We start from the raw sequence: 121,896 nt of genomic DNA, 5'->3' as shown, positions 1-121,896 counted from the left end.
TAACATTTGTCAGTTTAAATGATTTCACTTATTATGTATTAATTTATTTTAATTTGTAAAAATATTTGTAGATACATATATATATATATATATATATATATATATATATATATATATTTAGACTACAGACTGTAGTAGTTTTATATGATTATGATTGTGATTCTTGTTGTGTAAATATCATTTTTCCTAAAATTAAGTACTGTGCTCTGGGGGGGGGGGGGGGAGAAAAATCCTCCTTAAGGTCTTCCCGGTCGGAATGCGGTTTTCCAGTCATTCCCCGTCTGCGGTGTCAGTCTCAGTTGGCCCACATTCGGACCGCCTTAAATATTTCTGCTCTCGCGTTACATTGACACACACACTCACACACAAAAAAAAAACACGAGTACGCACACACACACACATATACACGTACACACGCGCGTAGACGCACGCGCACACACGCGCGCGCGAACACACACACAAAAAAAAAAAAAAAAACCGACGGCGGGGGCGCGCGGCGGCAGCAGCAGCAGCAACAACCCCTGTCAAATCACAACGGAGGTGACGCGCGGGCAGAGGCGCCGCATAAAAATCCTCCCAAGACCTTCCCGAGCGGCTGTTAGCGTCCAAAAGTCGCGGAAACACTTTCACGTCGCCGAAATGAGAAAGCTGTGACAGTCTGCGGACGTCTCACGGGCGTTTGGAGTAGCTACAGAAACCAGAAAGTAGAGTGGGGTTTTTTTTTTTGTTTTTTTTTTTTAAACAGCTCAGACGCAGCCGAGGAGCGTTCAACGGATTCCTACGTATTTTCTGTCTCATTTTTAACACTATTCTGATTTCCCTCCCACTCCCACTCTTATTATTATTATTTTTTTCAAGGGATTCGAGTCTTCCGAGCACGTCTGGACCCGCTAACGTGCACACAACACCGGGGATAAAGCCACTTCTTTGCCCCCCCCCTCCTCCTCCTACACTTTGTTAGCTCCGAGTTCACCATGCTGCCGAGCACGGCGCTTTACGCGGCGAAGAAACGGAAGAAGCCGGTCCAGAAAATGTAAGTCGACGACAGAAACACACTCCAAGTCACGTTAATGTCCCTCTGATATTCCTACAATGTCCCGTGGCGGGTCTAGAAAACGAGTTTACAATGACTTCGTTGTACTCGATGACCTTATGATCTCTGTGGTATGTCTCTAGTACTGCTAAGATATTCCTGAAGTGTGTCCGGTGACCCTGTTGCACCGTCTGTCGTACTTTTACTGTGGTACTTTTTACTAGTTTACGACCGCGCTGCAGCGTGGAAACTAAGCCTGTGATCTTCGGTGGTGAATTCATAATAACTGTGACACACACAGCTTATAATATTTCCACAGAAACAACGTGCGCTGGTGGCTTTTCGCTGCCTTTGTTGCACTATAATCTGCTTTTATGCGCTATTTCACTCACGTAGACACAATTTATAGCTTTGCATCTTATGTACACAAGCTATGGCTCTTTTTGTTAGGTGGTTACAGCTGTGCAAACATCTCCAGGCTGGTCAGTCGGTGTGCATTACAGCCCGTGGTACATAGAATAAGGGTGCAGTTGGTTAGGAGTTGTACTCTGTGTTTGCAATAGTAGCTACATTGTCCTTAGTTGAATCCATAAGGCCAAAAAGTCTATTTTCCCTGCTGTGGTTATGCAATGTTGGCCAGGCAGACCAAGGTAATGCGAAGTGCCTTAGTCCAACAACACTGCAGGCCTATCCAGCATGGAAAATAAAGAAAACTGTTGCTTCAGTATTATTTAAATCTAATTATACCATCTGAGACAGCTTGGCTTCCCGGACTGATTTGTGCAAATGGTCTCCATGCTTTTAAAACGTTAGAAACTCCTTTTAACTGAGATCTCTTCTGAAGAAAACCTCCTCTGAGTACATGTATTGAACTGGAATTTATTATTTTTACTGGGTTTTTGTTTTGAGTGTGCTCTGTAGGCAGGGAGGTTAACAGTGGAGAGAGTGAAACACCACATCAATAATATCATCATACCACCTTCTTATGCTTCTACTTGGGATTTAAGCAAACACATACAGTGAGTCCAGAAAGTATTCAGACCCCTTCACTTTGGTCACACTTTGTTAGGTTGCAGTCTTATTTTTAAATTCATTTTTTCCCTCATCAGTTTACACTTAATGGCCTATGATGAAAAAAGTGGAAACAGAATCTTAGAAATTTTTGCAAACTTGTCAAAAAGGAAAAACTGAACTATGACATGGACAAATGTATTCCGGGGTTTTATCCAGCACATAGCCGAAGCCCCTTCAGCAGCGATTACAGCCTCAAGTCTTCTTGGGTATGACGTGACAAGCTTCGCACACCTGGATCTGGGGATTCTCTGCCGTTCTTCTCGGCAGATCCTCTCAAGCTGCGTCAGGTTGGATGGGGACCGTCGGTGGACAGCTGTTTCCAGATCTCCCCAGATATATTTGAATGGGTTCAGGTCGGGGCTCTGGCCGGGCCACTCAAGGACATTCAGGCTGTGTGTTCAGGGTCATCGTCCTGTTGGAAGATGAACCTTCGCCCCAGTCTGAGCGCTCTGGACCAGGTTTTCATTAAGGATATCTCTGTAATTCGCTTCATTCAGCTTTCCCTCAACCCTGACCAGTCTCTCTGTTGCCTGCCGCTGAAAAACACCCCCACAGCATGACGCTGCCACCACCATGCTTCACCGTTGGGGTGGTATTGAGCAGGTGATGAGCGGCGGTTTCCTCCAGATATGACGCTTAGATTCGAGGCCAAACGGTTCAATCTTGTCATCAGACCAGAGAATCTTGTTTCTCACAGTGTGAGAGTCTAGGTCCTCTTTTTTTTTTTTTTTTTTTTTTTTTTTTTTTATGATAAATAGCAGATCCTTTATGGTGCTGCAAAGGACCGTCTGGAGAACTTTCTAGAGAAGTAATTTGAAGCACCATGCCAAACTGGAAGCTAGTCCCGCGCCCCCCCTCAAAGCAAGCCTTGGAAGATGGGATTTGACCCATCCTGGCTGTCAGAGAGGAGATGCTCCACTCCCACAAGACCGATATTGGCAAGATTTAAGTTCAAAACGAAATGAAAAAGTTAATACTTAATTCATCTCCATACAATCTTGTGGTAGCACTCAGACTGTGATCAAACTCAAGGCAGCAGCTACAGAGAACTGAGAACTTCATGGTGCTCTAAAGAACCTTCTAGAGATGCTCTCTAAGGGGCTATGCTGAAATAGTTTATTAAAACCCCTTCATGGTGGCATTAAGAGCCTTTAGAGGGGTTCTCTATAGTACCACGATGAAATAACTTGTTATACACCTTTCATGTTACTCTGAAGAACTTTTTCGGCAAGTTTTTTTAAAGCACAGTGCTCAAGTGGTTCCTCTTAGACCCTTCACAGTGCTGTAAAGAACCTTTTAGAGGGGTTCTTTAAAGCATCAAGCTTACATAGTTTATGATAAAGCCGTCACGGTGCTGCAAAGAGCCTTTTGATGGGTTCTCTAAAGCACCATGCTGAAAAAGTTTTATCCTAGACCCCTCACGGTGCCGTAAAGAACCCTTCCAGGACATAAGAGCGGCTCTAAGCAGCACTGTCTTCCTCACTGAGACTTTACCAGTTTGTGATTTTAAACTTTAACAGGCCAGACGGAGTGTTAACTGCTCCATACAGAACCACAGTGGCAGAGCAGAGAACCACGGCAGAACCTCGCCAGAACCGTGGTTTCGGCGTGTGTGTGGTACTACCTGCATTAATCATAATCAGGACGTGGAGCGAGAGCACTCTCACGCAATGTTTCCACGAGGGAGGGAGGGAGGGTGGGAGGATGGCGTAATCTGAGACTCGCTGTTTTTTTTTCTCCTCCTCCTCCGACTGCCACAACATACTTTTTTCCTGTCTTTCCTTCTGTCTCTCTGTGTGTTTTTTGGGGGCTGTTTTTTTTTTCCTCCCTCCCTCCACTCAAATTAACATAGTTCTGTGTCACGCAAACGGTTACGTAAGTCTGCCATGTTTGCTCGCCTCGATTTTTTTTTAGGAAAAGTTGCTCTCTGGAAGTTTGTTTCTTTTCTTTTTCTTTTTTCCTTTTTCTTGGGAAATGTTGTTCGTGGAGTGAGTGTGTTATGACTGTGTGTGTGTGTTTGTGTGTGTGAGAGAGTCTGTTTAACCTGAAGGCAAGATTGGAGGTGGTGTTACAACAGGCTACCCCGAGGCAGTTCGCCTTTATATTTACGCTGCACTGTAAAACCGATACATGTAAATTCAGAAGGAAAGCGAAACAGTTCAACGTTATTTGGCTTCGCAAAAGCTACGTTACAATCATAAAAAAAAAATTTTAAAAAAAACTTGATATGAGTAGACGAAGGGATACGCTACATGGCCAAAAGTATGTGGACACTCAAACCTTACATCCATTTATGTTTACTGAGCTTGTTGCTCCAAAACCATGGTCATTAATATGCTTCTATGGGAAGCCTTCCCGCACATTTTTTGGACCCTGGCTGCAGGGATTTGTGCCGCTTAGTTAGGTCCACCACTGATGATGGGTGATAGGGCCTGGTGTTGGATGGGGTTGAGGTCAGGGCTCTGTGCAAGATAGTTCTAGCAAGTTCTACCCACGGATATATTATAGGAACTGGAAAGTGGACTCCAAAAGGGTTCCAGCTCACTCAGATCACAACTGCCCGCCATGCATTTAAGACAAAAATACTATAGGTAGGCTTCACATTGGGATGATGTCACACACTTTGAAATAGCTAACCTAGAGTCTGTGAATATTTCATGGATTAAATTTCACAATACAAAGAGTAATAATTGACCTTGTTTGCAGTCAGAGGTGTCCTGTCAATAGTCTTACTGATGACTCTTTTATATTGGTGGTCTATGGGGAAAATGCTTTTTAGGATACAGGGGATTTTCTCATTGAAGTAAAAAAATTAGCATGGAGGCTGAGTGGGGGGCTCCATATCCAGCATTCTTTATACATCAGTGGTCTCTCCACACCAAATTGGGGAAACCATTTCTTTTATGGTTCTGACTTTGTGCACGGGGGCAACTGCCATGTGGAAACAACAGGAAAGAGCTTTCCCCATAGCTCACTCCTGGCTAGATATTAGTGTACGCTGCAGAGGATTTCTTTACCTGGACCTAAAGGATCTCGAACAAATCTAGAGATGCATTGATCCGTATCCGCGCCAATACTGACCCTGGGAAGTGGATCGGGATTTGGCCACAACGGACCCAATCCACACTTAATAGAGTTTCTGTATTAATGACCTTATAAAATTTATTTTATTTAACAGTCATTCAGTCATGGTGGCAGTTAGTTGTTTTATCTATTAAAAGTCCAACACGATGAAAACAACAAAACACTATATCTCAGAGCACGGTCTTGTGCTGACACCATAAAATACTGAGTTTACAATGATATAAAACAGAGAAAAGCAACTGCTAAAGCTGGAGAGGCAAATGTTTGGCATTTCTGCTTGAAAAATTACTCAAACAATGACTTGATGTGGAGCATGCATGTACATGCATGTGTTTATATTCAGTGTTTGCCTGCAGATGAATTCAAGTGCCAGATGATTTCTGTTTGACAGCTATAATGAAAGAGCCCGGGCCAAACTCCTGTGGATCTAAATGGTCAGATGTTACGACTGCTGAGATTTTTTTGTTTTTTTTTGTTTTGTGTTGGTGGATGTGATTTTGGCAGACATCATGCTGATGCATCTTGAGGCCTGCAGCAGGAGAAGCTCTGCTTTTCTCATGACTAACATGTGATGGACATCAGTCTCCCAACTTTCACTTCCCGGATGTTAAGACACTGGACAACGTTAAAAGGCAGTAATATAACTGAGCTTAGTTGTTTTTAATTTTTGATTTTATTTTGTGGGTATTTAATACCTGCGTTTTGGTAATCAGCTTTGGTTGGGGGCACTGTAATTTCCCTTTTTTTATGGATGAGTAGATTGCACTTTAGAACCTTTTTGATTTCAATGCTCAAAGTAAACACAAATAAAACGTATGTTAAGAATTATTCAAACATAAAAAATGTCATAATATGCTAATATACTGTGGAGTAATGTTGGTAAAATGATGATATATACGATGAGATTTTGACATACTATTTCTATGGTAGCTCTCCCTTTAAAATCTCTGCCAGTATTAAGCCACCATTTCTTACTTTAATCTTGGCTTTACTGCATATTTTTGCATCAAAGTGATGAAATACCTTAATTGTCAGGTATTTCATGAACTGGATCAAGCCAAAACAAACATTCCTATCAGCATATTTTATCCGTAAACTCTTAGTCAGTTGAGTTTCCAGAAAATATACCATATATATTGTGATATAAAATTATAGAAGATTTGATCTATATTTCCCCACCACTACTGTACAAAATAAAACTGTGTAAAGTTATAGGTACTTTCTCAATAGTCCACCTAAAAACCCCCCGTAAACTCTGCTTAGTTTCAAAATCAAGAGAAATTAACTAAAAGTATGCTTATGATTTATGTAATATACAATGTTGAGTAATTCTCGAAACTTTTAAGATGTGTATTATAATATTTTAAGGTGTATTTACTCGTAATGTGAATAAAAATGTAAATTTATTTGAAAAGTACCATTAAACGTGCTTTACATAGTACATAAAGTGACATATAAGAACAGTTTATGTTTTCGCTTGAAAAATGATCGTAACGATTAGTAGACTGTCAAAATAGTTGCTGATAAGTTTTCCGTCGGCTGACTAATCGTTGCAGCTCCCGATCAAACTGAGAAACTCAGAAATATCGGCTCTGGTATGTACTTTCTGAGCCCTGACATTGGTGGAGAGCTCGCATCTTTCGTGTACCCTTTTTTTTTTTTTTTCCCGTATCATAACTGCAGCGGGGAACAGATGCCAAAATCGTATCTAGTTTCTTTTGTTCCGCAAAGGTGTTGTTGCCCCGTCGGAGACAAAGTGCCTTTGTGTTAACACAGGGGGGTGTTTCTTCAAGTCCGACTCAACCCCACTCGCTCTCTCTCTCTCACTCACACACACACACATATATACACACACACTCATATATATATATACACGCCCCTTCCAGGACAGATTTGGTAGATAAAGCGAGAAGCAACAACACTGGCCGCTCATTGTTCTTGCAGGGAGTTGTGCCGTCAGGAATGCAGCGATAGCCATCTCGCCTCGATTTCAGATATGTCGTGTTCTGGAGTATTATTGGAAGCAGATGTCTTATTTACAGGAGGGAGGGGAGGAGGGCTTCGTCAGGGCCAATGTCTATATTTTACACATTTTTGGTACAGTTACGGTTTAGACGTTCAGCTAACAACATTTCCCTCAGAGACTGTCTGCTTGTAACAGTTGAAAAAGCTCACCAGTTTTACAAGAAAGTGGCTTTTCCTATACTGGTGATTGAGTTTTTAGATGGAGAATTTGAAGTTTGAAATCGTGAATTTGCAATTAAAAAGTTTTAGATTGGTTTGCACTCAACACCAGTCCATCTTCACATTCCTTTTGGATATTTTTTTTTTTTTTTTTTTGTTGTTATATATCATTTAAATTAACATATTCCTCAGTACAGTTCAGGTGTGAGTTGTTCTGGGGCTGTTATTTTAAGGCATTTTTCTCCTTTTTTAGTGCAGTTGACCTGTGAAAACATACATTTGGAGGCCGTCTTCGCATTCCTTATCAGTATTTTTTATCACACTCCCTGTTATATTTAATCTAAATTTAACAAATTTCATACTGGGCATTGCTCTGCCACTTAACTTTTTTATTTTTGTCTTGTTTCTACCCCTTAATGTTATTTTTAGAGACATTTCAGTCCTTTTTTGTCCTTTGAAATCATGCATCCGTAGGTAGAAACTTCAGTCTCTGTTCAGCCACTACATCCATATTCCTTTTGAATATATCTTTCCATACCGTTTGTTATATTTTGCCTATATTTAACGTGCTTCAGAGTAACCTACTCTTACAATTGATGTATGAGTGTGTAAGATTATTTTTAGGGGTATTTTGGTACAGGTCAGTTTGTGTTTGAATTCCTTTTTGTATATATTACAGCAGAGTGGTTTTTGTATTTCATTTGAATTGAACATATTTTACAGTATGCTACTGTTACAGTCCAGCCAGGCATGAGTTTTTCTGCCTCTTAATGTTTTAGATTACTCTGTGGTTCTTTTTGAAAGCTGTTATCTGGCCAGTCTTTGTATAGAGTCATTTAAAAAAAAAAATCTTTTTATCACATTGGCTGTTTTATTTTATCTAAATTTAATATAATTTGCAGGAAGTCGACTCTTACAGGCAAGATATGAGTTGTTCTGGCTCTCCGTGTCCTTTTTGAGAGCAGTTAACTTGTGAAATTGTACATTTGCTGATTAAAAACCTCCCCCTCTTTCCTGCCAGTATTTTTATTTTTTCATTTTTTTATTTGTTATATTAAATCTAAAATACTATATTTCACAGGAAGTCTACATTCACAGTCTAGGTATGGGTTGTCCTTTATTTTTTGGATTGTTTACTTTTCTTCATGTTATTTTTAGCTGCATTTTGTTGAGTTTTTTTTTTTAAACAGTTAGTCGGTGAAATTATACATTGGATTGCATATTGGCAAGTAAAAGCCTGGCATACAAAACCTCAGCTATTTACACTTTACATAGATCTCAGGCACCCTGCAAAAAGTTTCCTAGAGAGTTGCAGCAACAAGAAAAGTTAGTTACTATATAACCCATATTAAAAGCCACCCACGGAAAGAAAAAACTGTGGGTTTTTAGTTCCCCATTTCTTTTCATATTTGAGGCATTTTGGTCCAAACAACCGTCACACTCTTGTTGAGGTTCCAACTTCAGACTGCGGATTTTGACACTTGAAGGCACCAGTAATCAGGAGGTTAAGGTGTCAAAGCCTCAGTGCCTAGAAAGTATGCAGTCATGCAAGGTGCACACACACAGAGTAAGAGTAATTCAGACACACACGCACGCACAGAGTCAGCTTCACGATTGGCCTCACCTGACCTAAAATCCCCAGTGTAGTCATCAGTAGGAACATCTGAATCTGATTTAACTTGAGAACCAGCAGACATGCAGCTGCTCTGTGTGAGACCGACTTTTAACTGGAAGGTCACAGGTTCCATTCCCACAACAGTGCCCTAGAGCAAGACACTGAAACGTGACTGGTAGTCGCAGTTAACCATTGTTTTTGATATCTGTGAATCTGCGGAAGACTTTGCCGCCGAATCAGTTCATTTCTTTGGCCTAGAACACGTCAGAAAATAGTAAAAAGTGCCCATAGCAGGCTCCCAGAGTCCAGGTTGATGTCTTCAGATTGCTTTCTTAAATTAATACCGTAAGGTGCCTCACTGCAAATATTTGAAATTCCAAGTACTTTGTGACAAATGCGAAACTGAGCGATACACATGTATACAGCTCCGCTGCTTCACATTGTGTCAAGCTATTCAAAAACATATGCAGTGAGTGCTCGATCTTGCAGATATTAAATTTACCGTGCTGTGTGTGTGGCACAGCTAGATCTTAAACCGAGGCATATTGAGCCACTCTGGATCAAATCCACTGCCTCTGTGCTTGCTGATGTCCTGTCTACAAGGCACAGAGGAAAAGAAATGAAAGCCCTGCTTCTACATCTCTCTGTTTGCTGTCAATCTCCGCTGTTGCTTCTGCCCCGCCTGGCTTGCCCAAAGCAGCACGTTGGCTGCCGCCCTTTTTCCTCCTCTCCTACATCTCTCTCTTCATTAGCTACAGCTATCCCTTCCCGACCCGCTCTTGCTCTCATGCTTCTTCGGGTGCCACAGCAGCACTGGTTGAAGCCAGGAAGTGCGAAACAAATTAATTGGATAGCTAATCACACTGGTCGGACTGTTGAGCTCCGCAGATGTGAGCCCACATCCAACAGTTTTCATTTCGTTTTCCGGTGTCATTTTCGAGGCAAGAGCTGGCGTAAGAGTGTTGCTTGGGTTTGTCTTTCCAGCTCGTCTGGGCTGTGACAGGAGGAGGAGCTGAACAACCACAGAACACAGCATGTTAGTTATGGTTTTTATTTTGGGGGAGGGGGAATGAAGTAACACTCTTACTCTCTGGCAACTTCAGTGTGCTTTCTTCAAGTCGAAAGCAGAAGTAAAGGCTACTTCTGTTCCCATGTCATTTTTCTGATGACCTTGACTGACTTAGGTAGAAGTCACCAGTTTTCTGTGCTGATCTGGAGCGAATGAGTCCGAGAGTTTAAAAACGATTCGGTACCATCTGTGATCACGCCGGGAGCAGGTAAAAACATTAAAAGTTGTCCTTGAAGAGGTGAAAAATGCAAAAATGATCGATCAAGTGACCCTCAAAACATATTAAAAACTCCTTCTTTCTCTAGTGTTTTATCAGATATCAGACTTTTTTAAAACTGTATCAAAGTGGAAATCACCATGAAGCTCAAGTGACCCCAAAACCAGCCAGATCTCAGTGTAAAAGACCGGCCTCTCCAGGTCCGGTTTGAGGTGCACCACAGCTTCACACCTTCTCTGGGAAAAAGAAAAGCCCCTCTGTGCAGTGTAGGTCTGGCTTAAGTTACAGACGAGGAGCCGCTGGGTTTAGCGCCGGTCACCGGAGTTCAGTTACAGATACAGACCTGCTTTCTGCTGCTGAGCTTCATCTAGCCCGTCGGCATTGACCTGCAGCCAAGCAGCCCGAGTGATCAGGGTTTATTTACCACATTACACAAGTTAAAACAACCAAACGTGCTGTCTTACCGTACCAGTGTGAGGAATGCTAGTGATGAATATTACCCATTTATTTTAAGAACACATGCTGCTGTACTGAGGCAGATTATGGAAAGCAGTATCATTAGACGTAGGCAGCTGATAGCAAGGGGTGGGTATCAGGAGGAATTACTGAATACTGGTAGTGTTTATAGTATCAGTAATATTTCCATTCTTATCGATATTCCTCCGTAATTTGATTGGGATTAAAATGTATAACTAGGCCACCAGGTTGCCCTGTTTACTTGTCAGGCTTCTTTGACAAGGCCTCTCAACATGGAGGCTCACGTGTTTAAAGTAGGGACGCAGTAATTTGAACGCAGGCCGTTGGTTGCTTTAAAAAGCATTGTAAAAAAATCTTTGGATGTAGAGAAGCGTTTCAGTATGCAAAAGAGCAGAGAGTTGCTTAATTTTGATGGCGGGAATAGATTGACAGAGGTATAATGGAGTTTTATCTCAACCCGATGTAACAGTCCAAGCCCAGTAAAGTAAATAGTGTGGACATTTTGTTTAAAAAAAAAAAAAAAAATCCTTATCTGTAGTTAATTAATTGTCTCTAAAGTTAGTCGGATGTTGCAGGTAGAATAATTTGATCTTTTACCTTTCAGTTTCATGTTTTATGTAAATAAATGCGACCTTTCAAATGGTGCAATTCTGATTTAGGAAGGAAACTCTCCATTTCCCCTCTCAGTAAATTTGTAAACCAAGTGCCCAAAGTGCTTCAACAGTCCGTAAATCCTCAGATCCAGCCTAATATAGACAAATTGTGATTTTTTTTTTTTTTTTTTTTGCCGTTTGAAGTCTTGTTTCTCCCGCCGAAGCGTGCTGACAGAACAGAGCTGAGGCACACAGGTGATAAACAAGTCCTGGAACGGGTGACATCAGGCTGCTCACCTGGTTCCCATGGCAGCGGTGGACGGGGCTAGACAGCTTGCTGCTCTGCCTCTGGAGAGTCGAGGTGGTCCGGGCTTCGTTCTTTTCCACTCAGTTAACCTTTTAATCCTCAACATCCAACAGCTGTAAAGCGAAAACAACTTGGTCTATGTGGACTTTGGAACTGATTTCGAATTGATTAGTGTGATTATGTAAAGACACAGAGGGCTGTATATACAAAGGGGCTTGATGTTTACAACTTGTGTAATTTCTGTCTCAAAGTCTCAAAGTGCAGCGTGCAAACTTAATTTGCACACATGAAATACTTTTGTATCATTGGATAGCTGCACAGATTCAGGTATTTTATTTTATTTTTTAAGACATTAAGCTGCATAATTCCACTTGTAGTACTTAAACACAAAACACTGATCACGTGCCAGCTCTATATACTTTCAGTGGCCAAGTTTCCGTCCAAATTCAGTGCAAATTATAGCCAAATTTCCAGAGAATCTGATCTGCAAAAGAAAATGTGAATAATTGCAAGTTTCCGTCCACTACTGTTATGTTAATATTAGTCCATTGGCTCATGGAGATAAACAGTCGGTGGAGCGCAATGAGACATTTGATGGAAAAATTGTATTTATGCTTCTTTCATGTGTTAATCTGAAGCCAAGCGTAAAAACTTTTTTGTCATATTTCCAAATTCCTGGTGAATTAATCAGGGAACAAAGTGTAATAATTGTATTCGTGATGTATTCCATTTTCAGATTGTGAATGTTTTTAAGAGAAGTTTTTAAAACTAGCAGTGATAAGTTGATTAATTGTAAGTAGACCGACATAAAATTAATCAGCAACTTTATTCTGATCATTGAAAAATCAGTTTCCAAGCAAAAAATCCACCTACTCCTGATTCTCAAATGTAAACAATCGCTGATTTTCCTCCTCGTCTCTGAATTTCTTTGATGTAAGCAGTCTTGAAGATGTCCCCTTTGAACCCGTTTGGAAAATCGCGATGGGCTTTTTGACATTTTTGTAGACTAAACGGTCGATCAATTATTTGAAACAGTGATAGGGAGATAATTGATACTGAAATAACTGTTGCAGTCCCATTTAAAGGCGGCACTAGTATCATAAATGTGTGGTTGCAGCAGCATAAAGAAGACAAAATGATACCCGAATATGAACTTTTTGATACTTTCCCTTTTGCCATCGCCTTGTGTCTCTCCTGCTGTGTGCTGCAGTCCTCAGTGTCTGTATCTGTGTTTGAATCAGTTTATCCCAGCTGCTATTGCGCTGACGCACACAGACGTCAGTATACAGAACACATTTAGCCCCGAGCTTGTTTGTTGTACTCATCATGACCTCTCTCAATCTCAAACCCAAGCTCTGACTTTTAAGGGAAACTATCCTTTTAAAAACGTGAGAGGTTTATACAGTTTTCTATTCTTGTAGATGTTTACTCTTATTTTTAATCTGTATTGTTGTCCTCTGTTGATCGGTAAAGCCCCATTCATCAACCTGTCCATTAAATAGCTGTCTTGGTTTCCTGTTTTTCCTAAAATAACCTTCTTAGGCATGGGTTTTTTGCTGTGGCTTAATGTTGTTGTTTTTTTTTTTTTTTCCTGAATCCGCAGCCCCAAACCTCCACCTCCCGATGGCGCCAAGTCCAACCCGTCGAAACGCCACCGTGACCGGCTCAACAGTGAGCTGGACAAGCTCACCAGCCTGCTGCCCTTCACCGAGGAGGTCAGGGCTCGGCTTGACAAGCTGTCTGTCCTCCGCCTCAGCGTCGGGTACCTGAAGGTCAAGAGCTTCTTCAACGGTGAGTGTCCAAGCTGGGAAAACTTGGTAAACTCGCCCACATGTCCATCTAGGTTTCCGGCGTTTATTACAGTAAGAGCTGCGTTCATGTGCGGTATTTGGCACCTGGTGTGCGAGAGGATGCTGTATCACTGCTGGAAAAGGACGGAGGAAGAAGAGTGTTTGTTTTCTTTTATCTGACAGGCTGCATCATTGATTCGTATGTTTTATAACTTATTTTGCTGTCGAAGCCTTAATTCGTGACCTTTTGTGAGCGCGAGGGGCACTCGACCCTTCTCGCCCAGTGCACATCCTATTAAATTTTCTCGTCAATTTCATTTTTTTTTTTATTAGGTAGAGAAGTCTGCTGCCTACTTTATACAGCCCAGGCGCTTATTACAGCGATGTTGTGCAAGTAGAATGACAAGACGTTACGTCGGGACTCGTATTCACAGCCCATCTGCCGGTCTTGAAAGGTTTTAAAAAGCATCAAATTCACCTCTCCCCCAAAAAGAGCATCAGAAAGGGTTAAAATTTCATTTTATAACAAGGCAACATTAGTTACTCTTTTTCTCCTTTTTGTATGCAGTTGCAGGCTGTCGGAAGACGTTATACATCTGTAAAGTAAAGATGTAACTTGTTTGACAGTGGATTGTGCCGCAGGAGGCTGTTTAAACCTCTTATTTTGGGGTTTGAGTCAGCACCATCAGACCCGTGGCTAGGCTAGCAGAAACATCATTATTTATTAATTGCTTGATCCATCCATTACCTTTCTGCCTGTTCTAGGGGTGAGTTTTTCCTGCCCAATCCGCAAAGGTAACGTTATGTTTTATGAGAAGAATCTCCCGAATAAAATCAAATCGGCTCATTCATTGTGTTTCGAAGTTTATCATTCATCCTCTAATTTTCTTTGAGCACAGGTGAGAAATTTTTAACAGTTACCTCAGTCAGGCAAACCTGTGTACCTTCGTGCTGCTGCTGCCTTTATGTTAGTGCATTCAAGTCAGACTTGTGCCATGTTTAAGTGATGGCACCGCATATCATGGCCCTTCAGGCGCTTATGCAGATATGCTACATTGCCATCACAGAGGTGAATTTCTGAAGATGACAAATATTGCGGTTGTTTTTCTCTTAGCAACTTGACTCATCACAAGGTAAAGGTGTCAGGATCTGTCTGAATCATTCGCCAGATGTGACAATGGTTTATCCAAAATATGATATGTTTGCTTTCCGTCAATTAGTCAGAGCAACATGTCACAGTGTCGGGAAAACTGTGCTTATCTGAGATAGATGAAAAGGCTCAGTGAGTCACGATTAGGTGGGGATGTTTTAGGAAAAAAGCCGGCACATGAGAGATAGTTTAATAGTTACCTTTGTAGTCCAAAGTTGGACACACATTTTTTGCAAGGCATTAAGTCAAAATTGGTTTTAAGTTCTAGATCCCAATCATATGTAGTTCTTTAGATTATCCATCTCTTTATTAAGCCCAGTCATATATATTCTCATGTCGTAAGATTATTAATATGTGGACAGATTTAATGTGTGTAGAAGACACTACTTTTTTTGTGGGCACTTACGGCCTCTGCTAGTTTCCTGTGAGAAATCACATTCATGGAAACGCAACAAGAATACACTCAACCATCCGAAACATACTGCAGATTAGTGAAAACAGTTTATTTCAACCCTTTTTTTTTTTCTCCTTGTTTGGTCCCATTGAGTGCCCTAAACAAGTCAGCAGAGCAGCAAGGAGACAAACATAACAGCTTCAAACATCCTGCATGTATTTAGCTGTTCTCTGTGGCTGATGCTGGAAGTGGATATTTGATTAAAACGATTAAAGGGCAAATGTCTAGACTGCAGTCAAATTCGTGCACACATTTCCATACACACATTTAAAGCTGATTCCCAATGTTTTGCAGCAGAATAAAACCTCAGCTCACCAGTAGCACACACAGACACAAAAGGGTTGAGTCACAGCACTGAAAACAATACAAAGATACGGTACTTTTGGGAAATGGTCTGGTAATATAAATACAGTTTAAACACAAAATAATATGGAAGGAAGTAGAAAAAGGAACGTTTGAATTGACATTTTGATCTCATTTGAATTACCAGGCAAAGCGCTGGAAGAATTCCAGCCTCCGATTTGTTTTCTAAACGTTACTGTAAATCTCTGTAACAATTATAGAGACGTAACTAGAAAAGAAATAAACTTGGCGCTAAGGATAGCGGTGAAAGGGTTTGTTTTGTAAGAGCAAAATGGAGGAAGAAAGATGCTCTCTAACCTTCTTTAAAAGACAAATCTCTCCCCAGGGAATCAGTAGATTATTTATAAAAAAGCGAATTCTGCCCTATTTCTGTCAACATGGCGCAGGGAGACTTAAAGCTCAGTGAGGTGATTCCAGTTTCCATCGAGCTTCCTCACATTGTTCTGAGACCTCTTTTGAAAATACCAGTGATTAGATCCAGACAGCCTGAAAGACGAGGTTCCTATTTACAGTAAATGGAGTTGGCTGTGTGTGGGGGTTTGTGTGTTTGTGTGTGTGTGTGCGCTTGTGTGTGTGTGCGCATGTGTGCGTGTTTGGTCGTCACTGGCGGAGAGGTTATATCAGTGCTGGACTGTGAAATTTGGCCCTTCTTGCTCACCGTATATTTGGAGCCAACCTCCTCAGCAACAGGAGGTGTGAAGTGGAATGAAAAGAGGCGAGCATTTCTCTGTAAATGTTGTCAGGGAGATGGTCTGTACACACGCTGTGTGTGTGTGTGTGTGTGTGTGTGTGTGTGTGTGTGTGTGTGTGTGTGTGTGTGTGTGTGTGCACATATTAGCGTACACCTGTTCTGTGCTGTGGGTTAAAATGCTAACACACACATATGTTCTGAGTGTGTGAACATGTCGTGCATATGATTTGTTAATATTTCTACAGAAGCCTAAAGAAAACGTTTGGGATTGTCTAATGTCTTGTGCTGAAACAGTTACTCTGATAATTGATTAATCTTTTTTTATGACATTTATCAAGCCAAAAAGCCCAACATTGCTCGGTCTCAGCTTCTCAAATGTGAGGATTTAGTGTGTGTGTGTGTGTGTGTGTGTGTGTGTGTGTGTGTGTGTGTGTGTGTGTGTGTGTGTGTGTGTGTGTGTGTGTGTGTGTGTGTGTGTGTGTGTGTGTGTGTGTGTGAGGCTATTTATAGTACATCATAAACAGTTAATTGATTAATTGACTAGAAGAGGTGACAGGGTAGGCTATGAAAGCCTGTGCTGGACTATGGCGACGTTGAATACCGTGCACGCCTCCTCGCAACGCGTACACGAGCTGGATACTGTGTTAGCACGGAGCACTGAGGTTTATTAGAAAGTTCTACAGCCCTTACTTGTTGCTGCTCATTGTATGCTGGGGTTTGATGGCCTGCCTTGTCTACCCATAGACTTATTCTTAATTATGAGGCTACTCTTGGTCCATACTGAATTGGGGAAAAAGGGTTTAAGTATGCTGCTCCCTCTGCCTGGACTCAGTTGCAAAATGACCTGAACCTTAGAGAGCTGGTCTCACTGGATGCATTTAAAGTGATTATAAATGACTTGGAGGCAGGCACATGTGGCTGTAGATGTTTTGGCTGGTTCATATTGCCCCTGTTTGATCTTTGATGTTGGTGACTTGTAAACGAATATTTGATGAATATTTTTAGTAGTTCCTTTTTTGCAGATTCGGCTGATAATCCTCTGTAGGTTCATCACTACGAGCGGCTCCTTTCACATTGTCAGTCGATTTTGTTATTTTTAGAAATATCGATAATAGCTACTTTAAAGACAAACCAAAAGCCTCAACACGTGAAAGATGACTAGGTAGATGACTAGGTACTTTATTGTTTATATAACCAAATGTTGTTCTAATTTCGCTGTGCACCTGGGTTAGCTTCTGTTCCACTCGATTTTTTTTTTTTAAGAAGAATAGATATTTACTGCTGTACTGAATTTTGGATTCAACTTCAGCCGTAATTGATACAAGCAATAAATTCTCCTAACGCAAAGCAGTAAAGAAGGTAATCAGAGCACAGAGCCAACAGAAACGTCCAGTGAGGAGGTGATATATTACCAAATACTGGAATGATAAAACGGCTCCAGCGTTCACTTTATTGGCTCGAGAATGAGAATTGATTTTTGTTCCGAAACAGAGTTCAGGCTGCAAAGTGAGCCAGAAAAGTCTGGTGAGTAATCAATGACTAACAACCCAATCAACCCCCCTGCAGTCATAATATGGTCTATTTGTGATCTGAGAGGGAAAAAAATGACTTGTTGGATCTTTGATGTGTGTTCGTAACTGTTCTCATCAAAACTAAGGAGATTGTCCGTTGTATATTTCCAACAGCCTCAACCTGTTGCCAGAGGAAACAGACGTCAGGGCTTGTTGCTTTGGATTCATCAATTATTTGGTGGTGACGGTCACTTAGTGTCAGCCGAACAAATGCGTTTGGAGTCAGTGTCTGGAGTCTGGTTACTTTCAAACTACACTGTCAGTGAGAGGTGAGGTGGTAGGCTCCAGCAGCTTCACTCAACGCTTTTATTTTGAAAGGAGATCACAGAGGAGAGAGAGAGTTTTGATTTTGATTATTATAAATTTTTTTTATAATCAGCAACAATTTTGATGCTCAATTAATTATAACAGCTCTGCTATTTTTCTACTAAAGTGAGTGTTTTATATTATTTTAGACTGAATATCATTCGAAGACGTCGCCTTGGTCATATAGACTAATTGATCAATTGAGTAATCAAAAAATTAGGCACAGATAGATTTATGATGACAATAATCATTGGTTGCAGCCCTACAAATATAGTTATGTATTTCCAAATCAATCCTTTGTGTTTCCTTTAATATTTTGGTGTCGATTACCATAAAATTAGAAATATCTCGCTTGTCATGTTTTCATGCAGTTCATGCTTTTCCAAATTAAACTCCTGTTTCGTCAAATTCAACGTAAACCCCAGTTTAAATTTGATGTAAAGATCAAAAGCCGACATACTTCAAGCTCCTAACGGCACTTCCGGGTCAACTGATCTTTTGAACGCGACTCAGGAGTTAGTTTTAACCGACCACTTTTGTCATATTTTGGCCTCAGACTGAATCGCTGGTTTGTTTTACTTCCTTACACATGAATCTGTAATTGTGCTCCTGTCAGCTGTTTTCCATGTCAGTAGTAACAGACATATGTGTCCTATCAAAGTAATTTCTTATTAATGAAAGAGATCTCATTTCTGTAAGTTAACTTCCAACAACTTGTACTGCTGCGTCAAGCTCATCCACACTTGTCACTGTTATTGTCGCGCGTTGGTTAGTTGGTTGTTTTTCCAACTGGGGAAACAGACGTCAGCATAGAGCTGCGACAATTAGCAAATTAGCAATTACCAAACAACTAATCGATGGTGGAAATGATCATTAGTTGGAGCCCTATATCCACATAACACCAGACCTATTTGAAAAATGAGAGATTTTGACAGGGATTCGTTGATAATAGAACACAAACCATAGTCACATATCTGCATATTTGGTAAAATCCATGTTGACATATACACCCCAGCTATGTACAAATGAATCAATTATCATTCATTATATGACTGAGTTTAGTATTTTAAATTTTCTAACAGCCTCACCCAGCAGCTACTTACTTTCTTTTTGATTGCGACACACACACCATTGATTGTTTACTACAGTGTTCACAGGGATGACAGGTTGAGAACAGGTTTATCTATAAGGACACATGCTGACTGGTTACTTGCCTGTGGGCAACATATTGCCAAAACTAATGCACTACATGTAGTAGACAGAGATCTGAATTTTCACAACAGCTATTGAGAGCAAACACATACAAACACTTCTTCTCCCACCCCCACCTCCGCCCATTTCTTGGCCCCTGATCCGTCAGTCTCCCTCCCACCGAGCCCCACCCGTTTCCTGTGGCGGTCCCTGCAGCACCCCGGGGCCCCTTTTCCTTCAACTGTTCAGCCTTTTCCTCCTCAGCTCCTACGTCTGAAGTTCACAGCTCCTCCGCCCTCCTCCACCCCCCCTCCACCTCAAACAAACGCTGCAGGACTCCAGTGTGTTGTTACAGCAGGGAGGCCTGTTTGCACGGCAGGCCTGCACCAGGACAACTCAGGGCTTTATGCATTCATGAAACTCTCCAACACACACATACACACCGAGAGGTCCCCCAATTTTACTTGTTCTTCGCTCCTTCAAAGGTTTCTTTTAAAGTTGACTTTTAGTGCATGCATCAGACTTCATTTGATGTGCATTGTGGCGTATGTGATTATCCACATTTGAGGGTTTTTTTTTAAGTATTAAAAAGTCCTCATTACTGCTGCTTTTGAGGTTTTATGTAATGACAGGTTTGTTTGTCCACCTTGAGATGAATCCAGAGATCATAATGGACTCAGTCTGCTTTACCAGAACCACTTGTCCTTTAATTTCCTGGTGTATTTTCATCATCCCTGTTTATCATTTATACTTTCTCCAATTTTATTAGCTTTGTCCAGCAGAAAATCCTTTGTGCCTGGGTGATGAAATCATTTTCAGAGCATTTTTCTTTCATAATTTGGAGTATTTTTTTCTGTTTAAAAAAAAAAAAAAAAAGGGTTTGGATGAGATAATGCAAAGTAAACTACCCCGGTATAGGTTCAGGCCTAATAATAATAGTGATAAAAATGATTCTCTGTCCATTATTTCTCTCTATGCGTATCATTCTTTCTTTGCTTCACTTTAATTGCTAAAAACATGAAATTGTACAAAGTACTTTAACAGTCCAATAAAAGCAGACATCAAAGTCAGGAAATTATTAAAAGTGTAGAGGGCACCACAAGATAAAGTACAAGGACAGAGGGTAAAAACAATAGTGAAAACAATAAAAAAAAAAAAAAAAAAAGACATCATGTAAAAGCAAGTCCATAAAACTGACTTTACAAGGCAAACTTTAAAGGTAACACTGATACTGATACAATACAGCTGTTCAAGTCAAGATTTTTATGTTGGATTGAAGCCGTCTTCTCAACCTAAAGGGCGTGTGTCCCAATCCCGCTAACAGAGATGCAGATTTTCCTTGTCTGGCCAAATTAAATTTTATCGTTATGGTTGCTGGTAACAAATTTTCTCCACAAATGATGTTACTGATCCGAACTAGAGCGTCAAAACCCAAAAAAGAGGAATCTCTTCTTAACTGGCATTCCACAGACCAAGAAGAACAGGTTTAATTTACTGACATTAAAACAGCTCACAAGTAGGGACACACCAGTCCAGCTTTGTCTCTCCCAGTACCGATTTCAGCACCTAAACACAGGGCTTTTGATACCCAGTACTGATCTAATAACGTGCATATACCGATAAACAGGGTAATAGTATGTACGAAGGATTTCTGTGGCCCTAAATAAAGTCGGCTGCTCCCTGTGCCTGGGTGAATGTAATGAATAGTGGAGACGCTGAATTTTATAATAAAATTAATGAGGAAAATGTATTTAATGTTGATTAATCACATCTGGCCACTTTCTAATGTCTATATCGGTGCGATTAAGGATCTGGTGAATGTGACTGGTGCATCTTCTTACAGCATGATTTATATCCCAGCAGTGAAGTCCTGTCGAAGATCCAAATAATAATCTATCATCTTGCCCTTGAGGCAACCAAAGTTTGAACTGAATATTATGCAGCATATAAAAATAAGGAGATGGTATGACAAACTTTTTCAAATTAAAATAGTTGTATCAGTCCTGTTTGGCACAGTTCCCCTAATGCACAAACTAGAATTTTGATGGATTCCTGCTCCAGGGATCGTAGAAATAGTATTGTTTTCCATACCTGTCTTTTCTGTAGATGAGGAAATAAAGTGAAACCTTTGATGAATTAATTGGTATTGCTTACTTTTTTTTTTTCTGCCCATCACAATTTCCCTAGACCCCAGGTGACATTGTCAAATGTTTTGTTTTGTTTTGACCAATGGTCCAAAACCCAAGGATTTTAAAGTTTACAAATATATCTTACCCCCCAAAAAAAAAAAAAAAAACCTCAGACTTCAGAGGCTGGAAACTGAAATGTTTGGTACACTTGATTGAAAGTGACAGAAATGATTTAACAATTATTAAAATAGCTGCCACTTTTCTTTTTGTTTGTTTGATGGACCCTCATCTGATAAGTTTATTTTGTACGAATAGTTTATATTTCCACACCTGTGATCAGAATTCCCATAATTCTGCTTAAGGATCTACTACAACCCCTTCAAGGGCCTCTTGAAAAATCCTCTGACACCAGTTTGGAAACCATTTGATTGATCGTTAGTGAAAATATCATACCTTCTCCTGCACATCCATACACACCTGTTACAAAAACACATGATTGGTGGCCTAATATTAAGGATGCTTATCTCTTAAATGTGGACATTTTGTAGATATTTTGCAAAACATTTCTCTACCTTGACTGATTGTTGATGAAATGATGGACGATAATATGTAAAATCACATTTGGAGAACCGGCCAGGGCCGCAACAGGACAGGAAGTGGCTTTGATATTCTTAGCCCTTGAGCCTAGAGTTTTTCCAACCTTGGCATCTGGGAAAATAAGCATCGTTTCCATGCAGAAGTACATGTGGACAAACCCAAAATTTAGATGGTCACATAAATGTTGATTCATATCTTCAACTTATGAAAAGTCTAACAGTGGTCTAGAAAGTGTATCTAAAGGATAGTGGCTGAGAAAGAAAGCACTGTAACTTCACCACTTCTGTCGTTTCCCAAAGCACAGACATGAAGATCTCCATTGTTAGCTGCTCGGTGAAGCTGTCCACAGGCTACTAATGCTTCACTGTGCTGCTGTGTGTGGCCTCTGTGCAATCCAGATGCTGATGGCAGCAGGAGTTTCTCAATTAGATTATTCTTCATGAGGAATTCGGATGAACCACAAGACCTCCAAGGCTGAGAAAGCCCAGTGTTTGCCAACAAAGACAAAGACTTCCTCCACTGTCATTTAAACACAGGCCTTTTTATCTACTGTGCTTAAGACTTTAATAAATAAAAAATTCAACCAGCTACCTTTAGTTTTAGAGTACAATAGAACCTCTAAGTGTATGGATGGATACCTGCCAAAGTGGCCAAGCTTTTAATCAAACCCACATGAATGAGCTGAGATACAATATCGCGGACACAGTGGTTGATTGTAGCACTAAGACATATTTTCCAGTGTGATTAAGCGATAAATGTTTTTTAGCACAGAACCATTTCATTGAGAATGGGGGGGGGAAAAAACTGAAGATCAGAACATAATGGGTTTCATTTTAATTGCCCACAATAGTCAAACCCAAGCAAAAACCTTCATCTCCAATCAGTGATGCAACAGTAACAAAATTCTCATGAATAAATGTGACTAAGACGCGACTGTATTAAAGCCGCACTTTCTTTAAAATTTAGTGTTAACCAAATGGCTTGGCTGGCTGAGCACAATTAAAATAGGTCTCGAAAACAGTTGAGAAAACACCCAAGCCAATCAGAGTTTTGTAGACAAGATTAAGAAGGGGGGATGTCATCTTCCTGTGCCAGAGCTGGAAAAAATAGCAACATAAAAATGGTCACAAATTAAATTAAGATATTTCCTCAATTTTCAGGACAAACATTAACTTAAGGACAAAATAATTTCCCCTTCCAAACAGAAGTCTGCTAATATGAACAGGATGTCAGACTGGCATTTAATGAAGCTAAAAGGCAGTTCAGTCTGATCACTAAGCTACAAATTGACATCTAAGTTTTGGTATCGTTTTTAGATCAATAGTTTTTTGATATCTAACTCTGAAGAATATAAATGTGTTTTGTTTTTTTGTTTTTTTTTCTTCACAACCCTCTTTTGGTTTAACAAAACAAACCTCTTAAATGTTAAACGCTGTCTAAACACAAGTACCTGTACGGAAACTTTGCCAGTAAACAGTAACAGTAAAATTTACAATGAAACCAGGAGCTATTTGATCAAAGTATCAGTGTAAACTTCAGTTTTGACATTGGGTTCAATACGCAGACCTAACTGTACTGTTGTGAACTAACGTCCCAAAAAGGCCAAAAACAGAGAATAAAATATGTATTTTCAAGGTTTATTTCTTTAGAACTGTTGCAACAACCTTTGAAATCTTTTGCTCCTCCATTTTGGTTGCATGTTGCATTGTGGGACATTTTGGTCTTCAGACTGGGGAAGAGGAAGGAGTTCATTTGTCTTCTGAAACAGAAATAATGACACTCCCAGTTTCAAAAGCAGACTGAGGGAGTGTCTGTGGCCTTGGGGAATCCCTCATTTTGACTATGGCGATACCAAAGACACCAGTCAGAGTCTGTCTGATGGTTAATTTCCCAGCATGCCTGTCAGCGAACAAAGACGACCCACGAGTGTAAAGGCCAATGGGAAGGCCAGGCCGACATGTCGGTCCAGCAGGATGTGGCTGAGAAAGGAACGCTCTGTGCCCGTCCTCTCCTCCCTATCTCTTCCCCCTGGGCCGAGCCGCAGGACGGGGCCGACAGGCCATTGGGAAACGCCTGGAGGTTTGATCCCATGGCTGACGCTCACAACACCGGCATTGTTCAACGCTGTGAACATTTTCTGAACCAGACCTCCCTCATCTTCAGACATGGCTCTGTTTTTATCCTCAGTGTCTGTGGCTGTCTCTTCTTTCTTTGTTTCTGTCTTCTTCTCCTCTTCTTTCTCTGCCTCCCTTTGACTGTAAAAGTTATTGTTGACTTGCACAGACTTAGAAATAATGTAAACTGTTTTAGACAGTTCGTAGGTGCAACCATACAGTACCTGTCATGCGCTATTTTTACCGTTGTCACTTGAATTATACACTTTGAATATATACTGCATATAAAGGCACATACCTACCTAACCCATGGATGCATTACTGAACGGGCCTGCTGGTCATTTTGCGTCTCTCTGTAGTCATTTTGCCAGAGCCTGTGTATGAAGTGACTGTTAACATTTTTTGTTGAAAACTCAATCAGAAGGCCAAAAAAAGAAATGCAAAATGACCACAAAGAGCTACAAAACAGCGAAAAAGAAGCCCAGAATGTCCACAAAAAGAAGTAAAACATCTACAGAGAGAAGCAAACGACGAGGTTGGGTGTCTCCTATGTAGGAGGGGTGGGGGGGCCTGTCAACTGTCTGTGCCCAGGGGCCCATTGTCTCATAATCCGTCCATGCCCTAACCATATACTGCTAGCAATTTCTAAAAACGGATCTCTACAGTTCCAACATTTTTGCTTTGCATCTGACCTAAGTAAATTAAAAGTAGTAAAAACAAGAGGGCACTGGTTAAGAAGAGAAGAAAAGAGGAGAAGAACAATGTAATTTATCAAAAAAAAAAGTCTTAAATTAAAAAGCACACAATGCAGGAGTCTAACTGTAGGTTTTCATGTGTAATTTAAAACAACACTGCGCTGAAGACAATACTTCTTTCTTTTCTCAAATTTTTCATTTTTTTCCGCTCCAGCATTTGCGTGGGAGGGCCTGTTTACTTGGTTGACTCTAGATAAAGAAAGCTTTAGAACACCTGAGAGGCGGTTATAACGAGAAATGCGAAAGTGAAGCGTGGTGTACTTTACAAGGGGTGAGAAAACACCACTACAACACTGCACTGGCTGCACTTTCAAAAAATAACAAATGCTTAATGTTAAGAGACAACGTTTTAGACCAATGAGTCCATTAAGGATCTTTTTTTGTGCGTCAAATTACTTATTTGCCCACAAAAGACAAAGGTCTTCTCAAAATCTGGAGCGATGAATTTGAGGTTGTGACATTTTTCCAGAATGGATGTGTTTGGTTTTTGGAGTGAAGTCTTCATTCTGCTGTTGATGAGGCCCCAGCAGAGGAGATTTCTGGCTGTGGAGAGCCGTAATTTGTGGTCTTATAATAGCTCAGCTGAACTTCCCTCCTCTGCTGGGCCTCAGGAAACACACACACGCACACGCATGCACGCATGTATGTACACACACTTGCCTTTTTTCTTTGTTTCACATTCAGTATTTTCTTGCTCTCTCCCTCCAAACAGACACACACACCCTTCCCCCTCCTCCTCCATGCATTTTCCAGATGTGTTTCCAGCGAACAGTTTCAGGCCTCAGTATTCCCGGCAGATTAACGCTGCAGGAGGTAGCCGAGCTTCCTCTAACTGAACCCTGTGACCCCCCTCAAACCCCCAGCCTGACCTCTGACTAGTCTCATGGCTGAGGAAGGAGGCGGGTGCAAAGGTCAAGGGGTCACTGTGCTGTAAGGAATACTGTAGACTGTAGAGCTTTTAGGTTGAGGTTGACAGTTGATTGTTGACCATGGAAACAACAGCTAACAAAACAATCTCAACTCAAGGTCCAGTTACTTGTCCGTGTTGGCTTAAAAGTTAGACCATTTAATATGGTCGAGAACTCCAGACCAAGCCAGTAAGTGGACTTTGAGTGGAGATTGTTTGTTCAACTGCAGATCAAAAGGTTAAGAAGGAACTCTCAAGCTCTATTTTTAAGCCGACACGGATGAATAGTCTTTAAAAACCTCAGTATAGTCAAAATTTTGAACGTCTGCAGCTCCACGACAGCTTCATCTGCTAATGAAGACTGTGTGGTTCGGTACAGATGCTTCAGTTGGGCTGTGATCAGAGTAACATTTACTTCCATTAAAAAATAATTTCAAGACATGCCTGTCGCATGATCCCAGAGCCCAAGGTGATGCCCTCGCATCACTTGGTTTGTCGGATAAAAAGTCACAAACCCCAGAAATTAATTTTATAATGCTATATCAGAGAAAAGCAGCTTTTCACTTCACATTTGAGAACCAAAGTTTTTGGCAGTTTTACTTGACAAAAGACAAAGTCAATAAATTATTAGAATTATTGTTGACTAATCAATGTATTGACTAATCGTGAGTTTTTTTTCTTTTCTTTTTTTTACCCATAAACCTCTACATTTGCCATAAAACTTAACTAAAATACCTTCCGACTTCTTTAAAATCAGATTTTTCCCATTTTTCAGGCCAATTTTTGAAATTCAAAATAAACTCTTGACAAATTCCCTCATTAAAAATAAGTCCATGGTATGCTGTGTAATTCTCTAGACTGCAGCTAAATCAGTTTTTACGTCTAACTTACAAGAACCCTGGGAGTGTCTGCCTCGACTTCTTTCCTCTTCTACTTTTCCATGCTGTTTGACTGACAGGCTGAGACGAGGCGTCGACAGACAGAAACCGGTGTTGGCGTTCACTGTTGGGGTTGTTGCTGAGGTTTCACACAAAGGCGACAAGTACAATGGCATGTAACACCCAAAAAAAAAAATAAATAACATATCAGCAGTTCGACTCCAAAACACAAGTAATTCCTGCTGCAGATTCACTGTTTGGCAGGAGTCCTGAGCCAGGTAACTGCTGTCAGGAAACAGATTCCTGGTTTAACGCTGTTTGGTGGGACCTGCCCGTGTCCTGATGCAGGGTGAGGCTAACTGAAGTTGTGCCGCAGGACTGCGAAGCTGATATTTTGGTCAGGGAAGGAAAACATGAAGGTTATTTATTTTTGTCTCAAATCACATGATTCATGCTGGTTATAGAACTCCAGGAATATGAGGGACTTTTAGAAATGAATTAGAATCAGTTCAGGTCTGATGAAAAAAAACAAAACAAAAAACAACTAGATTTTGGATAACTACCATTACACTAAACGCTGTTGAACCCATGTTGCCCCACTATTGTGAGTTTGGTCCCACAATTATCCATTTAAATAAACTGTTACGGACATGAGTGGTGACTCAGACTCTCATGTGCATTAGAGAAACTCTTGGGAAATTCATTGTTAGTCCTGAAATGATCAAATGATTGATTTGGTGGTTGTTAATTATGTAAATCATTCATTAACCCTTTTATACAGTAGCTGTTTGGGTCCTATTTCGACCTCATATTACCCACTTCTGTGTAATGCTTAATAATGTAAACATCATAAAACCATGGTTTAAATGGCTTAGATTGAAGAAAAATGTTATCCAGCGTGTCCCTTTGTTAATTGAAAAGGAAAAAGATTAAGAAAAGAGAAAGAGAGAGAACTGTGTCACTGGAGTATGAACATCAATATTTGTACTGGCAGGAAAGACGAAGTCCAACAGAGACACTTTTAAAACACTGCTACAAACTGGTTCTGTCAAAACAGAATAAAGTAGAACGGGGATAGAAAAGATTAGAAGGGAGAAAAGACGAGAGAGCAATTTCTAAACACCTTAGATTTGTGCAAATGTTTTGGCAAGTCTATATCCAGCCTCTGTTTTAGTAGCTAATCAGAATGGGACATATGACAAATCAGCCGGAGACAGAAGGTTATTATTTAATATCATGCGGGGTTATTTTGAAGGAAAATGGCTTTGTTTGGGGGTGTTGTTGTGGATTGAGTCCTGGAATACATCCGGGAGAAGGACCTGGAACGAGCCCTGGGATGTCTCCGGTGTGTCCAGTGTGATAGCATCAGACCTGCAGACCCTCTGCATGGAGGATCGCAGTCAAAACAAGGCGGTCGTGTAGAAACCTGCCCAGGCATCTGGGGAAGACCAGAGTTTGTGCGTATGTGTGTAAATGTGTGCGTTTGTATCGAGCGGAGTCACTGTAGAGATCAGCAGAAACATGCTGGCGCTGCTTTTAAACCCGCTGCTTCATACAGTGGTTTGTTTTTGTTTTTGTATTTTAGCTGCTTTTCTGTGATTTACTTTGAACCTAAACTGTGTTGTGAGTAAAGGCTGTCCCGCCCTTGGTGTTGATTATGGTGGGGTTAAAATCACAAGTAATCTTCTTAATTATGTTTTGAAATAAGTTGCTTTGTTTCTTTTTCCTCCCTCTTCTGCTTTTTGTCTTTTCATTTTTAGTCTTGAACTTCTTTTTCCAGAGCTTGGACCTAAGATTTAACTGAATTATTGATTATTCTTTTGATTTTTATTTATTTATTTATTTTTCACACTTTATTAATTGTTTACGGCGCTGCTTCCAGAGCTGGGGGTCAGAACTCTACAAAGGATGATGACATAAATCAGAGGGGTCAAGAGAAGAAGAAACATTTCGGCCTTTATGCTAAGCTAGGCTAATTGCTTTCCTTTAATGCACTGACGTGATAGGATTTATTTATCTTCTCATCGAACTCTTGGAAAGCGAACAAAACAGTATTGCCTAAAATATCAAATCATTCCTTTTAATGGGTTTTTGTCTGACCAATAGTCTAGAGGTATCCTCAGTTTACAGTGAAATATAATAGAAAAACACTGATATTTTTAGTTGATAAATAATTTAAAATCACTAATTTGGTATCATCAATTAATTTTCTGTCAGTTGGCCAATCCAGTAATTCCCAACCCCCTTGGCAGCCCACGGAAAACTTGCTACTTGGCCGTCAGGAAACAATATCGTACGATATGTCATGAAGAGCTGAATAATAACGATGTGAATTTTATTACCTTGAACTGTCTGTGCGGCGACTTCCCTCATCGCCCGCTGTCATGTCCCCAACTAGAGGCTGGGGACTGATTTGGAATTAAAATAGTACTAGTGCTGTTGTTAGAGGAGATGAAGGGACTGACGTGTGCATCGTAGCGTCCCAATGTTTGACCTAGAGCCCAACCTTGATTTACAATGTTGTCAATGTAAAGACGGTCCGACCACAAGACTTATTGATTAACAAACCCGTGAATTCTGGGTAATGTAGTCCTATACAGTCTCTAATAATTTTTTTCTCATTCTCACCTGTCTGGAGCAGCGAGCGCAGTTCTAACTTTTGCTCTCTTTTCCTCCCACAGCAAACTCTGAAGATTTATCAAATGTCAGACTGGACACTTTTAGTGTCCATTAGTAATTTCACTGGAGCTTATTAAAGAAATATACGGCTGCAGTGGCGACAGCTATATATTTCCTCAGACCAGAGAGATTTGGGAAATGTGTCCGTATCCCCTCACGTCCTACACAGCCCAGGTCGTTGTGGCAACATGCCAGACATCAATAATCAATCACATGTGTACGTCTCTTTTCATCACAGCATCCTACTATCCTGTCAGTGACATCATGTGTTACTGGTAGGCGTCCTTTGTTTTCGTGCCACGATGTTGTTTCTGTGCTGAGCTTTATTTCTCATGCAGAGAACAATTATAAAGCTGGCGAACAATGAAACAACCTTCGTCTCTTTCATCTGTCCGTTCGCCATCAGTGACTAAACACTTACTCAGTTTTTTTTACCCAGAACTCTCAGCTCCAAACACGGTGCGTGTTTTAGTGTCCAACACCTGACAGATCTGCGTTTATAATGGTTAATTGCTGCAGGAGAGATTATGGAGCAGCAGCAGTAGTAAAATCTGGTTGCGTTTTTAGTTTGTCGCCATTCGAGGTGAGAGCCTCGTCCAGATTTTAATCTCCACTACGCAAATCGAGTGATTTGCATCGTCGTCTTGCTCAGCTGCCCTCACAAACCTCACACAGTGGGCCGAACGGCAAACGAAGAGCGATGAAAAATGTGTTTTACCTGAAAGGAAACAGGTTTTCTTTAATATATGATGGGAACAAGACTGGCATTAAACACCAGCACAGACAGGAGGGAGTAATTAGTGAATGAAAACATGCTGATGAATGAATTTTACTCTCTTTGGTTCATGGTTATTTATTTAACACCAGACTTACGTACCTAAGTCTCACACTTTGCTTTCAGATGAGGTGCTGAAGCTCTATGAGATGTGGTCAAAGTAAGAAAATGATAAATGCAGTTTCAGCCTGGTGAAAACCGAGCTTTAGAAAGTCACATTGGCTTTTCTCTGCAGCTTTAACCTAAACTGACTGGTGTGCAAATTCTCAACAGAGATCACAGCATGGCCAAAAGGCATGAGAGCATTGTTTGTAACTGCAAAAGCGAGTCAGTTTTCAATTTCACTGAAAGCAACAATCCCAAACCACAGAGCACCTTTCAGCAGAGGCTTTCTGTCCTCTCAGTGAAGACCATGAAACTTTTTTTTTTTGCTAGCACATTCTGTACACAGGGTACTTCACAGAGGACATTAAAACATCAAAATAAATGACATAAAATGGCAGAATTTCAAAGAGAAAGTGAGAAAAAAGTCGAGAAAATAAAAGAGCAGTAGAAGCGAGAAAAATTTTATAGGGCAGATTTTTAAAAAACAGCCCAAGGTTTAATGAAAAGCAGCGTGGAGCAGATAAGTTGAGATTGATCTGTGCTTTGGCCTGGCATGCAGCTTCGCCTGGAACTCAACACAGAGCTCCACGTGCTTGACAGTTAATCGGGGGGAAACCTGTAAAACACGTTGACTAATCTCTCCTCTGTGTCTTACAGGAAGTTGTGTTTGTCAGAGGAAGTCAGGGTGGGAGGAAGCGCCTGGGGCAAAGTCATGGTGGAGAGAAAGGTGTCTGCTAACCTCTGATCTAGCCATGCACGGGGCCAAGTGGGGCTAAACGGGGCTCAGACTAGCCAGAAAGACAGGAATCGTTATTTAAAAAAGAAATACAGGACATGATGTGCTCTGGGCTTGTGGTTTATTGTGACTCTGTCTTGCAATTCTGCTGAGAGCACACAGATCCATCCTACTTTGAGTTCAGATTTAAACAAAGATCAAGCAAAAGTTGCCAGACTGCTATAAGAAAACCAAATTTAAAAAACAAAAAAAGAACATTTAGGACCAGCTCGACCTCTAAACCCCAAGAGTCTGCAGGATTTCTTTCGAATCAAACACGACAGCAACTGATTTTAATCTTCACCGCAGCCTCAGCACGAGAGCAGCGGCTAATTAATAAAACGAGCCGCTGTGGTGATTCTTTGGAGTGAAAACCAGCAGACTCTTGTCCAGCTGCTGCACACGAGTGCCCGTTCCTCATGGATGTAGCAGCAGATTTCCATATTTTCTGTCTCCGTTATAGTTTGACGGAGCAGAGAACAGAGAGAAAAGCGTCAGCGCGGACACAAAACCCATAGCTCGATGAGTGATATTCAGGTGGGGCTGTGGAGGGAAAACCCCACTGCACAAGCAGCTGCCAGTCAAAACCCCAGGCTGAGGTTAGTTTGGTAATCACCAGCCGGACACACCTCTTACACAGTATAGTCTGCATTAAGTTACAGCCACTTAAAAGTTATTTTTAAAGGGAACTCCAGTGCTTTCAGCCCGGGTGTCAGTCCCATCAATGTGGCTGTTCTGACCATGGTAACTCTGGGAAGCGTGAAGTAGTGTGAGCCTCCTAAAGCAAATAAATAAATATACATACAAGTAAACTTAAATAAATCTTTTCAGACACTTGTCTCTGAGTCCAACCGAAAGTGAACCCTGGAAAGGAGGCCGCTTGCCTTAATATACGTCGTTTTGGCAAAGTTCACATTTTCCGTGTCAAGTTGTTAGGTGTCAACTCCAGAGTTATGAGAATCCGAACCACGCTGAAAAACAATTCAGTTTTCCATGTACGATAGAAGATGTGTTTTTTTTCCGCATTGATCTCTTTTGTCTGAAATTCGTTTAAAGAAGGTGACTGCTCGCCTCTACTCCTCCAAATCCTCATCCTGTGGCTGATTCAGCCACATGTATTGTAAAGCTAGCATACAGGGCAACACACCGGCTCAGACGTGGCCAGATTTCTTTAGATTTCAATACCGTATTTCTTTTTATGCAGTAGCTAAGACAACCACGTTTGTCCTTTCCTGAAAATTAAAACAAAACGCACAAAGAGATTGTTCTGCGTCTAGAAGATCTATATTTTTGAGCTGCTACGTTCTCCCATCTAAAAGATTATTTCAGGCGGGTTGAAAAAGGCTGTTTAAGGTTCATATCAATTCAAGTTCTCACACCCTCAGTGAATTTTTATCACCGACCGCATTTTAATATTTGTTGAGTCATTAGGCAGTCATCGTTCCTGAGAAATCTCTAGTCAGCAGGTTTCTAGAGGCTTGATGCTCCGATAATTGAGGGGATTTACCAATTGTTTCAGTTGTGTTGAAGCCACTGGATTAAGAGGAAAAGGTGCATTATGGCTCCTCAGAATGTTATTCTGTAGTTCAGAGCTTGTTACAAGGTCCTCTGTTATTATCCGGAACCAGTTTTTTGTAAGAGTGTGGTGGTGCGGACATTTCCAGAGTCAGGATACAGTTACCGAGCTGTCATGATCTCATTTTCCTCAGAGGAACAAGCTGCTTCCTGACTTCACTTCCCCTTTATCGACCCAAATGTGTCGGTCGAAGTTAGCATCTCCCTTCATTAGATAATCGTCGAGCTGTTGATGGACGCCCCTTACGGTACGAGAAGCTCCAGCCAAGCGGTCATGAGATAAATATGAGACATCAAAATATGATTAAAGATATATGCTACATCAAAGTATTTTTACTTCGTCTGACTTTTCTCCAGTTTCTGCAGCTTTCTTGTCAAATATTGGCTACTTTCACCACTTCAGACTGCTAAGAATCCTCCAAGTACAACAATACGTAAAGGAAAAATTCCCCTATGGTCGTAACATTTGACAAGATTGTCTGATTTATTAAGCAAGCAAGTTGGCGTAGTGTAGTGCTCATTGCTTCGGTTTGTTTTGCCCGGATGTCCTGCCGTTTTTTTCGATTTCTTCCAGTTTTGATTGATCGGACTGAATTAAATGTCAAATTTAACACACTTTTATGAGATGAAAACAGCCTTTAGAGAAAAAAAGAGCAAAAGGGTTCCCTCAGTAGGCTTCAAGTAACATTTTTTTTTATATATTATCAATGCATCTGCCGATAATTTTTTGTCAATTAATCGATTAGTTGTTTGGTATAAAAAAAACCAACAACGGAAAACAGTGAAAAACGCAGAAAACGCCCAAAGATATATTCTGTTTATTGCACTGTAATTTTCACCCTTAGCTAAGCAATTTTATCCAATTATCCAAACAATTTTAAGGTTAAATAAGTTCAGCCCGTGCTTTCTCTAAAGAGTTACAGCTTTACTGACTCTGTGATACTCAGAGATTATCGCCTGCATGGCATCAACCAAACATCTTGCTTGATACCAATGAGATGCCAGTAACATTATTCAGTAAACGCAGGCTGAAACGGGCGCCAGCGAGTCAGGCTTCTATGCCTCAAAGCCCTGAATCTTCCTCAGGTAAAGGAGGAAATCGGCAGCTGTCGGAGGTTGCCACCTGTGTTTTGGTCCTTTTTTTTCGCTCAGATGATCTCGGGTCTCTCCACAGCCGTAAATCCTTCCGCACCGCTCGTAGAAACGATTCGCCGCTGATGCGTAGAGTTTGACGTTTTAATCTTTTAACCTTGCAAGATCAAATCTGTGCTGCAGTGTTTGGCCTGTTCACCTGTTGCGTTCGCTCTGCACTCCTCTGTCCCGGAGTAAATGAATCCGGGGTATGTGTAGAGATTTATTCTAAGACTGTGTCTCGTACTCACAAGTAACAGGCATTAATCGGCCAATCAGGAGTGAATACTGAGCAAACGGGAGTGATAAATGTCTGCTATTGACAGTGTGTCGGTGCTACCTTCGAGTTTTGGGACTCCCCTGCACACGCTGCACGTCCGTAGCTGCAGCGGCGCTGTCGTTTTAATGACAGGGAAGTGAGTTTGGTTAGATCTTTATGGTGGAAAATTACTGGCAGCCTCTCGGCCCCGCCTCTCTCCTTATGAATGAGAGTTTACATAGGCAGCGAGGCAAGTATGTGTGGGTCATTAAGGCATCGAGGAGCTGCCAAACTGCAAAAAGACAGTTTGGTGCAGCAGGAAGTTGAGCAGCTGTCCCACACAACCTGATATCTTCACTACCAACTTATCTCAAATTATAGATTGAAGTCTGGCTGAGAAAAACAGAGAGAAAGCAAACAAAAGTCACCGGATCAAACATTCATTTCTCACTGAAGTCTTTTTGTTACTTTTTGACAATTATGAGTCTTTTTCAAAACAGTATCTTGTTTTGTGCTGCGGGACCAAACAATGTGTCTATTAACAGTTTATTTTTAATTATAGATTGAAGTCTGGCTGAGAAAAACAGAGGCAAACATAACCAGAGTTATTCCTTATTGTCTCCTTCGTCATCTGTGTTTCGCATCGAGATTTTTAAAATTACTTTTCTGACATTTATGAGTCTTTTTTTTTTTTTAAATTTTACTTTAATGTTTTATAGTCCAGTGTTGGACACAAACATCTGAGAAAAATAGAAATAAACAAAAAAAAAGTAAAGAGTCATTTTTAAAAACAGCAGGGATGTAAAGCTGCTTGAGTTCTCAATGACATATAAATTTAAGAGGAACCAGAGATTATAACTGATTGCAACGATACTGTTTTTTATTTTTAGTAAACAGTATTTGTTATAGATTTATAATGGCGTGTGTGTGCTGTGTAGCTTTGACCGTATGGACATTGTTTTGTACGGTGAGTTTTCTGACTGTTTTAAAGGTTTTAACTGTGACCTTGAACAACAACCGAAAACAACAATGTTTTAGTTTGGGTAAATGAAAGTAACACCTACACCGGGTCGAAGCAGCTTATTGTCTGGGCTTTGATGCTGATCCAGTGGTTTTCTACCTGCGAGTACTGGTTAAAGTCAACGCGACACTGCGTCTGAGCTTCAGAATTTGAAGCTCAAGTCATTCCAGATGAGACATTCAGTGTCTAACAAGGGTTTTCAACATTGTACGTGATGCAGTGAACACATTAGAAAAACAAGTTTAACTAACATAAACCTCATCGGCTCTTTATTTTCCACTTATCATCTCACATCTCCTGCTGTGGTCGATTAATTTCGGTTTCTACACGGCAGAGGTAAATATATGTTAACAGCAACAGGGAATCTGATCTGCATGATACAGCGGATGAATTTCACTAATGTAATCGGCAGTTTACATTTCCCTACATCCTCTGTTGTCTAGCTTCAGTTTTTTTTTTTCTTTTTCATCTTTTGATTTTCTGTTTTTTCTCTTTTCTTAAGAGACACATGAAGCCAAGGCATGGAGAGAAAAAAGAAAAAGCCTGTCGGAGCAGATCCCCCTGAACCCCCCCCCCCCTGTTTCCCAGCTGTCCCCGTGGTCGTTTCTGGGAATATTTTTAATCTCTGAAATCAAAGTTGTGTAATTGATAGGGATATCTGCCACAAAGGAAGGCAAGATGGTTTAAAGTAAAAGGGCCTGTTGGGCCAAGCCTGTGTCACTGTCTTTTTTTTTTTCTTTTCCTTTTTTGTTTGTTTTGTCATGTTTTTGCCACAGTGTGTCTCCGAAAACTCCCCCAGCTCTGATCGGACGCCAGAAAACAAAACAAAAAAAAGTGAAGAGAAGTAACCGTCCCCCAGAGCAGAAAGGTGTGAGGGAAGATGGTGAGAAGATTCGCAGAAGCGTTGCTTTTATCTTAACAAACACAAAGGAAGCTGTCTTGTGAAATCGCCACAGAGGCGTTTGACATCATGCAGAGTTTCACAACACACGGCCTGCAGCACTCATACTTCAACTCAGTAGTTTTACTTTGAACTTAATCTGTGTTCACTTCTCGTATTTTGCTATCAAAGCATTTTCAGTCTTCATCCATGACTGAATGTTTTCTTCTCATTAACATAAATGGTGATCATCAGCCCCTGGAATCTGTCCTGATGTCACGGGACATTTTTCAGCTGCGGCGTAGTTGGTTTGTATTAGTCCTGCTGTGGCTGCGCCTGCTGGGAAGCCACAAAGTCGGTCACTAGGACTGGGTGTCACAATCCATAAAATACCATTGTTACTCACTTGTGGTCAATGATGGGTCTGTCTGTGGTCATCATTGAGTCGATGAAATGTCAAAAACATAGTGAAAAATGTCCATCACAGTTTCCCAGAGTCTGAGGTGACATCTTCAGATGTCTTTATTCATCCGACCAACAGCCTAAAACCTAAAAAATATTCAGTTCACAATGATATAAAACCGAGAGTCCTAGTCTGTGGTTTAGGTAGGTGCCGGTTCTATGGCGTGATGGTCGATTATAGGGGTGGGTACAAGTAGTAGATTAATTGATTACTAATTGGAAATGATCGAACAAAGCAGGATTCTAAAAAATACTATGTTGGCATGGATATGAAATTACATCATTTGGTTAGTTGTGTTACATTTGAGGACTAGACAATTATGTATTATTCCCAACATCAGGTATTGTTTTTGAATGGCGAGAGCGCCTCCTGGAGTGCAGTACTTTAGGTGATTTGTAGCCTTGGTGTTGCCAGGCTAAGTTAGTTTGTAGTGAGTGTTTTAGAGTTAGCGAGCCCTGAAAAGCGTTCAGACGGCCCAGTTTAACCTAGGGGAGCACATGACGGCTCGTGTAATGTGTTTCGCTGGCAGGGAGGAAAGTCAAAAGTGTATTTGAAGTATTTCATCTTTTACTTTTACGTCTTATAAACGAATATGTCTTGTCCGCACTATTGGTTGATGTGGGATAAAGTATATTATATACATTTATGGTTGTATGTCGCGTTAGGTCGTTGCACGTGTTTTTATCGGCCTTTCTGCACGACCAGAACCTGCGACGTTTATGCTTGCGCTGTACAAAACTGTCGACCGGCCACGACATGGCGCTCGTGCTGAACTTAGACGCAGAACCCCTGGTCGGTTTTTAATGCAGTGTAAATTCCGGTCAAAAGTTTAGTCAAATGGGACGACAATGTCCTCAACGAGGTTGACAAAAAGAGACAATACTTTGGGCCAGAGCTGCAACAGTTAATCGGTCGCCAACTATTTTGATGATTGATTAATCGAAGCAAAACTATAGCATGTTCAGCAGTTCCACCTTCTTAAATTCCGACCAGCCAGAAAGTCATCCGGGAGCCCGTTTGTTGACTGTTCAGGCAATTAATCAGGCGTTCTGACAGCCCTCGACCTGCGCATCAAACGCCAACCCGGCAGACGACGATTTGGCAGAAAGTCGGCCCAATTCTGCGTTAAAATCCAGCTCAATCCCTGCAGCGTCTGCCCAGTCTAAGACTAAGACTAAGACCACGAGCAACAAGGGCTACAACTAACGGTTTTATTTTCATTATTGCTCAATCTGCCTTTTTTTCTTTCGACTAATCAATTGAACGTTCAGTAAACTAAGTGTCAAAGAAACGTGACGTCTTCAGAGCTCGTTTCCTACAATGTAAGAAGACAGAATCACACGCCATGACTGCGAGTCGTTTGTTTCGTCACCTTTCTATGCACACGAGTTGGAGAATGGACAGCGTATGCAGACACCCAATATAGTATAAAACAAAGAGAGAAGAAAACTGGCACATAGCGACATATACGAGGCTGGTAACGACCACTTGAAATGACTCCTGAACCATCAAAACTCAGTCGTTGTTTCTCAGGAGCGTTGAGTCGTGACCAAACTCTTCAAAAGCAGCTTCCTGGTAATGGCGTCAGCATTAGGAGCTGACAGCCGGCCTTGAGTTTAGCGCCAGCTGTTGCTGCCGAGTTTGTCTGGAGACAAATGTGTCTGTGTACATACTTCGCAAGTGGTTCAATCCAAATACTTGGTCAGGAAATTAAAACCTGTCTCGCAAAACGCAAGCAGCTGTAGAGGTATGTGTGTTTCTGTGTGTGTTCATGTGTGTGTGATGGTTTATAGTAGATAATCTCAGCTGTAGGTGTTGGCGCGTTGCTGCAGGATACGCTATGACGCATAAAGTCAACACACAACATCAGTGTATTATAATTAATAGATACGACTATTAGCGTCCTTCTCAGTGAAACGAAGCATCCTGAAGTGCCAGAGCCTGTGATCCGTACATTATCACAATCAAATGAAAATTACACAGCAAAAGAAGAAGAAAATCACAGTCTTAGACCTTAAATCATAATGTCGTTTAACAGTTTTATGACAAAGTAGTAAACTACATCTTTTTGGGGTTTGGATTGTTGGTTGAACAAAACAAGACATTTAAATATGCTCTCTGTTTTATAAATAGACATTTTTAAAGACTTTTATCAGGGTGTCTGTAGGTCCTGAAAAGTCTTAAAAAAGAATTAGGCCTTAGAAAGGTATTAAAAAGTCTTCAAGTAGTTTAGAGGTCTATAAATATTTTTCTCTTGCGTGCTTGGATAATCCATTCATCAATTCCCTGCAACTTCTCTGGGTCCACATCGTGTTAATTGAATTCATTATGTCATTAGGAATGACTGATATCTGCAGCCGGGAAGTAGGGAAGAAAACGTGATATAATTAAAGGCCGTATCGTCCTGGTCGCTATGATTGCAGAATGATTGGTGTGAAAGTATGTTCTTTGAGGTGTAAGAAAGCCTTAAATTGAATTTGGTGGACCCTGCATTCCAGTCAATAATGAGTCGATAGTCGTCAGTTGCAGCCCCGCTTGCGGCACTACGGTTTCAGTTTTTTGGTCACTCCAGGTAGATCTCTGCTCCGGCGATTCTTCGCCGCGCTGCTCCTTTTGTTTACATACTTGAGCTCCTGCAGATGAAAGAGGAGCCGGCAGCTCGTTCCAGCTGGTTCAGACATGTCGGCAAACTGGCCGTCCTCGCCGCCGGGCCCGAACACCAAAACAATGGCTCAGGTTGTGTAATCGCTCTACACACCGGAGAGGGCTGCTTTAACCCTTTAGCGGCCCCGCGGGACACACAACATGACTCAAAATATCACTGACTGTGCAAAACAAGTGAAACTAACTTGTGACTGTTGATTTTTTTTTTTTTTTTTTTTAAGGTATGACACAGTAGAAAAAGAATTGAAGATATTTCTCTGGTAGATTTCCACTGTAGTCCCAGCTGCAAGAGATTTCTCTTTTGCAAGAGATAGTTTGAGTGTAGATGACTAAAGCACGGCGCTATTAGACACACATTCTTAAAAGTTACAGCCCAAAAGGTGTCAAACTTGAGGTTTTTTTCTTTTTTTTTTTTAAATATCTGAAAATATCAGTGGATATCATTTCAACGAAACAAAAAAAACATGGTATCTGCAACCTGAAACCTGCCACGGATGTCAGCATTCTGGTCAGAAACACTTTCATTAGTCAATCCGCTGACTTTTGGATGTTGATGTGCCTGAAATGATGTGAAAAATAAGAAAAAACTGGGAGCTAACTGTTTTTGTGTGCGGACGTCCTTCCTTGTTTATATTTAGTTTACATTGTCCTTCACCTGGAACTAAACTCGGCTGCACGTGCTCACAAGTATCTTTTACCTCCATGCACAAAACCGATTTGTTTCCATTCACGAATAATTATCTTCAGCATAGTGACTCACCTTCCCTTCCCTTCTTTTGGGTAAATTGCAGGATTTCTGCTTTCTAAGTAATTAAGTTTTGATGAGATAATTTAAAAAAAAAAAAAAAAACCTCTTCTTTTCCTGCCACCTCTTTCACATGGAGGTCAGACGTCTGAGTCTGGATCTGGTAGAGATTTAGTGTCTTGCTTTAGCACTTCAGCAGGCTTAAATTAACCGACAAACTGGATTTTTTTTTAAGCTCAAACACAGCGATTACAAACCTACAACACGTGGATATTTCGTCTTGCAGCAGATAAGGAAAAGCCTGGATTCATTAACAAATTAGTCAAAGTGACTTCAACTTACCAACACAATGCAGCTGTGTACATGCACACAAGCTACAGGGCAATCACATACGCATAAACCAGTCACCCCCCCCCTCCGACTGTTTAAAGGTAGCTTATCATGTGTTTCCTATTGGGCTTCATGTAGCAGCAGCTGACAGAGCTCTTGAAGCGATCACCGTCCATGTGCGCGGCAGTGCGCTGCCAAAATATTTTTAACCATGTGGTGTGTATTTTTAGGGGCCTGCTGGGATCGACAAATAAAACCTGTCGCCCTCCCCCGTGACGCTGGAAGGGAAGGCGAGAGATTCCCGGCCCAGACCAACAGATCCAGTGTCACATATTAGATTTTTGGCTTGTGTGGCAGGAGAGAGAGCACCCAAAAATTAAGCTTAACAGATAAATATTGGCCGTTTTTATGTATGGAATGATGCATTTTGATAAATGTACGAAAAAGATGCAATTGAATAATCTGTTTTAATTCAAAAAGTAACTTTGATTATCTTTGATTTCAACTCAAACAGCCAATAAAATGAAAAATCTGCTGCTGCAAAAAAAGTTCTGCTTGTTCGTTCTACCACAGACGACAACATAGAAAAAGTTGTAACATGACTGTGTCCAACAAGTTCCCAGCTGGAGCCTATTAACTGAAAAGTTAATAATAATTTTTGTAATTAATCCCAAAGTTCATCAAAAGTAAAGTAATATAACTCAAAATGTTAAGGTGTTCACGCTTCAGTCATAACACTGGCGGCAGATACTCAACCTGATATTGAGAATTTATGTTGACAACCTTTTTATGTCTGTGTCTGTGTTTTTGGGTGTTTGGGAGAACTAAGGCTGCATCTACCAGTTATTTTCATTATAGATTAATCTGTTGATTGTTTTAGCGATTACTTTTCTCCTCTTCAGTCCATAAAATATCAGAAAATGGTAAAGAGAAAAAAAAAAATGTTCTAGCTAAGGATTATTTTTGTTATCGATCGATCTGCTGATTATTGTTTCGAATAAACGATTCATTGTTTTGTCTATAAACAAATAAAATGTTAAAAATTAAAAAGCGCTTTTTGTCTTACAATCTTTGGATTGCGCAAAATCATGATATTTGAAAAGCTACAAAAGGCAAATATTTGACATTATTTAAAAAAAAAAAACAAAAAAACAAGTATAAAGTTATAAAAATAGTTGCCGTTATTGATCTTCTACTAATAACTGATTAATCAACTAATAGTTGCAGCTCTAATCCCCATTAAATTTCCAAACCTCGAGCGGACATATTGAAATTACTTGTATTGTCTGAAGAACAGTACAAAACCCAAAGATTTTTGGTTTAATATCGTAGAAAAACGGCAAAGATACACACTTTGCAAGCTGAAAACCAGTGATTTTCTAGGTGCTTCAGCCTGAAAAATTGACATAGACACTGAAACGAATCAAATAGTTGCAGATAAATGTTTTATTGTGGTTCTTGCGAGAATTATTACATTAAAACCACAGACTTTATTATTTCTGACGTGCCTCTAACAAACAGGATCACCACAGAGTGGTTCACAGACACTGGGAAAAAAAGATAAAAGCGAAAAGAGGAGAGGAGAGAGCTGAAGGGAAACAGGGCCAGAGGGTGAATTCACATGAATGGATGTAGAGCGGAGCGAAAGCAGCAGAAACAGCTGAGAGACAAACTGCAGGGAGGGAGGAGGAGGAGGAATGAATGGTTGAAGTGTTAATCAACTTTTTTTTTTTTTTTTTTTGGATATGCTGCTCTCCCTGCTGTAGCTGCACAAGGGAATCACCTGCCAATCAAACAGTGTGGGCGGGACTGGGACGAGCCTTTACATTGGTTAGGATCCTTATGATTTACATTAAACAGATCAGCCTTTCAAATTAGGTCTACATCATGTGATGTGAACTGCCATTTGATGATGAAGACCGTGAGACGCGATGAGACAAATTACAAAAAAAATGTAAGTGGACCGTTGAATTGAGCAGATTTCGTCACGTGTATATAATGATTATCATTATGGACAGATTTGGCCTGAGCTTTGCAACATTAAAGCCTTAATAGGGAAAAAAAAAAAAACCCTATGTGTTTCACTGTTACACCCCAGGTGACGTTTCAACAGTCACATTAAGACTTGTGAAGTTTTAATATGGTATCAAAGTGATAAAAAGCAGCAGTACGAGTAAAAAACTGACCTAAACATCTATTGAGGCGAGAATTAAATCTATAACAAATAGTCGCTTAATTGGTAAATCCATCAACCAAAAATGAATCAACAAGGATTTTGATAATTTATTAATCATTCAAAACATTTATCACAAAAAAGGTAAAATAATCCTAGTTCGAGTTTCTCTTATGTAAGGATTTTTTAAATTTTTTTTTTTTTTTATGTGTTGTATAGGATTGTAAGATGAATATCTTTGGGTTTTGGGCTGTTGGTCGGACAAAGAATCATTGAGAAATCAACTGATAACCAAAATAATCCTCAGCCACAGCCCCAGCAATGATAAAAAAAAATGATGTGTCTCGTGTGCTGTAAACTGATTATATTTATCTTGGGCCACGATGCATCAAAGCCACAAACTGGCATCCCTCCAGTTTGCGTTTGATAGCTATGACATTTCTTATACAACACGAGCGGCGGAGGACGCCACAGTGAAGTCTCAGAGACTTCTTTCCATTGCGGTCACCGTGACATGGAGACGGTGACATCGGTTTGGCCGAACGCGCGCAGTTACGGGTATAGCCTCGGCGATCTCCAGTGACTGTGACTTGCTGATGGAAAACAAGCTTTCCCGCAGCGTTTCCATGCCAGGCCCTGGCCAAATTGCAGGCCTTTTTTTCTTTTCAACCACCAGTGTTTGCTGACAGCACAGGCAATAAAGTCACGCTCGGCTTACGATTCCCTAAGCCAAATACTGCACTGATGCCATCCAGAGGCTCTGTCGCTCCGCCTGGGGTCGCTCGGCTCGCCTCCGGTCCCACGTCGGACTGTTTGGGTTGGGAGGGCTCTGTGGCGAGGCAGAGCCAGAGTTTACGTTGAACGGGCTTGATTCCAAAACACTATAAATCGATTTAGGAAAAGAAAGGGGATGCCCAATGTCTGTTTCTCAACAATAATGAAAGAAAACATCTCCGAGGTGTTCAGGTTTTACTCTGAGCTCCACTGTTAATTTGGCAGAAAAGGTGTCTTTGCTCTTCAGACGGTGGTTGGGAATTAAATTCTGGGTTCAGAGAGTTCGGGGTTTTTTTTTTTGTACTTGGTTTCCACTTTATATCCAGAGAGGTTTCTTGGAGTTAGATTTCGTGACAAGATGTTAAGATTCTGGTTGTTTTTCAAAGTCATGCAGAAACGCTAAGTGCCGTTTCTCCGGCTGACTATGACATTCCAAGGGGAAAAACAAAAGAGACGGTACAAAAAAATATTTATTTGCCCATATTTTGATACAGAACTCCAGCCGCGATCTGCCATAGCGTCAGTCTTTACAAACTGTTGCTGTGCAGCCAAGCGTTGTTGAAATACACAAATCCTGATTTTATATTCTAGCCGAGATCCCACAGTTTATTTTGGGGGAAATGTGTCTAAAGTGATGCAAAAGTCAAAACGTCCAGAATATTTCCATTTAATGCAACGGCGCAGCCATAAAAAAACACAAAGTCTTAGCGTAGACGTCATGTGGCTTCAATGAAAAACTGGAATAAGAAGAAAGGGAATATACATACATCCCACTGTCCAAGTGGAATATGACGATTATTGCAACCTTAAAGCTTCTTTAAGTGGAAAGAAAAAGCGTAAAGTGGATGTTAAGGGATCAAACTCCAGCAAATAAAACCACTGTAGTTCTCCAAACTGTCTCACAACTTATCAGACTGACTTTTTTCTTTCTTTCTTTTCTATCTGACTAGTTTACACCTTCGAATGATGGAACAGGAAAAACTTGGTGTTAGGAAAGGAAGATGCTCTGAAAATGAGATATTGTTTGGATTTCGGCGTGAAGTGCTCGCTGATGCTTTGTTTAACCGAGGCTTTGCCGCGATAAGTGTGTTTCCATCCACTTGCTTTATGTGCATTTTCAGTTTCCTGAGTGGAAATATTTGCCAAAAAAAAAGTTTTTACACTTAGCTGGGGGGGGGTCGACAAAGTGCACTGGAAGACAGACTCGGTGAATAATTGATGACGCACATGAAGCATGAGACTTAAATTTCTCTCAAGCTTCCAGTAAAGAGAGAAATATCAGGTCTGTGTGGAGCAATTTCCATCATGTTTTCTACGCTGATTTTTCCATTGCTTGAGCTTTGACTGGAAACATAAATTAATTTGCATTTTCTTTTGTGGATTTTCTGGGCATTCTGTTAAAATCTGCACTGAATTTTGGATGGCAACCGTTTCCCATTACTGAAGAACATGGCAGAATTTTCAGTTTAAATCTAATATTCATGTCGCAAACAAAGGAGCGAGCTCAAACCCTTCTACTCCAGTCTCTTGTCTCTGTGTTTACATGCACTGAAGTGACCTTAATTCTTCAATGTCACGTAAACAAGAAACTGTTTATGTAATCGAGGTAGAGGATTTTAGAAACCTGATTTGGCTTGCGAGATTTCTCCTGGAGAGAGCTGATTTCTGGGTCATGTGAGCATGTAACCGGGTTTCTGAGTTTTCTTTTTTTTTTTTTTAAGATTCACCTGAGCAAGACAAAGACTTCAGACGGGAAGTGATTCACTGTGACTGCAGAGCAGCAGGATTAAAGGAAACCTTGCAATAATCAGATATAAAGTTCGACTGACACTAACACAGTTTCCGCCGCTGAACATTTGCCGATTTTTAAAATTCAGCCCTGAAAGCAAAGGCTGTCCTCTTACTAAATCAGGTCTGCCGCATGTACACACAAACTTACAGTAACTAGGTCACTACGGTTTGTGTAAACGTGCTGTCTGATTGCTTGCATAACCTGGTTTCTCTGAGTAACTTTGTTTTCTTATGTGCATGTAAACAATCTGAATGTGGAAATCTGAGCTCGAGAGTTGGAGCTCAGAAAATAAACCCTCAAGTGTGGGTTTTTTTTTGGAGGCCCTTCAGCTTCCACTAATGACACCTTTTGCTCTTTCTCTTTCATGTCTGATCACCCTTCCACACTCCCCCTGCTACAGGTAAGACTTTTATGAGTGTGTGTGTGTGTGTGTGTGTGTGTGTATATATATATATATATACATATATATTATTTATTTTTGGGCAGGTTTTCCTTTTTTTTTTTTTTTTTTTTTTTACTTTTTTCTTTTTAGCTGCTGGTTTTCATCATGAAGAGGAGACTCAAAGTACTTGAGATGCATCAGTACCTCTTGTGGTGTATTTGAGTCGTTTTATAACGCCGTGAATAAAAGTGCCAGGGTCGTAGCATCGGCAGCATCGACGGTATTAGTAGTTACAGTGGTAGCAAGTCACTGAGTACTATTGTTTGAGTAACATTCCTGCAGACCTGCTGGAACAAACCCACCCGGCCTGTTTGTCGGCATTCACGTCTGTTACGCCGAGACAGTGTGAGAGCGTCCTCACGCTGTCTCCGGATCCGCGTATCCGAGGCATCACAGTGAGACGGCGAAGGCGGCGTAACGCATCACCAGTCGGCACACAAAGAGTCGGAGGTTCAAGCTCAGTGCAGAAAACAGTGAGTGTAAGGAGTGTAAAAAAACAAACAACAAACCTCGCCCTGGGCCTCGTTTCCCAGAAGCATGTTAAGGCCCAGGCGATCCTAAGAGATATCAATCTTACAAACGGTGTTAGGCTTCAGAGATGTTCCCCGGAACCAAACCGTTGTCACTGAAGTCGCTCTTAGACACACTCACGGAGCAACGAGCGCCTCCTACGCAGTCGTGCGACGTTAACAAAAAACACGCCGCCCCACCCCGCGGTGGCGCTACTTCAGGTGTGATTTGGGCCGTGCCGGACTCACTCTTCACACAACCTCGAGAAATTTTACATAGTTTGAAAAGCTCGAAGTCTCCTGATTCTATCTGTGCAAAGCGTTTCAGGATCCATATCACTGCAACAGCTGTGACACAGAATTGGTTCAGACTTGTGGCTCCAAAGTGTTTTTGGCACAAAAGGTCCAACGACCTCGTATCGCTGTTGTTATGATTGACGTGACAGTGTCCGTCGTCATCGTCATCACCCTCTTCCTCTTCCCACCTGACATCTTCATCTCTTCCGGCGGAAATCTCTTCAGCTTCCGCAACTTCTCTTTTCCTTTTATTTATTGTGCGCGCAGTATTGTTTTCTGCCGCAGGCTTAAACGCGGCAGGTCTGACACAGAAACGGCGACGGAATGGCCTCCACAATAGGCGGCGTGTGAATTTATAGGAAGCGTCACGGCTTTATTTAGGTTTAACGTGAGTTTCAGAGTAACATCTGCCTCGAGCAGCAGCCAAATCAGTCAGAGTTTCGTTCTCCAAAACTTCCACCGGGTAGCGTGGATCATAAAGGCTGTAGAGCTGCTCCGCAAGTAATCAAGTAAAGCGATGCCGCTTTATGGAGAGAAATCCGTCTCAGTGATGGTGACAAATTCGTGTTATGTACGTTATCTACGAATAAAAACAAGATTTACAAACGTATATGATGGTTTTGGGGTAATTTATTGTGCTCACGCATGCGTCGTCCAATAAACAAACAAATGCTAAACAGTTTTACATGTGCTTTTAAGTGCTGGTGGGAAAACTCGTACGTCCGGCAAAAGACTAAATAGTCAGTTTTTACATCCAGGGTCTGTTATTTTACCCAAACAGAACAATAAATTTTAAGTTGCATCGAAATACCTCTGCAGTTTTAAGTTAAAAAAAAACCCCAAAATAAAGCCATCTGCATAATCTGCTAATCTGAAAATTCTTCTTTGTCATGTGTGTAGACATGTTTTGGGTAAATCTAACTATTTAACAGTCATACACACCACTAATAACTAAGGACTGGGATGAATCAGATCATCTGTGTGGTGGTTTTTTGTTTGTTTGTTTTTTTGAGTTCTGAGACTCTTCTCACCATCTCTGATCCGCAAACGTATGCTGCGTTTAAGTGCTGGTGGGAAAACTGGGCCGTCCGGCCTTTGACTGCATTCCTGTGTAATTTCAAATCGGGGCAAGGTGTTTTTCCCAAAAGATTAAAGAGTTTGTCACCCAGTGATAAGACAGTAATTCAGTATATTTATGTTGTATGGTCTTGTGTCGTGTGGCTCGCAGGTTAGATGTCAAAATAACTGTCTTAATACAACAACACTAACTTTTAAGCATGTGTGTGGGGACCTTGTGAAGCTGTTTTGCAGGCTGAGGAAAGATGAAGTTTAGATGCGGTATCAGAAAGTATCAGATAAAGACACTCTGCCGGGGAGCACGTTGCACTTCTGCAGCAAACCTGCTCACTGACGCTCCTTATCTTTGAAATTTGATCTGTTTGACGCTATTCAGTGTTTGCTCCTGGAGTTTCAGACCAACACCTTCACTCAAACCGAAACAGAGTTCGCAGCTGCTAGAGGCATAGTGACTCAATACTGTGCAAAAGGTGGAAAAGGTAGATCTTTTATAGAAAAAATTATTAAGATTAGGCAAGGTTATTAGGAAAATAAGTGCCCAAAAAATCAAGTGTCTTGTTTCAGGTCTTCCAGCCTGTTTTTCTACAGCTGGGACCGGAGGTGAATGGTATCTAATATTTAATAAAGGACCAGTATTGGTGCTCTATATATCAGATTTCCATGTTATTCACAGCTGTGCAGATGTGCAGTCTGGATTTGATTGTGTGGGAGGCTGCAGGGAGAAAACACCAGAACCACAACACACTCTCTGATAACTCCCCTGCTTAAACGTCCAGCCGAAGGCTTTCACTTAACACTTAACACTTTCGCAGCCCAGATCCCACTCTCTGGGATCTGGGCTGCGAAAGCTTGTCTTGCCCACACTGTTTGTGCTTTTAGGGAAATTAATTTTCAAGTGCCATAAAAATCATCCCTGCCTTCATTTGCACAATCACACTGGCTCCATTTTTTAGTTAAAGCTATTCAGTAATGGATTATAGACAAATTTATTGTGTTTTTGTCCAAATTGTACATAATTTTTGAAACATCGCCCTCAAAATGTTTGCAGCTTTGTGCCTCAAGCAAACATAAAGTAGGAAGTGATGAAGTTTTATTGGGTTGTGGCATTTCCCTTCAGTATTTGATTACTTGATTCAGCAGGATTTGAGAAACTGAATCAGATTTTAAAATATACTGGAGAAACAGCCTCTTCATAAATTCGATAAAGAGCCGTCATCTTAAAGCTTTGAGATATCTGAAGAAGTCGTGACGCGCAGTACTGTTTTCGGTCGCAAACAAAGGGGAAAACTGTTCGACGTTTGAAACCGTTCCTGTGTCTCAGCCGCACTGAATATATATTTAACAGTCATCTCTCAATCAAACCGCCCGGCATTGATGGAAATAATGAGAAATCACTTGCATTTACATCGCACGTGTGTGTGTGTGTGCGTGCGTGTGTGGGGAGAGTGTGTTTCACCACAGCGGCAGCTAAGTGCTACCACTTCCGCCTCGTGGCACCCACAACGTGGCATCATCTCGGCTCGGCTGAGGGTTTCAAAAGGCGCAGGCTGCAGTGTAACACAAACGTGGCTTTGTTTACATGAAGATTTATTAGATCATTTTTTATTTATTTATTCATTTATTTAAACTCTGAATAGTTTGCTCTAATGTTTTATGACAAATTTCTGTAATGTAACTCATATGAAACAGTGAGTTTAGGGAAATCTGGTGAAGAAAGCTGCATCAACACTGACACAAAGTTTTAATACTTCTACTGTTCTAAGTCAAACTTTAGTCAAAATTAACCAAAAAAGCTAAAGAAAACTATAAAAATAAAACTAAATTTAAGCTGAAAGTAATATTTTATTCATGAAAATCTCGGTTTAAGGCACCAGTTAACCCCATTGCCATCTAATAATCATACTTTTTTTTGTTTTATTTGACTCCTCAAACCATGATGTTTGAAATTCTCTGGATCTGGTGAGGAACTCAAGCAAGTTACCACTACTGTTAAAGTCAAAGGGTAGTCAAAATCAAAAAAAAAAAAAAAAAGGCAAAGAAATGCAAATAAAATTAAGTGAAAAGTGAAAAGTCATGCAGGAAGTCTCAAATTAAGCCTGTTTTTAGTCTGAAAATGCAAACTTTTCATATATGAATATAGTTTTTTGTTGGTGTAACTAACTGACACTCGACAGTTTCCACATAATGTCAGCACTGTGTCAATAACTTTCCAGATCTTCATAATTTAAATGAATCAACATGTAATCAAAGCCACCTTAAAGACTTCTCAGTGCCACTCGCAGGTAAAAGCTGAGGTGTGTGGGGGGGGCTGAATCACGGCCCTGTTGATGTCATTTTACGGAAGCTCCTCAGGGTTTCTCCGCCCACCGCCGAGCTGAGGCAGGAAGCTGCTGAGGTCGGCTGGGTTTTCCTCTGATGCACTTGCACAACTGAGGCAAGGGTTCAGAGCAGGCCTCGGAAAACCTCTGTGAAATGGCACCCGAGCAGCTGAATTTGATACGTAAATAAATCAGTGGCGGCGTCTGATGCGCGTCTTGGTTGGATTTGTACGGAAAAATCAGGGGTCAGTTTGCGCTTTAAAACTCAAAAACGCTTTAAACTGCTGCAAGACATCTGCAGCAGTTTATCTCATTTAAGTCACATAAAACCATAAAGTTTAAAATTCCCTTTTTTTGCACACAGATCTTGTCAAGAAAGCAGGATCAAATTCAGCTGAATTGTCAAATTTCCGTCAGTTATTCGCTGTTGGATAACGTCTGGTTCCTTGAGGGAGAAGTTAACTTACGACTACCAAGGTGCATTTTGGCGCGACACGTCCGATCCCAGATCATATAGAATTTTTAATTCACGCCTCCTCTCCGTGGCAATGATGGCTGAGCCCCGTGGGTATTGTAGTCTTTAGATTTCTCAGTAAAGAAGTTGAAATAATTAAAACCTTTGGTCTAACGCAAACCTACAGGGTCGTTACATTATCCGGGAGAGTCCCGTGTTTCTGTGTCAAGTAACTTCAACGATATGGAATCAAGAAAAAATTAAAATGGGAATGCACTGCTCTTAAACTCCATATGGCCCAACCCTACTTTGATTAAACTTGAGTCACTAACAGTCAGTCAGTTATCGAAATGAGTGAAATTGTTAATCAGAGCCTCAGCAATTAGTCAATTTTTAGTCATGTTTAAGCAAAAATGTAAAACATTTTCTGTTTCTAGCCTCTGAAATATGAAGATTTGATGCTTTTCTTTGACGTACATGATAGTAAACTGAATATCTTTGGGTTCTGGACTGACCGAAGACGTCGCCTCAGTCTGTGGGAAATTACATTTTTCACCATTTACCTTCATTTTATAGATAGAAAGAATAATCCGTCAATCGAGAAAAGTTATCCACGCATTAATCGATAATATAATAGTAATGGGTTGCGGCCCTGCTGTGACTAATCAGTTAATTGTCTTAATTTGCAGCATGTGTCTTTGTTATGTCACATATATGTTGAGCCCAAACGATTTGTCAACACATTGATTAGTCGACTGGCAATAAAAAGAAAAAGAAAGGAAAAAAAAAGAAGGTAATCAACACATTGTTTTCTATTTAAGTCTGTTTTCTGTTTTCTTTCCTGATGACGTGGTGGCCCATTCGCTCCGATTGAAAACACGTTTCTCGGCTCCTTGCGCCGCTTTGAAAGTCAGACAAGAGACGGGGAGAGAAGGTGGTCGAGAGCAGTAAGAAAGGAGTAGAGAGAAAGAAAAGACAGAACAAGGCGGAGGGAGAGAGATGAAGCGAGTGAAGGAAATGAAGAGAAAGCCAGAGACAGAGAGAGAGAGTTTGGCAGAGGAAACTTATCACTCAGACATGATCTGAAGCGTGTGCGCACACACACACCAACACACACACACTGCAGAAAACAGACTAGATCCAGCCAACTCCTCTGATCTAAGTGATAGTGTTTCCATGTCAAGTACACACACTGATGCACACAAACACTGTCACACACACACACACGCACACCTCTGCCAGGAACAGAGCACATCCGTCAGTTTTTGGGTGTGTGTACTAATGTGTTTATTTTTCACATGCAGTTTGTGCATGTTTTTTTTTTTAATCCATGAATGTCTATAAATTCATACATCATATACATTTTTTTAAAGTGTGTATGTATGTGTATGTGTGTTAATCCATGAATGTCTATAAATTCATACATACATTAAATTTCTAAGAGTGTATGTATAAGTGTATGTGTGTGTTAGAGCTATGTAAACTCTGTAGCTCCATTACACACACACACACACACACAGTTTATACAAGATCCCGTCAGCTCTGACGGTCCGGTCCGGTCCGGTTCTGACCTTTCATTTGGTTCTTGATTTCTGACAGGAGTGAGACCTCTTCGCTCTCTTCCTTCAGCTTTGAACAAAAGATCTTTGACCCCCCCCCAACCCCCCCTCGCTCTCTTGTCTAAATAAACTCTTTACACGCAACTCCACCGGCTGCCTGCTGAGCCTGTCTGCTGCTGAGAGAGCCTGTCAGTCAGCGCTCAGGGTCACAACCAGTCAGGCACACTGGGCTCAGGGCCTGCCAGATACTGACTGACTGGATCATTTACTGACTGACCTGCTGGCTGGACTATTCACTGACTCACTGGATTACTGACTGACTGACTGACGGGTTTACTGGCGGACTAGTTTAATGAACAACTGACTGGTTTTACCGACTGACTGATATACAGACTTGATAACTGGTTTACTGCCTCACCAGTTGACCGATTTACTGACTTAGTAGCTGGTTTGCTGACAGATTCAGCGCTTGATCCACCGACTGGCAGATGAAAACCTAAATTGGATCCGGCACAGATATTTCCTGCTTTACGGGAAATTCTGTACCTCAGCAGAAGCTGAGCTGACACACGGTTACGTTTCAGATATTTACCAAACACACTGCACAGACGTGCAAGGCCGATTAAATCATCCACCTTCCGCAGCTCAAACTACTGATTAATGATATGGAAAGAAAACTGTTGAAAACTAGATTCCACCTCTGCTTTCTGCTTTTCACAGCAGCAGTAAATAGAAGTCGGCTAATTAGGCTTTACTGGATTAACATTACTGCTGTCATTGGCAACAATAACAACCACAGACCCTGCTACTGTAACTCTTGAAGTTGTCGCCATGTTTTTGCATCAAGGCAGAATTACTGCAGGGAGAAACTGATCTATGGACGTTAAGTGAAAGACTGAAGTGCACCCTCCCGCAAATTCTGGGCACGAACTTATTATTTCTGGCAACTTCTTGGGGGAGGATCCTCTCCTCTTTGGAGGATTTATTCAACTCCAGAGCCGCAGTCCTGGACAGAAACAGTTTGGGTTTGGACGGAGGTTTTAATGTTTCAGAGTTTGGTTTGGTGCAAAGAGGAAGAAGTGTGGTTACGGTAGAGAAAGAGAAAGCGGAGAACGTGCAGATCTGCTGTTAATGAGAGAAAATCTGATAGTTACGATTATGTATCTTAAATTCATACATTTTTAAACCAGGTTTGGTGCTGATGGCCACTTGTTTATATGAAGATAACCTTTTCTCCTACTTCAGCTTGATTACTCTGTTGATGAAAAGTCAGGGCTGTGTGTTTGTGTGTGTATGTGTGTGTGTGTGTGTGTGTGTGTGTGTGTGTGCGTGCGTGTGTGTTTGTGTGCGCGTGTGTTTGTGTGTTTGTGTGTGTGTCAGGGGGTGGTTTCCTGTCCTCAATGGGTCCATGGCACGACAGCGATAAGCACCGGAGCTACATTACGCTTCAGACTCCATTACAGATTACTGGCTGTTGCTCAGTTACCACCCCCTCCTCTTCCATCAACCTCCTCCTGTCTCTCCTCACCCTCTTGGCCTCCTCCTCCTTACTCCATTTCTTTCCTCCCCCTCTTACAAAATCTCACCTCACCTCCTCCTTCCACCCCTCTCTACCTCTTTTCTGCTTCCATCTCCGTCCTCCTCTTCTTCCCACCTCCTCTCTCTGACCTCCTTATGCCTCCTCCTTTTCCTCTTGACCTTTCCATCTCCTCCTCCTCCCCCTCATGTCTCTCCTCACCCCCTTCCCCTCCTCGTTCCAATGTCCATTTCTTCTCTCCCTCCTGTATAAAATCTAACCTTCTCCATTCACCTCCATTTACCGTCCCTTTGTGTTTGCCTCTGTCCTCCTCCTCTTCCTTCCACCTCCTCTCTTTTCATTTCACCTAATGCCTCCTTCTTCCTCATCTTGTCTCTCCTCACCCTCAATCACCTCCTCCTCCCAGTTTGTTCATCCCCCTTTTACAAAATCTCCTCCCTGCATCTCTCTGTACCTATTTTTCCTTCTCTGCCTCCTCCTCCTCCCACCTCCTCTGTATCCTCCACCTTACCCCCCTCACTCTTGTCTTATCCTCACGTCCTCTTGTCTTATCCTCTCCCTCCCCCTCCTATTCCCATTTCCTTCCTCCCCCTTTTACAAAATCTCCTAAACGTCCTCCTTTCATCTTCTTTTACTTTGCTTCTCTGTCCTCCTCTTCCTCCCACCTTCTCTGTCTGCCCCCCAGCTTCCGCCTCTTTCTCCTCCTCCTCTTCTCCCCTCATCCCCTGTATTTCTTCCTCCCCCTCCCGCTCCCATTTCTTTCCTCCGCTTTTTCCTTCTTTACCACAATCACCTCCTTTAGCCCTTTCTGTTTCCATCTCCTGTCCTCCTCCGTCCTCCCGTCAGCGCTCACCTCCTGCCTCTCTTGCCACTTATCTCCCCCTACTCCTCCCCGTCCTCCATCCGCTTCCCCTCACCCGCTCCACACCGTCTCCTCCCTCCTCATCAGTATTTACTGTATAATAACATTTAGCAGTTCCAAATTCGAGAACATGTAATCATACAAACCATTCAAAAGCCAGTAAAGGCATATCAGAGGCCATTGTGTGTGTTGGTTTGTGTGTGTGTGTGTGTTCATGTGTTCATGTGGGTGTGTGTGCTTGTTCACACAATAATCATGCTAAATGTTTTCCCTCTCTCTCTCCTTGTCTTTTCCTCCACCGACCTCCTCCCTCTCCGTTCTCAGCTCAGGATGCCAGGGGTTGAAAGTTCGCACGCGAGGCTGAGTGTGAGTGTGAGTGTGAGTGTGAGTGTGAGTGTGAGTGTGAGTGTGAGTGTGAGTGTGAGTGTGAGTGTGAGTGTGAGTGTGAGTGTGACGCACGTACGCACGTATGTGTGTGTAGGGAAAATAGAGTTCATTCGAAAGTAAGCAACTACAGCAAATTAGCCGTATTGCCATCAGTTGTGTTGAAGCAAATACACTACCTTCCTGAGCATCATCATTTCTTTCTTTCTTTCTTTCTCTCTTTCTCTCCTTCTCTCTTCCTTTCTTTCTCCGGGGGTGGATCACATCAAGACCTCCCAACTTTCTCCTTTTTGGGTGTCTCTGAGCGTAAACACTTCTCTGAAACATGTTGCCAAACTCTGCTGGGGACTCCTCTCACTTTGTTGCTTCTGTTTTTCCTTTGTGTGAAATTGACCCAATTACTTATCTCTTTTTATCCTCTGCTCTCTGTCTTTGCCAGATACTCACTTTTGTAAGTGAAAATTGATAACATCCGAAAAGGTTTTGGGCTCAAACTCTGTCTCTGTAACCACATAAATATTTTGTTGTGGGTAATATTTTCATATCATGATCAGTTTATAGAAATAAAAAGCCCTTTGTCTCATTATTACATTTCCACAAAAACCACAGTCTTGTGCTGTCAGCGACTGGTTTCTCTGCCTTGCTCGAGGGCATAAAGATGTTATCTTAATGGATTATTTATTTTATTTTTTTTAAAGTAAAAGCCTGAATGAATCGACATCTACCTGGGACGGTAGGTGATGACAGAAGAACTGATGCCAGTCTTTGCTCGCTTACATTAAAAAAGTGCCTTGAGCGGCAGAATATCTTAAAATTTAGGTCTGTCAATGAAACTAAATGTGAAGTTCAGTATGGGTTAGTGCATCCATGATACAAAAATGATCTCAGCGCTCAATTATTTTACAAAGTACCATTATTTAAAAGGGGAAACTGGCTTTTTTTTTTTCTTTTTTTTTCATCATAATAACATAAGTGATTGCAAGAAATAGCACTCACCTTTTTTTTTCTGATTTGAAGAACCCCTGACCTCAACCTGCCCTTTCCCTCCTGAAGCCCAACCCACCCTCAGCATGTTGGTCGTGTTAGTTAATGTATAATCTGGGAATGAGGAAACTTCTGTCATGAGGCAGGAAAACACCATTAAAGCTCATACATGTGCCCCATGTTCTGATTGTTGACAACTTGCTGTGATCGTTTCAGGTTTTTCTATGATTTAGCTATTAATGCAATTCTATACAGAACACATCTTGCTTATTTTGACTCTACGTTTTTATTATATGTCCAAATAAAACATATTGAAAATACTGACTGCTCATTTACTGGTCGGTGAGAACAGCTAGGGGCTGCAACTAACAGTTATTTTCATTATTAATTCATCTGCTGATCATTTTCTCGATTAACTGATCACTCCTTTAGTCTGTACAAAGTCAGAAAACAGTGAAAACCGCCCTTTATAGTCTCTCTCAGCCCAAGCTGACGTCTCTTATTCAACCAACGGTCCCAAACCCGAAGACATTCGGTTCACTCTCATGCATGTAAAAGAAAAGCATCAAGTTTTTACATTTGAGAAGCTGAAATCAGCAAATGTTTTTTCCTTTAAAAAAAAAGCAGTCAAAATGACTAATCGGTTATGAAAGTAGTTGCCGATTAGTTTTCTTTCATTCAATTTATCGTTTAATGGACTAATCTTCATGCATTGAAGTATGTTAATGTATGTATTTCTGTGCATCTGTACGTATTTGCCTTTCTGGTGTGTTGTTTCAGTTATCCTGTAAAGCACCTGGACGTGCTTTCGTATGAAGTAAAATTTGAATATGAACGTGAATTTGAACTTGAGTGACACATACCTGCAGTACGATGGTGTTTTTGGACGACATTCAGGAACTTAATCCCACATTTGACTAAATGAAACATTCATCAAGATGCCGAGCGATGAACCCAAGCCAATGGTGTTTTCTCCACAAGTGCTCTGCAGATGAACTCCTCAAATTGCCCTCCGTTTAATGAATGATTGGTATGATCCCAGTGTGCGTCTGTGTTCGTGTGTGTAGGCGTGAGGGTGTGGTGGGTCGTGTGCAGTATCACCCGAGGGTGACCTGCCGTTCAGACAGTGGAATGTAAACACTGAGACGTCTCCTCCAGACTCAGCCTTATCGCAGCCGGCTAGGGGTCAGAGGTCAGCGCTGTCTGTAGGAACAGCAGGTTAAGGGCTGGAGCGGTGTGTAGGTGTGTGTTTGTGTGTGGGCTTGTGTTTTTAGAGCACGACCTTTCACTGGACTTTAGGCTCGTTTCAGCTTGACCTACATTGAATTTTCACTCCATGAAGGTGACTCTGTGTGACTCCTGTCCGTCATGCAGTGCAGTCAGTGCAGCGGCCCAGGCCTACGCGGGAACTCACGAGGCAGACGCCCCCCCCCCCCTTTTTTTTTTTTTTCCCCACAATCAAACATTAATTTTCACAATCAAATATCTGTTTTTCCCAATTGGATTATGTAATCGAATTTCGAATATTCGCTGACAGCCCTGCTGAATGTTGGGTGTTGTTTCTGTTTGCGCATAAAGCACGTCTGTGACTGAAGCTGCTTGTATGTACAAAGGGCTTGTGTTTCTCTGTGTCTGTGTGTGTCTCTGTGTGTCTGTGTCTGTGTGTGTCTGTGTGTGTGTGTGTGTGTGTGTGTGTGTGTGTGTGTGTGTGTGTGTGCGTGCGTGCGTGTGTGTGTGTGCGTGTGCGCGCAGTCACTCCACGCACGCTTTGATAGATTATTCTAGGAAAACGACTGACAGCTGGAATCTTCAGCCACCTTCAGGCCTGCAGCTAACTGCCTAGAGTGGAAGTTACAGCCCAAAGACAGAAAGTCTACCAATATCAATCTTAATCCTGCAGTCTGACACTTTTTCCTCATCAAAGTAACAACAGTCAGGTTATATTTTACATTTGCAGTGTGTGTTTTCAGGCCTGAATCCCCTGCTCACCTGTAACTGTCCTTTCATGCCCTGTCAAGGTCGGTATGTTGGCGTTGTTTACCATTTTCTGTGGCCTCACCATTTGGGCACGGCCATGAGGCAAAATACTGTGGTTATCAAGGTTAAGAGAGTTTTAACCGCTGGGCAGGAAGTCGCAGTAACGACAGCCATGAAAGGAAGAAGACGGAGCGAGATCAGAAAGATTAGTGTCACATCAGCAATCAAGGCTTTAGATGACTGGTGAGTGACAGATGTCAACGGTGGGAGATTCAATAACTGAAGGAAATTTTACCCCAAAGAATAAGACATTAAAAGTATAAATTTAATAAGATTTTCACCAGTTTAACTTTGAAAACATCGATGAAGTTGGTAATGCAAAAGCAGGGGAAAATCTTATTAGTGGCGATGGTTAATAGTGACTGGTATCAGTAGTTAAAGCCTTTTACCCCTTAAAGATAATAGCGTGTAAGGAGGTGTCACAAGTAGAGCTACAACCAACAGTCATTTTCACTATGGATTATTCTGCAGATTATTTTATCGATAAATCATGTGGTCACAGGGTGACCAAAAATATTCAGTTTAGTACAATATAGGAGCAAGTAAAGGCAGCAAATTCTCACGTTTATAAACCAGTACCTTTTTCATTTTTCTTTAGAAGCGACTCAAACAACTAATCACCGAGTTGATCAGTTAATCAGCTGGTTGCAGCTCCAGTTAAAACCAGACAGGACGGCTCATTTTACTTGTGAGGACCGGAGCTGTTGATATGTTACTGAGAGTGACTAGCTATAATACTAGTTTAAACAAAAGTAAACACATTACAGGATTCACAAGCTTTCTAACGCACACATATATGAATTACAAGCAAACAAGCACACAACACATTTCTCAAAATAATTGGGACCCTACTCTTTCGTTTAAGCACAGAACTGAGTAAAACCCTTATTATAGAAACATAATTTCTTTTCGCAAAAGGTGCATAACCATTGATATCATTTTTCATTTTATCATATAAAATATATCATCTTTGATATATTTATAAATAAAGCAAATAACGCTGACAACCAGTTTTTCATCTTTAATAGATACATGTTAATTTAAATAAATATTTCTTAATGTTATTGAGGGAAATTTAACTAGACATTATATGATAGCCCCCACTAAGGGACAGTGGATTTAGTTCTGGTGCGGTTTACGTGTGGTCTGTGCTCTGTGTCTGCCAAATTGAACAAAATGTCATTGATCAAAGAGACAGCAAAATAACAGGAAACTACACACGTCAGACAACAGATGATACATGTTAAAAAAACAGAGATGATTTTAAAGCTGGAGACCAAATGGAGAAGCACTCAGAGGGCACACTGAATCTGAAAACCCTTCTCGATTTCCAAACCAGACAAGGCCTTTTCTTTATTTATGCAAAGTCCTTTCGCCGTTCATGTCCAAACCTGCACCGAGAGGATCACAGAGAGGGAGAGCGAGCATTACTGAGAGTCAAAGGGAGAGAGATAGAAAAAGAGAGAGAGAGCATGAGTGTCGGTGATGCCGATCTCTTGTCACCCCCCTACCCCCCGCCTCCTCCTCCATCCTGCAGTCCAAAGCAACGGAGAACAATGACTCCATTCAGCTCTTGGGTTACAAAGTCGAGAGAAACCACAAAGTGTTTCAGACCGGGTGTTGGGAGATGGGGGGATGGGGGGCGGGAGGGGGCGTGTTCGCAAATATGATAGAAATAGAGAAAGGAGATGAGGAAGTGGTGGGTTGAGGGGTTGCACCAGCCTAAAATGATTTCATGTACTGTGGGTTTGACGACGGGGTCAACAAGTGCACTGCTTTTTTGTCTTTTGTTTTTTTCCACACCCAGGAAAAAGGCGGTTCCATAAAGGTTCTTTTCTCAGCATAAAGGATCTATAGAAAGCAAACATCTAGAACCAAGGATTTTTTTTTTTTACATCAGCACTTAATCTTCATAATCTATTTTCACAATCAATCTATCAGTTGCTGTAAAATGTTTAAAAAAAGAAGGTTGTCTAACACATACATAAAAGGGGTTTTCCGACAAACAGCAAATTTTGTGCCTAAAAAATAACTAGCACTTGAATTTGTCATAAAAATATTTGCTGATGAAGCACACCTAAGGTCATATGTAGCAGATGTGCAGTAGAGCACTTTTAGCTCCTTTACAGCCCCATAAAGTTACTGTCAAACCATGTGAGCACTATTAAAGTTCAGTATATAACCACAATAGCATTGGAAGAGGGGTCCTCATATCACCAACCTTTGTTGTGCAGAACCTTTTTTGATCAATATATAGTCTCCGAACGAAGCCGGGAAGAGGGCGGATTGAGTGCTCCAGGGCCCTTCTTCTTCATTGTAAAGCTATAGGAGAAGAGGTGGAGTGGGTGGTGGCGGTTTTGGGGATTTCTCCTGTTTTATGAGGGCACTGGCAGTTGGTAGGAGTCAGCTGTTCCTCGTTAAACCCTCAGCATTTAGGGATAGAGGGGGGTAAATGAAGTGGAAGTTGTTTTTTTTTTTGTTTTTTTTACTACGTCAGAAAACAGAGCCTGGGAGTTCCCCAGGGCACCTATGGCGGTCCTCTAAGATTTTATTTTTTTCTTGTAAGACTGTTGTTCATGTGGTTTTTGTTTTGGCACTCTTTTTGATTAATTTGTATTTATTCCTTTTTACAGTTGTTTTTTTTGTTGTTTTATTTTGTTGTTTTTTTTTTTTCTTAGGTTTGTGGCTCTTGTTTCGTCTCTTTGTATTAATCTTTTTTTTTGTCTTTTGTCCATGCTCTTGCACTTCCTTTTCTCCTTCTTTAGCAGCTTCGCACTACCTCTATTTATACCTCACACACTTCTTTCATTTCTTCTTCCTCATCTTAATCAAACTTCTGTCTCACCCTGTTCTTCTTGGTACTAAAATAGCTCATTGTTGCTGTTCCACTAAACCAGATCGCCTCCAGCTATGAGTGTGTATGAGTGTGTATTAGAGGCCCTAACTCCAGGCATGCCCGGACAGACCACCCCTCCCTTCACACACTTACACCAAAACCACACTAAGGCAGCAGTGAAACTGCAGACAAAGACATACACTCTTGAAAATTATTTAGTCTAGTTTTGAGTAACATACATCTTTACTCAGTATTTGTTACCAACCCACACACACCACATGTTCTATGTGTTATGCATATAGACAACTGTTTCATATTTGTACTCAGGATCATCTTTCAGTCCTAAAAAATGCGTATCTCCCTTAATCGACAAAGAGCACAAGTTTAATCCTGCCGGGTTTCTGTTATACTATAGCGCATTTCATTACTGCAAATTTCACTTTTTTCAGGAGGTTGATGTTTAAATTTAATCTTCAAGCTGATGAGAAACTATATTCCTGTAAGATGATTGTTTGTAAGTGCCGTCTATCATTCCTACATTGCGAGTGAATGAATGTTCACGTGCGCTCATGTTACAGAAAAGATGTCAAACCACGTGTCATGAGATTGAGAGTCTGCAGATTTTTGTTTCCAGCACATCACTCAGCCCTGTGATTTCACCGCTCTGCACGGTGCTTCGATTTTTATCTTAGAAATGAACGAAATGCAAGAATGGTCCAGATCTGTCAAATGAGTCTTGTACAGTTGGACTGAGTGTCTTCACACAAGGGGAAAAAAACACATGCTTGACTTAAAATGAATCAGTTGGAATGAATTTGGAGTTAGAAATCAAACCGAAGAATAATAATAATAAAAGACGCAAATAAACATAACGTCTGCACTTCAGTAGTGGTAAGGAACGTTCCCTCGCTTCGACAGCTACCTCAGGGTCTATGTGCAGTCGTTGTACAGGGGAACATCTTCATAACAAGGTCTTGAAAAGCCCTAAAACGCATTGAATTCAGGATCCCTCAAAAAAAAAAAAGGCCTTTATAGGTATTAACAAATCTTAAATTTCATTTACAAAGGTCTAGAGTATGTTTTCTAGCCTGCCATAGAAACATAGGAACATTAATTATAACTTTCTTTTGAATGTGGTTGCAGGCTGTCGGGACACGTTATACATCTATAAACTACAAGTGTGATGGGGCATTGTGAATGCATGAGGAGTGGAGTCATAATGCATTATGACTATTTATTATCATTACTATTACTGCTAGCCACAGAAGCCAGGGGATCATTTTGGCAAATTTAATTAATTAGTTATTTCTTTAAATGTATAACCAACCCATCACCATATTTGCTGCTTATCTGGGTCTAGGTCAAATGTAGTACTGAGAAATTACTGTTATAAAATTTGATTTAAATGTCGACAAGTTCGTGTACTTGATAGATAATTCTCTGCCTTATTGTCCCTCATGGTTTTCCGTCATTGTTTGACTGGTAGGACAGTGAAACGGGTATTAAGTTTAATTCTCCATGCCATTAAAAAGGTCTTAAAAAGTCTGAAGTATAACTGGGCGAACCCAGCGGCTGTATTAATATATGTTTCGGGTCATCTGATACGAATACTGACGCAGCTAAACATGTTATATTTATGTCTGCTGTGTTCTTACAGCAGGACATGAAGAGTGTGTGAGTCTTGTTTCTGTAGCATTATTGAGAACCTTATATCGCAGTATTTCGGGGCATCGGTTATGTTAATGATCAACTCTCAGCACCGTGCTCCTGGGTTTTTGATTGATGGTTGGACAAATCAAATGATTTAGGAAGTCGTTTTTCACTTCTTTTTGATATATCACAGACTAAACAATTGATCTGTTAATCAAGAAGCAAAATCTGCAAATTACCTGAAACTGAAAATAATGATTAGTTGCAGCCCTGTGCAGTCTAAGGAAACGAGATAATCACCTCTCCAGCAACATCAGTAGTTACCTTTGAGTAATGCCTTCGGCTGGCAGTCCCTGTAAAGCTGCTAAATGCCCAAAAGTAAAAGTCTGTGGTTGTACTGGGAAGTTAAATAAACATTTAAAAAAAATAAATAAAAAAAAAAGCAGGGCCTGTATGCACCTACCCAGGTCGAAGTGATGAAGCTGCTGTAGGCTTGCAAAAGAAAAGAGGATTCAATACTTAAATTCGTGAAATGCGAGAGTGCGTGAAATCGATTGGCGCTGTTGGGTTTTGCCATAAATCATGTTAAACACCGTGCAGAGCATGCCGTGGGAGCAGTAAAACATTTGGCAGGGCTCGGGGGGGGGGAAAACTCCCCGAGAGGAGGAGGAGCGAGAGCAGAGGAGCATGGGGTTTGAAATGAGAAGAAGTCTGTTTTAACATGAAGCTGTTTGCATGAGCTCACATGTTTACACATCTCACAACACTTGATGGGAAATCAACAGAGGTTCGGTATCAGAAACCCGGGAGGTCGTTAGTCTCTTATCAACAGATAAACAATCATTGTTTGTGAGCAGGTTTGTTGAACCTTCTGCAACTTTTTTTTTTTTTTGTGATACATCGTGTGTCTGTGCGTAATAAGATTCAGGACACTTTGAATCGTTAGTTTTACGTGGACAATTCACATCCTCCCGAAGAACGGCTGCATTTTCGGAGGAAAATAAGGTTTTGTGTTGTGGAGAAGAATTTACCTTATACAACAGAAAATCTTACTTGTCAAGTTTCCATCCAAATGTAAATTCCAAAGTGCGAATTAATGTGCGTTTTCACTCATTTTTTTATTCATTTTCATTATATTTAGTGTGATGAGAGGTAAACGATCATCGTTTGTGACTAGATTTCTTGAGCCTCTTGCAGCTTTTTTTGGATGCATTCTTCACCTACACAGAGTTTACCGGTGCATGGAGCAGGTGAAAACAAAGGGTTGTGGAAGGGGAGGGGAAACTTGAATTACCTTCGTCTGAGTCTGTACCTGAGATAATTTGGGAACTTGGTTTCCCTTATAGGTCAGGTAGACCCTAAAATCAATCACTGATAAACCAAACATCATACTTAATGATATTTGTCGCTGGTGGTGATAGTGCATATTAATAAACGTTGCCGTAAAGGCAGCAGAAATAGCTAACAGCTGTTTTTTTTTTTAGCTGTAGTGCCTGGACAGCTGTTACACAGTTTTTTAAACAGATTTCTGTAGGTAAAAATCATTGACTATAAATGAGTACAATACGACTTGACGATAGTCAAGTTAAAGTGAAGTTTCATGAATTATATTTGAACAGTATTTTCTTTTGTGTGTCGTCTTATCTTTTTTTCATTCCCTTTTTATGTCTATTTGCTCACTGCTATTACATCAGTAATACAATTTATTGAGCCCGAGCTTGGAGAGCGGCCGTCCTCCAACATGTGTGAAACCAGTCAAATGCAGCTTTGGAAATGTGAGTGGTACGCAGCGCCATTAATCAGACTAAATGAAACAGCTGGTGGTGTAAATTAGCACAAGAGGGCATCTTAGCGTCATAAAAAAATATAATATTAAACGGTTTTTCCTTTCTGTCTGTTTAACTGGTTGATTTATGTCTCTTACCAAACAAATCTTGGGTCGTGCTGTTTTGTCTAAAGTATCGCTGTTGGCTCTTTTGTGTATTTTGGTATTTGTACCGACTGTTCCATAACTGAAATTATGTGTTCCCTTCATATTTTTATGATCAACCCAGCCGCTCGCGGCATGTGTTTCTGGTTGGGTAGCAAAAGGTTTGGTTGGAAACACCCACGGCATTTGCATGTCCTGCCCGCGGCTCGAGAATGCGTCCCTTGATACCACACTTAAATGTTAGCTTTCTGAAATGTAATACCACCTGGTCTTCCTCGCACAGATTCACTGGAGGGAAATTTAAAGAGTGTGTGCCCAGTTTTAACCACAGTGGTACATTTCCTTCATTTGTGCTTTAATGTGTTAAACCAACCCATCTGGTTCGGTTGTTCCATGGCCTGTTCCTGTCTTTATACCAGACTCGAGTTGCCTGTCTTTCTTGGTACTTTTACGGCTCCAACCAAACTGTGCTCTTTCGCTGGGCGTGTCCATGTCAATGTACAATGCCTTTGGATGACACTGACAGTTTTTTTTTTGCTTGTTTCATTCACCTGACTCAACCGGAATGTCCTGAAAGGAATGGTTTGGGAAATATGCAGATTAAAGTTTATATAATTGAATAAGGTTATTCCCAAAAATGTCAAACTGTTCCTTTAAAGTCGAGCCACTTTAGTTGATGTCTCTCCCTTGGATATAACTATTTATACTAATCTAAATATGTCCTGAAATTTGGCAGGTTTTTTGTCAGTAACGCAGATCTCACATCAATTCAACAAATGACAGAACATTAAGTGACAGCAATTTTGATAACAGATTAATCATTTAGGTAATTTTTAAAGCAAAAATGTCAAACATTCGTTGGTTTTAGCTGCTTAAATGTGAGAATTTGCTGGGTTTTTGTGGGTCAAAACGATAGTAATCAGAATTATAGCTGCAACGATAAGTGGATTAATTGACTGAGCCAATCTACAGAGAGTTAATTGACTCCTTTTGATATAAGATTGTTTGTTCCAACTTCTCGAATGTGAAGATTTCCTGCTTTTCTTTGTCATATATGACAGTAAACTGAATGTCTTAAGGTTTTGGATTGTTGCTTGGACAAAAAAAGCAAATCAAAGAGCCCACGTTGATGTCTTTCAGATTAATTGGCAGTGAAAATAGTTGTGAGTTGGTGCCCTAAACTGAATACCTGTGTGTTCAGACTAGGATAAATGGATAAAATCTTTTTTTTTTTAAATTTTGCTTTTTTTCATGATATTTTATAGATATATTTTAAAAGTTATATAATCATTTTAGAGATTTCTTAGGCAAAGCCACCAAGAAAAATGCAGCAGGACCAGGTTTAAGTTTTCTCATATTTAATATCCTTCTTTCTATATAAAACAGCTGCAGTTTCAATTCCATATGTTGCTGGAAAACACATAAAGGGTATATAAATCCCTCAGGATGTGCGGCATGCCAACAACCCCTGGCAATGCAAAGGCTTCGCATTCATTTTTGGGATTTTCAGAGTCAGGCTGCTCAGCATGAGGTCCGAGTTCATATCAGCATGAGAGAGTACACTTGATTTGTGGTGAGAACGATATTCAGGACTGTTTGGTTTGAATAAAATCAATGTATGAAATGTATCTTCATAGAGAAAGCAGACTGGAACAAGGAACATACTCTCCTCCTGGTGCTCCTTTTTGTGTTAAACCAAATCAAAATGTGACCAAAACATGGCAGAAAGTCTTGTTTCACTGCAGTAGTGAGCAGAAAAAAGGGGAACATCTGAGACAAATACCTCCAGTGATCACGTAAGATTAGAAATGAAAGATTCTTAAAGGCTTTCTGAATTATAATGGCCTTAAAATAATGGGTTTCATTCTCAAACATCGCATCAATTATTTGAAATTAACGCCTCGGCTCTGTCTTTGCTGACTGGAAAGGCACCAAACCTAAAATAACTAATAAATTAAGTGACTGTATGCATTCATTTTTGTTTTTTAAACCGTCCTTACCCCACATGCGTTGTAGGTTTTTTTTTGTTTGTTTGTTTGTTTTAATTTTTCAATTTTTCAATTTATTTTTTTTTTTTAAAGCACAAACTCAGCTGAGAGTCTGTATCTTTTTCTTCAGTCAGGGGACACACCCGACCAGGTCGCCAAAGGAAGGGAAAAAAAAAAAAAGACACAGGCGCCAGTAAAAAATCCTAGAAAATCTTCATGATGATCACTCAAAATATCATTATAGAGGTGTTCGAGGTTCTAGAAAATATGGTTTCACTGTTTATACACACAAATGCAGCAGGAATTCAGAAAACTGCACATCCATTTTATGAATCGAACCCCACTTAAAGGTCATTTTTATCAAAATATAAAGGGTTCTATGTGTAAAAGTCCCATTAAGTCACGTAAAGAACGAATTTCTGTGTTGTCAGACATTTGCAGACATTTTTAAAGATCCTATTTCAGAGTAGCACTTGAGCTTGTCATATTTAATCAGTGAAAGAAAAAACAGAAGGAACACCCCCCCCCCAAAAAAAAAAATGCTCCACGTAACTTTTTTCAGGGAGTTGTAAGTTAAATCATCCAAATTATACCAGAGAAAACACTGTGTTTCCACTGGTGGCGATCTCATTTAGAAACAAAACTGCTCCATTAGAAAACCAGCTCGATCCAGATCGATTGAGCCTCCTCCGTCAACCACTTCACATGAGTCTTGTGGTACAAAATCTCTGCCTCCCCGCTGTGTTTGGTCCACGGGGGAAAAACGGAGAGGCCAACGGGTAATTTTGTGGCTCTGCGTATTATCCTCGTTTAGCCTGGGCTGAGCCAGCCTTCATCCGCTGTGTGTGTGTGTGTGTGTGTGTGTGTGTGTGTGTGTGTGTGTGTGTGTCTGTACGCCTTTGTATTGGTGTCTACACTATAAATAGTTTGAACCTTGAATTCGTATAAAATCATTGCTAGTGCCCTGAGCCAGCAGCCTGAGCTTCTTATTTTTATCATTAATTAATCTACTGATTATTTTCTCCTTTAGTCGGTTAATTTTTGGCCTATAAAATGTCAGAAAATTGTGAAAAACATCTGTCACAAGTCCCCACAGCTCAAGTTGACGTCTCAGAATAGAATTTCATATCAACCTCCAAACAGTCCAAAGCCCAAAGATTTTCAGTTTCCTCTCAAAGACATGGTAGGAAAACAAGAAAATGTCCAAAATTAAGAAGCCAGTTAATTTTCTCTCTTTTCGACAGATCGATGCGACTCTTTATTTTTTCTACCGCTTATCTGGGTCCAGGTGAATTTAATTGATTACATTATAGCGAGTATTGTTGTCGTATACTGCTGGGAAGTAATAAATAATAATTACAGGTCAGTCTTTCCATTGTACTCTAATACAGTGGCCAGTATGACTGTTAAACAGGTATTAAATCTCTTAAGTCTGTTTGGTATTAACAGATGACTTGACTTTGAAGTCATTCGGTCAGCTCACATCATCACCCAACGCCTACATTCTCCAGAATACATTTCTGCAGCCTACAGGGGACAATCTGATATTTTAGTGATTGGATTTTTTCCAGTGTCTTTGCCCGTCACAGTGGCCCAGACCCCAAGGTGATGTCCTCGGATGTCTTGTTTTGTACGTTCACCACCAAAACCCAAAGATACTCAGTTTAAAACGATATAAAACAAAGGACAAACGGCAAATCCTCACTTCGGAAGAGTAGGAACAAGCAAATGTCTGGCGTTTTTGCTCGAAAATGAACTGACTGAAACGATGAATATCGCCTAAAGCAGTAAATATTTCTGTCTGAACTTGCTTTTAAAGACCTCACATTGCCTACGTTTGCTCAGTTATCCAGAAAAAAAGAAAAAAAAACGCACACCGGAAAGTAGAATCTACAGATGCAACTTGAGATACTGAAAATGTTTGTTTGATATTCGGATAAATCATCGGTGGGTAATTTAGCTCCATCAGTATGTCTGTCCTTGTCCTCCTCCTCCATTAGTTCGTCCATCATCATTTTTAACTGTCTTCCTCCGCTAAAATCCACCTGCTTCCCTTCTGACAGGATATTTTTAGGTGCTCGGGGCACTTATTTTTCTCTCTCGTTTTTTTTTTTTCTGCGCCGCTCTCAGTGATAAGAAGTGCTTGATAAGTGCCAGAGGAGGAAGAGGAAGAGGAGGAAGAGTGGAACGACAGTGTTGTAAGACGACAGGAAACATCAGGCAGCTCCACCCTGATAGAAAAAGGCACAGATGTGCTGTTCCTCTCTCGGTTTTTTGCCACTTCAGACTTTTTATTTCACCAGATATTTTGGAGAAAGTGTAGAATTCAACACAGTCGGCCGTTTACAGACATGAGACCCCCAGAGCTGCTGCTGCAGTCACCCCAAACTTATTTTGTTTTGTTTGTTTCTTAAAATGTCTGCCACTTTGTACAGAGATTTGTACACTGGGTGGAGAAAAGTAAAAGTTGCTCCTTAAACTAGTTTCAGTTCTTGATTTTTCTTGTTTTGGAAACAAGAACAAATACGGAAATCAGAAATGTGCTTGTTTCTTCGAAAAGGTGAAACTGAACTCATCAACATTAAGAAACAACAGAAACAGAGTCAAATAAACATCGACTTGGACAAAAATTGTGATCATATCATCCCTAATTTTTCACCGAACATGTGGTTCCAAGAAACTATACCTCTTGCTACCTTGCTACCTTTTGCAAACAAATTTTGAATTTGTCAAATACAGCTTTGAAGCTTTATTTCTTCTTCAATGTTTAAAAAAAAAAAATTAAACTATGAAGTTTTCTTTCTTCTTTGCCTCCAGCCACCATGAAGAAGAGCCAGAACGGCTCCAGCTGGACCAGCGAGCGGAGCCTGATGTTCGGGGGAAACATCCAGAACGGGCTGACCACGTCCTCCACGACCACCTCCACCACCACCTCCTCTTCTTCGCCCTTCTCCTCCCAGGTGACCTCCATCGACGGAGTCAGCTTCTCTGAAGGAGACCTGCTGCTCCAGGTAACACCTTACATATGTTTGCTGTACTAAAACCGGTGTGAAGGACTGGTTTAGTCTTATTGTATCCAGTATACAAGAAAACTGAGTGAACCCCTGTGCAACATCACTAAAGTGTTAAATGATTCAAAATTGTACCGTTACCTTATAACTGTATTATTTTTAAATTGAAGTGGTGGGTATTTGATCTTATGTATAATTAAAAAACAAACGGTTTAGGGAGACGACATTGAAAATACAGGCCCCGAGGTACAACGTCAGCGCAACAAAAGTCGGTTTACCCGTGATCCCTGCAAAGAGAGGTCACGAACAAGGTTGTAAAAGAACCCGTGAACGGCACAGCTTCCTCGGCGTTGACCTGGGTTGTGTCTAATCCAACACGGCTCCACTTGGTAAGGAAGTGCCTGGACACGTGAGAGATCAGATTGTGACGCAGAGCATCGGCAGGCGACTGGACAAGAGCTGGACAAACAGCTGCAGCGGTGGTGAGGGGGTTGAGGCAGAGCCATCCTACCAATGACAGAGGAAAACCTCTCGAAATGGCACAAAACTGCAAGATGAAGCTCTGCCAGAGAGCGTGGAAAGAAGCCTGATGAATTTTGGCAGCGTGTACTTTGGTCGGCTGAAACCAAAATAACTTTGTTTGGATCAGATGGGGTCCGGCATGTTTGGTGTGGACCTGGCCAGGACCACCACAGTGACTGCACAGCGCCGACCCTGAAACACGGAGGTGGGAGTGCGCTGACGTGGGGCTTCATGAGTGCAGAAGGTTCGGGGGAGATGACTTTTATAGATGGCACCGTGAATGCAGGCTTGTGCCCGCAAATACTGAATGAAAAAGACGACTCCCAGTCTCGAAAAGCTTGGCAAGGGAGGAGTTTTCCCACCATGACAATGATCCCAAACACACAAGGAAAAAATCACACAAGACTGAAAACCAAGACCTGACTTGAATCCAGTAGAAAACCTCTGGAGTATTTTAAAGTGCAAGGTAGGGCAAGAAAAGCCCTCCAGCAAAGAGCAGCTGAGAAAAAATAATCTGTGAAGTCATCAAAAAATAAATCAATCAATCATAAATACAAGAACAGACTCCCACTACTGAAGGGTTAACTGACGTTTGTAGCAGTTGGTTGTTTTAATATGGGACTTTCATTATAGTTTAATTAGTCAGACTTTTCAGTTTTTTCAGATTGATTGGCTTCATCCTTCTTGGGCTTTGGCTGAAAATAAAATAAAACCGTGATATTGACCAGGGGTGTACACAGTTACGTTGTATATTATTATTATTATTATTATTATTATTATTATTACAGTATTGAATATGATGACTTCTTCAGCCAAATTCAACGTTAGCAGCTGGACCAAATCATAAGTCATCGGTGTCTTTTCATGAGTTGATTCGCCAACAGACAGTCTAAAAGAACTGAGTTAGTAAAATAACTGGTAAAACATTTAATAACTGGTTTCTCACACACTGTGATGTAGCTGCGAGCAGACACAAGTGTTTCTTCATGTACATTTCTCAACACCTCTGAACTGCCCCTGTGGACAACCGTGAGCGGAGGCTGCTGACAATATAGTGAAACGCAGCTGTAATAATATAAAATGTGTCCTCATAGGAGAAGTTATAATTAATTACTAAACACTAAAAATGTCCTACACATTAAAGTGTGTTTATATGTTGATCACACATGATACATAGAGGGACGTTAAGTACAGTGTTACCAAATAAGGGTGAAAAATCAAAATGTAGATTAAAAAAATTGAGTTATTTTTTCTATGGTCTGCAGGCGCTGAACGGCTTCGTGTTGGTGGTGACGGCTGAAGGTTACGTCTTCTACACATCCCCCACCATCCAGGACTTCCTCGGCTTCCATCAGGTAAGACCACGTCCGCCCAAATGACCCTGGACATCCGCCGTCCGTGTTCGTTTTGGATTCAAGAACGAGCAACCGTTTGCCGTTCTCGTGGGATTTGAAGGGGGTCGCCTGCCGCCGTCGTAAGGTTTACGCTCCTTCCTCACTGTCAGAAAATTTAAAAAACATCTGCGCGGGTTGTGGGAAGGTTTATCCAGTCTTTGAAGGTTTCAGCTAGTCTTCAGGTCTGTCCCACGCTTTAGGGAGCGTTTTTTAATCAAAAAAAAAAAAAGAATAGAATGACAGTAAAGCGATCGTAAATATGCGTGTCCTGATAAACTCGTGGTTAAGATACAGCACGTACCAAATGACCGCACTGTCCCCAGTGCCGTCTTTTACCCGTGTGTCAACTGCCCAATAAAGGCAAAAAAAAAATGCAGAAAGAAAATATCTCTAAATGGTCATAACATAAAGATATAGGAGATAATGAGATTCAAAATCAGATATCAGGTATAACACAATGAAATTGATTGATACAAGGGAGGTAGTGATTTGGTGAGTCTGAGCTCTGTAGGCTCAGTGTTCCAGTTAATTCTTAATCAGTACACGTACAGTTTGCCATCTATTTTTCTGGCAAGCTTTACATTTTACCGGTTTGTTGAAATTTGGTCGATTTCTTGCAGTAAAATATGTAAAAGGTTTTTGCACAAGCAAAAGTGACGAGGGAGAAAATCATGTTGGGCGTTGATTGTACATGTTTGACGTAAGATGCACCACTAACAGTAGACATTACCCAATGCTTGTGCAGCATCCGTTTTGTATCAGCTGAATCCAACTCATCATATTTCTCACTCCAGCTGTTTTTTTTTTTGGTTTTTTTGTGACACATGCTGGGAAATTAAAGGCCTTTTTTTTTTTTAACGGCTCAGCACTTAACTGATGATGTCCACTTCCTGGTCAAGTGAGGAAAAGTAAAACGTGCAGATTTGCCGTTGAGCTTTTTTGCCCCAGAAATGATAAAAATCCGCCAGTATGAGGAGGACCCTGTGTACAGAAATAACCCTATAACATTGCACAACAATCTGTTTCCACTTCACTGACCTCCTGAACTCTGGTGTTCCTCTTAAACCGTCCTGTAAAGGAACACAGTGTGCAGTTTGTACCTTTGTGCTACCGTCTGTGCAGCAGTTGGTTTCACTTCGTGTTTGTGCGCCATAAAAAGTCGGCTCGCAGAAATTTGAATCCGTCACAGCCAACAGGTTGTCCTCGTTTGTCGCACGCAGTTTCAAGCTGTGACTGTTTCGAGAAAACCGAGGACGCTCTGGCATCCAGAAACTCAAACCTAGAAGACAAAAATTACCGAACATAAACATCACACAGAGGATACAGAAAATAACTGGAACCAGTGGTTGCCTGGTTTGAAGGAAATCAAGAAAATATTTCTCCCACGGTGTCACTTTTTCCCGCATTTTATTAACGTTACATCGTGTTGAAATATTTAAACACACCATTTAGTGTGTCTGCGTGTGTGCATGCATGAGAACTGAACTGCTTTGTTGGCTGTGAACTCTTGACTTGTAAACACATCCGTTTGAACCAGGGTTAAAGATGTCTGCAGCTTTGGTGGTGGTGGTGGTGGGGGGGCCAGCGTAAAAGAAGCTCTCACACACACACACACACACACACACACACAAATACACGCACACAAATACACACGTTGCCGCTTTTTAACGACACAATCGCAAAGTCAGGATGCTAATCAGGGAAGGAAACGTTTTGTTCTCCAGGCTGCAGTGGCTGGTAAAGCCCAAGATTCACCAGCTGCTTCGACTGTTTATTACCATTATAAACTTTATTTATAGAGCAGCTCCAAATGCAGCCATAGAGCAGAGAAAATAAGAAACAAGCTGAAGATAAAGAGCAGACAGGCGAGAGCACACCAGGGATAAAACGGGATACGAAAGAACAAAGCCTTTGGAATGACTTAGAAGATACCAATTTGTCGATGCCAGTATGTATTTATTAGTTTATTTTAAGTTTCAAGGAGCTGAAATGTGAAACTGCATTTGCAGTATTTATGTCTATAGTGGTTAAATTAACTAAAGCTAAATTTCACAAACCTCTTGTGCTCACAGATTCTGACTTCAGGGTTGCTTTGAACCCAACAAAGCCTGGCGAGGCCATTTTCAACGCCGCTGACAAAGGAGGGTTTTGTGTCTGGCCTGTTTGTCGACGGTTAAGTAACAGAAAGAAGCTGAGAGGTGTGGTTCGCTCGGCACCACGGTCCTTTAGCACAACGGCGTCTCTGTGTTTCCAGCCTTAAGTCAGTGGCATTTATCCACTGGAGCATTGTTCACACTGTGTGTGTGTGTGTGTGTGTGTGTGTGTGTGCGTGTTTACACTTGCATCATCGTTTCTCGAACGCAGCTCGCCAGTACAAACACTGGCAGGGATGGAGCTCGCCAACAAAACGCTAACCCAGACGAGGACTGAGGGCTCAGCTGGAGAGGGGCCAGTCTTAGACATTGTGTGCCAACACATACAGGCTGCGGACCCATTATTTAATATTTGTTATGATCTTGTTCACATGAGCGCGCAGCTAGAAACTGGTGGTGAAAGACAGGGATTTCCATTACCGTCCTAGTAGTAGCAGTAGTAGCAGTCTTACAGTTTGAGCCTCACATCAGACTTTCGGATGTAAAATTCATTAATTGCTCAAGGAAAAAATCAAATCTACTCAGTGGAAATCGCAGTGTTAGGGTGTTTTACGATAAATAAAGCTGGATTTTTGTCATTTTTATGGCCTTTCTGTGAGCATGTACGACAGATTTGTAGGAGCCGGTGTTTTCCAGTTTTTGTTTTCACAATTGTAAATCTGCTTGAAGTCTAGATACTGCACCTTCCAGAGTAAACGCCAAACGTCTGAATGTCATTAGAAAACACGCCGAAGATTAGAGACTTTCAGCGAAGCTAACGCAACGGGATGTTCGGAACGTATGCGGTGATCGTTCGCTGAGGTTGCAGTACGTTAAACCAAAGAGAAACAGAACTTAACTGAAAACTAGTAGTAAAAGACAGGGATGTCTCACTAAAATCTCAATAAAAAGAAGAAAAATAAACCTGGAATTTTGCCTTTTTAAAGCTTTTGTGGAAGCCCATTGACAAATTCGTTGACACCTGTTAACACGACCACAGTTTGTCAAAACTAAAACATGCCTCATCGCTACTGTCCTTCTATAGTCAGGGAGTATAGGATGACATGAGGTATATTATAATACTAATTTTGTAATACAGTTGCTTTTTTACACCATCTTAAATTATAGCGATGCACTTTTTATTACATATTAGTTCAGTAAATCAGTAAAAAAAAAAAAAATAACGAAAGCAACATTTTTCCTTTATTTAATCAGATAAAAGTGTGGTTGAGATTAAAATCTTGCTATTTTCCACTTTGCTGCGGCAACTAATTGGAAAATTGCGACGTGTATTTCAAAGAAAACTCCAGCATGACAGTTTTACAGCAAGGAAAGACTGAAATAAGAAACGAGAGCAGTTTAATCTCAACTTAAAAAGCAAATACCACAAAATGTAATTCTTTCTTGGAAGCTAAGAGATATATTTTTATGTGACATTTTTTATTGTGACATGTCGGTTTACAGTAAATTAAAGTTACACTGGCACAGAATAGATAAAAAGATGAGGTCATCCCTGTGTGTCCCTCTGTTTTCAGTCGGATGTCGTCCATCAGAGCGTGTTCGAGCTGATCCACACAGACGACCGAGCTCTGTTCAGACGACAGCTTCACTTCGCCCTGAAGCCCAACATGAGCCACCCCGACGGCACCGCGGAGAGCCCCAGTAAGTCCTTTCAGCGAGCCAAGACTGCATCCAACACCCGGCCAATAGCCTAGTAACGGCACCTTTGTAAGTTGGTGAAATATTTTATTGCAGGTGACCAGAGCTCTGCAGATATCAGCACCAGTGTGATGACCTACGACCCTCAGGCCATCCCTCCGGAAAATTCGTCTTTCCTGGAGAGGAACTTCTGCTGTCGTTTCCGCTGCCTGCTTGATAACTCCTCCGGCTTCTTGGTAACATTTTCCCAGACTCTCCTCTTTTCAGTGTCATAAATCATGTCAGATGAAATACGACGTTAAAAAAAAAAAAAAAAAAAAAGACTACGAAGAGCAGAGTCTGCTCCACTTTTGGATCCCAAATTAAGAGAAAGCGCGAGGGGTGAAACCTCCTGATTCTGTCTTTTTAAAAGAAGTGAAGAAGTGAGGTTTGAAATCCACTCCTTATCATGTCCAACTAAGCAGCCATTTAGTATCAGTTTCATATCGATAGGTCAAAAATACCCTAATCTAATGTTTTTTTTCTTATTTTGTTGCTTTACAACCAATACCTGTGCACAAAATCCTCATCAGGTATTTTTCTGTCAATACACTGATTGTTTTAGCGCTGAAATTCAATATCTGTTCCATTTAGACCAATCGAAGCCTCCTCCACATTCATAAAAATAGACTATAAACCAAACTAGCTGCTGGGGTCATGAGAGTTTTGGGACCTTTAAAAAGTGAGGTCAGAGATTGTTGACCAGCCGTGACGTAGACACATTCAAGTCTCCATTCCAGCCTCTGACTGTGTGTAAACTTGTGCGTCCGTCCTCAGGCCCTGAACTTCCGCGGCCGCCTGAAGCTCCTCCACGGTCAGAGTCGGGTGTCGGAGGACGGGACGTTGATTCCCCCTCAGCTCGCTCTGTTCTCTGTCGCCACGCCGCTGCAGCCGCCGTCCATCCTGGAGATCCGCACCAAGACGCTCATCTTCCAGACCAAACACAAGCTGGACTTCACGCCCATGGGCATCGACACCAGGTTGTACAAAACGGGCGCAAAGATTTCACTTCACAGCATTTAGAACCTGTAAAATGTAATTCAAGAAAAGCAAATCTGTAGTATCCAGTGAATGTAGGCTGTAGTAGGAACCCTACGTCAATATTGTAATGTCTAATAAAAGGAACCGACCTGAAGGTCTATCATAAAACAACGCAATGTCAACTGTTCAGAGGCTTATCCCTCTTGAAAACTGTAAGATGTTTAGGTTTCATGATGAACATAACAAGAGCTTAGCAAACATCAGAACCACATTGGCCTTAAAAAAGAAATATAAAGTAATCACAACAGTTTTACTTTAACGTTAACAATGTCTCCTTTAGGTTTCTTTAACTTTTCTGATCCACAAAAAACACTTAACAATTTTTTTTTTTAAACTTTATTTAAGGATTTAACTTTATATACATTCAAAAAAAAAAAAGTAGCGCGTGAATGCAGTCAAGACACACTTAAGATAATGAGAGGTTACCTTAGTTTTAATATTATCTGCGAATGAAATAAGCAGAAAATTAACAAGCTGGTCTGGATAGCTGCCCTCAACGTGCATTTCAGAGGCTTATTCCTCCAAACAGGAAGCAAACTGTGTAGGATATGTAGGTTTAGCAAAAATCTATACTATATTCCAAAAGTGTTTGTTGATATTGGCCTTCAAAAATAAAAACAAGTCGAACAAAACAGTTTTCTGCAACTATCCTGCTTCATAGTCAGCCACACAACCAGCATACAAATGCACCTGGCTATAAAGGGTCAGATAGACTTAAAGTAAAAACATTTAGGTTCATAATAAACATCAGATCGTAAAACTTTAAAATCAGAAAGTTATATTCTCAAAAATAAAATTACCACAGACTCTCGTGTCTAGAAAAAATGTAGCCGGACACTTCTGGAAAACAAATCGTCAGGATCTTCACTCTTGAGCTGCACAACTAATCAGCGATGCATCGATCGCTGATTCAGGCAGTTAATTTATGTTAATTTGCATTTCACTCCTACTCACTCGTGTGTGTGTTTTTTTTTGTTTGTTTTGCCCACAGGGGGAAGGTGGTTTTAGGTTACAGTGAAGTAGAGCTCTGTATGATGGGTTCCGGCTACCACTTCCTCCACGCTGCAGACATGATGTACTGCGCTGAGAACCACCTAAGAAGTCAGTAACTAAGGAAGCCGAAATGAGCAGAATGACTGTGGTAGTTTTTTTTAAAGATGTCACCTCCTGGTAGCCACTGTCTGGTTTAAAACATCTCTCTTTTTTTCCTTTTTTATTGGGAATATCTTCAGTTCTGCTTTAAATTATAGGTTGATGCATACGTGGGTACGTAGATAGATATGTCTGACGGTTTCTGTGTCATATCCAGTGATCAAGACCGGAGACAGCGGTTTCAGCGTCTTCAGGCTTCTGACCAAAACTGGGTCGTGGGTCTGGGTCCAGGCCAGTGCCAGGTTGGTCTTTAAGGGAGGGAAACCAGACTTCATCGTGGCCCGGCAGAGAGCTCTGACGTAAGTATCCCAAAGTCAACAACCGGGGAGCTGGCAGGGGAGGCCCTCACGGGCCCCTAAAAGCCTTTAGTCGATTACAAATTTGTTAGGGACTTTGCATCAGTAAAGTATAATATCAACTAAGGTGGGTCTACAAATACTACTAGTCCTTTTTACAAATGCAGCATCTACTATCAAATACTCAGTCAATAAAATACTTAACTTCATTATCTTATTTTGTTATTTTATCTATTTTACTGCTTTAATTTTTATTTTATTTTAAATGTCACAATTACTTACTTTTAGTATCATTCAATTAGTTGATTAGTTGGTCAATTAAAACAATTATCAATTATGACATTTGATAACTGATCATTTTAAGTTATTTATTTAGAAACTAGCCCAAATATTTGCTTGTTACAGCTTCTCAAATGTGAGAATTTGCTTCTTTTTTCTGTTAAATATCAACTGTGGGTCAAAAGCAATTTGATGATAATAAACGGATTCAATTTGCTGGAAAAGAATTATCATCATTATTAAATTATTATTAAAAGAAAAACGTCTTCTTGCCTTTTTTTTTTTTTTCCGACAGAAATGAAGAAGGAGAAGAACAGCTACGCCTCAGACGCCTGCAGCTGCCGTTCAACTTCGCCACTGGAGAGGCGTTGCTGTACGATATTGCCCCAACTGTTGACATCCCCGAGTCGTGCTCTGCCCCGAAGCAGAGGAAGATAGACAACTACTCCATCAACCCCGACTCCATCCTGGGCTGCATGCTGAGCCAGGACCAGTCTATCTACTGTGAACACAACAACGCCAACACCCTCAACTCCCTCAACGATGTCGCCTTCAAGGACACCCACGCTACAGTCAACGTTCCTGGAGACATCTGGCAGCACGCTTCGCCCAAACCTGTCGGGGGAAGTCTGGTGAAGTCGGAAGCCATGGTTCAGGACATGATGGACACCCTGCAGCAGATCCTCGGGGACAACAACCTCATTGACACGCTGGACGTGGAGCCCGAGGAGCTCAAGAGCTGGGAGAGCACGCTGCTGAGGATTAGCTCCAGCAGTTGCGAGCTGAGCGACGACCTGAACGACATTCTCAGCAACGACATCCTGTCTTATGTAGAGGAGGAGCTCCAGAAGGAAGGTGGGCTCAAGCTGCCCGATCAGCTTGATGACATACCAGCCTGCCTGTCAACTTTGGACCTCCAGAACCAGGATCCTGACCCAACTGGGGAGCAGAGCTTCAGCTGGCCTCTGGAGCCTCAGAACCAGCTGATACCAAACAGAGGGCAGATGATGACTGGACAACTAACTCCAGTCCTGGAGACAATGAAACTGACCCACATGGACTTTCCTCAGTTGAGTTCTTCCGGTATAAACGGTCAAACCCTTCAGCATATCGCTTCCCAGCAAACACTCCCCGCTTCTGTTGGTCTTGGCAACACTGGGACTCCGGTGACCTTCAACCCCAACCCCTGTGCTCAAACACAGAATCAGCCGAGGACCTTACAAGTCTCTGCCGAGGAAAACAACCTCGGAGCGTTCAGGCAAACCAATCAGCTTCACCCCAAGCAAATGCAGAACCACGTTCAGATGGTGACGCCCATGGACCAAAATCTAGAAATAGAGTTAAATCCCGTGTTCAACTTTCCGGGAACCCAGTGGAGCTCCTCTGTCCCCAACTCAAACCCAGCTGACAACTTTGTACAAACATACACCCAAAATATTTCAAATGAATCAGGGTTTACTGTAGATCCTCCCTCGTCTAGCTGCTTACAGGGCAACTTTGCACTTCAGACACACAACAGTGAGAATCAGAGACAGTCTTGGCCACTGGAGCAGAATCAACAGCAGCTGATCTCAAGTGGGCACCAACAAATGGGCACCTGCCTCAACCAAATTTCAGGATTTCAAAGGAATCCTCCTGCTGGAGTTGTTGCACCCCAAACCACTGTCAACGGCAGGCCAATGTTCAGGACTCCAGACACTCCCAATGTGCCATTTCCTGTTCAGCAGGACTTGGAGCTACCAACCGGAGCACCGTCTAGCAGTTGTATGTTTAGAAATGCCACCCTGCCTGTGCCTGTAAACGGAGTGCGACTCAGTCAGGCGCCATCCTGCCAGCGAATGAACCTAGCCAGCGGCAACCAGATCCCCTCAAAGCCCTCCTGTTTCTATCAGGGTCTTCCCAGAGGAGGGTCTGTGTCGGCGATGACGGCGATACCAAATCCTGATGAGGCAGCGCTGTCCTGCCAAATGGCCACCGGTCTGGACCTGAACGGCCTGCTGGTGCAACAACAACAGTATCTTAATTTCGGCGAACAGACGCAGGTATAAAAAAAAACAAAAAGCAAAACAAAAAAAAAACTAGTTTGCATTAGAGCCTTGGATAAGGACTTTGGCAGATCCCGCGGATCCTGTGGGATTCTAAAAAGATAGGGCAAGAAACGAGGGCAGACGATTATGTTCATTATCAATTAATCTGCTGGTTGTATTTTTGGATTTTGGATTAATTGTTTTGTCTATAAAATGCCAGAAACCATTAAAACAAAACAAAAAAACAATGCCAGTTATAGTTTCTTACAGCCCAAGATTTTTTCTTCAAATGTCTTGTTTTGTCTGACTAAAATCCAAACATTCAATTTACTATCATGTGTGCCAAAGAAAAGCATCAAATCCTCACATGTGAGAAGCTGGAAATAGTGGTTAATAGATATGTACGTACGCAGAAAAATAAATTTTACTTACATACTAAAATAGAATAAAAGTTAAGTAAAGATAAAGTTTCTTACCAGACAAAAGTAAGAGTACAGACTTGAGTTTTCCTGTGTTGAATTATACAACTCAAGCAAGTTTCAAGAGTTTGCTGATAGATTTTTAAACAGAAATTACTCAAAACTGGTGGTTGGCTGGAACTGTTTTAAAAATATATACAGATATATGAAACCGCAACACGTAGAGCATCAACAATTAGTTGATTAAACGATTAGTAGATCCACAGATAATTCCTCTGCAGATGTTTTAGAAAATCTTTTTTTTTTTTTTTTGCCAATATCTGGTTCCAGCTTCTCAGATGTGAATATTGTCTGGTTTCCTTAGTCTCTTTATGATAGTAAACATTTGGTTATGGTTACGATTATTAGACCAGTTTCTCATTGTTTTGAAATTTGCAAAACAATGAGAAGAAATTTTTACTTATGTATCACCGTCTGGTTTTCATATTTTTTCACATATTATCCTTGTTAACTCTGCATGCTGTGATAGATGGTTGACTCCAGACCACTAACATTAAAATAAAAAACAGATAAAGAAATGGATCTTTGTAAAGTCAGATCTTCTAACCTGTCGTTGGTCTTTTTTACACAGATCAACAGCCTTCCAGTCGAGTCCAATCAAGGTTTCCCCTTCGCCTCGCTGCCCGATGGGAATGCATACTACTCAGAGAACAAATAGGAATCAGCCGCTGTGACTTCTGGACGGCAGAGGATCCCAACTCGGACTGAAACAGCAGTTTAAAGGAAACAGTAGACTCCTGTCTCTAAACATTAAAGTGGGGTAGACTGAAAAACAGAAATGTGCCCCGAAAAGGACGAGGAGACACAACAGGAAGTCTCTCCTTCCATTTTTTTCTAATTAGGAAACAGTGACGAAAGCTTTAAAAGTTCAAGTTTTTAAGGATAGCCGGCTTTTGGTCGTGGAAGAGAAGTCTCAAGAGGAAATTGGAGTTTGTTTTGTTTTTGTCGAAGCTGGATATATCAAAGAAGGGTGGATTCCTTTCTTGGAGCTGGTTGGATTATACCAAAAAGAAAGAAAAAGAAAATGGATAACCTAAATCAGTGATTTGTTTCATTCAATTGTGATCAAGTTTGAGAAATCCCAACACAAGCACATCTGGCAAACCAAATTTAGGATGTGTGATGATTTTTCTACCCCGTTGGTGGATGAAAAGTTTGGCTGCAGCCCAACTGGTTTCATCAGCCAATCATCAAACAGCAAGGCTGTATTGTCTCACTTGTTCCCAGCAATTTGGCCAAAGAAGAAGAACATTTAAGTCAGTGGCTGCTTTAATCGCATTGCTTAAGTAATTGACTGTGGTGGTTTGTGTGTTTGGTGGGAATATTTAGATGTATGGGAGAAGTTCAGAGAAGCGGATGTGTGCTGCTCTTTATCGGAGACGGGGAAGTTAACCAGACGTGCATTGGCCAAAACAACCAATTAGTCCTCATCACTGAAGGCTTTTCTATTGTAAAACCAAAACATACTGTTTTTAAAAACGCTTACGATAAACCATAAGTTTCGACAGAGCTGAAATAGTTTGACAGAAGAAAATTCAGCAACTCTTTTGACAGTCCACTAATCGTTTATGTCATTTTTCAAGCAAAAATACCAAAAATTATCTGGTTCTTGAGTCTCAAATATGGAGATTTGCTTAAATCTCTTTGGATTGTTGGTCAAACACAACTAGAGAACTGCAGACATCAAAAAAGTGTGATGGGCATTTTATTCGTTTGTTTGTTTTATTTTCTCTCATTTTTCTTCTCACCTTCATGCCGTCATTCTGGCTCATTACTGCCCCCTGAGGCCAGAAGGCAGAAAACAACAACCGCTCAAAATGCGGTGCTCACGTCGCACGGCTGAGACCGTAATTACAAGCCGCCGAGACGGAAAAATCTGTTCACGCCGATCTCCGAGTTGTAAAGTCGAGACCGAGATAACGACAGTATACGAACTAAAAAAGTGGCATCAAACCTGCGGCAAAATGCTGGCAGTTACATCTTTACAGACCCCAGTCTGGAGTGGGTCCCTGTTTTCTACGTATCATACAGCACAGTCCTACCAATAGTTTCACGCTATTTGAGCGACCTGCAGGTGGCGGTAATGTGCCGAATATGCTGCAGAGTGCCGGCGAAGACGGGGAAGAAGAAAACTGCGAGCGAGGAAAACGTGCTGGATTTAAAATACTTAATAAAAGCCGGCTTTGCAAATGTTTTAGGAGGAAAGAAATGCAATTCAGGGTTTAGGATACACAGAGTCACACTGAATATAAACATAGCTTTGCAAGACAACAGCCTCAGGGTACCTTTAATTCAGCAAATTAAAAATGTGGCCCACCCCAACTACAGCACGCCGAGAGCAGCTAATTCTGCGGGCATCACGTGAATAGCGGGCGTTTTTTTTTTTTTTAAATTCTTCCATCGGCCACAAGAGGCAGCAATGAGCCTGTTCCACGTCCAAAAAACAAACTCGGCCCCAAAAAAAGTGACACTTAGGTTTATTCAGACGAGCTTTCTAACATTTACGTGAGCAAAGACCCCCAGGATGAGGACTAAAAAAAACCTCTGGTTAATTCCCTCAGCCTTACTGTTACCGCTGACTCGGACAATCCCAAACGTTGCCCCTAGACTGAGGAAGGCTGAAACAACCTCATGTTAATCCTCTGCCGGCTCTGACGCACAAACACACACCACACCTGCTCCCGAAAATTCTCTCTTTTTCTACTTTGAGCTCTCAGAAGGATGAAATATATCTACTTCCTTGTTTTTCTGTTTTTTGTCCCTTTGAAACTGCGTTTTGATCTAAGTTCATTTCAACTCTTTACTGAGGGAGGTTTGCTTTTCAGACAGGGTATATATATATATATATATATATATATATATATATATATATAAAGAAAAAGAAACGCACAACAGAGTCACAGTATCATCCTACAAACAGACGATTTTTAAGATTGAAACGAGATGATTCAGTGAAAACAGCTGCTTGTTAGTGCATCGTTTCTATATTTTGAAAAGCAGTCAGAGCTTTGTCACTGAGCCAGTTTTGTTTCTTCTTCATTCTTCTTTTCTTTAATATTTCTGTGTTGTTGTTTTCCTGTTATAGAGGGAAAAATGAATAATTACAGACGGTGCCTTAAACTGACAGAACTGTTTGAAAACTTTAAAGGGACAGTCTGGCAATTTTAAAACATTTCCGTCAGGAATAAAAGCAGAAAGGTGTAGAGGACATTGATAGTTGATATACGACCGAAACCAAAGTTAAACTTGCCCTTGCCTTAACTTCACCAAGCCAGGTTTTAAAGATTTATTGCACTATTCCTTTACGGAGTTGCCAAAGCTTAGTGAAGAGAACATAATTCACAAATCCTATGTCGTACAGGACACTAAGAGCTTTATTACAAAAAGAGATCCCTTAAGGAAGTTGTTTATGATGAAATTAGCAAATTTAGACGATTGTAGTTCATAAAAAGTGATCCTCTTAATAGGCTGGATCCTCTAGATTTTATAGTTTCTGGATTATAATGTCATTATCTTTGCTTGTTGAATAGAACCCAACCTAACTGAATAATAATTTAACATTTTTAATACGATTTTTTTATCAAAAATTAGACCTGTGTTTAAGTAGACTTACTCGCTGCCTAAACTGGGATTTTTTTTTTGGATCTGAACTTCAAACTAAACCTGAAAATTAAAGACCAGGATTATTTCTTTTTTTTTTTTTTGTGAGTGGACTCTTTTCATATTCATATTTTCCGCAACAAATTTCCGTCCTCTTCATCGTCTTTCCTCTTTCTGTCTTGTGGTTTATTTATCGACGTTCTTGCTCCGGCAACGAGACGCAGAAGTAAAACAGTTAAAGGCAGCTATTGTTGTATTTTAAATGAGGAAAAAAAAAAGGGGGAAAAAATGAACTCTTTACAATGGAAAAAAAAAAAAGAGGGGGGGGGGGGTTGGAAACTTCAAGTGCCTTTCAAATGAGCTCTTTTTGATTGTTGATTTTAAATACACCATTCAGCACTTAGATTGAAAAGAAACGCCGTGAGAAAAGCCTCAAACTGCGAGAAACGTGCGTCGCACCCAGTCGCTTCATCCAGTACTGAGCCGTAAAATCTGCTTTTTTTTTTTGTTTGTTTTTGTTTCTGTTTTCTGTTTTTTTTTTTTTTTTCCTATGCAAGTTTTGTGTCACTTAGTTTTTAGCACTTCTGGACCGTTTTTCAACAACACTTCTGTTTGAATAATTAATTTGCAGCAGATTTTAAATTTCTGCAATAGGCAAAAGTAGTGACAAGAAACTTGAATACTTGACTTGAAAAACAGTCAGTAAAGCCATCTGTGATGCTTTATTCTCGAGGATACCAAAGGGACGAGTCAGAACACGGATCTACGAATCATATCCTTTTTTTGTGTGTGTGTGTGTAGACAATTTCATGATTTTTAATGGTTTGTGGAGATTTCCTACCAGAAATGGAAACACAAAGAATGATTTCTACACATAAAACAGGAAGAAATAGACCAGAATGATTGTATTTGTATTTTCACTTAGAAAAAGTAGAATTATGCCGCGTTCACGTCACGTGGAAGTCACCGTAATTAACATTTCCTGACTTGTATCACGTCAACATCCAAAGTCGTATTATTTTCTGTAACTTCTCAGTATCCACCTATGCATAAAAAAGCAAACAGAACGTGTCACACGAGTCCATTGCTTAAGATAATTCAAACAAAATGCAATTGTTATGGTGATATATTATCGTTGCAGAGTATTTTCAACCCTCAAACGTCCAACTCTGCAGTCATTTAACCCTCTTATCAGAGCTGAAGAAAAACTCAGCAACTGCTTCGATAATCAATTAATCGTTTGGGTCGATTTTTTTTTTAACGCAAAAGTTCAGGTCCTCAGATGAGAGAAATCGATGCTTTTCTTTGTCCCATCATCACATCGTGAACTCCATTTCCCCACATTTTATAGGTTAATGTTAGTCCATTCATCAAAGAAAACAATCATCCGCAGAACTTTTACCATCCTTTTTATATAATGTGGTATTAAAATTCATAGCTTGTCTGAGATAAGAAACACAGGCCTGTGTTCAGCTTCATCTGTGCATTTTTTCAGACAACCCGTTGGTTTATTTGGCCTAAGAAGTAGGAGAATCGCCTCAGCTCATACTGAAATGATTGACACTTCGGCCTAATCGCCAAAACCGGAGGTGCGCGGACAGCGAACACGGTGCTCGGTGTAGCCTTTAGAGCCGGGTGAGATTTACCCGAGGGTTCCCATAAAAACGGTCCTAATTACAGCCTGGATGTTAGCTAGAGCGCCTTTCACTAGTTGGAGGTCGTCGGTGCCGTATGGTGTGAGCGCGGCATTAACGGCAGGTCCCCCATTCTTTCTCTGAGGGTCGTCGAACGGGATTCTGGACAACGTAGTAGTGAACCACTAACTGGTTGAGTTGACGTTGTTTTGCGACTGCTTTGGCTCAGTTCATAAACAACACTTCACGTCGTTTGGGGCTCAAACTGTGACACGGCGTCCGTCGTAAAAACATCTGCTGTACGTACGGATTAGGTAACGCATTAGGCATCGAAACATCACACAAAGTAAGCTTTTTGTCGGTAACTCGTTTCCATCAAAACAAAGTCTGTAGTGGTTATTTTCCTCAAAGATTATATAAAGAGGCATCTTACACAGAGTATTTATAGCATTTTAAATGACATACGGTGAAAACTTTAATTTTCTTTACCGAATGTTCTATATTACTGTAAATATAGATTGTTAAACCTTATGCTTTGTAAATCCTTTATACGAGACTACTGTACAAGAACTTCACCGCATCAGCTTTACTTTTCTGAGCTGGCCGCAAAGTTGTTGTTTTTTGGTTTTTGGTTTTTGGTTTTTTTTTTATTCGACACACGAATAAGTGGATATTTTGGTCGCAATCAGTGGAAATACAGTAAGCCATATTGATACTTCATTCAGCATCTCCGATTGTCTCTTTACATATTGAGAAGTCTGCGGAAACTGGGCCAAAGCAGTTGCAACATAACGAAGCGTACCGTGTGAGCTGTAACGAAGCCGCGCAGATCCCCGAATTTCTCCTCACGCAGCTCGACGTCGACGTGCTCTGTGAACTTCATCGTACGTTTTGAGTCACTGACGGCGAGCTAAGAGGCCTTTTTTCATTTTTTCATTTTTTAAATTCTTTTGCGTTATTTGGTGCTATAACAAAAATACCTGAGCGTCTTACCGTTCGATTCACCGAAAAATCGTGAGATTAGACCAAAAATCATCACAGATGGAGGGTGTTCAACAGAGGCTGAATATTTAAGACTTAGTACAAAATGAAGCGTTATATTCGAAGGTGTGTGATTTTCTTTTTTTCTTTTTTTTTTTTTTTTTTGCAGAGCACCTTGACATCTCTTCTCTTTCACATCTGGAGTACTTTCAGTCAGAGCCTTTTTCCTCACAAAGTATTCTGCATATAGAAATATAATTATATCTTGTTGCTTTCTCCTAGATTTTAAATATAACAAAGCCATTGTACTTATTATACTTGTTTTTTTCGTTTTGTTTTTTAAACCCAAGGCTCCAAAATGCAGTATCTTTGTGTACCTGTATATAAATATCTATATTTGTCTTCTTTATTTTTCAAAATACGTATTGTCATATATTGTGTATTTTAATATCATATTGGCTTAACCTGAGTCACGCCTATCATGTTTTGTACATTGTCTGCACAGCATATACGTATGTAACCTCTTGTTATGATTTTTTTTTTTGTTTTTTTTTTGTAACTTTTCAAGTTATCATATCTTGTGGATTTGCCTTCAATATTTTGCTTCTAACAGTGTATGAGTGTTTGAGTCAGTATGTTCATGCTCACCGCATTAAAGGTGATCTGATCACACACTGCAGTTTCAGCGTCTGTTGTGTCAGAAGAAAAAGGCTCCGTCCAGTTTTTTTAGTTTTGTTTATTTTACGTTTTATAGCAAAATCCTTATTCTGTTTGAGTCATAAATGGGAAAAAAAATCTAATTTAAAAAGTGAGAAAAAAATCGGCATATACCGTAACTTTATAAACCATGAAAATGGATTCGAATTTTTATACATATTCTTCAATTTTGTGATAATGTTATAGTTTGAATGTTGTGATTTTTATCACTGTGATGGTGTCCAGTGTCCACTAGATGACAGTGTAAGTATGTTTTGGTAAAGGCGGATCCTCCATGTGTGCACTGTTAATACATCTGCTTCTGCTTTGACAATCTGCTCCCAGTTAAGCTTTTAATGGTTTTCACTGCTGGACCAAACTGGGCCAGAAAGGATCAAACGCTGTCTCGTGTTGTCTTACTTTGCTACGCTGCCTTACACAGCAAGTTAACGAAAAAAATATTCCCGACGTTGGTAAAATAGACATTGAACTCAGATCCTTTACTGAAGCAAAAGTACCGATGTAACACTGTAAGAAATACTCTATTACAAGTAAAAGTCCTGCATTCAAAATCCTCCTTAAGTTTAAGTACCATCAGCTAAATGCACTTACCAAAGTAAAAGTATTTGTTCTGACACATTATCATATATGACATCTACCTATATGTATATATGTATATGTATATGTGTATATATGTATATGTATATGTGTATATATGTATATGTATATGTGTATATATGTATATGTATATGTGTGTATATGTACATATGTACATGTGTACATATGTGTATATATGTACATGTGTACATATGTGTATATATGTACATGTGTATATATGTGTGTATATATGTGTATATATGTGTATATATGTACATATGTGTATATGTACATATGTGTGTATATGTACATATGTGTATATGTACATATGTGTATATATGTACATATGTATATATGTATATATGTATATATGTACATATATATGTGTATATGTATGTATATATGTATGTATATATGTATGTGTGTGTGTGTGTGTATATATATATTCACACACACAAGAATTCAAAACAAGGATCTGACACACAATTCTGTTTTCAGTTTTTGGACTTTTCTTTAATCTTTGATTTTTTTTTAATGAATTAATTTATTTGATTTATCGTTATATATTGGATGATTTGCACAGAGGCTGTTGAAACTCGTGAAAATGAGAAATTTAAAGGACAAGTGCTTCTTTGGGGTCAACTGCTAACAGCTCGCAACCGCTAGTTTAATCTTTAATGTAATGTGTTGGATTTTATAAACCTATCGTATGTTTTCAAATGTAAAATCCTACCACAGCTCAGTCAGTTAAATGCAGTGCAGTAAAACCTGCGATATTTGATGTGTGGCGGAGCAGAAGTAAAACAGCATCAATTTGAAAGTGACAAGTAAAAGTAACCACAAGTACCTTAGAATTATACTTTTAGCGTTACAGTTACTGAGTGAATGAACTTAGTTACTTTCCAACAGTAATCAAATTGAAATATCGATCGTTATTTTAAATTGTAATTTCAAACGTCGACCGTTATTCTTCTCTTACGTCACCTTTGACCCGCTGCGCGCTCCCGACAACAAATCAGTTCCAATTGCCGGGCAAGCGCGCTCTGGTCGGGGAGAGACGGGAGAGACCGAGGAGAGCGCCGGCGGACGGGTCCGAGGGGGGAGAGAGGGGAGAACGGGGGGGCAAGAAAAGCTGAACTTCAACGGTTTAGCTCCAGTGGCTTCGCGGTTTTAAGCGGAGGTTTTTTTTTATTGCGGCACGTCGCACCGGCGGAGCGCCATGGCCGGGAACACCGGGGCGAGAAACTGCGTTCCTATGATAACACTTCGACGGGGAGCTCTCGGTGCGTCTGTTTCATAGCGAGCTCCCGCAGTGTATTATCCGCCTCTCTCTCGCTAGCTTTGCTCTCACATCCCCGGAGCTTTAAAGTACCATCGTAACATAAGTTGAAGGGGTTTTTCTGGATGTCGGCGGACGGCGAGGGACCGGTTCGGGGCGTTTCGGGGTTAGTTTAGAAGCGGTGTCCCGTCTGTCAGTCAGTGAAAACGGATGAATCACATGCCTCTGATCCCCGGGACTGGGACTGCTGCGGGTTGCTACAGGCTTCCTCCTGGACTCGACCGTCTGGAGCCCGTTTGAGCCGAGAGTGTATGGATGTCCTGCAGTTTGACTGTGAATAATCAAATCAACGGCAACAACAACAACAACAACAACAACAACATGTATGCTGGACGGAAGAGGAGAAAACCGGCGCAGAAGGGGTAAGACACGTTACTGGAGGCGCGATGAGGTGGTTTTAATCAGCCCCTGACACCGATTCAGCTCATTTGAGACACACCGGTAGCACAGAAAGAGGCTGTTTGATGTGTTTGTCAAGAACCGTGTCTCCCCCCGTGGACACCCATCTGGCCTATAAACAGAATGAATGTAAAAGTAAAACATTGGTGTAGTGATGTAAAATATGTCTCGATAGGCAAAGGGAGAATTGTTGACAAATGTCCATATATCTGCTCATAACCACGTTGTGTTAAAACGTTTTTAAAATGTATATCCAGTAAAACTAGAGAGCTCATCAATGCTAAGTCCTAATCGATTATCACAGCCTGATCAATTTACCGAAGGCAAAGTTGATTGAACATATTTAACCCCAAAAATGAGATTTAAAATTTAAAAAGCTAGAGCTTGACTGATACTGGATTACTGAGGCTGATACTGATATTGATTCTTCATTGTAAAATCTGATATCAATTTATGACCAATACTCTTTTATTTTTCTTTTAAAAAAAAAATAAACTCACTACATTCACCAACATATATCTGCCAACATTCACACCTTCACACCCGAGTTTTGATGCTGTATTTCTACAATATGGTTAAAATTCATTCTGATCATTCCTGCCAATCTGATGTTAATGTTGCGCAAAGAAATTCAAATTTCCAGTCAGGTTTTCCGGCCCGGGCTGCGGAGTTGGGTACATCTGTCGGTGGGTCAATTGACTGATAACTAATCCTCAACCACGCTGGTGAAAGCTTGACCGTTTAGGTCACGCTCCAGACAAACAACACGTACCTGGTTACGGCTTCTTAACCGTGAGAGGTGGCTGCTTTTCTCCGTTTCACTTCATTGTAAACTTAATGTTTTTGGGTTTTGTTGTCGGTTGGACAACAAGCCATCTGAATATGTCAACTTGGGGCCCTTTGATGGGCATTTTCACAGTCTTTTGACATTTCATGATCGATTCACGGTTGATTATCAAGAAAATAAACGTGAGATGAATCGATAATGAAAGTAATTGTTGGTTACAGGAAAGATTTGCTTCCATATCATGATGCATCTTACATGCGAAATTGTAACATTTCCTGCTCAGTAAATAACTTCTATCAGCTAAATTTGAAGGATCTGTGCCGAAAATGTTATTTATGTTAAAACAAATATTAGCCGGAATTTTTTGATCCAATTTTTTTTTTTTTTAACTCTCAGTTATGGGTATGGTATCACCCACAACCATTGAGTATCATACGGAAATAGTAAATGAGGTGCGAAGAAAATAAAATCAGGTTTTCGGTCCTGTATTTTGTTACTTGATCTTTTAACAGCCACTTTTCCCTCTTTATTATAGCTCTATCAGTGTAACCCTACTTGCGACTCATTTTCTGATACCCTTGAGGTGATCAATGTTCACTTGATAATAAAGAACGAGTTAAATATCACAGTGTTCCCTTCATACCCAGAGTCAAACCGACCCCTGCCGAAGGCGCCAAGTCCAACCCGTCCAAACGCCACCGTGACCGTCTGAACTCAGAGCTGGACCGGCTCGCCAGCCTGCTGCCCTTCCCGGAAGACGTCATCTCCAGCCTGGACAAACTGTCCATCCTGAGGCTCAGCGTCAGCTTCCTCCGCACCAAGAGCTTCTTCTCAGGTAGGAAACGCTGCTCCGTGAAAGGCAAGACTGTGGAGGTAGAAGCGGAGCCATCATTTTTCACAGGTTCCTCTCGCTTCCCTCACACAGTGATGCTCAAGTCAACCAATCGACTTAAACAGTGGAAGATGGGTGGTGATCTACTTGAGAAACTACAACAAAATGCTGATTGGAAGCAGCATATTATGGGTCGGAAACTACCGCAGCAGCATCAGCACAAGTGGTGACAATGAGGAATCTTGCAAATGAGACAGATGGAAAGACGGAGTTGGTAAATGTCACTCTGTAGTCTCGAAACAGCTGTTTGCCCCATTACCTTCTCTGCCTGCTGAAATAGTGAAATAGCTTTTCACACCTCATGGAGGACCTGCGGACATAGAGGCAGAAAACATGCAGAAACAGACGACGGTGGGGGGGTTTAGAGTAGGAAGAAATAAGGTCAGAGAGGGCTTCTGGAGGCCAGGTCCGACAGGAAGGCTCAGAAAAGGGTTTTTGTTCGGATGTGGAAAGTCAGCAAGGTTGTATTTATTTGGGAAAGCATAAGTATCGACCACAACAAAGTGCAATACTGTGAAATGGTTCAGTTTTGTAAAAATAAACTGAGAGCCCCAATTCAGTTCTGTTCAGCTGCAGATAAACAAGAGCTCTAACCCTTGTTTTTTCAGTAATGTCAGTCCCCTCTTGTTTTCCTCATGTTTGAGACTACAAATAGCTTTGTAAGATATATTTGTTGGACTGAAAAAGACACACCAAGACTCAAAAACATGACTGTGAACTGTCTGACAGCCTGCCGTTAAATGTGCAGTTTTCAGGAGGAGAAATTAAACTCTGTACGAACAAATATTTCATCTGTGTTGTTTGATCCCGTTGGGCTCAGTTCATAAACCCAGCCACAATGTGTTTCTCTGCACTGCAGCAAGAAAACTGAAAACAAATCCTTTGCCTATATGCTTCACTGTTGTCATCTATATGGATTGTTATGGGGCTCAACACAGTCTCTCAAAGTGGAGTCAATTAGTGTTGAAAGTGTAACACAGCAGCTGCTCGCTGTTAATAATTCAGCCAAAATGAGCCTGAAGAATTTATACAACAGAGGGAAGCCAACTACACACACACACACACACACACACACACATGTATGTGTGTGTCTATATATATATATATATATATATATATATATATATATATATATATATATAGACACTCACACACACACACACATATATATACCGGCTGTCTATGAATCAGACTCTGTTGAAGAAGTGGTGAAGTGCAGAGGATTGGCTTTGTCAAGGAGTTAGCAGGCTTACAGGCATAGCAGATGGATTTTGGGATGTAAGTGTGTGTGTGTGTGTGTGTGTGTGTGTGTCTGTGTGTTTGGCATACTTGAATGTGTTCACAGATTTCCTATTAAAATCAGATTGCAAGTCTGTCCAAAAACAACAAACAGCCTTCAGAAATCTGCTCAGCCAGAAAAATCCTTAAACCTCACTGAACATCTGGAATATCTGAATCCCTGTTTAATGTAGGAGGCTCAATTCAGCACTTTAAAAGGGAAACAGGGAACATTTGATTTAATTGCAAGCCCAAACTACTTCCAGTACAAGTTTCAGCACCTATCGTAGTGTAAAACTGTTTTGACTGTATGTCAAACCACTCACAACGTTTACATTGGAGGTGTCTTAAAATATTGTGCTACAGTTTTCAGCGATTCAAAAAATGTGACGATATGTTTCTCTAAGCTGAAAAATGGATTGTGATAACAATGAAATCTGATCAGTTCTGACTGCTGTTATATGAAGCTTTAAGATTTTATATTGGTGAGCTGTACAACACAGGCTCTGTGATTCAAAAACACATCCGACCTCGGTGTCACAAGCTGACCCAGCAGAAACAGGCCAGCGCACCCATCTCTTAAGTGCATGAACCCTGGATGACCACCTCTCATCATCACGACTTCGTATAACTCTAACGTATTGTAGGTCAGCCCTTCGCGCCCGCGGCCGTGAGGCGACACTTATCCCAAAGTCTCAGCCGCACAGTAATGTAGGTCTGAGGAGGCGGCGGCGTTACAGCAGGCAGAGAGGAGGTGGGACGAGGAGATGAAAGCCTCCGAGAATAAAAACACGACGGGATAATCCACTCTCGGCCCGTTTACACAGCTTTTCGAGAGGGAAGGGGAGAGACGGGAGCCCACTGTTCAACTTTTGACTCCCACAACCTCAGAGAAACAGTTGTTTTTAACCTGTACAGAAGTCCTTCTTTTAAGTGTTAATCCAGAATGTTTTCTGCACAGGGAGCTGAGTGTGTCATAATTTCAGTCACCCTCCGTAAGCACATGGAAGAAAAAGGTTAGGTTTAGCTGGTGTTACGCAGAGATTCCCATCTCAAATTCCTCTCCTCCTTGTGTTTGTGTTTCTTGATATCAGTCTGATATACGCGGTCTGCGAGCTACCTAGCACTACCTACCTGGCTGCGTGGCATGGACAGACTGAATAAAGTAGAATCCAGGCGTTGTTCAGTCGACTCCCTTAACTTTTCCACGTTCTCTTCCCAAGGTTGCAGACTTTTTATAGATTTAAAACAAACGTCCCAAAACTTTTTGAACTCCAGATTGTTTGTTGTTTCTTTCTGTGTCAGACCTTTTTCCACCTCTTGAAGCAGCAAATGCAGGAGAAAAAAAGGTTTCTGTGGAGGTCAAGACTGTGCTTCGTGTGTCTGTGCTGCATTCGGGATGCCTGGTAAAACTGAGGAACTCTATGGTTCAGTTGTTATCACATTTACTCCACCGTCAAGAAATAACAGTCAGTCCTCAGCTGCATCAGACGAAATTTATCCGACATGTAAACTTTATTCATTTATTCTTATATTCACATTCATCCACTGTAAGTACAATATGAGTATTTCCTTTTGTTTTAAGCAGCATCTTGCCTTTCAAAGCGATTGCTGAGGATCCAGTCTGTAAGTGTGGTGTGTGTGTGTGTGTGTGTGTGTGTTTGTTAGTCCACATCTGTCTCCATGTAAAGCCATCTGCCAAGTGCTCATAGCAGATTAGTGCTTACTTATGTAATACAACAGCGCTGTATTTTCTGTCGTTCTCTGTCGCTGTCACATGCTGCTTCCTCGTTCGTTTATGTCCATGGAAACGATCAGTGTGTGTGTGTGCGTATGTGGGTGTGTGTAAGCATATGGCAAATATAAATTACCATGGGCCCTTATCATGCCAGTAACCTAATGTTGTAAAGGAAACATTTGGTTGATCTGCTCCTTTGCCCCAAATTATGTACAATGTCATAATAAATCAAAGTATCAAAACAATTTTTCAGACTAGACGGGTTGATAGAGATATTTTGTGTAAGGATTATTAAAATAATAAAATAAAGTCTTCTCGGTGGTTGTCATGAATATTTAACACAAATCGCTTTATTACCGATATCCATAAACGCATTGTAGCTTGCAGAAAGTCCTCTCTGTTGGCGATGTTGCTATTTTGGAGGTGCTCTCCTCCTTTCGGCTCGGCCACTGCACTGGACGGGCCTGAGCCTTTGAAAAATGAATTTCGGTCACAAACCTTTTGAGCACAGGATGGAGGCGGATGTGATGCTGGATTAGACAGGTCATTGTTTGGGTGGCTGTCCCTGTAGACTGACTAGACTGCATACGACACTCACTGCTACCAGTGAGTTTTAATCTGTAACTGCTGCACGCTGACTTGCTAGTTGTCGTGTTCAGCTGTTGGAAAAGCTGCCTAGAAAAATGAGTAAAACTTAAATGTGAGAAATTGCCACTTGTCTCCATTTTCTTTTCTTTTTTCGTCATGTTAGACTGACTATCTTTGGGTTTGGGACTTCAAGGCCTCACCTTGAACTCTGGGAACTCGCAACAGACATTTTGTACAATTTTTTAAAATTTCATAATAATTAACACATGAATCAATAATGAAAATAGTCATTACTTGTAGGCCTAATTGTGTGTTGTGTCGATGTGACCATATTGTGTTATCATTTCACTAAAGTTTGTTGTCTAAATGAAAAGGTTCCAAGGAGACTGTAGTTAAAAACAAGCAAATCGAATTGTCAGTTTTTCTTTTATACTCTACGTGTGAAGAGTTTTGTCTGAATTCATGCCAAACAGTGGATCACAGCTAATTGGATAGAAAGCCACGATTGGCCCAGCAAGGATTACCTCCTAGTACACTTCCTCCTCCAAAGGTGGACTCACCTCCTTTATGTTTCCTATCTGCCCCTGTAAAGCAGGGTCTCAGAGGGCTGAAGAGTGTCTGTTGTGATGTTTTTATCGGCTGTTGGTGTCCTCGTTGCCCTCCGTTGTGCCAACAGATGCCCCCTCCACTCGTCCTCCCGCTTGCCTCGGGGTAGTTTTTCTTGCCAGCGGCTCCTGGTCATGACGTCAGGGCGCAAAATAACCTCTCCACCCCGTCTGGGTCTTAATTATTGATAGTCGACATACTTTTTCTGCTTCTCTCTTGGCCTCGTGAGCTTCCACTACGCTGAGCTCTGTCACCACCAGACAAAGGTTTGGGTGCAGCTCAGTGAGGATTTATTTTTATATGGGAAGGCATTTTTGAGTTAAGGTCGCTGTTTGAGCTAAAGTTAGCTTAGAATAGTCACAGTCTACAACACAGTGAAGGACCATGCTGGTCGGTTGTGTTTATTTTATTGCATTAACCACAAGTAATGCATTATTTATATTATATCACAAGTTTTAAGACTGATTTGTTCCTTGTCCCTTTGAGGCAACCATGAGTTTCAATTTATTTCTGTGAAAATAGGAGATGGGTAATCCATCAGTAAAATGAGTGATTAAGCAACTATATTGCTTTGTCAAACAGACATTATATAGTACATGTACAGTACAGGTATTTGCAGATGTGAGCAGGAGCAGATTTAACAACTCCTCCATGTGACTGCATTCAGGGACACTCCAGCCTTTGATATTTGAGTCTCAGCTGCCAAACATTAAACTTTTTAACCAAGAAACTTCTTCAGATCACTAGTGACGAGGCAACGCCTGCACCGCCTGCATAGCACGGATTTATTTAAATACACAACATGTCCATCCCAGCTGAACCTTCGTCCGGTCAGGTGTGGTTAAGTCATCAACTCTGAGCAGGATAGTAACTAATTCAAATAATATACATTGGAAGCTCAATCAGCGATGAGTTTTACAAATACCCTCAAAAATACAAATACAAGAAGGAAACCAAAAAGATTGAAAGGTCCTTAATTCAATTTCATACATGAGCAGCTTTCAGTGAAATTTGTGTCGTTGACATCAAAGTATCTTAACTTTGGTATGACTTAGCTCCAGATCTGTATCAAGTACCTTGACCCAAAGACGACATTCCCGATAATGAAGAGATACGATGGAGCTTTATTGATCCCTGTGGGGAATTTGGGTTGAGATCAGAAGAAGCAGTTTAACTGGTCAAACCCTCAGCCTCTGTATTGTCTGAGATTTCCTCTTCCATTAACGTCACCACTGCTCCTTGAGAAAAGCTCTTTTCTTTGAGACTCAACCTGCTCACAAATAGATTTTGTCCCCAGGGTGAAAGGCACGCTGCTGGCCAATGTGTTTTTGTCTTAAGGGGTCACAGAGAAACCCCTTTGAGACATTTTGTCTGCCTGACTGTACAGGAAATGTTCAGTCACAATAACTTGTCAATACATTTTGAACACATTGAAAAGCCAGTGATTGTATGTGTTTATTTGAAAACCAGTGAAGTGAAACAAAACATTTTTAGAATCTGTCCATGTCTCTCGCTTTCTGTCTTTCTAGTTCAGTCACTTGTCCTGATTTAATCTGTATTTTTTCTGTTTTTTTGAATTTGTGATTCTCTGTCTTTGCCTTTCTTACAGCTGCCCCCCCCCCCACCTTCTTTTTGGGTGTTACTCCCTCCATCTTGTGTCCTGAAGTCCCCTCTCTATCGCTCTCTCGGTCTCTTTCTGTAAAGGTTTTTCTCCCTCCGGTCATCCTTTAAAAACAGCTCTCCTCTTTCAATGTGCGACGCATTTCAGTTCAAATCAGCTTCTCGATTTTCACCCTCATTTTTTGTGCCAGAATATTGGGTCATGTTCGTCAGTGCCTCACACCATAGAAAAATCTCCAAGATCTGACAGCTTTCAGCCACTCAATTTAGAAAATTTGTTTTACAGGTAAAATCCGTATTGACAGAGGATCCTGGAACCGTAAACAGATAGGGGCCATAATACCATGAGATCCCAAATGATACAGTGGCTTTGGGTCTGATCGTGCTGTGTGGAGCCCTTGCAAAGCCACTGTTAAACATGGACTTTCTTAAAGGAGAAAGTACTGCTGCTCCTTATATTCAAATTACCCATATAAGGAGCAGGTGACAACTGGATGTTTTATTAATCTGCGTCCTGCGTTTCAGTCGGTACTGGCACAAATTCATATAAATATATAATAAGCTAATACAAGCCGATATACAGTATCTGACCAATCGATTTTTTGTGTTCTGGCTCTAAAACCTAATGACAGATGGAGGAGTAGTTAGAGATGTCTTATCCTCTCTGCTTTTCTTTCCATAGTGGCGCTGAAGAACCAGCTGTCCAATGGCATGAAGAAGAGTAGCCATCACAATGATGACAGCAAGGCGACAGGATCTGCTGATGGCCGCATACCCGAGGGGGAGCTGCTGCTGCAGGTCGGTGTGAAATGGGCGGCTAAAGCAAGCTACAAATGCTACCTGTTGACATCCTTCTGTTTTATTGTCTCTTGTTTCATTCCTCATGGCAGGCGCTTAAGAGGCTGATTGTAAATATTGTTTTTACATTTGTGATAGCATTCAGGACAAGTTAACAGTTGAATGAATGTGTTTTAAAAATATGTGGATAAAGTGTGTCTTCGAGTGGTTGGATCACGTCCTTCTTTAGTGCTGCTCTCTAAAGCTGTCAGCAAGTTGCTATCCTCTAACCACCAATGAGCCCCTACCTCTGAGGCTCTGAGTGAGTTTGTGGCTTTTTTCCCTGCATCACGCTGAGAGTCAGCACACAACAACAATGACAACAGGACCTCGGCTCTTTTAGGTCAGTTTTAGCCTTGTGATGGAGGAGAGGCTGCTCTGCACAGCAGGACAGCAGGAGAAATGGCTTGTTTTCTTGGACTTGCAGCAGAAACATCTTTCCTTTTGGTGCTGGACTAGAGAGAGGGGCGAGTTTGAGTGGACCACACTGGTCATAATGATGACCCCAACTTCCATTTCACACTATTATTATTTCCAAAAGTCAAAATAATGACAGAATAGTGTTAATTTAACTATCAATTAATGGCCACGTATGTTCATGCACGTGTTTACTAAAGGGGGGACAGGGTGGAGCTATGAGCTGTGCATGGAGCCTGTTGCTCACTTATTTACCGTAGTACAGATGTTCACAATTACTTCTTGAATGCAGAGTCAGACAGAGAAGTAAACATACATTTCGTCTGACCTGAATCAGTTTACTGATAAATGTATTGATCCCAGACGAGAAAATGGGTCGCCACAGCAGTGAAGAATCAAAGATGTGTCGGTGTGGAGGGCAGCAGCTTCCTGCCTTCAGCTGCTCTGTTCCATTACAGACACTGGCCTATGAATTATACAGAGCCGGTGAACACATCTATTATTGAAGGAAGGGGGGTTTGGATGAAGGACGTGTGTGTGTGTGTGTGTGTGTGTGTGTGTGTGTGTGTGTGTGTCTTTGTTGGTGGAAATCAACTAAAAGCATTTCAAATATTCTTGGATATGTCACAGTATATCACTAAATCTTAAACAATCTCCTCATGCCCTCATATCATCCAATAGACCAGTGAATAGTTGCTTTGTGTGTGTGTGTGTGTGTGTGTGTGTGTGTGTGTGTGTGTGTGTGTGTGTGTGTGTGTGTGTGTGTGTGTGTGTGTGTGTGTGTGTGAGTGCGTGTGTGCGCTTGTGTGTGTGTGAGATAAAGAGAACGGAAGTCAAATTTATTTTTAAGCACTTGAAGACAAGGTCAGACGGAAACACGATGACCTTTGCTGCAGGTATAGGAAACATAACGAACTGCTGATTTGAGTCAAGATGTTTGTGGGGAAATCTTCGTCTTTTATGCTAAATAGTGAGACAGGAAAAGAAACACAGAGAGGTTTCCTGTGTTTGCTATCATTGGTTTGTCATCTTCCAGGGAACAAACTGCCAGAGACATCAAACACTACTGGTGTCTCTCTCCCACGCACACACTCACACACACTTAGTCTCAGGAGAGAGAGAGGTTGACCAAACGTGAGAGTGAGAGAGAGAGAAATGTGTCGTCTACAGACAGATGAATCTACAGTAAATATTTATAAACCGTGAATGTTTGCCACCGCACACTGTGTATAGTGTATGTGTATATGTGTGCAAGGTGTGTGTGTGTCTGTGTGTGTGTGTGTGTGTGTGTGTGTGTGTGTGTGTGTGTGTGTGTGTGTGTGCGCTGGAAGGTCCTGGGCGTGGTCACTTACTTTAGGCTTGCAGCTCTTTGGCATCTTCAAAGCCTAAATTTTTCGATCCAAAACTATCTGCTCATGGATGAATAATGGAATTTTTTTTCTTGTTGTTGTTTTTAATTCATCAAATCACTGTTGATTCAGAATGCAGATACTGATAGTGCTAGAAAAATACAAAAACCTATATTCTTTGTATCAATGTCATTCAGTGTAATTTTCTGGCCTAAACGTCTCCAAAGGTAATGATAGCTACCGCAGTTTTCCTTCTGGAAATATACCCATAAATGCAGGGCGCACATGTTGTTATGTTATGGTGAAGGATATGAATTTACGCTGTTATTGACAAGTAATGCCCGAAATGAAAGTTGACATCCTTCTGTTTCACTGTGTTTTGATGATGAAAGTTTAACTCATTCATATTTTTGGCGGTAGCCTCTTTGAATAGGAACTTTGTGTTGGCTGTATTTTTATCAACCCAAAAATAAACTTCACCGCTCAGACAAGTGGAGGAACCCACAACTTACTGCAGGATAAGTCAAGAGGGGTTTATGAATGAATCTGTGGGGGTGTGTGTGTTCATTTAGCACAGTGATGAGGCAGCTACCGTAAGTCAGAGCTGTGCAGCTATCTTGACATAGGGCATGGCCTTCATCACAGTCGTCCTCATCAGTGAGGTGTAGGCGGATGTTGGCAGGATGCCGTTCTGACTCTTTGCAGCGACGGGACTCAGTGTCATCGCCTCCTCACCAAGCCCAGAGGCCTGAGGAAGGCAAGGAGGGAACGGAGGAGCAATGATGGAGGTGTTAGTCATCCACTTGTGACCTCCCTCATTTTGAACGACGTACACTTGGCTCCAGCCTTTTCTTCTCTTCTCTCCACCTGGGGAAGAAACCTCATCCCTTTTTTTTTTTCATGTCTCTTATCCTCTCTGCTGTCTGATTGCTTCTCTTTCATTCATGTTTAAAGCCTGATAGTTTCTTCTGAACAAATCAGAGATGTGGGTGGCCAAACAGACTACCGTCAACACAATCGAAACAGGAACTTTCTAGCAAGCAGATTTCATGCTGAGATTATTCCATGTAACTACTGTATAAAAGAATGTGACATTTTGGTTTCAGGGGGTGAAACTATCTCTGTTGAATCCTAATTATACGTGACACGCTTCCTTATTTCCCAAACGTCCTTATAAACATGAAACAAAAAATATGTTTTCTCTCTGCAGGCCCTGAACGGCTTCGTCCTTGTGGTGACGGCTGAGGGAATCATCTTCTTCTGCTCCCACACCATCCAGGATTACCTTGGCTTCCATCAGGTAAAACCCCCCGTAAATTTCTTGGACGATTTTTAAACAGTAAGTCGCTTATCTCAGCCCACCGGCCTATTCTTATTCTTCTTGATTCCTCGGATCATGCATCCACCTTTTGTTTGGCTTGTTTCATCGAGGTAAGAACAATAATTACCCCCCCCTCCCCAAAAAACAGCCCTGAGACTCCTGAAAAGGTTTTGTTGATCCAACAAAGTGCAGCACATTTCGTTAGATGCGTTTCTTTCCACTACAGAACATGACCCTAAGACATCATGTGATCTTAACCTTAATGAACATCACAGAAGAAGGCCAGAGAGAAGTTTATAAAGCTAAAGTTTGCTAAACCTATGTCCAATAAATGAAGTACTTCTAATTTTTATTATGTGAAATGAAAATAAAGAAATATGTTTTGGTTGGGGCCATATATAGCTATTTATAGTCTCACTGTTGTAGTAGACTGAACATGTTTTCGATTATGAGGAATTAGTTTAGGCTGCAGAGCACAAAGAGGTTGATGGTAAACAGACCCAGACAGCAGCAAGTGAATGCATCGTCCTCAGTGGCCAGAGGATTGAAACAAACGCACATATGGAGAGAGAGGTTTAATCCAATTGGCTTCACAACAAAGCGCCATAGCCTCCAGTTTAATCTCATTTTGGAGAATGTGATTGTCAAACTATCCAAAGTCTGTCTTACTGTCTGTCTGACCCACACTCACATACATACACATACACAAAGACACAGCATCTACATACAGACTGTAAACTCACACACAATAACGCACTGCACATCCACATACTGTGCTCAAACTCAAACACCTTTCCTCCCCCTTTCACACACACACTTTTCATTGCCAGGTCAGGATGTGAACATCACCTCTCACCCCTTATTTCCCCGTCCACCTGAGGCACGTCACCTTTCATTTCCAAAACAAACCTAGATCTTTGGTGAAGCAGCTCTCCCTGCTAACGTGGAGTGTTTGGAAACAATTCCATGCACATGGAAACCTAGGGAACCCATAACAAAAAAAAAAAACCATTGGGTGTCAACAGCTATTGTAACACTCATGAAATAAGACACAACAGCGGTACATGAAGGTAAAGATGAAAACCCCGAATACGGAAAAAGAGGAGGGAGAAGAAGAATGACAGAAAGGAAATTTGTGGAGACACAGATTATGTTTTCGTAATTTTTCTCCGCCACTGAAAACAAGAAACATTCATTGTCAGACAAGCCAACAAATACAGTTAATAAAACTAAGTGCAAGAGTGATGAAAAACATCAGATAAAAAAATGTAGAATTTTAAGAAAGAAGTTGTCGGATCATGTGCTGAAGTTACAAGGTTTACGTAAATGAGAGAAAGGATGTGAGGTGGTTTGGAAGCTTTAACAGTAGTTTTAGACCAATAATTAGAGATGATTATTCATTTAGTGAAACAGGGTCTAACTGCTGAAGTAATGACAAAGTTTGTCCTGCACAGAGACAGATTGTACATAAACTTCAGGAAATGATGCACATATTTTTCTCAGTCACTTTCAAAAGGGGCTGAAGGCGTTGCCACAGGGGTTGTTTAATTGTCTCAGTGTCTTGTGCTAAGCTAAATGAAGTCCCTAATGGGATGTTTCTTAGATTATTTTAGCACAACTATTGCTGGAGTTAACAGTCAGGTGGCATTAAGCACAAATGCAGTTAATGAGAAAAACTCCCCCTTTCATTTTGCTGTTTGAAAAGCATTTCATGAAACACTTCAGCCTGTCAAAATTCCTTTTTGGTGGCCTGGCTTTGACCCCTCCCACAGTGGGAGGGTGGTTCCACTCTGGTCCTCAGCCAGGTCATGCTGAGACTGGACGACAGATATCAGGGTCACAGCGGTTCTTTGGCTCCATATCAGCTTTTTGAATAAAACGTTCAACGACACTTGATTTCTCTTGGCTCCACTTCAAGGCAAACTGAATCAAACGCACCCCTTAGAGTACTTGCTGACAGTAACTGCTTCAACAAAACATCCACCTTCCCTCGCGTAATCTCATATTCAGCCTTAAAAAGTTTTATTTTTTTTTACTATGCGCTACTAATTGGGTGGTATCATTTCATTAGTATTCAAAGCAGTTTCACTTAAAATGTGTCTTTTTTTTCTTTCTAGTATCATGAACTCTGTTTCTTGTGTGTTGTTCCCCTGCCAGACTGATGTGATGCATCAGAATGTTTTTGAGCTTATCCACACTGAAGACCAGCAGGAGTTCAGGAGGAACCTGCATTGGGCCCTCAACCCCCCTGCTGGCTTCGGGCCCCCCACAGATCCCTCAACAGGTCCGTTTCGTACAGACACACCCAGTTCAATTAAGCAGCATCTCCATGACATGATGTGCTGGTGCTGAAGAAAGGTCTGAATTATGCTAAACTAACACAAAATTGTCTAAAACTCACTGATGCTTTCTCTAACAAGTGTAAAACTTTGTACACGTGATGAGTAGAAACACCAACATCAATCTACTGCATCGTAAATGTGTTTCACTGAGGGTACCACAAATGTCAAGAATTATATTTAATTAATGTGTATAGTATGTATAAAATAGTAAGTATAATTAAGACATAAGCCAATTGTGTGTAAATGCTTTTAGAACCGTGGTACTACTTCTGGCAGCTAAATATATCAGCACCCAGTAAATTAGTGGAGGATCTTAGTGTCGTCGCCGTGATGGTTTTATTTATGTGAAAATTCCCTCTGGGGAAAAACGAAATATCAAATCCAATAGATTGATGGATAATGTACTGTTAATAGATCAAATGTTTCAACCTTAAAGCCTTGTGGAAGAGGGGACCTTTAGCTAAAGGCTCCCGAGGTATGGTCTAATGTTCCAGTGCGCAAACACACACACACACACACACACACACTCGTATGTACTTTCACTAACACAGTGTACAGACAGAAATGCAACACAGCAGTAGACACGTCAGCAACTAAAACAAACTCACGCAGTCACTTTCACCAGCATACACATGCTCTTACTGTACATACTGTACACACACATACAAATACACACACTTGTGATTTTTAATTACGTAAGGGTCAGCGGTTGACAAGACACATAAACTGTACACACATGTACACACTAACAACTGGTCAAGGTCAAGTTGTCTACTGATGTACAGTTTGCTTCGAACAGCTGAGGTTCTACACAATCTCCAATCCCATCATGTTTACAGTCCAGGCCGTAGGTATTTAGACAGTTGTACATTATTTTGCTCTTCAGGCTCTGAGCTTCAGCACATTCAATTTGAAATGGACACTACATTAAGGTGGCTTCACTGCAGCCTCCTCCAACTCTTGCTTGTTGTGGGGGCTCTGCCTTTAGTCTGGTCTTCACCAAGTGGAGTGCAGCTCAGTCGGATTTAGATCAGGTGATTGACTCGGCCAGTCGAGGATATTCCACCTCTCCATCCTGTAAAGCTCTTAAGTTCTATTGGCTGTATGTTTAGGATCCTGCTGAAAGATGAAATGTCGTCGAATGAGTTTTGAGTTTTGCGTTTGGCTGAATCTGAGCACGGAGTGCTCCTCTAAACCTCGGCGTTCATCCTGTAGCTTCCGGCAGCAGTGAAGTCATCAATAAATGTCAGTTTGCCAGTTCAGCTGGCAACCATACATGCCTGAGCCATAACAGAACCAACACCATGTTTGACATATGAGATGGTGGCTTTGGGTCACGAGCCGTTCCTTCTTTTCTCATCACTCTCCGTTTTCCAAAGTTTTGACACAGGTTGATTTCTTTTTCATCAGTCCATAGAACTTTGTTCCAGAACTCTTGCGTTTCTGTGAACTGCAGCCTGGCCCGTCTGTTTTCGAGGTTTACCAGGGGTTTGCATCTTGTGGTGAATCCTCTGAGGTTATGGTCATGAAGTCTGTTCAGTCATAAAGGGGTTTTCCTTCACCTTTGCGAATTATTCTCTGCTCACCCACAAATCTCGTGCTCCTCGACCTACCAGGTCGTTTGTCATTTTCTTTCCTGTTTTTTCAGAGTGTACCCAACTGCTGGTTTTGGCAAACCAACTACCTTTGCAATCTCTTGGATAGATTTTTGCTTTTTTTGAGCCTCATTATTATCCTCTTCACTTACAAGGTCACCTCTTCACTCCTTTTATTCACAGACAGCTCCACCTCAATCTAGAGGGCATCTCTCAACTGTCAGTCAACTCTGAGCCACGTTTGAACTCTTTGATGAATGAACTAACATTGAATCGACACAAAGGTGCCCAAAAAGCATTTAGTAGTCAGGTGTCCTTGCAATTTGAGCACTGTCTGTTAAAAGGGCTATATCTCCCACACAGTTCTTTCAGTGTCGATGAAAAAACCTGCTCAAATTAAAGCACAGACCTGGCACTTTAATGTAATATCCAGTGTTATATTTCAAACTAAATGTGCTGAAGCTCAGAACCTGAAGAACAATAAACATGTAACTGCCCAAATACTTACGGTCTGGATGGTACATAAATCATAGTAAAATAGTAATAAAATTACATTTTAATATCCTCAGATGGCGAGTCGGTGTCGACCTCTCCGTGTCTGGTGAGCTACAACCCCGACCAACTTCCACCTGAAAACTCCTCTTTTTTGGAGAGAGGCTTTATCTGCCGCTTCCGCTGTTTGTTGGACAACTCCTCCGGCTTCCTGGTAAGATTAAGATTAAAATTAATTTGTGTCCTGAAAAGCGTGGGCCGGTGTTTTTTGTGTATGATGTAATGTCTGGTGTGCTATTATTACATTTAACCAGTGTGGGGATTTAAGTTTTATTAAAGGTTTTTTAGTTTTATTTAGTTTTATAAAAAATGATGATCGATATTGATGACATACATGTTCCCACTCAAATAAAATTATAAAATGAATGAATGTTAATGGTTCGTAATGTTTCGAGGCATCTTGGTGCTGCCGGCAATATGGCGTGCCACCTCAGAGTCCCTCACGGATCAGAAGCCACCATTTACTCTTGTAATCCGCCTTAAGAGAGCCCCGGGGTCGTGGGGAAAAGGGTCTTAATCCTCTCACCACCCAGTGGAGACAAGAGCAGAGGGGGAACTTGCTTAGTCAGGGTTGGTAGCTCCAGACCAGCCACTGCTGCTCTTACTAAGACAATTAGCTGCAGATGGAGAAACACGCTGTGGTTCAGCGGAAGCACAATCCCTAAAACCTGCTGGGAAAAATGGGGCAGGGTCCCCCATGAGCAAGGCACTTCAGGGGTCAGACACACGATTCTTTAACTGCTGCTCCTGCTGATATTTACGAGAGGTCCAGGTCCGGATCTTCCAGGGATTCTTTGTCTTGCTCAAGGACACTCCAGCAGGGCTCATGGAGGGCCTCGAACCTGCATCTCTCAGTGCATTTGCGTGAGCAGTAAGCCAGGTTTGTACTTCTGTCTACCCGTCACTATGGCTTTGTTTTTTGTAATCCCTCCTGCTATTCAGGGCTAGATTCCTAACATCACGGCTGCAGGCTCTTAAACCCACCAAAGTCAATTAACCAGAGCTAACAGAGAACAGGGGGGGGTTCTTCACACGAGATGCCACAGGGCGAGAGGAGGACAGCAGACAGGAGAAAGTGTTTTCAGGGTTGTTTGGTTTTGTTTTTGTTTTTTGTTTTTTTGATGTTTTAAAACCTCCCTATTGGCTGCTGGTGGTTGTTGATCCAAAACTTGGAAGTTCACACAATTTGAACCTCAAGGTTTCTATGTGTGGGGTAATGTTTGTTTGATTTCAATGCCAGTTGCTGCTTTTTGGTTGGAATTGGTTGGTAGTAAGAAATCAAATGTGGCAAGTTCTGACTCTTATCTATAATACTAGCTTCATTCTTGACGTTTTTCTGCATCATTTGTTACTTTGTTAGAGAAAACGTCATGGCGTCTCCAAAATCGAAGAGCTTCGTCATTTTGGGAACATGACTGGTCACAGCAAGTTTCATGCCAGTCCAGACATCATTGGTCAAGGGAAGTTAGGCTTGATTGTGACAGTAGAGGAAAGTTCATGGAGTTATCAAAATCAAATTTTCTCCTCTTGAGACTGTCAACGTACATCCCACGTTAGTTAGTTACAAACCCAGATTTTGGTCACAGTCAAACTAACTTTACTGTCTTGTCAAAATCACTGTGGTTTGGAGAAATTCAAGTACAAGAGTTTGGATAGAAAAAAGTGATGTTTGCCAAAAGGGATACTTGTTTATACTTGTATCTATAATATCTATAATAATCATTTTATATTTTATATTTTAGTATTTTTTTCAAACTCATATCCAGTCAAATTACTGTCTAAAGATTTCTAAGCTCTAGTTATCTCAGCTCATTTCTTTTGATAATGTTTCCTCAACAAGCTTTACGTGAAGGAGATCTGACTATGTAACATTACAAATAAACAAACTAATAAACTAATGGATGGGCAGATGATAATCACATAACCTCTCTCCATCAAAGGAGGTAATTATTAGCAACCTGTCCAAAACGTCGTAGTGTACCTTACTTGCATTCACTGATGAAGCTGATAAACAACTCTCGCGGCAAATTAGATATTTAGTGGTGTAAAATACTGTGATTAGTTTGTGTTGATGTTTGCCAGATCATGACCATTGGGTCACACTTTCCTGTCAATCTCTAAAAAATAGTCCTGTCATTCTTTCTCCTAAACTAGCCTGTAAAAAACACAAAATCCCCACAAAAGATGCATCAAGTCCCGGACTCTTAAATACTGTATTTAAGTAGTGTACAGTAAGCCATGTGATCAGAGGAAGAATAGTTGGAGGGGATTTCAGAAAGAAAAACCATCAGACCCTGTGTGTTCAAGATAAATAAGAGTAATGGTGCTTGACAGGGAGAAAAGAAACAGCGCTCGCTCGTCTGCTGTGGAAGCTTGATGCAATAGTCTCATAGGGAAAAGAGGAAGTGTCTGAGGCAGGGAAAAGAGAAATAAAAGATTCACAGCCTTCTCTTTAAATCTCATGTCTTCACTGTGAAGATGCGGATATCTCAGAATCAATGTAGCCCTGATTTACTAACATGACATTCATCTGTCCTTTCAGGCGTTGAATATCCAGGGTCGGTTGAAGTTCCTTCACGGTCAGAGCCGTCAGCAGTGTGACAGCGAGGACAGTCCGCCGCCTCAGCTTGCTCTCTTTGCCATTGCCACACCCCTCCAGCCTCCCGCCATCCTGGAAATCAGAACAAAGAACATGATCTTCAGGACCAAACACAAGCTCGATTTCACACCGATGGCCTGTGACGCCAAGTACGTGCTATTACAACTTGAGTTTCCATAGGACACAGACGATGAGTTCCATTCCTAACTCAACTCCCAATCATTTAGCACAGGCCATGTGCGTTCAAGTTCTTAATTCATTTATGTGTCCACCGATCTTCCTGGATTTTCAGGGGTAAAATAGTTCTGGGCTACACCGAGGCAGAGCTGAGAGTTCGAGGTTCAGGTTACCAGTTCATCCATGCTGCCGACATGCTGTACTGTGCTGAAAATCACGTCCGAAGTAAGTCACGGCTGTTTGATGTCTACGTCACTGGTTTGCATCGCAGTTATTTTAAAGTTAGCGAAGCCGACTGAAACTGAAAGGTTGCTGGCTCAAATCACTAAAAGGAATGAAACTGAAATATGGGTCGGAGGCGAAATGATCCCTCAAAAAATCTGCCAAGAGGTTTTACTGGATGGTCCCTTGTTTGTAGTAAAAAGTAAAGTAAAAATAAAACAGAAGTCATGAATGTTTCAAATATAACGACATTTTGAACAAAAACCTGCTGTAGCTAAAATGGTGTGCAAAGTGTAATTTAATTTAATTAAAAATAAAAAATAAAAAATTAAGACGATGAGCAAATACATACTGCCTTACCCGTTGTAAAGCAATCAGTATTTTTGTTTATTTATATACTTTCACCTGTTTTCGCTGTGATAAATTTGTATAGTATATTGTTCTAGTTCGCTAGAAAGATAAAGGTAAGGCTGTAACTAGAAATCATTTCTCCTTATTAAAACATTACTGTAAGACATTAAGATCCAACTTGCACTTTTTTATTCACGCTGGCCAAACCAATGCCACAGCGTGATCAGAGTAAAAGGCTGACACATCTGACAACATCTGACCATCACTGTGAAGTCTATTTTAGGCAAACTGAGAACTTATAGACTGAAAACTTATAGAGTGAAATAATGAGATCCTCCTGACTTACTGGTGTTTTAATATCACAAACTATGACTTTTCCAGCAGTAAAACCCATCCAGGATCAGTATATAGTCAGATGTAAAGTGTATTGACCTTTGTCTCGTGTTTGGCTCAACGTTACGTTTGTAACACATGCAACAAACAAACAAACAAAACCTGTGTGTGTGTCTGTTGTTGATGTAGAAAATCTCCAAGCGAGAGTCAAGTGTCCTACTTAGCTCATGTACCGGATGACCCGGTTAGTCGTAACCATGGTGCCCTCAACGCCTGCATCACTGCTAACAGACAGGCTCTCACACACACACACACACACACACACACACACACACACACACACACACACACTCACACACATACTGTATATATGTAGTCATGCATACAGAAAATGGAAATATATGCATATGGATTTGGAAACATACAACACAGTAATACATATATGTTCAGCACGCTCTAATGCACACACAGATGGGAGGGGAGGTTTAGCACAGATATACACAAAGACTCCCACAAAATCCATATTATAATAACATGTCTACTGGGGTCAGTAGAGATGATTGGCCCAGTTGGAGAATAAAGACATTTACTCCTGTAATCCCTCAGATTATGAGGCCACAGATCCAAACACCAGAAAACTTAACGCTCACCCTTTGTCTGTTTAGGTTTTGCTAAAAGAGATGCAGTTGACCCTTAGAGACATTTTGGGTTATGAGATTCCTACGGACAGTAAGATAATGTGTTTTGGATTGATAACAGTAAACTGTTAACATTTTCATTGCAGCCTTTAAGTAAAATCCTCCTGCACCACCTTGTAACAAATAGCAGTAATGTTTAAAACACAGTCACTTGTAATAGATAGAAGCTGACAATATACAGTAATAGAAACTGACAGTAGTGATTGGTTGGTGCCAACTGCAGTATATTAGTCTAATTTACAGTCTGTCCACGAGGAAGCAGCGTTCCTTCCACTGGTTCTGTCCTGAGACTGTTTAGAAACTAGACAGCACAGAAACACAACCTGCACCAAAATTACACACACCGACAGACACGACACTGAGCATGGAGATGAGGGATTTGGGTATAAGGATGTGATGGTGTATGAATGTGTGTTGGGTTGCATAAATGTGTGCAAACAGGACTTGTAACATGCGCATGTACCCAAAGTGAACATCAGCATGTAGCCTCCATCACAGCAGCACGCTCGACTGAGCAAATGCAGTATAAGTGTGTGCACACGGCGGGGCGTCCAGAACGTAAACAGCAGTGACACGGAGCCTCCAATGTCTCGTCTGATGTGATTCCAGTGATAAAGACGGGCGAGAGCGGTCTCACCGTCTTCAGGCTGCTCACCAAGGACAACCGGTGGAAGTGGGTCCAGGCCAACGCCCGGCTCGTCTACAAGAACGGCAAGCCGGACTACATTATCGCCACCCAGAGGCCTTTGGTGTAAGTGCACAATGATTCTAGTTTGGTTTTTGAATTTCACTGTATCTATCTGTTAATTTTTTCTCTGTAACGTCGATTTCCACAGGGATGAGGAGGGAGGGGAACACCTGAGGAAGCGATCTATGCACCTTCCCTTTACCTTCGCCACCGGAGAGGCATTGCTCTACCAGACCAGTTACCCACTGCACGGCTTCCCTGATTCCTTGGGCAAAGCCAAAGGCAGCAAGTCCAAAAAGGGCAAACTGGACAAGAACTCTGCAGACGACCTAGACCCAAAGTCCCTGCTGGGAGCACTGATGAGCCAGGATGAGTCCGTGTACGTCTGCCAGCCGGACACAGAGCCTAAGATGTCCTACCACGGCAGCCTTTTTAGTGAGCAGCAAAGCGAGACTGATGGTCTTAGTGGCTTATTATGTGGCGACAGCTGGCATATTGTATCTAATGGGGAGACAGGGAGATTCAATGGTAAAACCTCTAGTTATGACCCATTGCTGGCCACTCTGGACTCCTTGTCTCTAGACAGTGATGAGACGTGCTCCAACAGTGAGCTCTTCAGTGCTCTGGAGAATCTGGGCCTGAACGCTGAGGACCTGGAGCTCCTGCTGCTTGACGAGAGGATGATCCAGGTGGAGCTGGATCCCAACCACATCCCAACCCTCAGCGACCTTCTCACCAACAATGAAATCCTTTCCTACATCCATGACTCCCTGGAGAGTGGCACTGAGGGAGAGGACCAAAGGGACAGAGGTGGATTTGGAACTTCGGGCCATCCACCAAACCCAGACTCAGTGTCTGAGTCCGGGTTCGGTGGTGTCTCCCAGCAGGCATGTTTGACACCTGCTGTCCCTCCGGCTCTTCCCAGCAGCAGGCAGCCCATCATCCAGCTGTCACAACAGATGCAGCAACACATCAGTGCAGGTGAACTGATGAAAGATCGGCTGGGGCAGATCCAGTCTGTCTCCCAGCCCGGGACTGTGGACACCAACATTTTACCTGGGATTCCTAACGGTCACTGGGTGGTCACAACAGAGAACCACCATCACCCCAACAACCACACCCATCACCACCCACATACTGTACTCAAAGCCTCACAGCTGAAGGGTGAACATAAAAACTTTAATTCACATCTGGAATCCAGTCAACAGTGGCAGCACCAGCAGGACCAGAACTCAGTTCACCTCCAGTCACATCAGCAGGTAAGCAGCCAGAGCGCTTTGTTGCCTGGTTTCCAGAATCCGCTTGGACTGACAACAAACGGATCTTTCATCCCAAACGGACACACAGCCTTTCCACCAAACATGGAGGTCAGCCGCACAGGTTTCAGTATCTCCAACACACCACATGCAGGTGGCACAGTACAGAATGGTGTGACCACACTGGACGTTTGTCATTACCAGAGGACCTACCAGCTGCAGGGTCACCAGCAGCAGCAGCAGCAGCAGCAGATGTTACAGCAGACTCAGGTTCCCCCGTCTTGTTTGCCCCAGTGCCCCACCCAGAGCTCTGCGCTTGATTTAGAGCAGTTACTGGCTCTGTCGCAGCCACAGCACAGCCTGCCGTCATTAGAGGCCTGCAGCATGTTCAACAGTGCAGAGGATACCACTCACAACAAGGTAAGGGATCAGGGAAATGGAGATTGAAATGGTCCTCTAAATTTTTTAGTAACTTTAATCCTGTTAAGACTGAAGTTTCATTTTTCATTCTTGAGCATGTTCAAATTTCAAGATTTGTGTAAGTTATCCAAGAACTAATGTGTGAAACTCTTTATGAATTTGACACTTGAAACTCAGTTCATCGGGTCTGTGTGGGTGTGGTTTTATCACATTTGATTGACAGTGCCTAGTAACACCAGTAAAGAGCCCTACAACACTCAGCAGACTGTGATTCAAATATAGGTAAATTTGATTGGTGCACAGTACATGACATCACCTTTTCCCCCTGAGCCAATTACAAACAGGAATACAGAGAAAAACACAAGTACAGGAGATCTGTCCTGTTATATAACCAAACGAAAAATTGTGTGTTCATGTTGGATCTCACAGCTCAGATTACAAAGCATTTAAATCCATTTACATCTATCACGTATGTAAATTCCACGGGTATAATTTTATGTTTTGTGTCAACCTAACTGCAGTTTAATTCAAAATCCCCGAGACCTAATTTCACTGCAACAAGTTTCATGAAACACAGAGGTTAGAGGGTAATATCTTGTTTTAAATGAAATTAACATATAATACTAGTCCCACAAAAACAGGGTTTATGCTGCATGTCTAAGAGTTGGTGAGTAACAGTCATCCTGAAAATGAATCCCGCTAAGATCTTCAGTCTTGTATCAGACCTGTTCTGTCCTCCTCTTTTCCTTTTTGCCGTCTCAAAACAACTAAAGCTGCCAGCTCTCTTCAAAACTGTTTGGTCTGGGAGCCAGACCCCTTGATTCTTGCCCCTTGGCGAAGCCTGAAGTCTGTGTTGCCCTCAAATATCAGCGAATATCAACAAACCGAGAGCTGCAGAATCTACAACCCCAACCCTTCAACCCTGCGCTGTTCTCTTTCACTGTCATGAAAATGGATTTTTTTCCGAGTCAGCACACAGAGGCCCTGGGCTGGCATGGAGCTCAGTGTAAACTGTGATGATGCGACCAGACATTCCATGTAAATAAGACAAGGGGGAGTTGGGTCAGAGCAACACAGTCTGAGAATAGTCGACTAGAATCTAGTTCAGAAGAGTCTGTATAAATACCGGGGTTGTACCAGTACCAGGAAAGGTTCTGTGGGGGTTTTCTTTTATTTGTGCTTAATGTTTTTGAAATGCTCAGTGTGAAAGTGAATTACATTGTGTAACTGTCTAATAATCAACTGATTATTCGATCAGTCGATTTCATATCAGATCCAGATAACATTATCAGGGTTGCCCAATGAAACTGTGTAATGTTTAAAGAACAACAAAAACAAAAAGAGCAGTGAGGGCTGGGCAATGTCTTCCTAAAAAAGCTAATCGATTAGAGTACGAAGAGATGCGTAGTTGGAGGTCCAGAACCCAACATAATAAAGCTGAAGTTATATAAAGAGGTCCGTTGTAGTTTAAATCTCACATTTGCTTTGTTGGGATTTGTTTCACTGGCTAGTTTACTATAGTAACCCCCTTGTCGATCATGCGATATTGCTACTGTATTTGTATTTCATGACCCAAACTTGACAGGGGTTGCACTGAAGTCATGGTGCAAAAAATATGTAAATTTGAAAGGGTATTTGTGTAAGGAAAATGGACAAATTATCACGCAAAACCCGCAGAAAATCAACCCTGTAACATATTTATAACAACTATTGACACTTGCATGAAGTCAAGATTATTATTTGTCCAGGAGTGATCAAAGATCACATAAACATCCTACTCTCTGCATGTCACTGTTATTGTTCCACAGCCGTCTGTTTTTCCAGGCATGAAGAGCATCGCTGGTGTTTATAGTGAAAGACAAACTCAGAGATACAAAGGAGATATAATGAAACAGGAGAGAACAAGCCAGAGAGAGGACAGGAAAGCAAAGAGGCAGTAGTGAGAAAGAGTACAATAATGAATAGAATAAGGTTGGGACGGGCCACGGTCGGCCCCAGAGATGGCCGACCCCGGCAGGCATCCATTCATCCCCGCCCCATTCAGCCTCCACTGTTATTCTTCAGGGTCAGTGACTGTCACTGAAAGAAAAATACTGGCGGGCTGGCCAGTCAAGCATGAGCGGTGCTGACCTACAATTTCACTGTCATCATTACCTAATGCTGTGAACGCAGGATGTGGAGGGAGACAGGCCATGCAGCCAGAGACTATTTTCAGCTCACATCGAAGCAGGGATCTACTTTCATTTTATTGCCCGTGTCGTTACATAAAAGAATGCACTGTCATCTGTATAAAGGTGCAGTGCAGCAGGAGGGGAATTTGTCTCTTGGAAGCTTCACCAAAAATTGATCAGACTATAGAAGAAAAAGGGATAACGCAGTGCTGAAAATATATTGTATGTACTGTTTGACGGGGACACATACAATTGCTCACTGATGCAATAAATTCACAAATATTAAGTTTGTTGTCGAAAGCAGCCCCTGTCCTTGGAAGGGTTTTGTAATAGTATAACAGAGAAGGAGGTACACTAGGTTATCTAAATTATCTGAATCCAGATAATTCTGTCTTTTTTTCTTTAAAAAACACATGAATCAATTCTCAAAATGTTACAGACTAATTTTTTATCGATCAAACTAATACTTACTTATACACATATTAAAGAAAAATGAGTAGTATGAGAGGTAAGAAGATTGACACCAAAAATGTTCTAACTGCTATTCCAGTCCATTAAAATCGGCACAAGACACAAGACTGACGCAGAAACCAGCAGAAATCAATCAAGCAAGAGAGCAGAGAGGTAAAGTCGTTTCAGGCAGCGATAGTTGAGAGGCTACTGTGTGTCTGAGCAAGAACAGAAGCACCTTGTATGGTTAATGCTATCCAGGGTACGGTAACGGTAATACACTGCTGCTATGGACTGGTCAGCTGTTGTGGGCAGAGAGGTTTCCATATTCGACACCACGTGGGAAAATAACAGCAAAAGGCTCAGGCACGGGAATGTAGAAAAGTGTCGGTTTCAACTGTAGAAGGACTATTCACATAAAATGACCTCTTAAGATATGTGGTTCAATCCAATATAATATGCAACATATTGCTTTATGTATGTTTAAATGTGGTTTAATTGAGGATCATTCTGCTCGTGTACTCGCTCCAAGTCACTCTGGATGACAGCATCAGCGAAATGCCTTAAACACTAGAAATCCAGGTTTTTGTTAAGCGGTTAATTTGTGCAACACCTGAACTTCTTCACTGCTAAACTAGCTGACAAACAAGCTAATCTGTTTAGACTCACTGAAGGGGATTATAGTCACTGTGATGTAAGTCATCACAACAGCTACATACTGTCGCATACTCCTCCCTCCCTTCCTCCTCTCTTTCTATCTGGTTCTCTGGTTCTCCTCCCATCATTCCTCCTCTTCCTCCTTCTGTCATGGTGTCTCGGGACTTCAGGTCTGCCCACTAAACATCTACTACTAAGTGCTTATTGCCTGACCCGACCTGCTTCATGTGATTAAGGTCAACAGTGGCTCCATAACTACATTTACCAGCAAATACAAAGAGTCATCTCTGTGATTGCACCTGTGAAAACCTTATTTGGGGCAAAATACCCCACAGATCCTATAGTTATAACCTGTGGTGAATAAAACAGCTTATTCTCAACAAATGAAACATTTTCAGTCTTTATCTTCTGTGCTTGTACATTATGTAAAACATTCTCTGTTTTTTTTTTTCAGCCTAAAAAATATTTCATTAGTTCTTTAAGGCAACACTCTGTTTTTTAAGCAATCATCAAATCAAAAGGAGTCCCTTCACAAGCTGAAATTGTGATACGAATAAACTAAAAAGATAAGATAAAATCACACAAGTCTTATCCTTGAAATGTGACCACACTGTTTTGTTTTTCAGCTGGAGAACGGCTGCCTCCTTAGTGCGGCCAACGCAGCATACATCAGGACGTGTCTGATGCCTAATGGAAATGGCGTGGCGACAGACGACATCCCTGTCTCGTGCCCCGAAGGACTCCCTGCTCTACAGGACCCCCAGAAATCTGGATTTTTTCCTCTGAAAGGATGATGGCCGCGTATCAGAGGAGGCTAGACGAGAAGGTACAGAAGGAAAAATAAGAAGAGTAAAAACTAAACTGTTACCTTTTTAATGAAATGATTAGAGGGTAGATAAAGATTAGAGAAAAAATTTAGCTCATGTCCAGAAAAGACTTTGTATCAGGTTCTCTTGCATAGCGTTTTTTTTCTTCATGTCTCTTCCCATAGCGAGACATCACACTCATGCTACTCAGAGAACCGGGGTCATGCAGGAAACCTAAAGATATGTATGATGAGGAAGAACAAATTGAGAGGAGGAAAGTAATTTTTTATGTCACACTGTGTGTTATAATTTTACTAGTCGTGCGCTCACTGACAGTTTTGTTCTCATGTTTGGATAAGATGTGTGTTCTTTTTTTTTTATTTTATGAGCCAGAACTCATCACCTTCTGATCTGTATATACACTGTTAAAGTCCTGAAGAGAAATTAAGAAGAAGAGAAGACACTAACTCTCAAGAAGGGTGGTTACTTTATTAAATTGTGGTCACACTTTATCTGGATAGTCCCATGTTCAACTCCAACCCTGACTCAAGATAAATCCCAGCCCAGACAATCGATATCTGCAGTTTACAACTATTTTAGTGCCATATAATAGGATAGAAAGCTGAGTTTCAGCACCGGGCTATTAAAATAAAGTGGGACTTCACATTACTGCTGACCATTTTCCTAAAGCGTACTCTCCAACCAATTAAGTGAGTTAAAAACCAGTGGCTGTCTGGCAGGTGTGCAATTTTCTAACTTGAAAAATTATAGTATGCTTTGAAAAATGTCTGCAGTGATATTGAAATAAATTATCTGCAGTTAACAAGCTGAAACGCGCAAATCCACCGAACAGGAGATTTTAGATTTACAGTATTTCAGATGCGAAGATTTGGAGCCGTGTGTGGGGAAAACACACTCACAGACATGAACTTCCTACCAGGATAAATGTTGAGGGAGTGTCTGAACATGCTGCTTTAATTGGTGTACTAACTACGCAACACGTCTGCTGGTAATCTGTTTTTCCTAATACAGGAATGGGAATGCCTTGTCATTTCATCATCCTCAGTATGTAAAAGGGAGAGGGAACGTTTCTTAGAGGACATTTATACCAACAGCCATGAGATTTGGACTGAACACACCGAGAAATTATTGAAACATCAGTGTTCGTTTGTCACCTAGAGGTAGATGAATTTTAGGGTTAGTCGATGTTGTTCGTCCTGGTGCTTTACATGTCAACAAAACAGCATTTCATTCTTATCGTTTATGTTGTTGAGATGAGATTTAAACAAATTGTAAAAGGTTCAAATCAGAAGGGAGGAGCAGTTGAAAGGTTCTTATTTATTGCCACTGCTTCTGTGGCAGTGGCATCACAACATTTATCCTAATGCTGCATTTTAGCCTAGTTGAGGTTTACAATGATGTTGTGCACTTACGTGTATCTTACAGACATAATCAGAAAGGATCTGATTTGTCTGTCGGTGGCACTGAACTAAAAAAAAATAGCATTTTTGTTTCCTGACCGGAGACAGTGTGAAACTCTCCCATTAATGCCTTGTCTCGCCGGCCACAGCCAGTCAGACGCCCGCTTGCTTTATCTTGCAGTCATGTCGTGTGGGAAACACTGAGTGCACTTACATGCACACAGTAATCCATTAAGGACCTAGCTGTAAATAATAGATTACAGCTGAAGGCGGAAGAGGAAGTGCCCGTTAGTATTTCTCAAGTTTTGTTTTCCTGTGGTCACAAAATTATCGTTTTTCCATGACTGAGAAAATATCTACACTCAAACGTAGGGAACAGAAGGTTAATTTCAAATAGAACATCAGACAAACCTTTTTTTTATTTATTATCTGGCCATTATGTCCATGTTTGGAAAACTAACGCAAAGTGAAAGTGTGTTACATCTGTTAAAGCCAGAAATTCCTGAAAGTAGGATTAACACTTACTGTACTGACCCAAACTCTAAAGTTGTTATCGTTAATGATTATGTTTATCATTTAAACATCAGCAGTATTAGTTGGAGACTCCAACCAAACCATGCCAGGCCTAACAGAGCTAACAGACACAAGCGAAAAAGCTCTGAGGTAAAGTTGTTCTTGCTGTCCGACCAGCGGTTTTTGCCCATTAGGAGTCTCTCTCTGCAGTAACGACTTCCTTTTACTCTTGATGTTGATGGGAACGTAACAAACCTAGTGAAAACACTACTGTAGATTGGACATTTCAACTTTTATTAAAGCCGTTACTTCAGTCGTAGTATCAACACAGACACTGTGACTGACAATACACGCTGCTCCTGGATACCGTTTCACTTTAATGCAGCTGTCCCACAGACAGTTCTGAGTGTTACACAGCCAAACAAACTACTCACCACGCTCTTCCTCTCAGCCTGTGGAGGCTGAACAACATAACAAAAGCTGTAACAAAAAGAATCATCACCCGGACTCACATGAAAACATATGTTGCGTTCATGTCATATCAGATTAACTGTAAATCACAGCTGCAGCTTCTTACTGGCGATTATTACTGAGGAAGTGGTAATTGACATGAAGTCCAAGCAACTTTACTTTGTGAACATGTACAGACAAACTTGTCACCAGTTAACTGTTGCTCAACGTGTGAACTTTTCACAGGTGACTTTAATATCGTCATGCTTGGGAAAACTGCCACAGAATAAAAACCTTTTGCATCTGCATTAAATGCTTGTATCTCGTAAGAGCACAGTATTAAATATAGTGCGTGGCCAAAAATCAATTGATCAATCAATCAAAACAAAAAGTTATCTATATTTGCTGTATTGTTTTTATATAAATGAGCTCACTTCTGATATGACATGAAGGCAGTATTACTCACATTTAAAAGACTTAGAGAAGCAAAGAAAGAAAGAGCTTCACTTACAGAAGCTGGAGTGTGGACGATGGACTGGACAGCATTTAGCATCAACTCAAAAACCAAATGAGAAACATGTGAACACACATGCGTCTGCAGTTGCTCCACTGTTGAATGTCTTGGATAAACTGTAAAGGCGTTTAAAACATGAAGCTTTTATTTCATTACAAAAAGGTGCTTAAAAGTGATTTGTCGATATTAGTAGCGTTAGGTGAGGACAAACGTCTCGACGACGAAATGCATTTACAGATTTGCCTCTTGCCTGTTTTCCTTTTTTTGTTTTAGCAATTTTTTTGAAAACTGACTTTTCTTATAAAACAGATTATTTAAAACCAGTTGTGAGATCATATGCTGTATGAAAGAAAAAAATTTATAAATAGACAATCATTTTCCAAGGCACTTAAAAAAAAAGAATGGTTGCGTGTATATAACTGTGTTTTCTATTGACGTTGTTGCAGCACTACTTTAAAATCACTGCTCTTACAAACTTTCTCCAGCACTGAAAGCAGTCTTGTTTGAAAAAAAAAGAAAAAAGCATTTTATGAGTCCGTGTTGTACGAATATTGTTCCCAAAAGTCGTGTGTTTAATCTTTATGTCATGTTTGAAGACAGTTTGTCACTTCAGCTCAAAATAAAACGGTGCCATAACGGTAAGCCCAGACTTACCGCTGTTCAGTATATGAAAAATACAGTATATTCCAAAACACTTGAGCAATAGTTTACGTTGAAAAAGTTTGAAATCTTTTCCTGAAGTTTATCTCTTAGTATCTTTACAATCCACTTTGTCCACAGATTATCTTTAAAAAGGAATGAATGGCTTTATATTTATGCTGCCAGCCATTTAGTCAGGTTGCAATCTAACTCAACTTTGAAATCAAACTCTCCATAAGCTGTTTAATCGTGGTTCATGTTTTTAAAGGCACACAGACTTTATTTCGCTACTTTTATCACTGAAAGTTGTAGTTGTATGTAAACAGACTTTTTAAAAATGCAGTTTGTCTTTGAGCCGTGTGTTGAAATGTGCTCTTGGATCCCGGAAATAAAGGATTTTGTGCAATCACCCTGAATCGTCTCCTCTTTTCTCTTTGACTGTTTGTTTACGTCTGTACTGACGCCTTCTGTCTTTTCAGACCCCGTCACCCTCACCTGCCCACCAGCCATCAGTGTAGTTCCCCACTCCATCCATCATCTGACCTGCTCACCAATGTTCCCCCAGCTGTTCTCCATTCCCCTTCAGGCAGTGTACAGAGTAGCCAGCCAGCCAGACCTGCTTCTTGAGCTCTAATAGTCGTTACAAGAAAGTTAGGTAAGAAATTAACAAGAATTTAGATTAAAATCATGTAGTGGCATGAAAATGTTTCGGCACCCTTGCGCAAAATTTCTGTTACTGTGAGTAAGAGATGACCTGATTTCCAAAAAGCACGAAGTTAAATATGACACATTTCTTAAATATTTTAAGCAAAATTACTTTTTTTTTATAACAAAAAAGGAAAAAGGGCCCAAAACAAAAGTTTGGGCCCCCTGCATGGCCAGTACCTAGTAACACCCCCTCTGGCAAGTATCATAGCTCCTAAACACTTTTTGTAGCAGCTAAGAGTCTTTCAGTTCTTGTTTGGTTGCTCATTATCCTGTTGTAGAAACCATCTTCAGCTTTTTACAGATGACGTGATGTTCGATCCCAGAATTTATTGGTATTTAATTGAATCCATTCTTCACTCTACCAGTAAAATGTTCCCCCTGCCACTGACTGCAACACAAGCCCAAAGCGGGATCCATCCACCCCAGTGCTTAACATCATGAGAAGTTTTCTTTTCATGAAATTCTACAGCCTTTTCTCTCCAAACATACCTTTGCTCCAAAAGTTCTATTTTAACTTCATCAGTCCACAGGACTTGTATTCAAAAATGCATCAGGCTGGTTCAGACTTTCCTTTGCAAACTTCTGACGCTGAATTTTGTGGTGAGGATGCGGGAAAGGTTTTCTCCTGATGACTCTTCCATGAAGGTCATATTTGTGCAGGTGTCGCTGCCCAGTAGAACAGTGTACCACCACTCCAGAGTCTGTTAAATCCTCCTGAAAGGCTTTTGCAGTCAAACGGGGCTTTTGATTTGTCTTTCTAGTAATCCTACCAGCGGTTCTCTCTGAAAGTTTTCTTGGTCTTCCAGAGCTCAACTTGACCTCCACCGTTCCTGTTAACTGCAATTTCTTAATAACATTACGAACAGAGGAAACAGCTGCATGGTAACACTTTGCTTTCTTCTTAGAGCCTCCTGCTGCTATGTGAGCAACAGTTATTCTAATTTCCAGAGCTAGGCAGCTGCTTAGAGGAGCCCATGGCTGCTGATTGTTGGGGCAAGGTTTGAGGAGTCAGAGTATTTATAAAGCTTTGACATTAGCATCACTTGACCTTTCCTAGCAATGACTGTGAACAAGTCATAGGTTTGTTTCCTTTTTTTTGACTGTACAATTACAATTCATTTCTACAAAAGTAATGCACTAGTCTTGCTTAAGATGTTGAAAAGAATGTTTCTCAAACTGCACACAAAAAGCAACATAACACATGAGAAACAAGTAAACTGTAAAAATTAAGATTAGGTATCAAGATTGACATGAGGAAATAGAATTAAATTTAATACCACAAATAAAATATGATTACAGCAACGATTAAAAAGCAACAAGAATTAAAATGTACAAACACACACACACACACACACACACACACACACACACACACACACACACACACACACACACAAGTCTCAAGTGATGACAGGTGTGTTGAAAAATAACCAATAAGGTTAAATCCAGCCTGAGCTGCATCTTGGGACCTCAGAGAGTTTAAACACTGAAGTGACGCACGCCACCAACAACCTGACGATGCTTTTAGCTGCTGTCACTGAACCTTCAGCCAGCACACACACACACACACACACAAACACATGCGCACACAGCGCTACTGTCCATTTCCACCCATCCATTCATACGCTTTTTGCACCAGCAGATGTGTGAACTCACACCCAGCCGAAAGCAAACAAACACACTGATACCAGAGGTGATCCACCATAGACTCAAACAGCTAATACTGATTATTGCCCCTAGAACAGTTCTTTAACCGCATTTTGATTTCCAGGTTTTAGTTACTTCAAAATACAGAAAGAAGGAGATTTCACAACGCAACAAACGCAGCTGTCACCTCCCGTCAGGAGGGACTAACAGCGTGAAAAATCAAACCCCCCTCATCCTTGTGATAGGGAAAGAGGTAGGAACATCTGAAGGGATACCTCAAATTTACCACCCTCAGCTCAGGCTCAGATTCATGCATCCAGAGTATCAGAATTAACTCAGAAAATCATATTTAAAATATAAAATGAATTTCTATTCATCCTCTAATAACGACATGAAGGTATTTTTTGAGAAACAGAAGGACCA

At 41.0% G+C, this 121,896-nt stretch overlaps 2 protein-coding genes across 3 annotated transcripts; both read left to right on the top strand.

The window, feature by feature from the left end:
• The first annotated feature begins 524 nt into the window (after window positions 1–524).
• LOC120798006 (aryl hydrocarbon receptor-like) lies at window positions 525–82,408 on the top strand. The gene is made up of 12 exons (XM_040141898.1): window positions 525–704; window positions 859–1,033; window positions 13,257–13,444; window positions 68,372–68,565; window positions 70,353–70,442; window positions 74,149–74,275; window positions 74,369–74,508; window positions 75,089–75,291; window positions 76,344–76,453; window positions 76,662–76,803; window positions 77,375–79,121; window positions 80,157–82,408. The coding sequence occupies exons 2-12, from the start codon at window positions 975–977 to the stop codon at window positions 80,241–80,243; spliced, it is 3,087 nt and encodes a 1,028-aa protein (XP_039997832.1). The 5' UTR covers window positions 525–704; window positions 859–974; the 3' UTR covers window positions 80,244–82,408.
• A 6,315-nt stretch (window positions 82,409–88,723) lies between these two features.
• Window positions 88,724–119,488, top strand: LOC120798200 (aryl hydrocarbon receptor-like). 2 transcript variants are annotated; one of them, XM_040142308.1, is made up of 12 exons: window positions 88,753–88,794; window positions 90,266–90,453; window positions 97,023–97,138; window positions 100,154–100,243; window positions 102,422–102,548; window positions 104,771–104,907; window positions 107,296–107,501; window positions 107,645–107,754; window positions 109,743–109,884; window positions 109,970–111,080; window positions 111,282–111,497; window positions 115,402–119,488. In XM_040142308.1, exons 1-12 carry the CDS (start codon window positions 88,754–88,756, stop codon window positions 115,567–115,569), a joined length of 2,652 nt encoding a protein of 883 aa, XP_039998242.1. In that variant the 5' UTR covers window position 88,753; the 3' UTR covers window positions 115,570–119,488. The 2 variants fall into 2 exon arrangements, with proteins under 2 accessions (XP_039998243.1, XP_039998242.1); XM_040142309.1 differs by having other exon boundaries at window positions 88,724–88,794; window positions 109,970–111,497.
• Window positions 119,489–121,896: the final 2,408 nt, after the last annotated feature.

This window comes from Xiphias gladius, chromosome 13, assembly GCF_016859285.1.
Source record: "Xiphias gladius isolate SHS-SW01 ecotype Sanya breed wild chromosome 13, ASM1685928v1, whole genome shotgun sequence".
NCBI classification, from domain to species: Eukaryota; Metazoa; Chordata; class Actinopteri; order Istiophoriformes; family Xiphiidae; genus Xiphias; species Xiphias gladius.
The sequence above is the reverse complement of the archived record's forward strand: the minus strand, read 5'-3'. Positions and strand labels throughout refer to the sequence as shown.

Coding starts and splice junctions, on each gene's coding strand:
- LOC120798006 (XM_040141898.1), top strand. CDS start 975: ATGCTGCCGAGCACGGCGCTTTACGCGGCGAAGAAACGGAAGAAGCCG. Junction 74,276..74,368: donor CGGCACCGCGGAGAGCCCCA/GTAAGTCCTTTC, acceptor ATTTTATTGCAG/GTGACCAGAGCTCTGCAGAT. Junction 74,509..75,088: donor ATAACTCCTCCGGCTTCTTG/GTAACATTTTCC, acceptor GTCCGTCCTCAG/GCCCTGAACTTCCGCGGCCG.
- LOC120798200 (XM_040142309.1), top strand. CDS start 88,754: ATGTATGCTGGACGGAAGAGGAGAAAACCGGCGCAGAAGGG. Junction 90,454..97,022: donor CACCAAGAGCTTCTTCTCAG/GTAGGAAACGCT, acceptor TTCTTTCCATAG/TGGCGCTGAAGAACCAGCTG. Junction 97,139..100,153: donor AGGGGGAGCTGCTGCTGCAG/GTCGGTGTGAAA, acceptor TTCTCTCTGCAG/GCCCTGAACGGCTTCGTCCT.